This window comes from Magnolia sinica, chromosome 16, assembly GCF_029962835.1.
Source record: "Magnolia sinica isolate HGM2019 chromosome 16, MsV1, whole genome shotgun sequence".
Classification (NCBI taxonomy): Eukaryota; Viridiplantae; Streptophyta; class Magnoliopsida; order Magnoliales; family Magnoliaceae; genus Magnolia; species Magnolia sinica.
The window spans coordinates 6,633,062-6,777,240 of record NC_080588.1 but is presented as its reverse complement, the minus strand read 5'-3'; the positions used below and the strand labels follow the sequence as shown (position 1 = coordinate 6,777,240).

Below are 144,179 nucleotides of genomic sequence, written 5' to 3'. Positions count from 1 at the left end.
CCAACGCCGAGACCGAGTGGATACATGAGTGCCCGAGTGCCGAATACCGAGGAGGCCGCGTCTCCCACCGTGTCGTGGTCGGTTGGGAGGGGTGTGGCCTTACCCGCCCGAGGGTAAGGGACAATACTAGGCCGAGTTTGACCACTCGTGAATGGGTCCGCTATCGACATGCCGGATAAGTATTGGCGGACTATTAGCCAGGCGAATAGTGAAGTTTCTTACGCTCACTTGGATGCGCTCCTGAGAGCGGCGGTGCCATTTGGAGTGTACTAAACCCCGTGATGATCCCAGAGATGACCGTACCGATATGTGGATTTAGTGAGCAGGAGTTGCATACTCATTCATGCATTCATTCATTCACTATCTACTCGGGTTGGTGGTACGCAACTAGTTGTTACGTGTGCCTTCGCAATGGCCAGGATTTCGGTTGGGGCGCGCGACTAACCTGAGATCAGGAGTTTACCACATTGAGTCTGACTATCCAAATTTAGGTATGGGACTGGTTTGGATAGAAGTCCCTTGTGATGGACCCCATAGCCTGCGATACTACGTACTATCATCTCGACTTCACACTCCAGCATGGTCATTCCATTCGCACCGCATATTGCATTACATCCGCGGCATATGACATTTTGGGTTACTATATTTCTGCATTTATATGGTTTAGATATGGCTGACGTATTTGTGAACACATAAGGAATTATATACCCCATTGCATTCTCGACATTTGATATTTGGCTCTTTATGACTCCTCGTTTGCGTAGCTGTTATATGTTGCGTATTCTGATATTGATTGACTTATGGACTTGTTTGTATTTCCGCTTACTCTCTTATCGTATGATCTGTGATCTTGTGAGTATTTTTGTTTACTCTGATAATTCCTGCTCTTTTCAGTATTTTTGCTTACTCAGATAATTCATGATCTTGCTAGTATCTTTGCTTATTCCGATATTGTACGATTTATGGATTACCAGTACTTCTAGTTTGTATGATAATGGCATTGTATTGAATACTTGGCACTTACCTTGTGCACACACTTACACCACCCTCTAAGCTTTCTATAAGCTTATGCACGATAGATGCGTGCAGGTGTTATTAGGTTGCAGTAGCGTTGAGCTTGGAGCGTGCAGTTGTCTTCTGGAGCTTTGATTTTGATATATGTATTTCCCTTTCAGCATTGTACTCAAATAATTATATTAGTAGATATGTGATGATGATGTTGCCTTTGTGAATTGGGTAATCTTGTAGTTATGCTTATTATGAGTTAAATGTACAAAAAAAAAAAATCCTCCTTGTAGGATCCCAGGATCGGAATCTAGCGTATGGACGCTAGGAGCCGAGAATGGGGTAATACGGTACACTGGAAAAGAATTGGCTACTCCCCCTGACACCAGCCAGGTGGCTGGTGGTCGGTGCTATTTGGGCCCCATCATGATGTATGTATTTCATCCATTCTGTTAATCCATTTTTAAAGATCATTTTAGGTCTCTATCATAAAAATTTGAGGGATATAAATCTCAGGTGGACCACAGATATCTATCATTTAAATCCTCCTAAGGCCCATTGTACTATTTATTTTACATCCAATCTGTTGATTAGGTCACAAAGACCCAGATGAAGGGAAAAAGCAAAGATCAGCTTGATCTAATACTTTTATGGCCCTCAAAATTTTTTTAATGGTCAATGTTCATTCAACACTGTTTCCTGTAATGTGGTCCACTTGAAATTGGGATATACTTCAATTTTTTTGTCATACTATGAAATGATCTAAAATAATAGATGGAAGGCATGGATGAAACACATACATCATGGTGGGGCCCACAGAGCACTGATCACCAACCATTGGCTAGTGGCAGGGGGAGTAGCCAATCCGTTTCCTGGTACACTAGCCAAGGACTGTCAGCACTCGTCTTTGCACGACACGTACCCACACAACTCCTATCTCTCTCTCTCTCTCTCTCGCCCTTGCCCCAATCCCCTCTCTTTCTCTATCTCTCCGCCCATGATTTCCCTCTCTCTTCACCCCCCTAACCTCTCTCTCTCTCTCTCTCTGTTTGATCCAAAGAAGGGAGGGAGCCGAAATGACGCCCTCCCTACTCACGCACGCCCTCTCTCTCTCTCTCTCTCTGAATCGAGGTGTGCCCCTCTCTCTCCCTCTCTTCCTTGCTATCAATCGAGTTCCTTCGGCGGGTAGGATACCCTGCTTTTCTCCACTTCAGAGGGAGAAAAACAAAAACCATGATTCTTCCAAGAGCTTTTTCGATCCTCTTCAATGGCGATTTTCATCAACTGATGCATCATCTTAACCGAAGCTCTCCCTCTCTTCTTTGATGGAGGAAAGCCGCAAGCTCTACGCTGAGATCTTTGTCCAAGAATCCCAGCCATTGGAGGCTAGGGTTTCTCACCTAAGCCTTGACAGAGAACATGATCAGGTATCTGTTTCTCGTCTCTTAGAGGAATTTCAGTATATTGTTTAGGGATTCGGTTCTGTATTTGAGTAGAAGGAATGATTTATGCATTTTTTTTGATAGATTGAGAAATAAAAGTTCGAAAATTCGAAATGTGAATTTGTTCGATTTGGATTCCTTTCCATTTCTTTTTATTTTCTGGAATTTGATTGTCGTCTCTTCTATTCATTTGTTTGGAGATTTCTTTTTGCGATATCTAGGAGAGGCTCTTTTTGTGGTTCTTATGGAAGAAACGAATATGAATTGAATGGGTTTGCACTTTTTTTTTTTCTTTTTTGTTTTAAATGGGCTTGCATTAAAATAGATTTTGTAACTTATCTATGCATTTCCTATTGGAGTTGATTGTACTATGCTACATGGAGCTAGTTCTTTGTTATGGTTGAGACCTATAAGCCACAGATGGTAGTTGATCTAAACTGTATGAACCTTGGATCCAATAGTTTCTAGGACAGAGGTGTGTGGTTCCACATGCTTTTGCTTTGTAGAGATTAGGGTTTGGTAAGATATGTAAAAAAAAAAAAAGGTGTGTTTTTTTGCTCATGTTTATAAAAGTTCAACTATTTAAAGCTGAAATCTATGAAGAAGAAGTTATTTTCTTGTGCAAATAAGAAATTTCAACTGCTTGAAGGTCAAATCCATAAAAAATACCAATTTAGGGGTAAATCTGAGATTTCAGCTCCTTAAAGCTTCAGAATCCGTAGTGATAAGAACACAACACTGTGGATCGGCCAACTGTATGTCCATAGTAAAGCGACTACTTATTTCTATTTATTCTTGTTATTAAAGTGACTGCTTAATCCATAGTAAATCCGTATTCACTGCAACTTTGGTATATAATTGTCCCTAGCACCTTGCATCATTTTCAAAGTTCCTCATTTATTTCAAATTTTATTTTAGTCTATTCTAAATCCTGTTTCAATCACAGGTTTGTTTTTTTTAAATGTTTCTTCTAAATGTTGTTTCTGCCATGTTGTAATTCGAAATTGACTTAACTGGATTTGTTAAAATGGAAGGAGAATCAGTTTGCTATAGTAGATGCTTGCTACTCTTAGTCAGAATGTTACCATTGCACTCACTTTGAATGTTTCAAACAGGCCAATCCATGACTTAGGTGGGCCACACAACAAGCAACAGATAAGAGTGGATGCCTGCCCAGTGAAACCTTCTTGACTTAGGTGGGCCACACCACAGGCAACAGTTGTGATTTTCTGCAAACTGTACTAATACATTGTATCTTTGAACAAATGTAGGCCTTGTTTCATATATAAAACTTGTGCAAACAGCTTGATAATGACACATATATTGAGCTTTTCCTCTTTCTTTCATTTGTTAGACATTGTGAACATCTGCAATGAACTAATAACTGCCTTCATATTTGTTGGAGTTAGGCGGTAAATAAATGTATAAAGACAGTAGGAATTGGTTTTATGATGTCTCCCAAATACACCACCCATCAATGAAATTGTTGGTCTTGTGAGGAAATTGCTCAAAGTGAAGACATTCTTCAATATCTTGGGACCTATGTTGAATCCACCGCAGGTACCTTTCGCAGTTGTTGGTGTCTATGATGAGGATTTGGTAAGTTTGATATATTGGATGTCTTAACAGCATGACTCAACTATTATTGTTGTATTTAGCAAATGATCTTTTTGCTGATAAGAAAAGACTAATATTAAGCTTTGCCATGTCTCAGGGGACAAAAATTAGTCAAATAGAAGAGAAACAGGTACCATTTTTGTGAGAATATATAGAATCCTTGAGTAGTTGGATGGTGTTTGGAAAGATGTATATTGTATTATTGTAGTTGTTGTTTGCATGAAAAATACGATACATATTGTTGTTATGCAGCTTATGCTTTGTGAGAACCCCTGAATTTCTTTATCTATGACAACCCTCTAATTGAATGGTGAGGATTGTTTAATAGATGTGATTGTGGTGTGTTTCCCTTTCCCATCTTCATACCCATCAAGTGAGCTTTCTAGATTTCAGACATGTGTTCTGTTTTCCTTGGATATTAGGCATACTAGCATGAGATGCATGGTAGACATGGGTGAGAGCCTAATAGTGCATTTGGTTGAAATCACATGAGTCAGGAGGGGATCCTAGCTTTGCCCAATTATTTGATCATACGTGGGCCTGTAAATATAGAGGAATGGCCTAAAATTAAGATCTAAGCCTGGCCTTTTTTCTCTTCTGCTTGAGGAAGTTAAGACAAGGACCATGGTTTTAAGACTTGATCCAGTTGATAGCATTTGTGAAATTCTATCTCCTTTCTAATGTTTTAATCTAGAGTTTTAATCACGGGGAATTGGTGAGAATACAATGAAAGCTAACGATTTTTCTAGAGTTTTAATCTAGAAGAAAGTACAATAAAAGGTTTTAAACAATTAATAAAAATACTAAGGATACAAGAATCCTTAATTAATAGAATTTCAACTTAATTTGTCTTCTTGAGTTGATTACTTAACTAGAATCGGATTCCAATCCGTTTTAATCAAAAAATCATGCCGTAAAATCAATTAATAATCATCTAACAATATGAGAATCGAAAGAGGTTGATCTCTCGAAGATTTAGGTAATCAATTACAGGGAATGAAAAGCATTTATTGTACCCAGAGTTAATAATAGATGAATCAATTTTACATATTGATTCATTCCCCATTCTAAGAATTTAATTGAAACCAATCACAATTTAACATACGAAACCAATAACTTTCATAAAAAATGAATTAAATATCAATGATCTATCAAAAGGTTCATCCCTTGGCCTTAGCTAAGAGATTGGCCTAGCATGGCTAACATCTTAAACAAAAGAAAAATAAAAATAGGAAAATCAAACTATAACTGAAGATTGAATGGAAGAACGATGTCGAAAACGCTTCATCTTCACGATCTCTCCCTCCAAAACCCTAACTTGATTATTTTGGACATCCAAAATAGTCTAATTTATAGTTTTGGTAATCCAAGTTTTGCACCAACTTGAAAATTTTGTAACCTGACACAGTCACCACCTTCTTTGATAGGTGCTTTAATAGGATCGAAATATATTAAGTGTCCGTCAATGGCATTAAAGATCCACTTGATGGATCAAGTAGCAACTTGATTTTTTTTTAGCAACTGGTTTTCAAAATTCCAGACTACTTTAATAGGATTGAAGTTTCTTCAATAAGATCGAACAATGTGCTAAAATTGTCCAACAGGCTTTTTTGAAAAATTCAAAGTCTCTTGATTTGTGATCGATGGATTAGAGTCCTATCGCAATCCCCTCAATTAGATTGAATGACCTATCGATGGCATCGACAGACTCTGTATTTCTTCAATATAAACTCCAATTTGAATCTTTCATTTTCTTCCTTTTTCACTTTGTATCTTCGATCCTTTGGTACTTCAATTCTTCCTTCATGTCGTTGAAGTACTTTTAGTATATATATTTTCATCATTGGTTCCAAAATCACCTCGCATACATAAAACATATATTAATCTACCAACTTAGAACTTGAATGCATGGAAAACTAATATAATTGAGCGAATCAATATGTAATATTTGTTTTTCAACACACCCCCAACCGGCATTTTGCTAGTCCTCGAGCAAAACATGTGAAAGATTTTTCGAATCCAAAGTTAAAATTCTTAGAAGGAAACTATTCCTATAAATTCAAGCACTCTTAAAAAACAATCCAATTCATTCATAAAAATAAAATTATTTTTAAAAAAAATCCATGTTCACTAATATTGATCATATCATCCACCTAGATTTGGTGCTTAGTAAATATCCTAGTTAAGTTCAATTCATTAATCGTACAATTGAAAATTTTTAAACATTGAGTTCCATGAATGGACAGTGAAATACAAACTTCACAACTAAAGTTCATCTCTTTATATTCATGTTAACATTGATAATCAAGCAAAATGGTCAGATCAACCAAAGCCTAAACCAAAGCTTTGTTTACAATTCAATATTTCACTACTTCCAGCTTTTAATATTTTCACCAAAGACTTTCACATTATCTTTCATTTTTTTCTGTCTGTGTCATAACAATCTTTTCATGGATATTTTGAATAGGTAGCCCTCTTATATAACACTATTTTTTTTAGCTACGTACAAATTTTATTACTGAACATGATGGACAAACTCCGTAGACTTGGTTCCTAGCATTCTAATGATCATCAAGTCAATATTATAGTATTAAACTAAAACTTTAAAAGTATAAGCTAGATGTGAATTATGAATACATGATTCAGTCAATGTTTATAAATTTCCAATTAAAGATTAACAAAACTGAACTCAACCTTGAAATCTATTAAAGTAACTAAACTCTAAGCTTCAAAATTTCTCAAAATTAGGTACCTTACCATTCTAAGCATTAGATTATTTCTCAAATCACCTGAAATTATAGAAATTAAATTTATAAGAATCTTCAAAAGTTCTCAATTCATCTCACAAATTAAAGACTTTTCCTAGAAAAATTCCACCCCAACGTAAATTTTATATTAACATCAATGTATGAAATATACATGCAATATAAACATCATAAGAGCACAAAATAAAGAGGATTGGGTGAAAAAGTACCTGAAAGGCAACAAATACGCAAGTGCGAACTTCTTTCATAAGTACTTCATCGACTAAAAACAAAACAAAATAAAACAAAACTTCCTATCCTTTCAAAAAATAAAAATAAAAAAAAAATCCTAAGAAAGTGATGAAAAGTGTATCTCCATCATACTAGGAGATCAATCCTTGTACAATTTCTTCTTGTGAAGGAAAATATCTTAGTAAATTTCTTAAAATTTTCAACATGATTATCCAGGGGAATATTATACAATGGGCATGAGTGTCTCTACACTAGAAAAAACCATGCTAAAGAAATCGAGCATCGACTTTCATTTAGGAAAATGGACACCGCATGTATGACAAAAGGATATCGCATTGGGTCGTTATTTGTCGAAAATATACATCCTAATTGTTAAATATGGGCAAAATTTTAGCAAGAACTGGTCTTCCAAAACATGCACTTCGGTCTTCATGAACCTAAGTGATGGATAGATTCAAACAGTTGTTCTTCATCTTTCATTGATGTCAACTCTGAAAGAATTAAAATTTTCTAACGTTTTCACAATAGGTAGTGCCGACTTAGAATCAGTGGAAGGTGGCTTTTCAAGCACCGAAGTAGACTCATGCAAGGCATTCAATGTCAATAATCATACTATCATCAGAATCAACAAAGTGAGCCACGCAAACCTCCAAAGATTTAGAAAATTTAGTTGAAAGGGGCTCCTCTTCTTCCACGAGCATATCTATATCGATAAGAAACGAAATGTATTTGAATTGGGGAATTATCTTACTCAATAATAATAAAGAAAGAATAGGAGAATAATCATCACAATGTGTTTATTAATTCTGAATTCGTTTACACTCTCATCTCATCCCTTGATTCCAAAATAAAGTATACATCAATATGTAAAATTAACGAGTTCAAATCTCAATTTCGGCAGCATTTCGAGTTGCAATATGCTTGTCTCAATAAGAGAGATGTTGAGCGGATCTAGGTGTCTGTCTTCTTTTATACTTGTTTAAGGGACACCTTTTAAAGAAGTACTTGAATTTCCATAAGAGTCATAGTTCATAAAGAAATCCATAATAATTTTGGCAGCATAATTCTTCAAAGATCACTACTGCGCAACTCAACATGTAGTTGCACAGTCCTTTAAGTTGCGCGGACCCACACAACTCCCTTTTATTGCATAATCTACTTTTTTCTTTATCTTCTTCCAATACCTGTCACAGGTATCGAGGTTCTTCTTCTCTCTAGAAATTATGATTTTCTAATGTCCTCAAATGAAGGAGTAGAGGGGTATTTATAGGCCTTCACACATGTAAGCCCTTGAATCTTGTGCCATGGGACCCACTCCGCAATATTCTCAATATACTGCGCGCAACTCAATATTTCCTCATTAATGAGTTGTGCGGATCCGCGCTACTCAATCATTTACGTGCTTCTTTCTCATTTTCGACTTCTTTTCCTCATATTCTTTCCTTCTTATTTATCACTCGAACCAGATTTCATGCTCCAACAGATGCCCCCTTGATCCTTTGTTTTGTTCATTCGTCAGAGCAAAATAGAGGATCAATTCTCTCTTTCATTTTAGATCGAGTTGTGCATACCCGCGCAACTCTCAATCGGGTCCCACGCAACTATCTGTTGGGTCCATCCAACCTATGAATAACAACACTTGGAAAAAATTTCTTCATTTCAACATTTCTTCAGGCCAGATCTCTTGTCGCGAACTTGGCTCCCTGGGCAACTCATCGTTGCCCGCGCAACTCTGTTCGTGCAAATCCTTTCCATCTGCGCAACTTGGTTTGCGCAACTCCTTGCCTGCGCAACTTGTTGTTGCTCGCGCAACTCATCGCACTTAGTGCAAATTTCTTCAAGTTTTAGGACTCCACCAGATTTTTTCGAACACCATAACGGCTCGGACAAAAAGAACTTATCGCATTATAAACCCACTAACAGATCAACCTTCTCATGCTGAACTTGTGACTTATTCAACCCCTTCTCAAGTTCTTGAACCCTCTCCTTCTCCTTCTATCCAAGAAGACCATCTGAAAAAGAGAATAAAGATAACCAAGAAATGCCTGACTTACATCAAGGAGCCGGTTCTTCCTACTTTCAAGTTTTCAGACCGGATAGATGCATTGTTTTCTCCGATATGTAAGGCTATTATAGCCGGAGACAAAGAGACCTCCGAAGCAGGTTCGAGAAATCGATTGGGAAACATAGCTAAAGTCGATAGCCAGTCTTCATACTAATCACATACGCCCGCCTCCTAGAGAAGATACATCGCCTTCATCTTTTTCTAAAAAGAAACAAGCTAAGTCCAAGAATCAGGAGCTTTAGGAGAAGATCAGGGAGCATAAGAAGAAGAAACTTCAAAATTCTTGGGACAACGTAAAAGTCCAGGAGGGCATTATCAAGTTCAATAGCCCTCTCAAAGATGAGCCGATAATCATTCCACTGAATATCCGTCGTCATTTATCTATCCTTTGAAGTGAGCCCACCGACAGAATAATTCAGAATAGACTGATGTATACGTCTAATTGGTCAATGAGAGAGCCGCAAATCTTGGAAGGTATCCTAACAAAGAGAGGATTGAGATAGAAAATCGGCGATATCCATCCCATGTGATTCCTCATCCCTTGTTATGATACTCACGCATTGTATCCCACACATTTCTACGAGAAAGTACAACAATGTTTCAGGGATCAAAATTCTTTGTGGGGAAATGAGGAGTTCCACACTCGCAGCTTCTTATCTTCGCCCAATAATTATATTGACTAGGCAAAGGCAATTTTGGGCAAGCATTCTACCATACTATTAGAGATTGGTCTCTATGGAGCCATAGAAGTCACTTTCAAATATTTCTATGAAGATCCAATGGTCTTTAAGGGTTTCCTCAGCTACTGGTGTCCAACCACTAATTCTTTCCACCTACCACTAGGTGAAGTCAGCATCACTCTTTGGGGCTTATACAGGATGGCAAGACTTCCAGTAACCGACTGTTTTTACGATGAATATATCCCAACTAATGCGGAATTCTCACACTTCTTACCCTCTCAAAGGCAAGCACTGGTGTCAAATTCTCCAGTCAAATTATTCATAGAGATGTCTAAGTTTCTTGACATTTGGAAGATCCCTCATCTTCATTGGCTCGCTCATTTTTCCAGAAGATTGCGGTATAATATTCAACTTATCTGCATCATTCATGCATAAATTTCACCATTACTTACTTTATTCGTTCTTCTTTTGTTGTAGCTTTAAAAATTGCCAATATAACGATCTAGAGAAAATACGTCAGAGGATGAGAGGTTCTCATAATACAGATCCAAAGGTGAACTTGCAACCTTTCTTGCATATTGCCTCAGCTGTGTGGTGCTTCCTAGCTCGAAGTGGGTTGATGCCATTAGAACGACCGTACCGTAGGAGGATTGACAGAAGGACTGAAGTAATCTCTGGCACCCCCGTTCTTTGTTCTCTGGCAAAAGTCCATCAGTTGGGTCCAGTTTTGCCTATACATCATGGCACTACTTTTCAGGATAGCTTGGCATATATTTTCCTTGGACATACGACAATCTGGAGAAAGCTTATGTTTGTCTTCTCATCTTCCATTGTGGCACTATCAGAAGTGATCAATGACCAGAAAGACCTATGAATGGGTGGTTGATAAGATTGAATCAACGAGCATCATTGATTTCTATCAATTCTCTTTTTCTAAATATGTCGATGATCATGAAGTGGTGGGTAATGATTCCCTTCCTCCGAACGAACAAGCCTTCTTTATTTCGAACAGATCCAGTAGTCTTCCACCAAAAGAAGGTAGTCAATTCTGGAGAGAACTATATTACCCAAGTAGATTTGCCCGTCAATTTGGTTATGAACCAAATAGTGGCTGATCATTCTGAAGCAGTGACTCACATTATGAGAAGTTATGGTGTGGGTCCCTACAATTGGGCATTGGTCTGGAAGCAACTACTTGCTACGCACATCAATTCTAAATTCAACATTCCCAGCATCAGGTATGGAGGATCGATTATATCATTAGGAATTCTTATTTCCAATTTAGGAATCTAGGATTTTGATTCTCATAATATGCTAGGGTTATCAGAGATTTGGATTTCGAATTCCCAAATCAGGTAAATTGGGATTTCGAATCTGAGAATCAGATTACGGATTTCCGATTTCATATTTCAAATTGGAGATCACATATCAGGGACCCCTAAATCAATTAGGGATTTCAATCCCAAATCAGTTATTTTATGGATTCCGTTCAGATTCAAGGATTTTGTTTCCCATATTAGGAATTAGATTCCTTAATCTATCATTAGGGTTTTCAGATCGGATTACCAAGTCCATTACTAAAAGTTTTTTTCCCTACCTTTGTATTCAACGGTGACTCTGATATCTATCACCAGCGTTGTGATCCCATCAGATACATTGATTTTCCTCCACTCATGGCCACAAATCTCTCATGAACAAACATCTTCTTCATCGCTAATAGTCATATCCTCCAGCTACGGCAGCCATTGTCATAGTTGGAGGTATATGATCTTCATTTGAATGGGAGGATTACGCCACTTGCTTGGATTTGAGAAGGATGCCAGTGTCGTATTCTTCTTTTCGGCCATGATCTCCAGCGGCAGAGAATTTTCTTTCTCTTTGCCAATTTCGTTTGAGAAAGGGCCTCTTATGTTGGCGAATTTTTTAGATCCAATTATACTCATTCGGGTCTACCATCAGGATCTGCCATGTACACAGGTTTTGTAGACCCGATTAGCATAGATTTAGGCTTTAGTTGTGGGCCTTGACTTCATACCGGGCTCGCTGATCCATAGTTGTGTTACTCTATCAAATTTTAAATTATATTTTCTGGATTTGGGCCTTCCCTTTTGGGCCTATTTTGGATCCATTTATCAGACCTAAACCGTGTGTTTATATTGAAATGAGTGTATAATCTAGAACATTCACTAGATGGATGAAAATTAGAATAAGGAACCTTCATCAAGTATTGAATCTAATATGTCCATCTAATGGACACTAATTTAAGGATCTAATCATCTATTTTGAATTGTTCCATGCCATTCATCCATCGTGTGAATACTATAGATTAGACTTGTAACACTCATTATTGATGACCAGATCATAAAGAGTCTTGAGTCAGCCCGGCTATGAGCCCATTACCCATCTTTTAAGAGTTGATATAAACCTTTTGGAATGAGGAAAGATGAAACATAACTGTCTGTTACTCTTTAAGGTTCCTCACTTTTAAACAATCAACACCAACCGCCTTGTGAGCCGCATCAAACTGATTTTGATATAATCTATTGAGCTCAAGATTATAATTACAATCCTAAGTCTGTATTCATAGATTTAGATTCGGTTGTGTTAGCCATCATAGTGATCTCAATCAGTGAAAATTTTACAAGTACAGACTTGTGACATTGGGATTAAGAAGATTACATGCAGTTGTATTCACGTTTCATGCAGATAGTGATGAAAACACAAATGATCACCGTTTGGCAGGAACGTGAACGAGTGAGTAAATGGTGCTAGTAATGTAAAGTTAAAAGACTCATCCTACCCCAGGTGTTGAGTGTCTTAGATTTACATAATTAACATCGCTTAACTTCATGTTTAGGAGGGTCACTTAAATTCTATCATTACCTCCCACAGGAGGAATGACGATGATGTAACTGATTCTCGCCAGGGTTAGATGGTTGGGCCCGTTTTGCCTAATATTTGTTACTATTCATAAATTATTTTATGAAATAATGCACTAATGTGAGTATATATCTCTTTTATTTCAGTCTCTATTCCAACTTAAAAGCACTATGTTTCTGCCCTAACCGGATCTAACTATATTCATTGGAAGGAATCAATTGAAATTGTCCTGGGTTGCCTACAATTAGACATTACCTTGGTAAAACCAAAACCTCCAAGGTCATTTGATGATGCCCTTAAATCAGAGGTTGACAGTTACGAGGCTTGGTTTAGATTTAATGAAATGTGCCTCAAATTTATAAAGTATTTAGTTTTTGAGTCCATGAGAGGTGTCAGGCCCGATGTAAATAAGTCTAAAGTTTTCCTGACCGAAATGGGGAACTGATTCAAGAAATCGGATAGAGCTAAAGTGGGCTTTCTCCTAAATAAATTAACCCGCTCATCCTACGATGGAAAAGAAAATATTCATGAATAGATTATAGAGCAGATCAAATTCGTATATAAAATCTGCTCTATGGGCCTTGAAATTACAGATGACCAACTGGTTCATTTAGTCATGAACAACCTACCTCCTCAATACGGTACGTTCTTAGTAAACTATAACACTCTAAGAGACAAATGGACGTTGGACGAACTGATTTCTCAGTGTGTTCAGGGGGAGGATGGGATTAAGCAGATTGGTAAGATACAAAATATAAATATGGTGACCTCAGGATAAGGACATGGACATGAGCATAAAGGGAAAAGAAAAAGGAACCAAGGTTCTAATAATGGATCCTCGGGTCCTCTGATATGAAATTAGGAAAACTGACCTGGGAATGGATCGAGCCGCAAGCGGGCTAAAGGTAATAATTGCTTCTTTTATAAGAAGCCGGGTCATTAAAAAAAAGGCTGCATAAAGTATAAGAAATTACTTATAAAGAAGGGTAATAATTCTATTCTAATCTATTTTGAATCTAATCTAACTGATGTGTTGGTGAATTATTGGTGGATAGATTCAAGAACAACTATTCACATGTATACTTCTATGCAGGACTTACTACAGACCAGGCCACCAATTGATGCAGAGCGCTCAGTATACATTGGCAATGGTGTTAAAGTCGACGTAAAGGCAATTGGAGTCTATAGGCTTAGGTTAGAGTCTGGTTATTTATTGGATTTAGTAGATACGTTTTGTGTGCCTTCTATAAGGCGTACTCGTTTAGATAAATTGGGAAATTCATTTCAATTTGAGAATAAAGGATTCAGTATTTACTTTAATTCGATTAAAGTTGGCACCGGCTCTATGGTGAACAACCTATAACATTTAGACTTGATTACCTCACACATCCATAATATTAATGTCTTGTATGGAAATAAAACAGGATCTAAATGTAGACTAGACTATGAGAATTCCTCCATGTTGTGGCACGAATGATTGTTTCATATATCTCGTGAGAGATTGGACAGACTTGTGCGAGAAGGGATTCTTCATTCTCTAGACTTCTCCGACTATAAAGTGTGCATTGATTGCATAAAAGGAAAACAGATCAAAATCAGAAAGAAAGGTGCAACAAGGAGTGTAGGACTCTTAGAGGTGATACATACGGACATTTGTGGACCATTCCCTACAGCTTCCTAGAGTGGACACAAATATTTTATTACCTTTATTGTAACTACTCTCGTTTGGGGTACCTCTACCTTATCGATGAAAAATCAGATGCCTTGGATGCTTTCAAAATAGATAAGGCTGAAGTTGAAAATCAACTCGATAAAAGGATTAAAGTTGTTAGATTTGACCGTGGTGGCAAATATTATGGTAGATATGACGAATCAGGGTGTAATCCAGGGCCATTCGCTAGATACTTACAAGATTGTGGCATTATCGCTCAATACACTATGCCTGGTACTTTAGAGGAGAATGGTGTGGCTGAAAAGCATAATTGCACCCTTATAGATATGGTGCAAAGCATGGTTAACAATTCGACATTGCCAGAATCTGTGGAGTAATGTGATCAAAACTGCGGTTCATATCCTTAACAGGGTCCCCAGTAAAGCAGTAAGTAAAACTCCTTTTGAGTTGTGTAATGGGAGAAAACCAAGTCTCTGATATCTACATGTTTGGGAATGTCGTACTGAGGCCAAAATTTATAACTCGCATATAAAAAAGTTCAATCCTAGAACCATAAGTTGTTTCTTTATTGGATACCCAGAAAGGTCAAAAGGCTATCGATTCTATTGTCCTTCCCACTCTATCAAGATTATTGAGACTAGGAATGCCAGATTTATTAAGGACACTGAAAATAGTGAGAGCACGAACATTAAAAATTTTGTATTTGAGGAAGAAAGAAATGTGACTCCAGTCATAGTCATTCAAGATCACGTGGACATAAATGCTATAGTTGACTTTGCAATCACTGTATAACACCACGTTGAACATCATGTACAACCCACTGATGAGGATAATCAAAATCGCACCTAACAAGCTGAACTAATGAGAACATCTGAAAGAGAGAAGGCCTGTAAATCGAGACGATTACATCATATACTTACATGAGCACGAGTTTGACATGGGGATGGAAAGGGATCCTGAATCCTTTTCACATGTCAAATAAAGTGTTGACCCTTCTCGTTGGTTTGATGCTATGAAATATGAATTGAAATCCATGAAGGACAAGAAAGTATGAGATCTTATTAAGTTACCCTCTGGAATAAAGCCAATTGTTTGTAAATGGATATTTAAAATTAAACGGGACTTTAAGGGTAATGTCGAAAGATATAAAGCCAGACTTGTTACCAAGGGTTTCAACCAGCGTGAATGTATTGACTTTAAGGAGACTTTCTCACCAGTATCTAAGAAAAACTCATTCAGGATCATAATGGCTCCTGTACCTCAATTCCAGGGTGTTACAAGAAAGATAATTTCTCAATGGGGATCTGAATGCGAATGTATATATATTGCAACCCGAAGGTTTCGTAGCCCATGGCTCAGAACGTTTGGTTTGTAAACTAAAGAAATCCATCTATGGGTTGAAACAGGCATCACGATGGTGTTATCTAAAGTTTAATGAAGTAATCTCCTCATATGGATTTGTAAAAAAGCACTGCAGCATCTACATTAAAATCAATGAGAGTAAGTTTATTATGATGATTTTGTATGTCTATGACATTCTGTTAGCTAACAGTGACATCAAGATGTTAAGCGACACTAAGAAATTCTTATCTCAAATATTTGAAATGAAGGACCTTGGTGTTGTCTCTTATGTCATTGGCATTGAGATTCGTCGTGACAGATCTCATGGACTGCTCAGCTTGTCACAGAGAGCCTACATTACTAGGATATTCGAAAGGTATAACATGCAAAATTGTACTCCTAGACAGTCACCCATTGTAAAGGGTGATAAATTCAGTCAATTCCAGTGTCCCGAGAATGATTTGGAAAATAATCGAATGAAGGAACTTTCATACGCATCAGTAGTAGGGAGCATTATGTATGCTTAAGTCTGTACATGACCAAACATTGCATTTGTTGTTGGAATGTTGGGGAGATACCTGTCCAATCCAGGAATGCAACATTGGATAGCTGCAAAGAAAGTGTTGCGGTATTTACAGTGAACAAAGGACTTTAGACTCACATACAGAAGATCTGATCATATAGAGTTGATTAGTTACTCAGACACAGATTTTGCAGGCTGCGTTGACACTAAGAAGTCCACCTCAAGGTACATATTCATAATAGTTGGAGAAGCAGTGTCTTGGAAAAGTGTGAAATAATCTACCACAGCCTCATTCACCCTGAAAGCTAAATTCATTACTTGTCACAAGGCATCTAATCAGGCATTATACCGCTCTATCTCTTTCTTTCTCCCTTTTATAAAGGCTGAAGTCGGTTTGTTGTGGAGAAAGTCGGTGTGCATAGCTTTTACGTAGCTAGTTATGCAACAACGCAAAGAGAGCTGCATTTTACGACTTTTAGAGAATCCTGCAACCAATAGTAATCAGATCTACCTCCTTGGTGGTGGTCGTGGCCCCACTGGGCATCTTCTGGACGGTCTGGATCTAGCATCCGTCCATCTCCATGATCACACAGTGATGAGGGTCAAATATTGCATAATAGACCCTAGTTATTACCTGATTTTATTATCAAGATACCGTTTAACATTATAATCGTGTTTGTGATGCAAGGTGTATGTAGGAGCCTGGACTAAAAAATGGTATTAAAAGCATAGATTTAACACTCATAAATCATCAAGGCATGGGACGAACTCTAGGGGACTAAGATCGAAGAATTTACACACCTGGGATTTGAGAAATTCCAGTAGTTCACGCTAAAGAGGCCTGAAATTCATCCATAATGCAAGATCACAAGGTTCCCACCATTCGTTCGGTTCGAAACTTTATATCTGGCCTGAGGACCATAAATGAACCGTACACGTCGAATTTCAGCTCTTTGATCCTTGTGGAAGTAGTCCAACGGACAGATCAGCCCATAAACCGTCGATTTTGAGCCCACTTGATCTCTGGATATGCTTCAAACTTGGGCTCGACCCCTTAAATTAGCTGAAAAAATGGATGGATAAGATTTCTCGAAACATCACGGTGGGACCCACTTACATGAAATGAGTGTGCATAACACTAGAATTGCGCTGGACGCAAAGTCGGGTTAAACTGACTTTGACCCATAGCGAAAACGGAAACTTCGTTTCTTCTGGTGTGAAACAGGGGTTGCGGACGCATGCAGATGGCCCACCATTTTAGATCCATTGTCCAATCTGGACTGTCCATTCAAAGCTCAAGGGCTCTCTGGCCAAGGCCTAGAGGAGGAAATTTGAAGAGTGTTGCGCGAATGGTGTCCCTGTGATCGAACGCAAGAGGGACGACTTAAACAAAGATCAGGTGGGCTGCGTCAATGACATTCCGAAACCGGCCATCTCAAACTAAAATTTCATTAAAATTTTGATGAAAGGTGTGGATTTCTCAAATATCATAGAAAGTGGGCCCCACCAAGCATCAGCGTAATAGCTTTTTCGCAGCTAGCGAACGTCCGTGAAAGCCGGACATTTCAGGCCGTTTTGTGATTTCAGTCTGTGTCGGACCAATGATTCGAACCGCTCAGATGGGAGCCAAGCAACAATCGTCCGCAGGGACGTTTTCTCTTTACAAAAAAAAGAAGAAAAAACGTACCTGTGTGTGAATACTAGGCCCAACGCAAGCTGTTTTGCTACGAAGAATAGAGATCGCGCGTCCGGTTTTTACTGCACAACAGAGTCAGCTTCTGGAACTTTCCCACCGACATGCTGAACTCAATTGGTCAATGGTTCTAATATTTAGACTTCTATTTTTTATTATGCTGCATCCCAAAGGTAAGACCATACCCTAGATCCAAAGGAGAGAGAGACGAGAGAGAGAGAGAGAGAGAGAGAGAGAGAGAGAGAGAGAGAGAGATTGAGAGTTTTAGGATTTAGGGTCGGGCGGCGTTCTCACTTCTCTGTCTCAAATGGTTAGGGTAAGGATTTAGAAATATATATATATATATATATATATATATATATATATGTAATGAACTAATGTTGATTCTAGTTTGATTAATAGGAATGCTTTCAGTTTTTAATGGTTTGTTGTGACTGAAATTACAATAGATCTGCAATAGCTTTATGTATTCCGGTCCAATTATTTTGATTGTGAAGTTAGGAAGCCCTGTTGTTCACCATTGCCCTTTGGACATTGTTAAATTATGGAATCCTTCCTAACATTCATGCATCTTCTGATTGGTTGTGGATTGTTTAGTTCTGTTGTTCACTTTGTCTCATGGGCATGGCTTTGTGATGGAATAGACTCTAATTCTCATACCTTTCATCCCTTTGAAGATTAGATGAAAGGAAGTTCAGATCGAGCTTTAGTGATATATCTTCCAACTGGATGAAGATGGGACTTGAAGTCCAGTTGAGTTCATGAACCAAGCGTAGATCTCCCTGATCTCTACAAGTGGATCCTCTGAATCCCTAGTTTCCCACCTTTATATTTTACAAATTTTAGATTAATACTTTCACCATTATTCCCTCATATTCATTTAAATTAAATTTCATCTTCTCTTAGTTCTAGTTCTGCTTACTTTCAGATTACGTACAAGGTTCAGTCCCTGTGGATTCGACTCGGTCTTACTGAGATTAATACTACATCACAACCCTATACTTGGGGTGTGAACAAATTTCTGGTGCCGTTGCCAGGGATTAACGGTTATGTTTTCTGAGATTAATTAGTTTAAGAATTAGGTTAAGATTAGTTTTTTTTTCTAATTATTAGTTTAAGTTTTTATTTTATTTTTTTATTTTATTTTAATTTTTTAATTTGATTTCTAGAAACTAACCTAACTTTCCTGTTTTGTAGGACCTGGATATAAGCTTTTTAAATTGGTAATCTCTTTCTAATTTTTCTTCCTTTTTTTTCTTTAAGATTAGGTTTTGTTTGTCTAATTTTAATTCTAGGATTTCTTTTAATTTTAGAACTTAACATTACTTTCTAATTTTAGTTTAGAAACTTTCTTTTTTAGGAAGTAGTTTATTTTTAGAAACTCTATAATTTTAGGTTTTATTTTATCTTTATTTTATTTTAGAAATTTTCTAATTTTAGAACTTAACATTACTTTCTAATTTTAGTTTAGAAACTTTCTTTTTTAGGAAGTAGTTTATTTTTAGAAACTCTATAATTTTAGGTTTTATTTTATCTTTTTCCAGAAATTTTCTAATTCTAGATTCTCTTTTGTTTTTAGAAACTTTTTCTAATTTTAGGTTTTAACTCATCTTTCCTTTATTTATTATTATTTTTTTCTAATTCTAGGTTTTCTTTTAGAAACTTCCTTAATTTCTATTTTAGGGTTAGAACTTTCCTAATTTGTTTTTAGAAACTTTCTATTTTTGGTTATCTTTAAAATTCTCTCTTTTTTTTTAGAAAAATAGTTTACTTTCTATTCTTAGACTTTCTATTTTTAGAAACTAGTTTTATTTTGTTTTGCAGGATCTAACTTAGGAATTCCAATTTGGTAACCTCTTTCCAACTCTTCTCCTTCTATATCTAGCATTCTATTTCTTTTCTTTCCTTTAGGTTTACGTTTAGAATCTGAATTGAGGACTACAAGTGTTTTATGCCCAAGTGGGTTCGTGACAACACTCGACGTCTCTTGACTGAAGGAGGATTGGTTAAGGGGTTGACTATCTATCGCAGGACTAGATACCGCTTGACATCCCCAGAGTTAATTAAAGTAATGGCTGCAAACCAACCTCTTATACCTTAACCTAGGGTGGAAGACATCCAGGATGAGAATGAGGTACATCAAGCACCCCCGCCTCGTACTTTATGAGATTATTTACAACAGGTGGGGGTGAGCACGCCCTCATATATGGTTTTTTCATAAAATACGGGACACATGAATATCAAGCCAGGGGTGATCCAACTCTTTTCAAAATTTCATGGGCTTGAATCTGAAAATTCGTATCTACACTTGAAAGAGTTTGATGAGATCATAGCCACTTTATATTTTCCAAACGTATCTGAGGACACAGTCAGGCTGAAACTCTTTCCCTTTTCTTTGAAAGAGAAAGCTAATATGTAGTTACATTCACTACGTCCTAGATCTATTGGCACATAGAATGATATGCAAAGGGAGTTCATGAAGAAATTTTTTCGACATCATAAAACGAACACCCTTAGAAAATCAATCATGAACTTTGCCCAAAAGGAGGAAATCAATCATGAACTTCGCCAAAAAGGAGGATGAAATACGGTTTTGAAATGTGGCACATTACACACTTTTTCTATGATGGGTTGACATCTTCCATATGCCAATGGTTGAGATGATGTGTAATGGGGAATTTACGAATAAAAATGTCAATGATGTGTGGGATTACTTCGATAGACTTACTGAAAACGCCCAATCATGGGACACATACCCAAAATCGAGTACCACTTCTAGGCCCACTTAATCAAAGGAAAGGGGTGAAGTATACCTGCTGAAAGAGGATGATGATATCAATGTTTAAGTAACTAATCTTATAAGGAAATTCGAGGCTATGGAATCAAAGAAGGATAAGGGTAAGGAAGTTGTTTGCGGTATTTGTGGTTGTAACAGTCACACAACTAAAAATTGTTTAACTATATCTGCCTTTCAAGAGGTACTGACTGAGCAATCAAATGCCGTAAATAATTATTAAAGACCTTTCAATGGACCCACCTCTAATACGTACAATCATATTTGGAGAAATCATCCAAACTTCAGTTGGAGGAATGGACATACTGCTACCCCTCAAGGTTTCTTCAATCAAATTCCAATTCAAGGGAAACCTCAAGAGAATCTAGTTCTAAAACACATTCAAGACCAAGAACTATTCAACTAAGATATTAAATCAGCAATAGGATCACATACATCATCCATTCAAAGGATAGAGTCACACATAATGGTTGGGGGAAAGGGGATGCTTCCTACTCAACCTCTCCCCAATCCTAAACCACAATATGAGATAAGTGATCCAAGCTCTTCAGATCAGATGAAGCAGGCTAAATCTATCACCACTCTTAGGAGTGAGAAGACCATTGACGAAACTATTCCAGTTAGAGCTGAAAAGCCTAAGGACCCAGAAGAGGATAACAATGATAAGCCTAGCATTGCTCCACAAGAATTAGAACCGCAACTTCAAGACAAGTCAGTTGCTCCATTTCTCCAACGGTTGGTTGTACCAAAACCTCTCTCTAACTCTCAGGATATTCTAAAGGTGTTAAAATAAGCGAAGATCAATATTCCTCAACTTGATGTCGTAAAACAAATACCTTCATATGTCAAATTTCTGAAAGACTTATGTACGACCAAAAGACATCAAAATATTCAAAAGAAAATCTTCTTGACTTAGAAAGTGAGTGTCATCCTAAACAAGATGTGCCGCGGAAATTTAAAGATCCTGGTAGCCTAACCATATCATGTGTAATCGGGAATTATCAAATTGCGCACGCACTTCTTGACTTAGGAGCGAGCGTAAATCTGATTCTCTACTTGGTGTACAAATAGTTAGGTTTGGGTGAATTGAAACCCAGCCCAACCATATTACAACTTGTCGATCACTCAGTTCGTGTAGCGAGAGGGGTAATTAAGGATGTATTAGTCTAGGTTGACAAATTCTACTATCCAGTAGATTTTATCGTCCTAGATACAGAACTCATCAGTAATATAAGCACTCAGATTCCTGTCATTCTTGGTCGCACATTCCTTGCCACTTCAAACGCAATCATCATTTCGCTCCCGAGTTTTAAAACATCACTTATGCAACATATATAATGATGGATGTATATTGTCTGTATGAGTGCATAAGACATGGAATAGATTAAGCCAAATGGCAAACATAATCCAGGGATAAGTGAAAGATGCATGCGGAAGACTTAAAGAAACATATGTGTACATGTGCAAGTCCTGAAATACGTATACATGTCAGGTCATAATAACAAGTGTTGCTTTCAAAAATACAAGTATCAAAATGACATCATCTAGTACAATTACAATGAAAACCTAGAATCCCGCATATCAGGACATGACTCACATGAACCCGCCCGAGAACCGCATGAAAGAAAACGTGTCCTCATCATCCTCGTAATCTTGCTCTGCCTCAGGGGTCACGCCACACCTGCATCTAAGACAGTCTGGTTGGTGTTGAAACACCATCCCAGAACGTGGGAGTGAGTGACCAACTCAGTGGAACTATACAGTAAAAGTTAACATATTATCAAATCAATCAAGCAGTAATGATAAGGCAATACAATCAAACATGTCCTAATTACTCTTGTTAATGAAAGGATGCATGTAGAAATGATGCATGCTCTCGACTGCACTCCCTCAGCTTCTTCATCTTACGGTACGCATGACAACCTCCCGCAATGCTCCACGACGCCAAAGCGCATGTAATGCGGTGCATGAACATGATTACCAAGTTGTTATTAGTCCTTTTCATACAACAGGATTGGGAAGCTAAGGTACCTTCCTCATATCAATTCCCAAACGGTGATCCATTCTAGGGTCGTTAGTCCTAGACAATCTCATAGGATCATATGGTTCTAGGTCGCTACAAAGGGCTCGTCACCAATCAATGCATGCCTATCATACCTTCGTTACTACTCTAAGGCTCGTCGCCTCAATGCGGTATCTAGGTATGCTCGAGGTCACTACAAAGGGCTCGTTACCAATCAATGTAGGTCGACAGCACGAATATAGTGTCTCATACCACCATAATCGGCTCACGAGTTTGGTTGCTCACTGGTCACTACGGGGAGGCTCGTCACCCCAGCGTAAGCTGACAGCTCGACCATGGTGTCCCATACCACCATGTCCGGCTCATGGATTAAGGTACAACGGTTAACGAGATTTCATCGGTAAGTTTGGTACCCTAGATTCAAGCAATAACGTCCATACATGGTGAACATACATCAGACAATCGGGTTACTTGACGAACTTGACTAGCACGAGCGCACATTGGGTTGAACGACATAGAGTGCGCAAACATTCCGTGTGGCCAAACCACTGCCTACAACTCTAATACGACCTACGTGGTGAAAACAACTTTGGCCACGAACTCAAGGTCTGTTACCGATTCCCTGGACTATTTCATAGTCCCAAACATATTCCACTACAACAGATATTCATATCAACACTTTAGAACAGTAATGGAACAACAACCCAGATCATACAGTATGTGAGCATTTGAAGAATATCAATTTAACATGGATTTCAACATAAGTAGTGCTTGAACTTAAAGAACAAAGAATATAAATTGAATGTAAGAAATCATACACACCAATAGGAGAGTTGAGAATCTCTTCTCAACGCCAGCAAATAGGATAATGTATTACACATTAGCCCATTCAAACATTTCTACAAACACTTAGACTACATATTCCAACATATATGACATATGTTGGCGATAACACACATTTGGACAATTCCTTTTGCCAAGGAGTTGACACACATACAACTAGCACAAGTATACGACAATTAATCATGGCAACCACATGTTCATATTATATACGTATACGATACTTTCTACACACACATAGAGTACGCAAATCTCAACATAATTCATATATATCAGAACGCAATATAAACATCGCATTTGGCATGTGAAATTATACCCACAACAATAATAAATCATTATCTCGACATTGAAAGCCTTGAAAACCATAACCTATACGAATATAGTCCGCACCTTAAACCGGAAATAACGCACCGAACTGATTCAGACAATATGTCTTCGTCAACGGTGACAAGACAACCTAAGGCAAGAATAGAAATGAGCTACAACAACACATAGACTATTCTAAGCTCTAAAACAGATTAGGGTTAGATTAGCTTACCAAGGATGAACTTAGAATCGCCAGAATAACAATTCAAAAGTAATAGTTTAAGGATGCAGGGAAACAAGAAAGAATCCCAAATGATTCACCAACTTCTCTCTCACTTACTCTCTCTTTTACTCTCTCTCTCTCATAGCTAGGGTTTAGGAAATTCGTATGGCATCGAGAGTGAGGGTTTTAAGGTCTATATATAGGCCTAACATTGATGAAAATAGCCCAACTTCGTATATGACCTGAGGACCATAAATTAACCATACGCATCAAATTTCAGCTCTTGGATCACTGTGGAAGTGGCCCAACGGACAGATTAGCCCATAAACCATCGATTTTGGGCCCACTTGATCTCTGGATATGCTTCAAACTTGGGCTCGACCTCTTATATTAGCTGGAAGAATGGATGGATGGATTAGATTTCTAGAAACATCACAGTGGGACCCACTTACATGGAATGAGTGTACATTGCACATGTGCACTAGAAGTGCGCTAGACGCAAAGTCGGGTTAAACTGACTTTGACCCATAGCGAAAATGGAAACTTCGTTTCTTCTGGTGTGAAACAGGGGTTGCGGACGCATGCAGATGGCCCACCATTTTAGATCCATTGTCCAATCTGGACTGTCCATTCAAAGCTCAAGGGCTCTCTGGCCAAGGCCTAGAGGAGGAAATTTGAAGAGTGTTGCGCGAACGGTGTCCCTGTGATCGAACGCAAGATGGACGACTTAAACAAAGATCAGGTGGGCCGCGTCAATAACATTCCGAAACCGGCCATCTCAAACTAAAATTTCATTAAAAGTTTGATGAAAGGTGTGGATTTCTCAAATATCATAGAAAGTGGGCCCCACCAAGCATCAGCGTAATAGCTTTTTCGCAGCTAGCGAACGTCCGTGAAAGCAGAACGTTTCAGGCCGTTTTGTGATTTCAGTCTGCGTCGGACCAATGATTCGAACCGCTCAGATGGGAGCCAAGCAAAAATCGTCCGCAGGGACGTTTTCTCTTTACAAAAAAAAGAAGAAAAAACGTACCTGTGTGTGAATACTAGGCCCAACGCAAGCTATTTTGCTACGAAGAACAGAGATTGCGCGTCCGGTTTTTACTGCACAATAGAGTCAGCTTCTGAAACTTTCCCACCGACATGCTGAACTGCCTCTTGTGCAAAAGCTCCACCGACCTCCCTACCTATAAAAGAAAGAGAAGAGAGAGAGAGTGAGGATTCAAGCCTAGACGACTGGAAGGAGAGAGAGAGAGAGAGAGAGAGAGAGAGAGAGAGAGAGAGTTGTTTTACTGTTTGTTTTATGAATGGTTGGAGATTTTAGCAAGATCATGTCTGGCTTCACCTCTTAGATAGGGCTAAGAGGTGAAGCCTATAGTGTGATGGGCTGACTTCTATGGCTTTGATTCATGTTTAGACTGCACTAATGTTGATCCTAGTTTGATTAATAGGAATGCTTTCAGTTTTTAACGATTTGTTGTAGCTTACATTACAATAGATTTGTGATGGCTTTGAGTATTTCCTTTCCCTTATTTTGATTGTGAAGATAGGAAGCCCCGTTGTTCACCATTGCCCCTTGGACATGGTTGGATGATGGAATCCTTCCTAACATTCATACTTCCTTCTGATTCGTTGTGGATTGGTTTAATTCTGTTGTTTACTTTGTCTCATGGGCATGGTTTTGTGATGGAATCAATTCTAATTCTCGTACCTCTCATCTCTTGAAAACTAGATCAAAAGAAGTTCAAGTATGGTTTTTAATGGTATATCTTCCAACTAGATGCAGATGGGACTCTAAACCCACTTGAGTTCATGAATCAAGCATAGATCTCCCTGATCGCTACAAGTGGATCTTCTGAATCCCTAGTTTCCTACCTTTATATTTTACAAATTTTAGATTAATACTTTCACCATTATTCTCTCATATTCATTTAAATTAAATTTCATCTTCTCTTAGTTCTAGTTCTGCTTACTTTCAGATTACGTACAAGGTTCAGTCCCTGTGGATTCGACTCGGTCTTACTGAGATTAATACTACATCACAACCCTATACTTGGGGTGTGAACAAATTTTTGGCGCCGTTGCCAGGGATTGACGGTTATGTTTTCTGAGATTAATTAGTTTAAGAATTAGGTTAAGATTAGTTTTTTTTTCTAATTATTAGTTTAGGTTTTTATTTTATTTTTTTATTTTATTTTAATTTTTTAATTTGATTTCTAGAAACTAACCTAACTTTCCTGTTTTGTAGGACCTGGATATAAGCTTTTTAAATTGGTAATCTCTTTCTAATTTTTTCTTCCTTTTTTTCTTTAAGATTAGGTTTTGTTTTTCTAATTTTAATTCTAGGATTTCTTTTAATTTTAGAACTTAACATTACTTTCTAATTTTAGTTTAGAAACTTTCTTTTTTAGGAAGTAGTTTATTTTTAGAAACTCTATAATTTTAGGTTTTATTTTATCTTTTTCCAGAAATTTTCTAATTCTAGGTTCTCTTTTGTTTTTAGAAACTTTTTCTAATTTTAGGTTTTAACTCATCTTTCCTTTATTTATTATTATTTTTTTCTAATTCTAGGTTTTCTTTTAGAAACTTCCTTAATTTCTATTTTAGGGTTAGAACTTTCCTAATTTGTTTTTAGAAACTTTCTATTTTTGGTTATCTTTAGAATTCTCTCTTTTTTTAAAAAAAAAAATAGTTTACTTTCTATTCTTAGACTTTCTATTTTTAGAAACTAGTTTTATTTTGTTTTGCAGGATCTAACTTAGAAATTCCAATTTGGTAACCTCTTTCCAACTCTTCTCCTTCTATGTCTAGCATTCTATTTCTTTTCTTTCCTTTAGGTTTACGTTTAGAATCTGAATTGAGGTCTACAAGTGTTTTATGCCCAGGTAGGTTCGTGACAACACTCGACGTCTCTTGACTGAAGGAGGATTGGTTAAGGGGTTGACTATCTATCGCAGGACTAGATACCGCTTGACATCCCCAGAGTTAATTAAAGTAATGGCTGCAAACCAACCTCTTATACCTTAACCTAGGGTGGAAGACATCCAGGATGAGAATAAGGTGCATCAAGCACCCCCGCCTCGTACTTTACGAGATTATTTATAACAGGTGGGGGTGAGCATGCCCTCATGCATGGTTTTTTCAGAAAATACGGGACACATGAATATTAAGTCAGGGGTGATCCAACTCCTTCCAAAATTTCATGGGCTTGAATCTGAAAATCCGTATCTACACTTGAAAGATTTTGATGAGATCATAGCCACTTTATATTTTCCAAACGTATCTGAGGACACAGTCAGGCTGAAACTCTTTCCCTTTTCTTTGAAAGAGAAAGCTAATATGTAGTTACATTCACTACGTCCTAGATCTATTGGCACATAGAATGATATGCAAAGGAGTTCATAAAAAAAAAAAATCATATCACAAAACGAACACCCTTAGAAAGCCAATCATGAACTTTGCCCAAAAGGAAGATGAAACATTCTTCCAATGTTGGGAGTAGTTCAAGGATCTTGTCAGCTCATGCCCACAACACGAATTTGAAATGTAGCACATTACACACTTTTTCTATGATGGGCTGACATCTTCCATGCGCCAATTGGTCGGGACAATATGCAATGGGATATTTATGAATAAAAATGTCAATGATGTGTGGGATTACTTGGATAGACTTGTTGAAAACACACAATCATGAGACACATACCTAAAATTGAGTACCACTTCTAGGCCCACTCAATCAAAGGAAAGGGGCGGAGTATACCTTCTGAAAGAGAATGATGATATTAATGTTAAAGTGGCTAATCTCATAAGGAAATTTGAGGCCATGGAATCAAAGAAGGATAAGGGTAAGGAAGTTGTTTGCAGTATTTGTGATTATAACAGTCACACAACTGAAAATTGTCCAACTATATCTGCCTTTCAAGAGGTACTAACTGAGCAATCCAATGCTGTAAATAATTACCATAGACCTTTCAATGGACCCACCTCTAATACGTACAATCCTAGTTGGAGAAATCATCCAAACTTCAGTTGGAGGAATGGACAAACTGCTACCCCTCAAGGTTTCTTCAATCAAATTTCAAATCAAGGGAAATCTCAAGAGGATCCAGTTCTAAAACACATTTAAGACCAAGAGTTATTCAACCAAGATATCAAATCAGCAATAGGATCACTTACATCATCCATTCAAAGGATAGAGTCACACGTAATGATTGGGGGAAAGAGGATGTTTCCTGCTCAACCTCTCCCCAATCCCAAACCGCAATATGAGATAAGTGATCCAAGCTCTTCAAATCAGATGGAGCAAGCTAAATCTATCACCACTCTTAGGAGTAGGAAGACCACTGACAAAACTATTCCGGTTAGGGCTGAAAAGCCTAAGGACCTAGAAGAGGATAACAATGATAGACCTAGCATTGCTCCACAAGAATTAGAACAGGAACTTTAAGACAAACTAGTTGCTCCATTTCTCCAACGGTTGGTTGCACCAAAACCTCTCTCTAACTCTTAGGATATTTTAGAGGTGTTGAAACAAGTGAAGGTCAATATTCCTCTACTTGATGCCGTAAAACAAATACCTTAATATTCCAAATTTCTGAAAGACTTATGTACGACCAAAAGACGACAAAATATTTAAAAGAAAATCTTCTTGACTGAGAAAATGAGTGTCATCCTAAAACAAGATGTGCCGCAGAAATTCAAAGATGCCGGTAGCCTAACCATATCATGTGTAATCGGAAACTATCAAATTGCGCATGTACTTCTTGACTTAGGAGCGAGCGTAAATCTGATTCCCTATTCGGTGTACAAACAGTTAGGTTTGGGTGAATTAAAACCCACCCCAACCATATTACAACTTGACGACCACTCAGTTCGTGTACCGAGAGAGGTAATAGAGGACGTATTGGACCAGGTTGACAGATTCTACTATCCAGTAGATTTTATCATCCTAGATACATAACCCATCAATAACATGAACACTCAGATTCCCGTCATTCTTGGTCGCCCATTCCTTGCCACTTCAAACGCCATCATCAATTAAAGGAATGGAGTCATGAGTATGTCTTTCGGGAATATGACATTGGAGTTAAATATTTTTTTCAATACTGTCATACGATTGGAGGATGATGAAGATTTTCACGACATTAACATGATTGACTCTTTCGTAGAAGATAGAACACCTCTGATCCTCTAGAGATGTACCTCGCCCACTCCCATGATTTTAATGATGATATGATTGGGGAGATGGGTGCCGTGCTTAATACTGCACCAGTACTTGAAGTTAACTGGTGAAGACCACAATTTGAAGAGTTGCCCCAAACCGATGCAGTGCCTCTACCATCTAACCTCAAAGCACTGAAACTTGACCTAAAACCTTTGCCCTCTGATTTGAAATATGACTATTTATGTCAAGATGCGACATACCAGGTGGTAATTTCTTCCCACCTTGAACAGCAACAAGAGAGTATGCTCATTTCTACTCTCGGGAAAGATAAAGGAGTTATTTGGCATATCATCACAGATCTCGATGGAATGAATGAACTCCTTTCAATTGAATGTTTCGACTCTTTGGATGATTGTTTGGCACACTTTGTAGATTCAAACAATCCCATGATATAAGAAATAGTGGATGCCTCGTAAGACAATACCTCGTTAGTTGTCACGGACAAAGAGAACCCTTATTCTGAAGTACCTCCTCCCCCAGATCCTTAATGTTTACCATTAAAGGAGGAGGAGCTGAAAAATGAACTAAAGAGTAAAACTTCGGCGTGTGTCGAGATTACACCACCTACTACAAATTTTTCTGAATTTCATCTACTTATAATCTCTGATTCATCATGGTGTACTAACTTCAAAATTTTTTCTACCACAGGTAAATTGTATATACTTTGGACACTTCAAAAGATTAAAAGAAAACTTTATACTGAGTTCCATCCATTTCTCTGGACATTCATGCTCCAGGACATCCAAGCCTACTGTAAAAAGGGCTTTTGGATGATCTTGTTGAGAAACCTTCTGAGAAATTTACCAAGATACTGGCCGAAGGAAAAACCTGGATGCATGACTGAGTAGATTTCTCGTGCTTTCACAGTTGAGGATTAGAATTTGCTGCTTTCATAGGACTATGGTAGTTTACTTTATGCCGTTCTAGGATAGTTAGCTTTATACCATTAGGTTAGTTTGATTTCTAAGTTGTTTTAAGATAGGTTGCTTTCGTTGGTTTTCCTTATGTGTTGAACCGCTCTCACGCTGATATCTTTGGAAAGCCTCTTGATTCTTTCGTCCAGGTACTATCTTTCCATCACTCTTTTACTTTTGTTGTCCCATATGCACTACATGCTTATTTCTTTTACATTGAGGACAATGTAGATTTTAGGTTGGGAGTGGGCGATTAGGTCACCTAATCCGTGTTTTCTCGGTCTTGAGCAAAACTTGTAAAAAATTTAAATTTTTTTTTGAAAATTCTTGTGAATTTAAAGGGATTTTGACGGCCATCATTGATTTAAAATTATAAGATACGGAGTGTTGGGGATTTATGTCTCTTAGATTTAGCTATTTGATAGATTCCACACTTGAGTTTGAATTATCAATTTATGATTAATAGTTTTAAACGTTGATTGAATCATGATTTCACATGTCACATCTCGCTTACACATCGAGGTTTCAGTTCAATATTGAAGGATTAACTTGATAATCACTAAGCATGAAAGGAATCAGCCTGAGAAATTTTACCATCATACTCATAAAGAACAATTGAGAGGGTTGTGCGAATGGTCTTCACCATAGGTTTGCTCCCTATAGGTGAAGGTTCAATTCCCCAAGGTTGACATTCGGAAAGGGTTGGGCGAATGGTCTTCACCATAGGTTTGCTCCCTATAGGTGAGGCTTTGATTCCCCTCGACATTATTTTTAATGGAAAAATCAAAGGTTGGTAGAATGAAAGGATGATCTGTGAGGCAAGTTTTGGTTTTGGTTTTCATGAATTCTCTTGTTGGTTACCAATGATATCATGAAATAGAGACGATTAAATCTCTTAATGATGATAAGCCGAGATTATACTCTGCACTCATGGAACTTAATGGTTATTTTTTTTTTTAATTAATGGATTAATACTTTGAACTTGATTATGAAGTTTTACCGTGCGCTTGAGTCTAAGAGAAAGTAATGCCCAACATTCATGAATCTTAGAATTCTAGTATCTGGATTGTTTTTCAAAAATCACTCGAGTTTATGGAAATTGTCCTGTAATTCCCAACTTATTTTTCGCATACTTTGCTTGGGACGAGCAAAGTGCAGGTTGGGAGTTGTGTTGAGGGTCAAATATTGCATATTAGACCCCAGTTATTACCTGATTTTATGAGCATGATACCGTTTAACGCCCTGCTTTAATCATATTTGTGATGCAAGGTATATTTAGGAGCCTGGATTGGAAAAAGGTACTAAAAGTATAGATTTAATGCTCATAAATTACCAAGACATGGGATGGACTCCAGGGGACCAAGATCGAAGAATTCACACACCCAAGATTCGAGAAAATCCAGTAGTTCAAGCTAAAGATGCCTAAAATTCGTCCAGAATGCAAGATCAAAGGGTTCCCACCATCCGTTTGGCTTGAAACTTTATATATGGATTGAGGACCATAAATTAACCGTACACATCGAATTTCAGCTCTTGGATCGCTGTGAAAGTGGCCCAACGGACATATCAGCCCATAAACCATTGATTTTGGGCCCACTTGATCTCCGGATATGCTTCAAACTTGGGCTGACCTCTTAAATTAGCTGGAAGAATGGATGGATGGATTAGATTTCTAGAAACATCATGGTGGGACCCACTTACATGGAATGAGTGTACATTGCACACGTGCATTGGAAGTGCGCTGGACGCAAAGTCGGGTCAAACCGACTTTGACCCGTAGCAAAAACGGAAACTCTGTTTCTTCTGGTGCGAAATAGGGGTTGCGGACGAATGCAGATGGCCCACCATTTTAGATCCATTGTCCAATCTAGACTGTCAATTCGAATATCAAGGACCCTCTGACCAAGGCCTAGAGGAGGAAATTTGAAGATTGTCACGCGAACGGTGTCCCTTTGATCGAACACAAGACGGACGACTTAATCAAAGATCAGGTGGGTCGCGTCAATGACATTCCAAAACCGGCCATCTCAAACTGAAATTTCATTACAAGTTTGATGGAAGGTGTGGATTTCTCAAATATTATAGAAAGTGGGCCCCACCAAGATTCAGCGCAATAGCTTTTTCGCAGCAAGCGAACGTCCGTGAAAGCCGAATGTTTTGGCTCGTTGTGTGATTTCGGTCTGCATCGAACCAATGATCCGAACCGTTCAGATGGGATCCAGGCAAAAATCATTCGTAGGGACGTTTTCTCTTTACAAAAAGAACGCACCTATGTGCAAATGCTAGGCCCAACGCAAGCTGTTTTGCTGCGAAGAACAGAGATCACGTGTCCAGTTTTTACTGCGCAACAGAGTCGGCGTCTGGAACTTTCACACCGACTTGCTGAACTGCCTCTTGTGCGAAAGCTCCACCGACCTCCCTGCTTATAAAAGAAAGAGAAGAGAGAGAGAGAGAGAGAGAGAGAGAGAGAGAGAGTCGTGTTCAGTTTTTACTGCGCAACAGAGTCGGCGTCTGGAACTTTCCCACCGACTTGCTGAACTGCCTCTTGTGCGAAAGCTCCACCGACCTCCCTGCCTATAAAAGAAAGAGAAGAGAGAGAGAGAGTGAGGATTCGAGCCTGGACGTCTGGAAGGAAAGAGAGAGAGAGAGAGAGAGAGAGAGAGAGAGAGAGAGATTGAGAGATTGAGAGTTGTTTATTATTTGTTTTATGAATTGTTAGAGATTTTAGCAAGATTATGTCTGGCTAAACCTCTTAGCCCTAGCCTGTAGTGTGATGGGCGGACTTTTATGGCTTTAATTCATATTTATACTGCACTGATGTTGATTCTAGTTTGATTAATAGGAATACTTTCAGTTTTTAATGATTTGTTGTGACTTACATAACAATAAATCTGCGATGGCTTTGAGTATTTCCTTTCCCTTATTTTGATTGTGAAGATAGGAAGCCCTGTTGTTCACCATTGCCCCTTGGACATGGTTGGATGATGGAATCCTTCCTAACATTCATACATCTTTTTGATTGGTTATGGATTGGTTTAATTCTATTGTTTACTTTGTCTCGTGGGCATGATTTTGTGATTGAATCAACTCTAATTCTTATACCTCTCATCTCTTGAAAACTAGATCAAATGAAGTTCAGGTATGATTTTTAATGGTATATCTTCCAACTGGATGCAGATAGGACTCTAAACCCAGTTGAGTTTATGAATCAAGTATAGATTTCCTTGATCGCTACAAGTGGATCCTCTAAATCCTTAGTTTTCTACCTTTAAATTTTACAAGTTTTAGATTATTACTTTCACCATTATTCCCTCATATTCATTTGAATTAGATTTCATCTTCTCTTAGTTCTAGTTCTGCTTACTTTCAGATTACGTACAAGGTTTAGTCCCTGTGGATTCGACCTCGGTCTTATCGAGATTATTACTACATTACAACCCTATACTTGAGGTGTAAACAAGGAGCATGTGACATCCATAGGAGTCATTAATCTCACAGATATTTTCAATTAGTGGGAGTTTAAGCGTGTTTTATCCTTCAGACATTAATAGAGATCTCATTTAATAAAGTTGTTTGATGAATCTGATATAAAGTCAATTTCTACTTCTCTCTAAGTATGCACATTCTATTTTGAGCAAGTAGAACTACAATCATGTCTCATTGGAGACATTTTGAAAGCTTCAGGACCTCTTAAGGATAGGCACACATCGTCACACTATGTGTGTAATCCTTATACCACACTTCATAGTTCTTAATCTATGTCATTAAGATCGATAGTATCAGTGACCACGCTTAGCCTCACTTCACTTAGATTAAATGTTGTGATGACTACCGTGATCCAATACTAGCAATCTTGATGGACCATATTATAATAGTATTACCCGTATTATCCAACAATTGCATTAGTTAACCATTTTGGATATTTTCTCAAAAATTAAAACAAAATTTCAAAAGTGTTTTTAAAAGATTAATCATTGACATTGATCAATGTGGCCCAAGTTGGAGAACGTAAGATCTCTATAAGGTGAGCCTTGTTGATCAACGATCTGGATTGTCCTAAAGGTTAGATAATGTGATCGGGTAAACTAGTGGGACCCACTTCATTGTGATTCTTCCAAATATCTACGTAAGGGGTGGAATGCTATAGTTGTGATATGCACACAACTATTTCAGTGCAACCAGGATTATGAAACGTGTGGAGCCTCAGGGAAAAGAGTTTTAATGGGCTGCAAACTCTTCACCCCTCTAACCTATATATAACAAGGCTGGTCCCCAATACTAGACCACGTCAGGAAGATAATCCCATTATATCTTCTCTAAGCACTACAAGAAAACCTACTTTTGCCGACAAAAATTCTCGTCGCTAAAAGCTATTTTTTCGTAGGTAAAACTCCGAGGGTAAAGGTTTTTACCGACAAAAAAAATTTTCGTCGACAAAGGTAAGACATTTACCGACAAATTTTTTCTTCGGTAAAAAATAATTTAAAATTTTTTACCGACGATTTGTTTCATAGCTAAAAATAATTACGAAACTTTTACCGACGACAATTTTCGTCGGAAAAAAATTAGCAAAAAACTTTTACCGACAAAAACTTTCGTAGTTACAAATAATTACAAACCTTTTACTGACGAAATATTCCTCGGTAAAAAATAAGCAAAAAACTTTTGCCGACGAAAGTTTTCGTAGGTAAAAAATTTTCAAAACTTGTATTGACGAAAGTTTTCATTGGTAAAAAATAATCGAAAAACTTTTACAGATGAAAAGTTTCGTTGGTAAAAATAATTACAAAACTTTTACCGACGAAAAGTTTCGTAAGTAAACAATAAGTCAAAAACTTTTACCTACGAAAATTTTATTTCATCATACTTTTACCTACAAAAAGTTTCGTAGGTAAAACTATTTATAAAACTTTCACCTTCGAATATATTCGTAGGTAAAAGTCCCTTTTTTTTTCCAATATCCAACATAAAATTCTTGTTATACTCCTGTTATAATAATTTCATCATATTCTTCTTGATATACACTTGTTAATATATTTCTACATTCACATTCATCTAAACCCAAACTAGTAAATCCATCCAAACATAAATTACATTCATCCAAACAAAAACAATCTTATCCACATCACTTTCATTCACACATAAATACATATAAGTTTAACATCATAAATAAAAATATAAAAAATCACAAAGATGAAGGCGGAGGTGGTGGGGCATCGGTGGGTAAGCATGCAACGAGAGCTTGAAACATCTCCGTCATCCGTCACTCATGCTCCACCCACATCTCCTCCATCTTGCTCTCCTGCTCTTCCCTCTGCCTCACCTACTCCTCCATCCTCCTCTCCTACTCCTCCCTCTGCCTCTCCAGCTCCTTCATCCTCCTCTCCTGCTCCTCCCTCTGCCTCACCAGCTCCTCCTCCATCCTCCTCTCCTGCTCCTCCATCTGCCTCGCCTGCTCCTCCCTCTGTCTCTCCAGCTGCTCGCTCTGCCTCTCCAGCTGCTCTTTGATGTCATGGACAACGACCTATAGCTGCTCAACCTCTCTCTCTGCGACATCAGCTTGGCGTACGACACCGTCGCCAATGACGATGGATCGGCTGGAGGCAGCTCTCGCAGGTGCCATGAGCTTGGCACCAGGGCGGGAATTTGCAACTGATATTCTATCGCAAAATTAAAATTTACAATGGATTTACTCCGTCGCCATTTTACGACGGACCACAATCCGTTGTAAATCAGATTTTAGCAATGGATTTTGGTCTGTTGCGAAATTCCGCAACTTATGGATTTTCGAGGAAGACGGGATTAGCGACGGACCTTTCCGTTAGCGACGGATTAAATCCGTCGTTAAACCAAGCAATTTTTGCGACAAATTTGCGATTTTGGCGTAATGTCTTTTGCAACCCTCTAGCTAGGCAAAACATGATCCTATCATGGATCACATGCAGTTCAGAAAGATTATTTGAGCCCACCCCATAGCCTGTGGAGAAGGCAAAAATGAGATTTCTTTTGTCCTCCCTGCAAACACCACCTCCCCTTGATAAACCCGGGTTGTCTCTTGCCGACTCATCCATATTCAGCTTGACCCACCCAGCTGCCAGCTTTATCCATTTGATGATTTGGGGGCAAAACTGACGTTGTCGAGGGGGTGGGATCCCCATCTCATTCCTGAACCGAACTCTAAGAGGGCTGTCTAGGGAGACGTCTTGAAGAATGAATTTTGCCCATCATTTGATATGGGCAAAGGAGGACGCAACCTTCATCCTTTTACCATCGAACTTAGCTTCAATCCTAGCACGCCAAACTTCCCAGAAGATGGGAATTATCATTGAGCTGGCCACTCATGCTTTAAATATATAACCGTAAAAATGGTATAGGTGAATCACTACAAAAAATCCTACTTTTAGTGACGAAAATTTTCGTCGCTAAAAGTCAACTTTTTGTAGCTAAAAACTTTTTGCGACGAAAATTTTCGTCGCTAAAAGTCCGAGGTAGAAGGGTTTTATCGACGAAAAGTTTGAATCGTCGCTAAATGGAAGCTTTTTAGCGACGAAAATTTTCGTTGCTAAAAAAACTGCACAAGACTTTTAGCAGCGAAAATTTTCGCTGCTAAAAAATCGTTCTACTTTTAGCGATGAAAATTTTCGTTTCTAAAAAACTGTACAAGCCTTTTAGCAGCGAAAATTTTCGCTGCTAAAAAAAATCGTTCCACTTTTAGCGACGGCTAGATTTTTTTTAGCGGCGAAAATAAAAAACTATACAAGACTTTTAGCAGCGAAAATTTTCGCTGCTAAAAAAAATCGTTCCACTTTTAGTGACGAAAATTTTCGTCGCTAAAAAACTGTATTCGCTGGTGAAAAAAATCGTTCCACTTTTAGCGACGAAAATTTTCGTCGCTAAAAAACTGTATTTGCTGCTAAAAAAATCGTTCCACTTTTAGTGACGAAAAGTTTCGTCGCTAAAAAACTGTACAAGAATTTTAGCGGCGAAAATTTTCACTGCTAAAAATAAATTACATACCTTTTAGCGATGAAAATTATCGTCGCTAAAAAAACATTTACAAAACTTTTAGCTACGAAAATATTCGTCGCTAAAAGTCTCTTTTTTTTATAAATATTCCAGCTTAAAATTCCACACAAAATTCCTGATATACACTTGTTAACAATATATTTCATCATATTCATCCTGATATACACCTGTTATATATATTTCATCATATTCACACTGAAATCATTGTTATCTCAATAGCTTTGTTTATATCTTTCAAATCTAAGCTTTAGTACCAATTATCATTAGTCATTCTAGTCATCTGAATATAGCCAACTAATTTGAGGCACCAAAGCCATAAAATTTCGATAGATTAGGAAGACAAGCATGAGCATAGGATTGTCACACAAAAACATGAAATGATATGATATGGGGGACGCACAGTTTTACATCATTTCTCACCTTCCAACACCTCTCTTGGCAGACCCCATGGTTCTTCCCCCATCCCGAGAACAACTTCCCTCTGGGAATATATGAACCCACCCGCCCTGGTTCAATTTTGAAAGAGCCATGTCCATTCCCTGCAAAAGGTTAAAGATGTAACATGAATCTTTAAAAGCATTAAAGATGTAACATGAACTATAAAAATGCACATAGATGAGATGGATGAATGCCAAATATATACTACATGTGTTGAAAACTTTAAAACTACAATTGAATGGCCCATCTGCTTTGTCTTTATTTTCTTTATTCTTCCTCCTTTCTTTTAGGGTTCTATTTTAGGGAAAGGAGCCATTGACGACAGGGCCTTCAGAATGATTAGCAAAACATGATGAAAAGCCAACCCAAAAATAGCAACAACAGCAGTGACAACAACAATATAAGGTTGTCTCACATGCAACTAGTTAGATGCTAACTTACGGTGCAACCAGCATATAACTGCAAATATATCATGTTGTATATGACATCCAACAAGTTGGCTCTGCCATGAAGAAGATCAACTAGCACAAAAATCAGGCCGATCCACTCAACAGGACGGCCATGCATGTACTCTGGATTAGATTGGTGGTCATCCACTGTGTTCTATACTTCTATGGTGTGGCGGACTGCCCACATGATGAGTGGATCAGCCTAATTTCTGCATCAGGTGTGCTTCATGGTGGGCCAATATTTTGGATAGGTTGGATATTGTACATGCCTTGCCCATTGCATGCCCTAGTTGGACTGTAACTAATCGTCCAAACTAGTTGCATGTGAGGCTTCCTCTAAATAACAACCACAAAAACAAAAATAGAAATGGCAATTTCTTTGCTGCTAATAGAAAACAACAATATTGCTTTTAGTCTCATTCCCTCACAAGTATTGCAAGTTCCAAATAAAACTGCACGCTTGTTACTAAATAAAATTTCATCACTGATTTCACATTTGATATGATCCCGAACTGATTGGAGTATGCAAATAACTGACGGGCTTCCAATCCCTGCTTCTAGTAAGGTTGGCTACTTGAATCAAATCAAATTGTGGAGTCATACAAAGGATGAATCAAGTTGTACATTGAACTTGACAAACATGTCAAAGGAAGAAGACCAGCAAGTGGATGTACTCATTGACAATGGATTAGCAAGAATCGGAACTGGTAAGAGGGCGCGCCCGATTTTTGCAGAACCATGGATCCCACTTGCAAAAATCCAAATCCAACAATCAGATAAGTCCTCCTTTCTAGTTTGATGATGCATACAAAAGGAAATGGATGTGTATAGAACATGTTTCAAAATATTCAAATATTACACTGCTAATAGAGGAAAATGCCTTCTTTACCAAAACAAAGTAGAACAATCAACCACCAAAATGCCTGTCACAGAAACTAGAGAACCAGGTCCTCTGAAAAAACCAAAAAACCCGAGCGGGCTGGACAGCAATCGATTTGGCTCAGAACCCATTTCCATTTTTTCGTCACATCCGAAACATGCAATTACCTGAAATGCAGAAAACACAGGACATGAGATTGGGCTTCAGTTTAAGTATCCAAAATGGGGCGATGAAAGAGCTCAAATGATGCTGTTTTAGTCAACTAAACATGATTTAAATCATTTTAGGAGCGTTTGGGTGTCGCCACTTCACAATGCAGATGGGATGCTTGAATGTTTAAGTCACAGCTGAGATTAATTGGCACCTTCACATTGTCATCTCACCTGTGATTGGAGCTAGAAAAATCAAGAAAATGCAATCTCACATAATGCAGGTTCCGTTTTCCATGCCACCCAAACACCTTGCCAAACCAATCATAGTTCAAGGGTACATACAAATGATCTCTAAGAATGAGAAGAACAATGCTCATGTAAGAAGCTGATCCAAGACTACAGGTCAAAAACCTGAGAAATACAGTAAAAAAGAGCCAAGTTTAGCATGTTTGGTAAAGCTACAAAAGAACAGGAAGGAGTACCATCGATCTGTCCATGGCTCTTGTACTTCATTTTTGTGCCTCTCTAGTCTTGTAGAGGTTAGTTTCTCTTCTACTTCTGACTAGTTTACCTCTCCCGAGTTGTCTTGTCTTCATTGCAATTTATCTCCATTTATGCTGACAAAATGAAGAAAGAAAAGCTAAACCAACATCACAACCCCCTCAACCCCAAGCCATTATAGGTTTGAATTGTTGTAGCCACCCAATTAATCCATAAAAGAAGTACATTGAAAGAAGATTGTAAACATCGCCAACAAATTCAAGCTTCCTTACATCCAAGTCAAACCCACTTCAAATTTGAATCCACGACCCATCAACATGAAATGCCACAAACAGAGGTTACTGAATTGAGATAGATAAAAACAGCCGAACTCCCATCCCCTTTTCATAGATCCTCCTGTAAAAAGAGGTATTTTACAATGCTCGGGTTGAAAGTTTGCCCATTAAGCGCAGGTTTTCAGCAATCCAAACAGTTGTTATGAATGTGACCCACCATGTATAGTGTATGTACCAACATACCCCAGATTCAAAAATCCCGAATTTAATTGGTGTCAAGCAAACAGACATTAAGAAAGAAAATACAGAAACAGTCTAGATTCAATGAAAAGAGGCCAAAAAATCAATGCTATGGATCTTCCAAGCTGGGTTTTTTTTTGGTGAGTGGGTGATCAACAATGGGTCCCATCATATCAAAGAAGGATTGCTGAATCATGCACCCCCAAGTACAAACTGAAAACCCCAAGCATGGTGTGTAAGTTTAAGCCCGACTACTATATAATACGTTACGAGCAAAGACAACTTATTGCAACCATTTTGACTTCACAAAATCATGCACAATCTAATTGAACCTCTTTGATAGAGCAAAACACATCAAGGAATCAGTCGAATTTCAATTTAAAATGATAATAGATTTCAGGCAAGATTATAGAAGTCAAATTCTGACCTTGTTCTCAAATTGTTGAAGAGAAGCTCGTGAAGGCAATTGAAGCCCTTTGGGGGCATTTGGATTGTAAGTTACTTTTCATAAGCTACTTATGCCTCAAGCAGTCTATCTTGGTTTCTACTTATTTAGCAGATAAGTATGCTTGGTAAACAACATACTTACCATTTACTAATATTGCCATTTTTCTATTTTTCAAAAGAATGAGTTCGGACTCCGAAAGCGTCGGCTCCAGCACTCGTACTTTCAGCCCAAACCCTAACCAAGGACTCCAAAATTACCAAGTACTCATAAACATTCATTGCAAGCATTTTCTGTCTATGTGCATGACGACCATACTGTTAAAATCAATCCACTTATTTTCATTTACAGAAACTAGTGGATGACAAATTATGTGTAACATACAGAGATGGTTCAGCCACTTGTGCAATTAGGGAAGGTTCAAACGGACATACGTATTTGAAAGTTAGTCAAATCATAAATAGACGTATTATGGACGGAGACATTGTTTTCATTAATAGGCTACCTAGTACTCATAAAAATTCATTGCAAGCATTTTCTGTCTATGTGCATGACGACCATACTGTTAAGATCAATCCTCTTATCTTCATTTACAGAAACTAGTGGATGACAAATTATGTGTAACATACAGAGCCCTTAGTGATTAGTTTTCCGACTTCAAATTCAGATTTAAGATTTAGACTTCAGATTCAGACTTCGGATTTCAGATTTAACAAACAGGCCCTTAGTCTTCCATCCTTCTAGAAATATGTAAATCCAATTCATGGAACAAGAGTACTCAAGGGATGACAATTTTACCTTGTTAATTTGGTATCTTTGAAGATGGAGCGTCGTACAGGAATATTTGGCAAAACTGGATTTTTGAACCAAATCTAGCATCTCTTAAGTACCTTTCCAGCAGATGAAAATCTGCACTCTACATACACAGATGCCAAAATAACTATAGCTAACCTCAGACCATAAAATGTCAACAAGCTCATGTATCTTCCTTTGTAGTTCTGATAGTAATAACATATCTCAACAATTGAAAAGCAAAAGAGCACTTCCTAAGGATCTTTTGAGAATTCCAGAGAACTTCCCAAGGATCTTTTGAGAATAAATGCCGCTATGAAACTAATAGCCTCAACAAGGAATTATTATCTCTACTTGTTAGTAAACCATAAAAGGGAATTTCGTTAGTAAACCAACATGGGCAAATTATATAAGAATTGCTGGCAAAGGAAAGATTTGAAAGAGAAAGAATGGTGTTAACTCACTATTTGAATTACATGTGTATTATTAGTAATTACCTGTGCACATACAAATTACTTATGCAAACATTTAACAGACAGTCTTTTTCCGTATGGCATTTTGCCAACACTGCAGTGAACTGCTACATTAACGAAATACTTTGAGACAGTATATTTGTTTCTTTTGCATTTCTTGACAGTAATTTGAAGACACATGATGTGAAACAATGTCACATCTAACAAACATTTCTTCGACAAGCTGAAATTAAACTTTGATCACCCTACGTACAATCCCGGACCATGACAAAAACACAGAGCCTACTGGTGAGAGTAGGATCGAAAATCCAACTCTCCCAGTCCTCGGACATGCCAATTTGGCAAGTATATGTAAGTTCCAAGCCAGTCATCAGGTAGGCCTCACCATTATGTGCCTAGCCAAATCAATCCAATCTGGTAAGCAGGTTAAAGGACTGAAGAGACTTTTGCATCCAGACTCGTGATGGGATCTGAGTGTTAAGTCATTCAATATTGGATAGGTGATTGGCTCTTTTGGAATCAAAGTGGGGGGTGGGGGGAACGAAGAATTTGTTCATTTCTCTTCGGTAACCCCCACCAAGAATGGTTTAGGGTGTTCCTGATTGTTTCACAGAAACACGTTTATGAAAAAAATATTGGCATTGCATGAAGCGTAAAGCAAAGTGGCAACTTATTTGGGCAAAGGAGCAGGGAAGCATCTGTTTTAAAATGATAGCAGGTATAAACAAATTGGAAGTGGAGGGGCATGAGTCCAAGGTGCAATTTGAAGTGGCAGTGGCACTTAATTAGAAGGATCGTGCAACTATGTAGGGAGACTTTCAAAATCCTACTCTTGAGAGGAGCAATAGCAAAAACATACCACCCATACACTAAAAAACATAGCGAACATACCATATGGGAAAATAGCAGCTGCACCACCCTCATAAAACCAATCAAGTTCCTTCTTCCGTAACAGAAAAATGCCTCTAAGAACCATGCCAGTAACCTTGAAAAATCATTCAAGGAAAGAGTGTTAATGATTCATTGTAAGCGCCAAGCACACTCAACACCCTTGCTCTAATAGACAAACAAAATAACTCTATTCTACATGTCACATATGTAATTACCTATTTGTGTTTGTGTGTGTGTGTGTGTGGTTCATTACAAAGATACAAATCTAAACCATTGATGACCCAAACAAATCTGCACCATTAAGCGCCACGAACACGGGCTGTTCGGTGATCAAGGGTGCAAGAAATTTTTACTCTGATGCGGTCTACATTGACAAAAATGATAACATTTTTTTATCAGAATTGTCCAATCACAAAAATTAGTGGCCCCGCCACATCCATGGTCTCGATCCCCATAAACATCCACCGCCAACATGACATGGATGGACCTCATACAACTTCTACAAATGGCAAACCATACACAAAAATTCCAAAATGGAATGCCGAGACGCATCAGAAGAAAAATACCTAGAGACAGAGAGAGTACCTGAAAAGGAGAGAGATGGCATGTGCCAAAAATTGCTTGCTTCTTCAATTTGCCCATGCAGAAATTGCATTAGCGCCTCTTACTTGCTCACACACACACACACACACACACACACACACACACACACAAACAGGAAAAACAAATACTGTATCTTTCTATTTGATCAGTGACAACCAAAAAAAAAAAAAGAAGAGGAATTTGTTGTAAATTAAACATCCCAAAAATTACAATTCACTTGATTCCTCTAATTTGAACTATGTGTGTGTGTGTGTGATAAAATGCCAGTAAAAAAATTTAAAAATTAAATTAAAAAATAAAAAATAAAAAATCTTCCAACGTTGTCTTTCGCCAACCACTTTAAAAAAAGGGTTACAGTTTCAAGCATCGAAATCCACTGAAATCCCATAGATTTACAGTTCCAAGCATCGAAACCCACTGAAATTCACTAATATCCTCCAGTTTTTTAAAATTACCTTCACAAAGCCTCTTTTTCAAAAAAAAGAAAGAAAGAAAGAAAGAAAGAAAGATGGATTATTCAAGGATTTACAATTTCGAACGTTGAAAATTTCACTAATATGCCAAAAAATATCCTCAATTTCTTTAAAATTAAAAAATAAAAAACAAAAACAAAAACATTTTCGTTTTCTCTTAATAAAACCAAAACGCAAGAGATCGAATCAAAGATTTACAGTCTCCAATACAAACAAGCAATCAATCTCACTACAAAACAAAACCCTAACATCAACCTCTCAATCTGAAATCAACTCAGTCAAAGAAAGAACATGGATTAACGTGATTTTCAACGGATTTGTGTGAAAATACCGCAAAATGATTCGATCTCGAAGCTCTTTTGCGTCGAGAAATTGAAAGGAGGAAGAATTTCTTACGGTTTTTCGGATCTGAGCTTCTCTCTTGAAAGCCCCGCGAGAGAGAGGGTAAAAATACTTCTTCGCTTTCAGCTTTCTTCACAGCTGCTGAGAGGAGGAGAAGACAGACCAGATCTAGGTTAGCGAACGGAGAGAGAGAGCGAGAGAGAGAGAGAGAGAGAGAGAGAGAGATATTTGAGATTGGGGTTTTTTTGGGCGCGGCTCTGTTTTTGAGCGCGCGCCTAAATTTAGGCCGGGGTCTGGTATGGCTCTGTGGGCCCCACCATGATGCGTGTCAAACATCTACCCCATCAGTTAGATACACCATCTCATGGTGAGCCCAGGGATTAAAAATCAAATCAATCTATCACTTGTATGGGCCACACCACATGCAAAAGTTGAGAGGGGTTACTCTCCATTAAAACATTTATAATTATTTGTGGGCCCACCATGATGTATATGACATATCCGTGTCATCCATCTACTTTACCATGGCATTTTGAGGCATGAACCAAAAAATGAGGCAGATCCAACGTTGAAGTGGCCCACACCAAACTAAACAGTGTCCCAAGAAAGTTCTTACAGTGGGTGTTCGATTCCCTTTTTCCCGTCGTGTGGTCCACTTAAACTTTAAATCTGACTCATTTTTTGGCTCATGACTTAAATTTTGGCCGGGGGTCTGGTATGGCTCTGCGGGCCCCACCATGATGCGTATAAAACATCTATCCCATCAGTCGAATGCACCATCCCATGGCGGGCCACACCACATACAAAAGTTGAGAGGGGTTACCCTCCATTAAAACATTCATAATTATTTTTTGGACTCACATTGGTTTAGGTTTACAAATCCAGCGCATCCATTATGTGTGTGCCCCTTGGATGAGGGGTCATACCAAGTTTCAGACGCATCCAAATTTCAGTTGAGTTCCTTATACGGTTGATTTTTGGGATATCCCATAATTTAAAGGGGACCCATCAAATGCACGGTGTTGATGTTTGACACACATCATGGTGGGGCCAACACAGCTTGACCTCATGGGAAGTTCTTATGAGCTCCTCAAACAGGGTTGAACCAGACCTACTGATCATTCCACGAGCATACTCGTCAACGTTTGCAGCTAGTTCATACATCGTCTTGCCAATCTATTTTGTAACTCTTGATAGAAGTTCCAATTTTACAAAATCCCTTTTTTTTTTTTAATTTACAAAATCCCTTTTTTTGTTAAATCATCCACTTCTAATCAATTCTTGAGGTGAATATGACCAACTCTCTTCGAATTTGGAAAAAAAACTGTTTTTTCCCTCCTTTCTTTTTTCTTTTCTTTCTTCTTTTTTTTTTTTTTGGCTGAATTCAAGATTAGATAGTGGGTGGGCCAATTTTCAAGCAGTGAGTTTTATTTATTTGTTTTTTTATTTTTAAAATTGTGTGTAAATCACTTGGAATCAATAGAATTAAGATGGAATAGATTTCTCATATTTTGCATGCTTAATCATGGACTGCCAACCTCCATTTCAAGGATTTGGGGAAAATTGAGGAAATGTGAAATTTTCCCCCTTTTAGTCATTTAAATTGCAATTAGACCATAGAAAAATTATATTGGAAATACTAGAGGTTGATATTAGATTGACAAAAGTATGTGGATTTTTGTTTTATATATATATATATATATATATATATATATATATATATATATATATATCCAGTTTGATTAGTAGTTATTTAGCCTTCATTTGCAGGCGTTTATGAGTGTTTGCTGATATTAATATCAATTACACTCTAAGATACGAATTTGGAAAAATTGGGGGAAATTGGGAATAATCCAAAATTTCCTCAATTTCACCCATTTAAATTGCAATTAGAGTATGGGAAAACCACATTAGACATGTTATAGGCTGATTTACAAATTGACGAAGGTTTTTAATTTTTTTTTAAAATAAACACTTTTAATTAAAAATAAATAAATTTCATATTGATCAACAGTTATTGAGGTTTAATATTTATGTATTCATGACATTGAATCTACTGTCACCCTATCTGCTTAATGTCTTCCTCCGGATCTAGTGCACGTGCTAATGGAAGGAAATTATAACTATTAGTTATAATTAAGAGTTGGTGCAATATATGCACAATGACAAACTAAAACTAAATCTATTTTAAGGGTTCACAGTTGTTGAGCAGTGAAGAACCAAACCTATATATATATATATATATATATATATAGATATATATATATATATATATATATATAGCATTGTGCTGGATTTGTAGTTTGAATTTTTGAATTTGGAGAGGAGTCTTTTAGTCTTTTGCTATTTATAACTTTCCAACAAATATGAGAGAACAACCGTCCATCCATGTAGCTCTTTCACGTGTAACTAGCAGGGAAAGAATAGTTACATTCATTGAAGATCATCTTATCTTCATTGGACTCTTAGAATATGTTTGGATGGATGTAGTTTATGTTTGGATGAATGTAGTTTATGTCTGGATGAATTTACATAGTTTGGGTTTAGATGGATGTGAAAGTGAATATGATGAAATATATTATATAACAGGTGTATATTAGGAAGAATATGATGAATTATATTCTAACAGGCGTATATAAGGAAATTGGAGATGGAATATTTTTAAAAAAAGATACCTTTACCTACGAAATATTTCGTAGGTAAAAGTCTCATTAACGTTTTTTAGTGACGAATATTTTCGTCGCTAAAAGTCCTATCCACGTTTTTTTAGCTACGGTAATTTTCATAGCTAAAAGTAACCCAAAATTGTAAGCCACCTTTAGCGACGGAAAGTTTCGTCGCTAAAAGTCACATCCAGGTTTTTTTAGCTACAAAAAGTTTCGTAGCTAAAAGTAATCTAAACTGTTTAAAGCCTTTAGCGACGAAACTTTTCGTCACTAAAAGTCTCATCATGTTATAACTTACTTGCTTTTAGCGACGAACGGTTTCGTCGCTAGAAGTCTAATCCATGCGAATGTTATAAAAAATTGTTTGTAGCTTTTGGCGACGAAACGTTTCGTCGGGAAAAGTCTGTTCCATGATGTTTAGCTACGAAAATGTTCGTAGCTAAAAGTAATCGCAGCCCTTGGCAACGAAGATTTTCTTCGCTAAAAATCTCTAAAAATCTCATCCACGATTTTTAGCTACGAACATTTTCGTAGCTAAAAGTATTCCATTCGATTTTTAAAAAAATTTGTTTGCAGCACTTTTCGTCGCTAAAAGTCTCAGGCGACGAAAATTTATTTCGTCGCTAAAAGTGACTTTTAGCAACGAAAATGTGTTTCGTCGCTAAAAACCTTCTTTCTTGTAGTGAATTAAAAGATACTTATGTTCAAGCTGATGAGGAGTATGATGCAGATATTAGAGATATATGGCCGTATTTGTTCCAAGAGAAGTTGTGCGATCTTGTAGCTCAAGTCTAATTTCATTTTATTCTTTTTCATGTATTAAATTGTTTCCTTCCTATATTTGTTAATATTGAGGCATTGGTTTGTATAAGCCATATGGGCATTTGCTCATATATCTTGAATGTGTATACAAAATTTTCATTATGCTTGATTTGTTTCTTCCGCTGAAATTCTCACTTTTGAAAAAGATAAGAAAAAAAAAAACTATATGTGAAATTTGGACCATCTTTAAAGTTTAACACGAGTTTTTGAAAAACGAGTACTAAATTTGGATTATGAAAACCAGGGCATTAGAAATTCCCTTCATCTATGCTTAAGTTATTAGACTAAGGAATACTATTTTCTTTTCTTTCAATGGTATAATTCATTTTATTTATACCCAAGTTGTTGGACCAAAGAAAACTTAGCTCTAAGATCTTGTCATCTACACCACATATGCTGAATCGTTGAGGATTATCTTTATAGCTTTTTATTTTTGTTTCAGTAGAATAATTTAGTTGTTTCTAGTTTTACATTATGTGAATTGATTTATCTCTACTATGATTTTGAGAAAAAGTTCTTTCGCAAATCATCTTTTTTTTTTTTTTAATTAATAGGTGGTTGAATAAAGAGCTATACTGCTTGGTTCTTGGTTATAGATGACCACTCATCGTCTCTCGATCTATCTCTTTGGGATTATAGGAGTTTGGTTCTGATTAAGCTGTATTAGGCTTCGATAGGCCTAAAACTATACACATACACATACAATGACCAAATTTCAAGCCAAAATGGAACATGGATCCTGACCAAGCACGTAGTGTTACTCACCAGATATATTTTATACCTTGAGAAAGCTAAGCAAGGAACGCGTGTGCTTGATCCAGTCCATCAATTGCCCCGCCTCATTGTGCAAGAATTCAGATTGGTCCATTCATCATGCCTCCCACAATTTAATGGGAATGATTGATAGAAAGAATATGACACGCTACATGTACAATGACTTGTGGCCCACCTAATGAGGTGACCAGCTGATTTGTGGTCCAGGAAAATGTTTACAAGTTACTTTATTTATTTATTTATTATTATTTTTTTTCAATCTTGTTAGTACACCCACTGTCAGTTCACACTCTACTGTTAGCCATCCCTTAGGGAATCGATACCAAGACTTAAGTGTTCAAACGAGGTATCTTTCTCCCACTTGAGCTCTGGATCAGGGTGTTGCTCACAAGTCACCTCACGTGATGAGGGGTTAGTGCAAGTGATTGAGGCAAAAGCCACGTTGACCGCAAGGAAATCCATGACCAAGTGGAGTGGCAAACGTACCAACATGACGTATATACATGACCCAAACCACTCATAAAAAGGGACCACGGTAAACATCCACTGGCCCAATAGAATAGATGAGAAAAAAAAAAAGAAAAAAGCGGGCCGGCTGATCAGGTTCGGTACACTAAACATCTGTCAATTTTTAGGCGTCCATTTCTCTCGTACACATGTGGCCCTCTTAATGAAGGGACTCTGTGATACACCACACACCTGTGCCATGTTAGTACTTGTCACGTCTTCATGCTTTCTCTTGAAGCGTGTAATACCAACCCAGGTGCCGCGATGCATCTATTTTCTACCGTACACGCTCACAATTTTGAACCGTCCAATTTGTACGCCTATTTCTGGTGGATAATTGCTTAAAAATCCTATTTAACGTACAATCATCAGTTAAATTTATGGCGTCCCAACTTGTTTCAGCCCCACCGTGATGTTTAGGTGCAATCCAATCCGTCCATCAGAGGCACCTGATTTCCTAGACTAGGGGTGCAAAAATCAGGTGGCTACATCATTCACGTGGACCACAACATAGGAAAACAGTTTCCAAGGAACACCAACCTTTGATTACACTGGAACCCTCCAAATAGTAAAATGGCCTCCGTTTTGGCACGACCCTTCATCCAGGCAAGAGGAGTCAGATGAATGGATCAGATTCCATATACAAACCGTACGTAGTATATATGGAGGAAAGAACAGGGCTAGAACCATCTTTGGAGGAAAGCCATGCGGGGAAGAAATTCCTTCCAAGTGTTATAAGTGTGCACATGGAACCATTAAAACCAGTGGGCCAGTAGAACCGGAAAACCGGACCAGAACGGACCGAACTGCACAGTTTGGTTTGGTTTTAAAGTGCATCGGGTCCGGTTCCAGTTTCGAAAATCAAAGAATTGATTAGTTTGGTTCGGTTCTCGGTTCGGAGTTATGTAGAATCGAACCGAACCGTAGATTTGAACCGTGGAACCGATCTTGGAACCGGACCATAAAAAATAAAAAAAAACAAAAAAAAAAACTTAACTCTTCATTCTCTTCACTCCACCCATGCTGTTGTGTTGCCCCCATTCCATTCTTCTTCTTCTTCTTTTTCTTCTTCTTCTTCTTCTCTCTCTCCCTCTCACACACACACACACTACAACCACCTTCCGTCCGCCACCCGACGCTCCGCTATCTCCTTCGCTGGTTCTCTCTCTCTCTCTCTCTCTCCGTGATTCTCTCTCTCTCTCACCCTTTGATTGTTTTCGTAAATGTATTTTTGCACACCTTGCACAATATCTAGAGCATTCATCAAATGGATCACAACATGAATGGACATGGGCTAGATTATTAAAAAAAATATATATGCAATTGGACTAGATTATAAAAAGCCCAGAATCGTAGAACCAATCCGGTTTTTATGGTCCGGTTTTGATTCGGTTATAGGGTACAAACGGTCCAGATCCAATTCCGATTTTCTTGGAACCGTTAGGAACGGTTCGGTTCTGGTTTCACCCCATAACTGGACTGAACCGACCCGTGTGCACCCCTAGAGAGAGAGAGAGAGAGAGAGAGAGAGAGAGAGAGAAGAATGGAATGGAGGCAGCACAACAGCAGGGGTTGAGTGAAGAGAATGAAGAGTAATTTTTATTTTTTTTATATTTATTTTTTTAATATATATGGTCCGGTTCCAGGTTCAGTTCCAAGATCGGTTCCACGGTTCAGTTTTATGGTTCGGTTCGGTTCTACATAAGCCCAAATTGAGAACTGGACTGAATTAATCGGTTCTTTGATTTTCGGAACCGAAACTAGTGCACTTTAGAATCGAACCAAACCGTATAGTTTGGTCGGATCTAGTCCAGTTTACCAGTTCTACCAGTTCGATCAATGTGCAGCCCTAGTTATAACCATGCATCCAAACCATTTACATGAAAATAACATTTCTTCAATTGAAATCTTTACTAAATGACTGCCTTTTAATACAAATCCAATTTCCAAATATTAAAATCCACTCCTATTGCATTTTACGCTAGTACAGAATATTTGATACTAAATACCTCCCATGAAAAAGATAATACTAATTGCTGTTAGGACGTGGCAAGATTTGATTGGCTTGTGAGAGATGACCATGCAAAGCACGTATTCGACTAGTCTCATTTATTATAGTAGCACGTAGCCACACATCAAAATCCTACCACGTCCAAACACCATCGCTATGCAATCTACATCATATAGGTACTTTAAGAAAAAGATTAAAAAAAGGGCCCACCTTTTCTACATCGTCTTACAAACTTTGTCGTGGTCACTGAAGAAATGATGGCCATCCTCGCAACGGCCCCCACATTGGCCCCCACATTAGCAATGACCACGGGATCCACATGGCCTGGAATGACAAGTTGGGCTACAGTAGCACACCGGTCCAATCGGCCCAATCCATATATTCACCAGTGGCTTGGGTTCGGGAGGTGGAGGTGGAGGTGGAGGTGGCACGACCTCGTAGCAAATGATGATTTTGCATCCGACCTTGCAATAGAGCTTCTTGATGAGCTTCTCCGGATCGAACGGACCAGATATGGTCACCTTCTTTTGCTTCTCGTCAAAACTCTGGCTCTGGATTTCTTGAATTCTCGAAACGGGAAACACGCATCAGTAACTAACTCTACTTCACATTTCTTTGAGTGGCACACGTGTGAAGGACCGGGGCCACTCATTAGATGGATGGCACAGTTAGGATGGCCTGGCCTAAAGATTAAGTAAGGTCCATTCATCAAGTGGGCCACCTGTGCACTTTACAGACAATCGTTAAGATTTCGAGCTGAGCGGCAAGAAGTGGGGTTTGAACCAAAGACTTCACAAGATAAAATCCGTCAACTGTATTTTTCAACCCTTTGATAATTTGTTTTTTTTTTATTTGAACATGAAGGGTGTGATCATAACCTTTGTATCATCGCAACCTCTGTAAAATCTATTCTGAGATCTCTTTTGGGAATCCTCCAGCCAATGGGAGCTCTGTCTAATAAGCGGTTAGTATATCTGGAAAAATGCCCGAATTCGACGGTTATAATTCCGATTTGTAGGGGGCATCATGCCAGTTGCCTCGGAAATGAGAAATGCGTGTAGGAGGCATCATGCCAGTTGCCTCGCACGTAGGAGATACAAGCCATTTATATTGGGGATGGCCGACTTTCTCATTCCCGTACTATATAATCAGCATGCACGCACAAGATCCGAGCTGTTCATATTGGGGATGGCCTACTTGCTAATTCCCGTACTAAAAAATCAGGCCACACATACTCTTATTGGCGAGTGAAACAGGACCGTCTGTTATTTTTCACTGTTTAAGTGTGGATCAGCCTGTCTGAGATACATCCGCAGCGGGCGTTACTTGATCAATGGTTCCGATTTCGCACTGAGATGCGAGATTGAATGGCCACTCTGGTGAGTAGATAACGCGTGTGCATGTATATCGATGTTAGAGAGAGAGAGAGAGAGATACTCACCACAGAATTTGCTGAGAGCTGTTTTGATCTTCTTGAAGCAGGGATCGCGGTCAAGATCAATCTTCAACACCATCGTTGCTACCTTCTATGTAGACATTAGAAAAGCAAAATCCAAGTGAGAAGGGGTTGGGAATTTGTAGTTTTATGAGACAAACACAAGGAAAATCATTGATAATCAAGTTAGAGAAAGAGGGAGATAGGTAAAAGGGAAACCCGAGCTGTAAAACGGATATAATTGTAGTTTTAAATCGAAAGCAAGGAAAAATAATCAAAACCCAAATTAGATAAGGAGACAGAGTGGATACCCTGATCCATAGCTCAAGTGGTAGACTGAGTGAAGATAAGAAAAAACCAAAAAAGATAAGGAGATAGGTGGTCCTTTGAGATAGAGAGAGAGAGAGGAAAATTGTAAACCCAAGCTGTAAAATGCCAGATAATTGTAGTTTTATATCAAACACAAGGAAAAATAATCAAAAACCTAAAGTCACATAAAGAAGGGAATTTTACAAATACTACTTAATTAATATAGAATTCTCATTTGATTACTTTCTTAGAAAGCTAACTCATTAATCCATATAATTATCATTCCACCGCCGGTTCTCCATTACATTTTTTAATGGTTCATTGAGTGGGCGTGCCAGGAAATAGGTCCACTGCTTGGGTGGACCCATTGTGATGTATATATAAAATCCACTCCATTTACTAGATGCCTCACCTCATATTAGGCGAAGGACCCAAAAATCACCCGCTACATGATTAAGGCAGACCATACAATTGAAAACAGTGTATGGGGGGCAACATTCACCCTTCAAACTGTTTATCTTGGTATAAACCACCTGAACTATGGATGGGTGTGAATTTTAGGCCCCGGGCCTAAAGTTTTGTGTGGCATCTAATGGCATGGAGTGGATTTCGTATGGTCATCATAGTGGCCTTGTAAAGATCATGAGTGGAAGTCTCTCCCAACTTATCTTTTGTGGCCCCACCTAATCCCAAGTCGGCTTGGATTTATTTTTTTGGGCCTAATATGGCACTACGTACATATAATGGTAAGAGTAAATTTCGTATACACATCATAGTAAAGTGCTGGAATGAAAGTTTCATATTAATTAGGTAGTTTTTCGTCTAATTATCCAAAATGAATGTATTGCAGTTCTATAACAAGAAAACACCCAATTCCCAAAGATAATCAAAATAATTCGAATAAATCATCATCCTACACTGTTAACTGCGAATAGATCCAAGGTAAAAAAGGCAAAAAAAATAAAATAAAATAAAAATAAAAATGAAGAGGTCCTACACTGTTAACTGCGAATAGATCCAAGGTAAAAAAGGCAAAAAAAAAAATAATAATAAATAATAAAAATGAAGAGGAGGAAGAAGAAGAAAACAGTTACAGAGAAACAAATTAAAGAAAAAAAATAAAAATAAAGGACAAGAAACAAATAGTAATACGCATGTATGAAGAAATAAAACACATACTTAGAAAAGAAATAGAAAAAGTGATTCATCTTATACATGTATGCATGTGTAATGAAATAAGAAAGAAAATGGGGGAGGGATTCTACTGACTTTATCTGCCATTTTTCTATAATCAGGAATGGATGAGGATTTGATTTGAAGTTTCCACGGAAAGATGGAGAGCAATGGAGAGAGGAGAGTGGTGATTAACACGCCCACCGCTGTCATTAAATAGGGCATTGATGTACCTCGGCCCTCCAACACGTGGCCCAATCACAAATGGAATGTGACGTCGGCAGCCCTAGGTAGCAACCGACGTCACACCGCTGGTGTGGTCCAACCACGTTGCACGGAGATGTTATGGTAGATACTGGAGAACGGAAATGTGGTAATCCATATCTTCATTGCCCGGGTTGAAAGTCGATTGATCAGTAGGGACCGTGCATCTAGTTTACATACTGTGAATGAAATAGTTCTACGTTTACATCAATAATACGTACCACAAGATGAATGGCTTTGATTGATACATCATATTGCCACGTGTACGTTGGAGACAACGTACCAGGTCGTCTCCCCACACGCTGCGCCCCACTTGGAATGACTTGGAAAAACGTTGCATCTACTGATTGGTTGACACAGATTGGATGGACGCAATGGAAAGTAATCAACGTTATGCTGAACAAGCAGGGCTGTTAATGGGCCGGGTGGTGCCGGCTGGCCTTCGGGCTTGGCTCGTATTGGGCTGAGTTTGGGGTGGTGTATCAGGCCTGGTGGTCAGGTTCGGGCTTAAATCAGGAGCCCAATTGTAAACGGTGGGACTCAGGCTTATCACCTTAAAAGCCAATTAACCCAGCCAGGTCGACAAGTCTTTTTTAAACCCCCTTTCGTTTTTTTTTTTTCCTCTCCCTTACACATGAGGCACACCAAAATACCATTTATCCACCTGGATATTCAGGGCTTGGGCTCAGGTGGACTGGGTCTGGCTTTATGAAAATGTTTTCGGTTAGACTCGGGATGGACTATTTCAGCCCATCTCGGGCACTGGCTGAAATTACAGGCTGAGTTTGGATAGAGCTTTGGGTGGCCCTAACTTGGCCCATTAAGAGCCCTATAAATAAGCTAATATAAATCAATTAGAATTGAGAAGGTTTTTTTTTTTTGTTTGGTGCACTCATGTTGGGGGACCGCAGAAGCACAAAGAAATGAATCTAGGATAGTAATCTAATAGCACCAAGCAAACACAGAGAATACAACGATTTAACGCGTAAAAACTTTTTCAAGAAAAAAGCATGGCACGAAGCGATAGATATCACTATGAAAGCATAAATTATAAAGAGAAAAAGCTTTATCGAGTTGAACAACCTTGAATCTTACCCTTGCTACACCCATTGAAACCCTAGAACAATTTAGAAACCCCTGGAATACCTCTCAATCCCGTTTACACACACACACACACACACACACACACACACACACACAAAAAGAATCATAAACGAAATCAGAAACAAATCCTGCAAATTCGTATCTTTGCGAAAAATTTGTGCAAAATCAGTCGCTGCCATCGAAACTAATCCATTGATGGTATCGAACTAACACCTCAATTGTCCATAAACAAAACATGATTTTTCAGAAACTCTCAATGGCATCAAACACTCATCGATGGCATCGAACTAATCATGCTGATAACATCAAAAAAGTGCCAAGTTTGTCCAGTAACTAACTGAAGAAAATCCATAAAATATCGATGAGATCAAGAACTATTCGATGCCATTGAAGGTGACATCGAACAGATTGTCGATGGCATCGACATACCCAGTAATAGACTCGATTGAAGACATCTATTACAACAATTTCCACCATCTCTTTAATCATTAAACGTGCAGCTTATTTTCCTCTTCTCTATCTCTGTTTTGCATCATAACTCTATCAATGCTTCTTATGTACACTCCATCCTCCTTTTACACCATCACCAATCCCAGAGAAATTGCACAGAACTTGAACTTCTCAGCAGGAACCACCTTGGTGAGCATGTCCGCTGGATTCACGCTGGTGTGAATCTTTTTCAGAATCACGCCTCCTTCGTCATGCACTGTTGGATAAAATGGTGACGAATATCAATGTGTTTATTATATGAGTGATAAACAAAATTTTTAGCTAAATTGATAACGCTCTCACTATCATAATTAACTGGCACGGCCTCTTACTGAAGCCCCAACTGATTTATCATGCCTCTCAACCAAACACCTTCCTTAAACGCTTCTGTCATTGGTATGTACTTTGCTTCGGCCATGAAAAAACCACCATATATTGAAGCTTCGACATCCAACTAATTACAATACCCACTAGTACAAACTAGTAACTTGAAGTTAATTTTTTGTAATCCACACTACCTGCGCAGTCTAAATCCACATACTCAACAACTTTGCTTATGTCTTCTCAAAAGTTAAGACGTAATCTTTTGTACCTCGAATGTATCAAAGTAGTCATTTCACTGCTTCCTAATGTTACTTGTCAGGGTTTGACATATACCTGCTTATAATACTGATTGCCTGTGAAATATCCGGTCTTGTACAGACCATGACATACATTAAACTGCCAACCGCATTCGAATAAGGCATATGAGACATATCCTGCTTTTCCTCATCTATTTTGAGATATTGTTCTTAGGAAAGCTGGAAGTGATCCGCATGGGGAACGCTCACCGACTTTGCCTAGTCCATCTTATACTTAATCAACACCTTTTCAAGGTATTTTACCTGTGATAACCAATGCCTGCTCCTCTTCCTGCCTTTATAAATATCTATGTCGAGAACCCACTTTGCAGCCCTCAGATCTTTCATCTCGAATGTCCTTGATAATTGAGTCTTCAGTACGTTGATTTCAAACATATCATGATTGGCGATCAACATATCATCAACATACAATACTAAGATGATGAATTTGCCATCACTTAACGTCTTGTAATAGATTCAGTGATCGTATTCACTCATAGTAAATATCTGACTCAATATGAAAGAATCAAATTTTTTATACCACTACCAGGGCGATTGTTTCAAGCCGTACAATGACCTCATTAACCTACAAAATTTGTTCTCTGCCCCTTGAACTTCGTATCCTTTTGGTTGCTTTATGTAAATTTGCTCTTCCAATTCTCCGTGTAGGAATGCAATCTTCACGTCCATTTATTTTAGCTTGAGATCGTATGGGGCAACCAACGCCAACATGAATCTGATAGACACCTGCTTAACCACCAATATAAATATCCGGGTTTGAGGCGTGACATTAAGCATAATTCTTTGTCAATAGTCTCGCTTTATATCTATCATGTTTCCTTTTGAATAATCACTTGCAATCGATCGCTTTTCGGCTCATTCGAAGCTTCGCTAGTTCCCATGTGTGGTTCTTGTACAAAGAATACATGTCATCGTCCATAGTCACCTTCCACTTTTCTACATCAGGCTCATTAAGAATTTCCTGAATAGTAGACGTGTCCCCTTCATCTGTAATAAAGGCATATGCGATATTAGAATCATCCTTATATCTTGCCGGTAACTTACGATCATGCGGTGGGTTTCTTCTCATAGGTGGCTACTCCACCTACTCCTGTACCTCTATCTATGCATCTATCTCTGCCTAAGTATCATCTATGTTAATCTGGACGTTTACGTTCAATATTTATAGTTCCTCTTACTCCTCTTGATTATTCTTATAGAATAGGGAGTTTTAATCGAATCTGACGTCACGGTTAGTGATGACCTTATGTGTGACCTCGTTAAATAACCTGTAACCTTTCACACCAACACCATAATGAACAAAGATGTACTGTTTGGATTTATGGTCTAGCTTATCTCTTTCAATTGACGGTACATGAGAGTAAGTCTCACAACCAAATATGTACAAATATGAGTAGTCCATCTTATGGAAACTCCATAATTCCTCTAGGATCTTGCAATCAATTATCGTAAAAGGAGATCGGTTCATTAAATAGCAAGCCGTGTTAACGGCCTCAGTCCATAGGTCCTTGCCCAACCCAGTATTACTTAACATGCATCGGGTCATCTCTAAGAGAGTCTGATTCATTTGTTCAGCCACACCATTTTGTTTGGGCGTGTGGTGCATTACGTTATGCCTCATGATCCCTTCATCTTTACAATATTCATCGAATTTAGTGGAAGTAAACTCACCTTTATTGTCAGTCCTTAAAACCTTTATTTTTCGCCCTAACTGTTTTTCTACCATTGCCTTTCATTGTTTGAATGTGGTAAAAACTTTGGATTTACATTTTATGAAGTAAACTCAAACTTTCTGGGAGTAGTCGTCAATGAATGAGATAAACCATGACGACCCTCTAACAGAAACCTCTGGCAATGACTCTCATATGTCAAAGTGCATGTAATCAAGCACTCCCTTATATACATATTTTTCAGATTTAAAAGATAATCTAGATTGCTTACCATATATACAATGCTTTCATATATCTAAATCAGAATTCTTAAAAACTGGAATCAAACATCGATCAGAAAGAACCTTCATGCATCGCTCACTCATGTGGCCCAGATGAGCATGCCACATACGTGCGGACACGGAATCCGCAATGGTCTCTGCTGCTCCACCTATTGAAGTACTTCCAATCAACCTGTAAAGGTTTACATGCCTTTGTGCTCTCATAACCATGAGTGCCCCTTTTAAAACTTTAAGGACACCTTAAGATCGGTGAACTTGTACCCTATAACCTCAAGTGTACCGAGAGAAATCAAACTCTTCTTCACATCAGGAACGTGCCTGACATTGGTCAAGGTACGCTCCATCCCATCAGACATCTTGATGCGCATCGTACCAACAACCACAACATTACAGGCATTGTCATTGCCCATAATGTAACATCTAGAATTTTTATGTCTCGAATGCCTACTTGTGCCCAAGAATTTTGGGTGTTAATAATGTATAAATTGGATGCTTTAAAAATTGCAATATATATATATATATTCATTTAGATCACATCTAGTTATATTCATAAAGGTAACCATTCATAAGAATAAAATCGTCTGTATTTATTGTTTCATATGAGTAAAAGGATATAACAAATTATCAAATTCCCTCTCAATGGGAGCTTGTTACATTATCGAGTTTATAGCGAAAATATAAAACTACCTTCTTATTCATTCAGTATAATCTTCCATAGGGAGATGGTCCTCTAGGTCTTCAATCTATACATTATTTGCATCATCTGTATGTTTAGAGAGGGTCAATGCTCTACTCATAGTGATGGTTATCCTTTAAGATTAACAATAATTCAAGAGATTTATAAAAGTAATGTAAGAGTTCCGATACGTCTTGTACTCTACTATTACGAGAGGTATCAATATGCGCAAGCAACTTACATGAGATGCATGCCTAATAATGTATGTGCGGTTCATCACACTTAGCGATCACCATAATGTGAAAAGTAATTCAGAGTTATTTGACTCGCCTCACATCCCATACTACGGAGATTCGTCGGCGTGTCTAAAGTTAACGTGGATTTACGCGAAACTCTCACGGTGACATAACACATGGATTGGATGAATTACATGACATGATTTGTTCATGGAGCAATTATTTGCGACATCCAATCCCGGAAGTGATGTAACATGCATTGTGAATTACTTACATCGATTTGTGCATCACTACCCAAAATCTATGGAATTACATGTCGACGAAGGGGGCCACTATCCAAACTGCATTACGTCCACGATAAATATTTGAATTACTAGTTGTGATCCTTTAACACGTCACTTGCACCAAAGAGGAAATAAATTGAATTATGTGAGTTTTGGAATTCCAAGACATATGTCTAAGTCATAAAGGTAGCACAAGGCTAACATAATAAATGAGGAGAGTAGCTAGGGCTAACTCAATAAAAGAGGAGAGTAGCAAGAGCTAACTCAACAAAATTAGTAAAGACAAGGGCAAAGCTTGTATCCATCGCCCCACATAAATTAATAAGGATCACGCATAATTAAAATTATACCTTAACCATAATTCTTAAAGGATAAATAATTGTTGGTGGTAAATTAAACAATTGTAGGGAAAGAATCATATTAATATGGAAGTAAAGTATGTAAAAGACAAGATAAATCATATAAATTTAAATCAAGGTACGCTTAAAGGAATCCCTCACCTTAGCCTTAAATCTAAACCCTGGGTAGATATCAATGTAGGAAAACTTATACATAAAAAGCTTCCACATGAATCACGACATCGTTTGAGCAAAAGGGAGATACCATGCATATGGAGAAGGAAGAGGACGTCTAGGCTTCTCTCTCTCTCTCTCTCTCTCTCTCTCTCTCTCTCCTTGGGTGTTGGGAGATTGGGCGTGTGAGTGGAGAGGGGAATGCACACACCTTTTTAAGAGGAGTGAGTGTGTGTGAGGAGTGTGTTTTACATCCTACTTAGATTGGGTTTCTCCAATTTTTCCTTTTTTGACAATCTTTCTTAAAATCTAATTTGTCCATTATTTCAAGGTCGTTGAATAGAGTTGACATATATAATTTTCTTAATGATCCCGGCATGTCTTGAAAATTTTTATAATGGGTGCTAAAACGAACTTGATCTCAATTAACGGTCCACACTTAATGATCAGGGCCAAATTTTAGGGCAAATATGTAGTTAAGATATATAAACGATTAGAAAAAATTTGGTGGTTGATTGGTAGTGGAAAAAACCTAAATTTAAAATTTCACCTTTTATAACAAAAGGAAGGAACTGGCTTCAACCTTCAACGGTGTAGGATCATATATCGAACCTAAATTTTGTATAATTTTGTAGTCATATGAGACCAAAGTGTGGTCCAAATTTGAATTTTGATGGACAAAAGAAAGTGTTAAATCGGAAGATTCATATTTATATAGAGTTGGTAAGCCTTATAGTATAACTTGGCGCCTAAGAAAAATCCTACCAAAGTGGGGTCTTAATATTTCTCACTTAGTTCATATTATGGGCAATTTAAGTCATTCATATGAAGAAAAATATCCTACTATGACTACTCACGAGGTTTCTTCATTCGATGGACACCAAAATCAATGGTTACAGGGCTGATTTGTCAATTGCGCCACTTTCGCAATGATCTAAGGGCTAAAATTTGACATGTATAGTTAATTTATAATACATATGCATGGTATAAAATTTTGCATCAAACGGATTGTGGGAACCATGTGATCTAGAATTCAGGGTTTAGATTAATGGTATTTTCGTAATTATTGTTGATATGAGAGTTTTGGGAAATCTAATGGTTCTACATGGTTATAGGAACGTTTCTAAGTAATTCTTATAAAAGAACTTATATTTAAATCATTATGAATAAGGAATTATTCACCAAACTTATTAAGGGAATGTACATATATTAATCAACATAATGGATAGTCAAATGACATGTTAAAAATAGAAAATTTTGATGGTTAGTACTTTGATCATGTATGTAAGTTGGTGTACATGGTCATTTTTATAAACAGATGATCACAAGTGAGTTTTTGGAGTGATCAAGTGGTAGAACATGTATACCGTTAGATTAAAGTGGCTTGTTCACATGTGTAAGCTTATCAGATTGTAGTTTTGATTGTGGGTTAAGCATATTCAAAGGTGGTGAACAAGATGAATGGATTAGAATCTCAATTTGATATGTATGAGTGGATGCTGAGATCAAGTAGCTAGTTTAGTATGATTAGGTGGTCCAAACTCAGAGTGGACGGTCAGATATCTTTACTTAGCAGTGAATAGTTAACTGAACGATTTGTTATGATGGACAAGTGAGAATGCTTGGGTAGATGATGATCCTATTCAAAATCAACGGTTACATAGTTTGATCTATGGATGGAGATTATTCTCAACGGTCAGATTCGTGTTGGAGAATGGATGTAAGGTTTGGATAGCTAGATTGGTATCGTACACATGTACATAATAAGTTAAATTTCATGGTAACACTCAAGAACTTTCAATACTCGGGTATTAAAAAGCTCGGGGTGTTATAATCTAACCTCCTTTAAAAAAAATTTCATCCCCGAAATTTAATTTCTTATATCATTTTAATTAATTCATTATGCTTAAGTTTTCAGTATATTCTTCGCAAGGTAGATATATGTCTAGGTAAGCATATAATTGGCTACATGAAATCGGGACGGTACAATCTACCCCCTTAAATAAAAATCTCGACCCTGAGATTTATGTTTACATTTGTTTTATCTATTTAAGTATTAAATTTTATAACAATTTATCTATTATTTTCCCTCACATCTAGAGTAATTTTTTTCTCAGTGTTTCGGAGCAACATAGTAAAACGGTTATAGTATGACTAATTCTAATATATTGAACTCTTGCCTGGCCAAGGTAGTGAGTTCTTTGGTATCATACATTCCGGATGAGTCTCAAACTTCTGCTTGATCAGGGCATTGAGTTCATTAGTAAACGTCCGGGATTTGGTATTCAGATCAAACCACTTATAACTTGCTTGAATATGATTTCATAAGTCCGCCGTCCTGATCGTTCTAGATTCTTAAGAAATATCATGTAATTTTTTTTATTTGACCATAAAAGTACACTAGGTTTCATAAATGGTAAGCCAAATGGTATTTTCCTTGTTGAACCTAAGCCTTAGTGTCATCATTTATATAAAAGTTTGTAAATTCCCAAAATTGTTTTATATTGACAACTTGTCACTCCCAGAATTTTAATTTCTGATCCATTCATCCAATTTATTTAAAATTTGAAAATTATGTCCTTGACTTATTACTAAGTTACAAAAAATTTTCTGAGGTGATATTCCATGATTTGGGGGTTGTTTCACCCTTGTGAGTTGTATGAAAGTTTGTTGTCCAGCAGTAATTCTTACCAATTTTTGTTAATGTTGGATTTTTATAAAAATTTGTACAAATCCAATTGGGTTGAAATTTTAGGGATGGATTTCTGGGACCCAAGTGAGCTACTAGAAAATTTTCAAAATTTTCTGATACATCCACTTACTATAACTAGTAAAGATTTCGTAACATGTTAGAATTTCATTGAAATAGCTAGAAATTTTAGAAAAAATAGGAAATCAATATTTCCATATGAGAGACTTGTTCTTCTTGATTGTGACCCTATTTAAGGATGACTCTTAGTTCAAGATTTTGGAGATTTGTTTCGAGGGTACTTAAACTCGTAGTTTCTAAATTCTATGTCTCACAAATTTAACAGGAAACCTAAGTATGGGTATTTAATTCCTTAATTTCTTAACTACTTTGGGATATATAATTTTAAGTATAAGTATTGAATTTATGATTCTATTTTAGTCACGTAAAGCTTATGATGGTCTATGCCCTCAGGCCTAGTTAATCTCATTCTCATGCTTTGATACCAATTATAACATCCCGAATTTTCACGGCCCAAGTACATACTTGAGCCCGAGAATTTCGAGTGTTAATAATGTATAAGTTGGATATTTTAAAAATCACACTATATTTTTTTCATTTAGATCACATCCAATTACATTCATGAAGGTAACCATTCACCAGAATAAAATCGTCTGTATTTATTGTTTCATTTGAGTAAAAGAATATAACAAATTATCAAATGACCTCTCAATGGGAGCTTGTTACATTATTGAGTTTGTAGCGAAAATATAAAACTAAATCATAAAACTATCTTCTTATTCATTCAGTATAATCTTCCATAGGGAGATGGTTCTCTAAATTTTTAATCTGTACATTTCCTACATCATCTTTACAGTTGGAGATAGTCAATGCCCTACTCATAGTGATGGTTATCTTTTAAGATTAACAATAATTCAAGAGATTCATAAAAATAATGTAAGGGTTACGATATGTCCTGTACTCCATTACTACGAGAGGTATCAATATGAGCAATCAACCTACATGAGATGTATGCCTAGTAAAGTATGTGTGGTTCATCATACTTAGCGATCGTCATAATGTGAAAAATAATTTAGAGTTATCCGACTCGCCCCAAATTCCATACTATGAAGATTCATCAGCATGTTCGAAGTTAACGTGAATTTACGCAAACCTCCCAAGGCAGCACAACACATGAATCAGATGAATTACGGATGAATTACATGACATGATTTGTTCATAAAGCAACTATTTGCGACATTCAATCTCGGAAGTAATGTAATATGTATTGCAAATTACTTACATCGATTTATGCACCACTACCCAAAATTCATGAAATTATGTGTCGACGAAGGGGGCCACTACTGTAAGACTCGTATCCTAGCCCGTACCATTCCGTATGACTCTGCCGTCCTCCTGGTCAAATTTCGGTGACCCGTGATCTGTTATCAGTATTTGCCCGCAATCCTGAGTTGTGTCCCGTATATCAGAGTCGGCTCAACTCGAAACTTGTACCCTAGTGACTGCGCCGTCGCTATGGTTCCAATGCCGTGACTCGCGCAACGAACTGATACTCGGGCAGGAGATGTAGGCCCACGTTCAGTTGGAGGAAAAACACCGTGCGTTGCAAGTACCGAGGGAATCTCTACAACACGTCATATCAAATGTCAAGTACAACCATTCCATCCCCAAGTATAACAGCCCTTAAAGTCAACTCTCTCTCCCTTACATAAGTACATCCACTCATCACCTTTCACCCATCCCTCACCCATCACTCACCCATCACTCACCCTTCACTCACCCATCTCTCTCTCTCTTATACCTCTCTCTCTCTCATCTCTCTCTCTCTCTCTCATTTTCCTCCCAAGCAACCCACGTCTAATACTCCATGAGAGAGCTAGGTGTGGCCCACCTTCCTATCTCCCATCCCCACCCTTCAAAATCGATCTAGACCATTGAATCATGTCTCATTGGAGTATTGATGAGGAGGAGCCCAAGAAGAAGCAAAGGGTGGGTGATCTTTATTTTATTTTTTTGTGATTTAAGTGCCCACATTTGGTGGGAACCATCTTGATATATGCAATGTATAGGGAGGGCCCATAGTGGCGAGGTCCCCCCCCCCGCTTCACGTTTCTATCTTCCTCTCTCTCTCTCTCTCTCTTCTTTTTCATTTTGTGGCCCACCTTGATGTTGATCCAAACTGTCCACCTGTGTGGACCGCTGTGATGTATATGTTATTCCAAACCGTCCAGATGCCCTGGGACGGTGGTACCCACCTGAGATAGGTTTTGTCCAACTGTGGGCCACCTTGATTTATGTATTATATCCCAGCTGTCCATCTGGACAATGGGCCAACAAGCCACACCATGCAGCAGTAGCTGCTGTGATAACAATCAGCAAGTTCTGGGCATCCCACGGCTACACAGCAGCATATAGATGTTGTGGTATTGACGTCAGCAAGTTCTATGTACCACCATGATGAATCTGTTCCATCTAGCCATTCATCTGGACGTTTTGCTAGATGGGGCCCTCCTTTGATGTATGTGTTGTACGTACATGCTGTCCAGCATGTGGAGCCCACGTGGTATATGTTATCTCCACACCGTTCATCCATTCAGCACGTGGGGTCCACCTGCAGCAGTGGGGACCACCACGTTGTACGTGTACCATGTCCAGGCTGTCCGTCCAAGGCCTGGACGTTGGCAGATTTTTTTTTTAAAAAAATAAAAGAATATGATAATATAATATATATATATAATATGTATTTATTACATATAATGATATGGTGGGCCCCATGTGGGAACTCACCTAATTGGAGGGGATTGGCTGGTGTCAGCACACCGTCCATATGAAATTATGGACCCAACAAATTGGATGTAAAATAAATAGTATAGTGGGCCTTAGGAGGATTTAAACGATGGATATCTAATCACTATTGTTTTCCTGTTGTGTGGTCCACCTGAGATTTATATCCCTCAAACTTTTAGGATAAAGACCTAAAATGATCTTTAAAAATGGATTAACCGAATGGATGAAATACATACATCATGATGGGGCCCAAAGAGCACCGACCACCAGCCATGGGGCTGGTGTCAGGGGGAGTAGTCAATCCGTTTCCAGTGTACCACACACCACTGACACACCACCGACATTGCTGGTGTTTTCTTTGGGTCCCATATGAGGTATATGTTATATCCAAACCGTTTGTCCATTTGGAGAGCTTGTCATAAGTCCTGGGTCGAAAAATAAGACAGATCTAAAGATCAAGTGGACCACACTACAAAAGGTTGTGGGAGAATGAATGTCTACCATTGAAACCCTTTTGAGGGTCACAGAAATTTTGGATCAATATAATTTTTGTTTTCCCTCTTCATCCAGGTATGTGTGATATTATTAACGGATTGGATGGAAAGTAAACATTATGTTGGCCCTACGAATGTTTTAATGGTGAGAATCATTGTCCCACTGCTATTGTTTGTGTGGTCCAATTGAGCTTAGGATATGAATCACTTTTGGGCTCATATTATAAAATGATCTCTAAAATCATTTTCAATTATTCCATGTTTGTATTAACTTATAACAAGTTGGATCTCAAATAAACATCTGGTGGGCCCTAAGAAGGTTTCATCGGTTGGTGTCACTATCCCACTCTTTTACATGGTGGGGTCCACTTGAAATTTAGATCTGCCCCATCAATCAGATGCAACATTCCATGGTGGGCCACATGATTAAAATATAAAGTCAATCCATGACTTGGGTGGGCTACACCACATACTATAGTTGAGAGGGATTACTCTCCCATTAAAACATTCATAATCATATATTGGGCCCACCTAGATGTCATTAACATATCCAGCCCATTCATTATGTGTGTCCCACTTAGATGAGGGCTCAGACCAAGTTTCAGCCGCATCCAAAATTCATGTGGGCCCCGCCAAGTGCTTTTATATTTTTTAAGGATGTCTTCACATAGTTTTAGATGGTATGGCCCACCTGAGTTTCGTATACGGATGATTTTTAAGATATCTTATAAACTACAGGGGACACATCAAATGCACAGTGTTGATGTTCGACACACATCATGATGGGACCCACAAAACTTACATCAATTCTTAGGTTCTCACAAGGTCAATAAGTTGGGTCACAATTTTGACCAAAATATTTGGTCCATTTTACATGTCTGGTCTATTCACTCTATTTTACTGATCAATACCCTCAATTTGACTAGTTACTCACCCCGATCAGGCTACATATGAGAAAGATATTGGGCATACAAGATTGATCAACAATTTGAGTGAAATTTGATTTAAACATTTGAAGTTATTTACTCTTCAATCTGGACTAATTAGATTGTCCAAAAATGCTTAAAGATTCAATTAGTGGATGTGCCTAATAATTTACTAAAAAATATTTTTTTTTTTCACAGATAAATTTCAATTTCCATTTAAAAATCATTTTTTTTTCAAAATGTATATTTTTTTACTCTTAATTTTTCTTTGAAAACTTTTAACAAAATATCATTTTTATTATAAAATATTTCAAAAAAAAATTAAAATACAAATTCTGAATTTTTATTTTCAAAATCTCAAAAAATTTCTCAAATTTTAATTTTTTTCTCAAAAATTTCAAAATGCCGATTTTTTTTCTTCAAAAGCATCATTTTGTTTTCAACTTTTCAATTTTCTTTTTTAAAATGATATATATTTTTTTTCAAAATCTCAGTGTTTTTATAAATAACTTTTTCTTTTAATTTCAATTTTGAACATTTTCAATTATTTTTCAATATCACAAATTTTTTCAACTTCTCTATTTTTCATAACAAAATGTCTATTTTTTGTTGAAGTATCAATTTTTTAATATCGTTTTATTTTAAAAATTTCAATTCTTTCGAACTTCTCCATTTTTTAAAGCATTTTTTTTCAAACTTGTCAATTTTATTTTATTTTTCAAAATACAAACTCTCATTTTCTTTTTCAAAATATTTTCATTTTTCAACATTGTCAAAATTTTCACATTTAAAAAAAAATCTTTTTAATTTTATTTTTCAGGATGTTTTTTTTTTTTCTCAGAATCAAATTCTTTTTTTTTTTTCAAAATTAACTTTATTCAAAAAAAATTTCCCATAAAATCGATTTTTATTAAATCACGATTTTTTTTTTTTTCAAAATCTCAATTTTTCTCAAACATTGTTAAAAATTTTAAACTTCTCAATATTCTTTTTGATGTGATATTACAAATCATTTAAATATTAGTTTTAATTTTTTTTTTTAAAAGTAATAATTTCCACTCATTTGATATAAAAACAAAATAATTTCTTTTTTTTTTTTGCATTAAATTGTTAAAAAATAATCTTACATACAAATATGTACAATTAAACCACTGAAATTCTATTAAAAGATAATTCTTAGACTACAAAAAAACATAATTTTCCACCATATTCTAAAAAAATGAAAAAAAATAAATGTTTTAGGCAAAAGTACTTTTACGACGGACCATGATCCTTCGCAAAAGCAACTAAAAACCGTCGCAAATCGCTATTTTGGGCGGGAATTTGCAACTGATATTCCGTCGCAAAATTAAAATTTGCGATGGATTTACTCCGTCGCCATTTTACGACAAACCACAATCCATCGTAAATCAGATTTTAGCAATGGATTTTGATCTGTCACGAAATTCCGTGACTTATGGATTTTCAAGGAAGATAGGACTGGCGACGGACCTTTTCCGTTAGCGGCAGATTAAATCCGTTGTTAGACCAAGCGATTTTTGCGACAAATTCGCAATTTTGGCATAGTGTCTTCTGCAACCCTCCAGCAAGGCAAAACATGATCCCATCATGGATCACATGTAGTTTAGCAAGATTATTTGAGCCCACCCCATAGCCTGTGGAGATGGCGAAAATGAGATTTCTTTTATCCTCCCTGCAAACACCTCCTCCCCCTGATAAACCCAGGTTGCCTCTTGCCGACCCATCCACATTCAACTTGACCCACCCAGTTGTCGGCTTTTTCCATTTGATGATTTGGGGGCAAAATTGGCGTTGTCGAGGGGGCGGGATCCCCATCTCATTCCTGAACCGAACTCTAAGAGGGCTGTCTAGGGAGACGTCTTGAAGAATGGATTTTGCCCACCATTTGATGCGGGCAATGGAGGACATAACCTTCTTCCTTTTACCATCGAACTTAGCTTCATTCCTAGCATGCCAAACTTCCCAGAAGATGGGAATTCTCATTGAGCTAGCCACTCATTCTTTAAATATATAACCGTACAAATGGTTTAGGTGAATTGAAAGATACTTATGTTCAAGCAGATGAGGAGTATGATACAGATATTAGAGATATATGGCCATATTTGTTCCAAGAGAAGCTGCACGATCTTACAGCTCAAGTCTAGTTTCATTTTATTCTTTTTCATGTATTAAATTGTTTCCTTCCTATATTTGTTAACATTTAGACATTTGTTTGTATAAGCCATATGGGCATTTGCTCATATATCTTGAATGTGTATACAAAATTTTCATTATGCTTGATTTGTTTCTTCCGTTGAAATTCTCACTTTTGAAAAAGTAAAAAAAAAAACTATATGTAAAATTTGGGCTATCTTTAAAGTTTAACACGGGTTTTCGAAAAACGAGTACTAAATTCATATTATGAAAACGAGGGCATTACAAATTCCCTTCATCTATGCTTAAGTTGTTAGACTAAGGAAGACCATTTTCTTTTCTTTCAGTGGTATAATTCATTTTATTCATACCTAAGTTGTTGGACCAAGGAAAACTTAGCTCTAGGATCTTGTCATCTACACCACATATGCTGAATCATTAAGGATTATCTTTATAACTTTTTATTTTTGTTCCGGTAGAATAATTTAGTTGTTTCAAGTTTTACATTATGTGGATCGATTTATCTCTACTACCATTGTGAGAAAAAGTTCTTTCGCAAATCATCTTCTTTTTTTTATAATAGGTGGTTGAATAATGAGCTATACTACTTAGTTCTTGGTTATAGATGACGACTCACGATCTCTCGATCTCTCTCTCTTTGGGATTCTAGGAGTTTGGTTCTAATTAAGCCATATTAGGCTTTGATAGGCCCAAAATTATACACATACACATACAATGACCAAATTTCGAGCCAAAACAGAAAATGGATCCTGACCAAGCATGTAGTGTTACTCATCAGATATATTTTATACATTGAGAAAAGCTAAGCATGGAACACGTGTGCTTGATCCAGTCCATCAATCGCCCCGCCTCATTGTGTGAGAATTCAGATTGGTCCATTCATTATGGCTTCCACAATTTAATGGGAATAATTGATAGAAAGAATATGACAAGCTACATGTACAATGACTTGTGGCCCACCTGATGAGATAACCAGCTGGTTTGTGGTCCATAAGAACGCTTACAAGATATATATATATATTTTTTAAAGCTTGTTAGTACACACACTGTCATTTCACACTCTACTGTTAGCCATCCCCACTAGGGAATCGATACCAAGACCCAAGTGTTGAAACGAGGTATATTTCACTCAGTCTACCACTTGAGCTATGGATCAAGGTGTTCCTCACAAGTCACCTCATGTGATGTGGGGTTAGTACAAGTGATTGAGGCAAAAGCCACATTGACTGCAAGGAAATCCACGACCAAGTGGAGTGGCAAACGTAGAGAAAGTTACGACTGTGGACCCACCTTTTATCCATTGGATATTCTTAAAACAATACAAACTTAACTACGCACTTAGACCTCCTTGCACAGACGACAAATTCCAGGATGAAAATACCCCTCCTTTTCAAAGAAACGGATTGGCTACTCCGCCTATCACCCGTCAATGGCAGATCGTCAGTGGTCTGTGGACCCCACCATGATGTATGCTTTTCATCCATGCCGTCCATATATTTTTCTGGATCATTTTATGGTATGAGACAAAAAATGAGGTAAATCCAAATCTTAAGTGTACCACATTACAGGAAACAGTGTTGAATGAGTGTCAACCATTAGAAATCCTCCCCTGTCTAAGTTGGGGCCCACTGTGATGTTTGTGAGAAATCCTCCCCATCTAAGTTCATTCATAGGGTCACAAAGACCTGGATGAAGAGGAAAAACAAATTTCATAATGATCCAAAACTTATGTAACCCCCAAAAGAGTTTCAATGGTAGACGTTCAATTCCCCACGGCCTTTTACAGTGTGGTCCACTTAATAGCTAGATTTGTCTTATTTTTCACCTCAAGCCTTAATTCGAGTTCGCCAAATAGATGGACGGTTTGGATATAACACATACCTCATAATGGGACCCATAAAAATCGGTGGGGATTACAACAGGGATAAAAAAGAAAAAAAGAAAAAAAAAATGAAGAGAGAAAAAAAAGGAAGCCAGCCTAACCCGGTCGACCGGGTCAGAGCTTGGCCTATCGCTACGGATTATAACCGCAGCCGTAACTGTAGTGCTATGCACTTTTTTCTCTTTTATTTTTTTAATTTTTTAATTTTATTTTTTACGTGGAGAACATTTCCCCCCTTACATTTTTCTATACATAATTATGTAAATATGTATATATAAGTATATAAAAATATTTTTCTATCTTTTAATTCATTTCTTTGTCTATTTATTTAACAAGCATATTTCCTAAACTAGAATGATTTACTTAACTTACCACATATGATTTTGGGGTAGGAGAAGCTAATTTAGCCAACCAACCTAGTTATTTTCCAAGATTTTATCGGGTCCATGGTCGAAAATCCATTTTATTCAGTTCGTGGTCATTTTCAATCACTTCATGATCAAATTGGAAATTGAGCGGGGCAAACATGAAATTGAGCGAGGCAAACATGAAATTGAGCAGGAAAAACTAGAAATTCAACGGGGAAAACATGAAATTGAGCAGGGTAAACATGAAATTAGGGCTAAAAGTCGGGCGGGTTGGTTCGGGTTGGTGCTCAACCCTAACCCAACCCAAGGTTCCTATACTTAAACCTTGACCCAACCTAACCCAATCTTGGGTTGGGAATTCTCAACCCAAGCCCAACCTAAGAGGGCTCGACAGGTTGATTGGGTTGGTCGGGTGTACGTGCTAATATTTTCATTATTACATTAGTTTATTATATTTCAATATAGGACTTATTTTTTGAATCTATGATTTTATTAATTATATACGTGATTATTCATCATAAAGAACTTCATTTTTTTCTTTAAAAAACCAAGCTAAAATATAGGACTACTCCTTTAAAAAGTCATGTAGCATAGCACGCAATCTATTTGGGAGAGAGAAATCTGGCATATCTTGTTAGCTTGAGTCCTTGGAAATGACGTGGACAAATGAGACCCGACATCACTAGTGTACCTTCTACACAAACAATCCACACTCAATTATAATTTATAAGTAATTAATATATTGATTGGGTTCAGGTTGGGTCGGGCAACAAGAGACCTCAACCCAAGCCCAACCTAAGTTTTATTGGGTTAGTGTTTGTATAGCCTAAGCTTAAGATCAGACCCTATATATCCTGCCCGAGCCCTACCCAATGTCGGGTCGGTCACAGGTCGGTCGGGTTGAACCCGCCCAATTTTCAGCCGTACATGAAATTGAGCGAGGCAAACATGAAAATCAGTGGGACAAACATGAAATTGAGTGGGGGAAACTAGAAAATCAGCGGGGCAAACTAGGAAATCAGCGGGGAAAACTAGAAAATCACTTGGGTAAACATGAAATTAAGCAGGTGAAACAAAAAAATCAGCATGGCAAATTAGGAAATCAGCGGGGCAAACTAGAAAATCAGCGAGGCAAACTAGGAAATCAATGGAGGAAATATGAAAATCAGCAGGGCAAACATGAAATTGAGTGGGGGAAACTAGAAAATCAGTGGGGCAAACTAGGAAATCAGCAAGGCAAACTAGGAATTAGCAGGGAAAACTAGAAAATCAGTGGGGCAAACATGAAATTGAGCAGGAGAAACTAGAAAATCAGCGGGGCAAACTAGAAAATCAGCGGAGAAAACTAGGAAATCAGTGGGGTAAACTAGAAAATCAACGGGGCAAACTAGGAAATTAGCAGGAGAAACATGAAAATCAGCGGGGCAAACTAGGAAATCAGCAGGGCAAACATGAAATTGAGCGGGGCAAACATGAAATTCAGCGAGGGAAACTAGACAAGCAACGGGGAAAACTTAACAGATAATTTCATGGCTTGAGCCGATAAATCTAAACGTATCCAATGTTCAAATGGACCACACTAAATGAAAATTTGAATTGAACTTCTAATGTTGATCATTTCTTAGAGGCTACAGAAGTTTTGGATTAAGCTTATAATTATTTTTTCTATTAATCCATGTCTGTATAATCTTATGAATAGGTTTGATAACAAACAAACATCACTGTTGGGCCCACTATGGTTTCAATGGTGAAAATCATTATGCCCACTAAATCCCATGCTATGATCCACTTGATCTTTTGATACGCTTCAATTTGGGGCTAAACCGCTAAAATTAGATGGAAAAACGGATGGACGGCGTGGATATACTACATACATTCAATGTGGGCCTAACTGAGTTTACTTAATATAATGGGAGCGTACTGACTAACTCAGTACGCAATCCGATTACACTTGCTACGCTCCACAATGATGTTTTATTTGTAATACATCATGTTCAATACTCCTCCATTTTCATCGGAATATGTATACACCAAAACCCCATATGTGGGAGGGAACTTAGACATTGAGTGGTACAAAGATGAAATTGAGCGGGGCAAACATGAAATTGAGTGTGGTAAACATGAAAATTAGTGGGGCAAACATGAAATTGAGTGGGGGAAACTAGAAAATCAAGTTTCCTAGTTTGCCCCACATTTTCTAAGAAATCATCGGCGCAAACTAGGAAATCAGCGGGGCAAACTAGGAAACTTGATTTTCTTATTTTTCCCGCTGAATTTCATGTTTTCCCCCTGAATTTAATGTTTCCCCCATTGAATTTCATGTTTAGCTTGCTCAATTTCATCTTTGTCCCGCTCAATGTCTAGGTTCCCTCCTTCAATGTCTAGGTTCCCTCCCACATATGAGGTTTTAGTATATACATATTCCGATGAAAACGGAGGGATATTGAACATGATGTATTACAAATAAAACATCATTGTGGAGCGTATCAAGCGTAATCGGATTGCATACTGAGTTAGTCAGTACGCTCTTATTGTACTAAGTAAACTCAGTTGGGCCCACATCAAATGTATGTAGTATATCCACGTTGTCCATCCATTTTTCCATCTAATTTTAGCAGTTTAGCCCCAAATTGAAGCGTATCAAAAGATCAAGTGGATCATACTATGGGATTTAGTGGGCATAATAATTTTCACCGTTGAAACCATAGTGGGCCCAATAGTGATGTTTGTTTGTTATCAAACCTATTCATAAGATTATACAAACATGGATTAATCGAAAAAATAATTATAAGCTTGATCTAAAACTTCTGTAACCCTTAAAAAATGATCAACATTAGAAGTTAAATTCAAAATTTCATTTAGTGTGGTCCATTTGAACATTGGATACGTTTAGATTTATCGACTCAAGCCATGAAATTATCTGTTAAGTTTGCCCCGCTGATTGTCTAGTTTGTCACGCTGAATTTCATGTTTGCCCCGCTCAATTTCATATTTGCAACATTGATTTTCTAGTTTGCCTCGCTGATTTTCTAGTTTGCCCCGCTGATTTTGTAAGTTCCCTTGCTCAATTTCATATTTGCCCTACTGATTTTCATATTTTCCCCGCTGATTTCCTAGTTTGCCCCGCTGATTTTCTAGTTTCCCCCGCTCAATTTCATGTTTTGCCCCGCTGATTTTCATGTTTCCCTCGTTGATTTCCTAGTTTGCCCCGCTGATTTTCTAGTTTGCTCCGTTGATTTCCTAGTTTGCCCCCACTGATTTTCTAGTTTCACCCGCTGATTTTCTAGTTTCCCCCGCTGATTTCGTAGTTTGCCTCGCTGATTTTCTAGTTTCCCCCGCTTAATTTCTAGTTTGCCCCGCTCTATTTCATATACGGCTGAAAGTTGGGTAGGTTTAACGCGACCGACCCGTGACCGACCTGACATTAGGTTGGGCTCGGGCAGGATATATCGGGTCCGATCTCAAGCTTAGGCTATATAAACACCAACCCGATAAAATTTAGGTTGGGCTTGGGTTGAGGTCTCAGGTTGTCCGACCCAACCTGAACCGGATCAATATATTAATTACTTATAAATTATAATTGAGTGTGGATCGTTTCTATAGAAGGTACACTAGTGATGTCGGGTCTTATTTGTCCACGTCATTTCCAAGGACTCAAGCTAACAAGATATGCCGGATTTCTCTCTCCCAAATAGATTGCATGCTATTCTACATGACTTTTTAAAGGAGTAGTCCTATATTTTAGTTTGGTTTTTTAAAGAAAAAATTGAAGTCTTTTATGATGAATAATCACGTGTATAATTAATAAAATCATAGATATAAAAAATAAGTCCTATATTGAAATATAATAAACTAATGTAATAACGAAAATATTAGCACGTATACACTCGACCAACCCAATCAACCCGTCGAGCCCTCTTGGGTTGGGCTTGGGTTGAGAATTCCCAACCCAAGATTGGGTTAGGTTGGGTCAAGGTTTAGGTATAGGAACCTTGGGTTGGGTTAGGGTTGAGCACCAACCCGAACCAACCCGCCCGACTTTCAGCCCTAATTTCATGTTTGCCCTGCTCAATTTCATGTTTTCCCCACTAAATTTCTAGTTTTCCTCGCTCAATTTCATGTTTGCCCCATCAATTTCCAGTTTGACCGCAAAGTGATTGAAATTGACCACGAACTGAATGAAATGGATTTTCGACCATCGATCCGATGGAATCTTGCAAAATAACTAGGTTGGTTGGCTAAATTAGCTTCTCCTATCCCAAAATCATATGTGGTAAGTTAAGTAAATCATTCTAGTTTAGGAAATATGCTTGTTAAATAAATAGACAAAGAAATGAATTAAAAGATAGAAAAATATTTTTATATACTTATATATACATATTTACATAATTATGTATTAGGGAAAAATGTAGGAGAGAAAAGGTTCTCTCTGTTAATAATAATAATAATAATAATAATACTAGACAGCTGTGGCACTACCATTACAATTATGGCTACGGTTATAATCCGTAGCCATAGGCCTTCCTTTTTTTTCCTTTCTTCCTTGTTTTAATCCCCACCGATCTTTGTGGGTCCCATTATGAGGTATGTGTTATATCCAAACCGTCCATCTATTTGGCGAACTCATATTAAGGCTTAAGATGAAAAATAAGACAGATCTAGCTATCAAGTAGACCACACTGTAAATGGCCGTGGGTAATTGAACGTCTACCATTGAAACCCTTTTAAGGGTTACAGAAGTTTTGGATCATTATGAAATTTGTTTTTCCTCTTCATCCACCTCTTTGTGACCCTATCAGTGAACTTAGACGGGTAGGATTTCTCACAAACATCACAGTGGGCCCCACCTGAGTTCCCATCGCCGGACCGTCCGTCAGCGCTCGTCTCTGCACGCCAGCCAGAGGAAGGCAGGGGTATTTTCGTCCTCAAATTCGGTGACCGTACGAGGTCTAAGTGCGTACGTTAAGTTTGCATTGCTTCGTAAAAACTAAAAACCACTGGATAAAAGGTGGGGTCCACAGTCGTAAATTTCTGGGCAAACGTACCAACATGACGTACATATGCATGATCCAAACCACTCATCAAGAGGGACCACGGTAAACATCCACTGGCCCAATAGAATAGATAAGGAAAAAAAAAAAAAAAAGAGGGCCGGCTGATCAGGTTCGGTACATTAAACATCTGTCAATTTTTAGGCGTCCATTTCTCTCGTACACATGTGGCCCTCTTGATGAATGGACTCTCTGATACACCACACACCTGTGCCATGTTAGTACTTGTCACGTCTTCATGCTTTCTCTTGAAGCGTGTAATACAAACCCAGGTGCCGCGATGCATCTATTTTCTACCGTACAGGCTCACAATTTTGAACCGTCCAATTTGTACGCCTATTTCCGGTGGATAATTGCTTAAAAATCCTATTTAACGTACAATCATCAGTTAAATTTACGGCGTCCACTGTTACTTTAAAGAAAGTGCCCAACTTGTTTCAGCCCCACCATGATGTTTACGTGCAATCCAATCCGTCCATCAGAGGCACCTGATTTCCTAGACTAGGGGTGCAAAAATCAGGTGGCTACATCATTCACGTGGACCACAACATAGGAAAACAGTTTCCAAGGAACACCAACCTTTGATTACACTGGAACCCTCCAAATAGTAAAATGGCCTCGGTTTGGCACGATCCTTCATCCAGGCAAGAGGAGTCAGATGAATGGATCAGACTCCATATACAAACCGTACGTAGTATATATGGAGGAAAGAACGGCTAGAACCATCTTTGGAGGAAAGCCATGCGGGGAAGAAATTCCTTCCAAGTGTTATAAGTGTGCACATGGAACCATCAGAACCAGTGCACCGGTAGAACCGAAAACCGGACCAGAACGGACCGAACTGCACAGTTTGGTTTGGTTTTAAAGTGCATCGGTTCCAGTTCTGATTTCGAAAATCAAAGGATTGATTAGTTTGGTTCGGTTCTTGGTTCGGAGTCATGTAGAATTGAACCGAACCGTAGAATTGAACCGTGGAACCGATCTTGGAACCGAACCATAAAAAATAATATTAAAAAAAAAAAAAAAAACTTAACTCTTCATTCTCTTCACTCCACCCATGTTGTTGTGTTGCCCCCATTCCATTCTTCTTCTTCATTTTAATACATTATTATCGAGTTTATATTTTGCAACATACTGTTAGACTGCTACTCTACTACGAGGTATATCATCATGCTTAATTGGACTTGTCTTAAAGCTATTTTATGAGTTTACAATATATTTTAGTTGTCTATTTGACTCATGATTTATGGTTTACAGTGAGCCCTTTGATTGTTTTCGTAAATATATTTTTACATAGCTTACACAATATCTAGACCATTTATCAAATGGATCACAACACGAATGGACATGGGCTAGATTATTAAAAAAAAAAAAAACATGCAATTGGATTGGATTATAAAAAGCCCAGAATCATAGAACCGATCCGGTTTTTATGGTCCGGTTTTGATTCGGTTATAGGGTACAAACGGTCCAGATCCAATTCCGATTTTCTTGGAACCGTTAGGAACGGTTCGGTCCTTGTTTCACCCCATAACTGGACTGAACCGACCCGTGTGCACCCTTAGAGAGAGAGAGAGAGAGAGAGAAGAATGGAATGGAGGTAGCACAACAACAGGGGTGGAGTGAAGAGAATGAAGAGTAATTTTTATTTTTTTTATATTTATTTTTTTAATATATATGGCCCGGTTCCAGGTTCAGTTCTAAGATCGGTTCCACAGTTCAGTTTTATGGTTCGGTTCGGTTCTACATAAGTCCAAACTGAGAACTGGACTGAATTAATCGGTTCTTTGATTTTCGGAACCGGAACTAGTGCATTTTAGAATCGAACCAAACCGTATAGTTTGGTCGGTTCTAGTCTAGTTTACCAGTTCTACCAGTTCAATGTGCACCCCTAGTTATAACCATGCATCCAAACCATTTACATGAAAATAACATTTCTTCAATTGAAATCTTTACTAAATGTCTGTCTTTTAATACAAATCCAATTTCCAAATATTAAAATCCACTCCAATTGCATTTTACGCTAGTACAGAATATTTGATACTAAATACATCCCAGGAAAAAGATAATACTAATTGGTGTTAGAACGTGGCAAGATTTGATTGGTTTGTGAGAGATGACCATGCAAAGCACATATTCGACTAGTCTCATTTATTATAGTAGCACGTAGCCACATCAAAATCCTACCACGTCCAAACACCATCGCTATGCAATCTACATCACATAGATACTTTAAGAAAAAGATTAAAAAAAGGGCCCACCTTTTCTACATCGTCTTACAAACTTTGTCGTGGTCACTGAAGAAATGATGGTCATCCTCGCAACGGCCCCCACATTGGCCCCCACAACGGCCCCTACATTGGCCCCCACATTGGCCCCCACAACGGCCCCCACATTGGCCCCCACATTGGCAATGACCACGGGATCCACATGGCCTCGTATGACAAGTTGGGTTTGGTGGTCTGCAAGTGCAATCCACCGGATCCGGGCAATCCGGTAATCGAAACGGCATACAGTAGCACACCGGTCCAATCGGCCCAATCAATATATTCACCGGTCCAGGTTCAGCTGTCTTGCCTTTGTCTGGAGTTTTAGAAGGTTTGCCATCCGGTTTTGATGGTTTGCTTTTGATGGTTCCTGTTTTTCTGGGGGCGGTTTTGGGATCTCGTAGTCAATAATGATTTTGCATCCGACCTTGCAATAGAGCTTCTTGATGAGCTTCTCCGGTTCGAACGGACCGGATATTGTCACCTTCTTTTGCTTCTCGTCAAAACTCTGGCTCTGGATTTCTTGAATTCTCGAAACGGGAAACACGCATCAGTAACTCACTCTACTTCTCATTTCTTGAGTGGCACACGTGTGAAGGACCGGGGCCACTCATTAGATGGATGGCACAGTTAGGATGGCCTGGCCTAAAGATTAAGTAAGGTCCATTCATCATGTGGGCCACCTGTGCACTTTACAGACAATCGTTAACATTTCGAGCAGAGCGGCAAGAAGTGGGTTTGAACCAAAAGATTTCACATGATAAAATCCGTCAACTGTATTTTTCAACCCTGTGATAATTTGTTTTTTTTTTTTATTTGAACATGAAGGGTGATCATAACCTTTGTATCATCGCAACCTCTGTAAAATCTATTCTAAGATCTCTTTTGGGAATCCTCCAGCCAATGGGAGCTCTGTCTAATAAGCGGTTAGTATATCTGGAAAAAGGCCCGAATTCGACGGTCGTAATCCCGACTTGTAGGAGGCATCATGCCAGTTGCATCGGAAATGAGAAATGCGAGGTTAGTAACACGTGTAGGAGGCATCATGCCAGTTGCCTCGCACGTAGGAGATACGAGCCATTTATATTGGGGATGGCCGACTTTCTCATTCCCGTACTATATAATCAGCATGCACGCACAAGATCCGAGCTGTTCATATTGGGGATGGCCCACTTGATAATTCCCGTACTAAAAAATCAGGCCACACATGCTCTTATTGGCGAGTGAAACAGGACCGTCTGTTATTTTTCACTGTTTAAGTGTGGATCAGCCTGTCTGAGATACATCCGCAGCGGGCGTTACTTGATCAATGGTTCCGATTTCGCACTGAGATGCGAGATTGAATGGCCACTCTGGTGAGTAGATAACGCGTGTGCATGTATATCGATGTTAGAGAGAGAGAGAGATACTCACCACAGAATTTGCTGAGAGCTTTTTTGATCTTCTTGAAGCAGGGATCGCGGTCAAGATCAACCGTCAACACCAACGTTGCTACCTTCTATGTAGACATTAGAAAAGCAAAATCCAAGTGAGAAGGGGTTGGGAATTTGTAGTTTTATGAGACAGACACAAGGAAAATTATTGATAATCAAGTTAGAGAAAGAGGGAGATAGGTAAAAGGGCAACCCGAGCTGTAAAACAGATATAATTGTAGTTTTAAATCGAAAACATGGAAAAATAATCAAAACCCAAATTAGATAAGGAGACAAGAGTGGATACCCTGATCCATAGCTCAAGTGGTAGACTGAGTGAAGATAAGAAAAAACAAAAAAGATAAGGAGATAGGTGGTCCTTTGAGAGAGAGAGAGAGACAACAAAATTGTAAACCCAAGCGGTAAAATGCCAGGTAATTGTAGTTTTATATCAAACACAAGGAAAAATAATCAAAAACCTAAAGTCACATAAAGAAGGGAATTTTACAAATACTACTTAATTAATATAGAATTCTCATTCGATTACTTTCTTAGAAAGCTAACTCATTAATCCATATAATTCTCATTCCACCGCCTGTTCTCCGTTACAATTTTTAATGGTTCATTGAGTGGGCGTGTCAGGAAATAGGTCCACTGCTTGGGTGGACCCATTGTGATGTATATATAAAATCCACTCCATTTACTAGATGCCTCACCTCATATTAGGCGAAGGACCCAAAAATCACCCGCTACATGATTAAGGTAGACCATACAATTGAAAACAGTGTATGGGGGGCAACATTCACCCTTCAAACTGTTTATCTTGGTATAAACCACCTGAACTATGGATGGGTGTGAATTTTAGGCCCCGGGCCTAAAGTTTTGTGTGGCATCTAATGGCATGGAGTGGATTTCGTATGATCATCATAGTGGCCTTGTAAAGATCATGGGTGGAAGTCTCTCCCAACTTATCTTTTGTGGCCACACCTGATCCCAAGTCGGCTTGGATTTATTTTTTTGAGCCTAATATGGCACTACGTACATATAATGGTAAGAGTAAATTTCGTATGCACTTCATAGTAAAGTGCTGGAATGAAAGTTTCATATTAATTAGGTAGTTTTTCGTCAAATTATCCAAAATGAATGTATTGCAGTTCTATAACAAGAAAACACCAATTCCCAAAGATAATCAAAATAATTCGAATAAATCATCATCCTACACTGTTAACTGCCAATAGATCCAAGGTAAAAAAGGCAAAAAAAAAAAAAAAATGAAGAGGAAGAAGAAGAAGAAAACAGTTACAGAGAAACAAATTAAAGAAAAAAAAAATTAAAGGACAAGAAACAAATAGTAATACGCATGTATGGAGATATAAAACACATACTTAGAAAAGAAAAAGAAAAAGCGATTCATCTTATATACGCATGCATGTGTAATGAAAAAAGAAAGAAAATGGGAGAGGGATTTTACAGACTTTATCTGCCATTTTTCTACAATCAGGAATGGATGAAGATTTGATTTGAAGTCTCCACGGAAAGATGGAGAGAAATGGAGAGAGGAGAGTGGTGATTAACACGTCCACCGCTTTCATTAAATAGGGCATTGATGTACCTCGGCCCACCAACACGTGGCCCAATCACAAATGGAATGTGACGTCGGCAGCCATAGGTAGCGACCGACGTCACACCGCTGGGGTGGTCCAACCACGTTGCACGGAGATGTTATGGTAGATGCTGGAGAACGGAAATGTGGTAATCCATATCTTCATTGCCCGGGTTGAAAGTCGATTGATCAGTAGGGACCGTGCATCTAGTTTACATACTGTGAATGAAATAGTTCTACGTTTACATCAATAATACGTACCACAAGATGAATGGCTTTGATTGATACATCATATTGCCACGTGTACGTTGGAGACAACGTACCAGGTCGTCTCCCCACACGCTGTGCCCCACTTGGAATGACTTGGAAAAACGTTGCATCTACTGATTGGTTGACACAGATTGGATGGACGCAATGGGAAGTAATCAACGTCATGCTGAACAAGCAGGGCTGTTAATGGGCCGGGTGGTGCCGACTGGCCTTCGTGCTTGGCTCGTATTGGGCCGAGTTTGGGGTGGTGTATCAAGCTCGATGGTCAGGTTCGGGCTTAAATCAGGAGCCCAATTGTAAACGGTGGGACTCGGGCTTATCACCTTAAAAGCCAATAAACCCAGCTAGGACGATAAGTCTTTTTTAAACCCCCTTTTGTTTTTTTTTCCTCTCCCTTACACATGAAGCACACCAAAATACCATTTATCCACCTGGATATTCAGGGCTTGGGCTCAGGTGGACTGGGTCTGGCTTTATGAAAATGTTTTCGGTTAGACTCAGGATGGACTATTTCAGCCCATCTCGGGCATTGGCTGAAATTACAGGCTGAGTTTGGATAGAGCTTTGGGTGGCCCTAACTTGGCCCATTAAGAGCCCTATAAATAAGCTAATATAAATCAATTAGAATTGAGATTTCTTTTTTTTTTAGTGCACTCATGTTGGGGGACCGCAGAAGCACACAGAAATGAATCTAGGATAGTAATCTAATAGCATCAAGCAAACACAAAGAGAATACAACGATTTAACGCGTAAAAACTTTTTCAAGAAAAAAGCACGGCACAAAGCGATAGATATCACTATGAAAGCATAAATTATAAAGAGAAAGAGCTTACTCGAGTTGAACAATCTCGAATCTCACCCTTGCTACACCCATTGAAACCCTAGAACAATTTAGAAACCCCTAAAATACCTCTCAATCCCGTTCACACACACACAAAGAATCCTAAACGAAATCAGAAACAAATCCCGCAAATTCGTATCTTTGCAAAAAATTTGCGCAAAATCTGTCGCTGCCATCGAAACTAATCTATTGATGGCATCGAACTAACACCTCAATTGTCCATAAACAAAACATGATTTTTCAGAAATTCTCGATGGCATCGAACACTCATCGATGGCATCGAACTAATCCTGTCGATAACATCGAAAAAGTGCCTAGTTAGTCCAGTAACTAACTGAAGAAAATCCATAAAATATCAATGAGATCAAGAACTATTCGATGCCATTGAAGGTGACATCGAACAGATTGTTGATGGCACCGACATACCCAGTAATAGACTCGATTTAAGACATCTATTACAACAATTTCCACCATCTCTTTAATCATTAAACGTGCAGCTTATTTTCCTATTCTCTATCTCTGTTTTGCATCATAACTCTATCAATGCTTCTTGTGCACACTCCATCCTCCTTTTACACCATCACCAATTCCAGAGAAATTACACAGAACTTGAACTTCTCAGTAGGAACCACCTTGGTGAGCATGTCCGCTAGATTCACGCTGGTGTGAATCTTTTCCAGAATCACGCCTCCTTCGTCATGCACCTGTTGGATAAAATGGTGACGAATATCAATGTGTTTATTATATGAGTGATAAACAGAATTTTTAGCTAAATTGATAACACTCTCACTATCATAATTAACTGGCACGGCCTCCTACTGAAGCCCCAACTAATTTATCATGTCTCTCAACCAAACACCTTCCTTAAACGCTTCTGTCATTGCTATGTACTTTGCTTCAGCCATGGAAAGAACCACCATAGATTAAAGCTTCGACATCCAACTAATTGCAATACCCACTAGTACAAACTAGTAACCTGAAGTTAATTTTCTGTAATCCACACTGCCTGCGCAGTCTAAATCCATATACTCAACAACTTTGCTTATGTCTTCTCAAAAGTTAAGACGTAGTCTTTTGTACCTCGAATGTATCAAAGTAATCATTTCACTGCTTCCCAATGTTACTTGTCAGGGTTTGACATATACTTGCTTATAATACCGATTGCCTGTGAAATATTTGGTCTTGTACAGACCATGACATACATTAAACTGCCAACCGCATTCGAATAAGGCATATGAGACATATCCTGCTTTTCCTCATCTATTTTGGGACATTGTTCTCAGGAAAGCTTGAAGTGATCCGCATGGGGAATGCTCACCGACTTTGCCTGGTCCATCTTATACTTGATCAACACCTTTTCAAGGTATTTTACCTGTGATAACTAAAGCCTGCTCCTCTTCCTGCCTCTATAAATATCTATGTCGAGAACCCTCTTTGCAGCCTTCAGATCTTTCATCTTGAATGTCCCTGATAACCGAGTCTTTAGTACGTTGATTTCAAACATATCATGATTGGCGATCAACATATCATCAATATACAATACTAGGATGATGAATTTTTCATCACTCAATGTCTTGTAATAGATACAGTGATCATATTCACTCATAGTAAATTTCTGACTCAATATGAAAGAATCCAATTTTTTATACCACTACCTAGGCGACTGTTTCAAGCCGTACAACGACCTCATTAACCTACAAAATTTGTTCTGTGCCCCTTGAACTTGTATTCTTTTGGTTGCTTTATATAAATTTGATCTTCCAATTTCCCGTGTAGGAATGCAGTCTTCACATCCATTTATTTTAGCTTGAGATCGTATTGGGCAACCAACGCCAACATGAATCTGATAGACACCTGCTTAACCACTGATACAAATATCTATGTGAAGTCGATTCCTTCTCTTTAAGCATAACCTTCGTCACTAGTCTCGTTTTATATCTATCATGTTTCCTTTTGAATAATTACTTGCATTCGATCGCTTTTCGGCTCATTCGAAGCTTCGCTAGCTCTCATGTGTAGTTCTTGTATAAAGAATACATCTCATTGTCCATAATCACCTTCCACTTTTCTACACCAGGCTCATTAAGAATTTTCTGAATAATAGACGTGTCCCCTTCATCTGTAATGAAGGCATATGCGATATTAGAATCATCCTTATATCTTGCCGGTAACTTACGATCATGTGGTGGGTTTCTTCTCATAGGTGACTACTCCACCTACTCTATACCTCTATCTACTCATCTGTCTCTGCCTGAGTATCATCATGTGTGGTTCTTGTACAAAGAATACATCTCATCATCCATAGTCACCTTCCACTTTTCTACACCAGGCTCATTAAGAATTTCCTGAATAGTAGACGTGTCCCCTTCATCTGTAATGAAGGCATATGCGATATTAGAATCATCCTTGTATCTTACCGGTAACTTACGATCATGCGGTGGGTTTTTTCTCATAGGTGACTACTCCACTTACTCTGTACATCTATCTGCTCATCTGTCTCTGCCTGAGTATCATCTGTGTCAATCTGGACATTTACGATCAACATTTATAGTTCCTCTTGCTCCTCTTGATTATTCTTACAGAATAGGGAGTTTTAATCGAATTTGACGTCACGGTTAGTGATGACTTTACGTGTGACCTCGTCAAATAACCTATAACCTTTCACACCAACACCATAATGAACAAAGATGTACTTTTTGAATTTATGGTCTAGCTTATCTCTTTCAATTGACGGTACATGAGAGTAAGTCTCACAACCAAATATGCGCAAATATGAGTAGTCCATCTTATGGAAGCTCCATAATTCCTCTGAAATCTTGCAATCAATTATCGTAGAAGGAGATCGGTTCATTAAATATCAAGTCGTGTTAACGGCCTCAATCCATAGGTCCTTGCCCAACCAGTATTACTTAACATGCATCGGGCCATCTCCAAGAGACTCTGATTCATCGGTTCAGCCACGCCATTTTGTTTGGGCATGTGGTGTTATGCTTAATGATCCCTTCATCTTTACAATATTCATCGAATTCAGTGGAAGTAAACTCACCTCTATTGTCAGTCCTTAAAACCTTTATTTTTCACCCTAATTGTTTTTCTACCATTGCCTTTTATTGTTTGAATATGGTAAAACTTTGGATTTACATTTTATGAAGTAAACTCAAACTTTCTGGGAGTAGTCGTCAATGAATGAGATAAACCATGACGACCCTCTAACGGAAACCTCTGGCGATGACTCTCATATGTCAAAGTGCACATAATCAAGCACTCCCTTACATATATATTTTTCAAATTTAAAAGATAATCTAGATTGTTTACCATATATACAATGATTTCATATATCTAAATCAAAATTCTTAAAAACTGGAATCAAACATCAATCAGAAAGTACCTTCATGCACCGCTCACTCATGTGGCCCAGACGAGCATGCCACATACGTGCGGACGCGGAATCCGCAATGATCTCTGCTACTCCACCTACTGAAGTACTTCCAATCAACCTGTAAAGGTTTATATGCCTTTGTGCTCTCATAACCACGAGTGCCCCTTTTGAAACTTTAAGGACACCGCTAAGACCGGTGAACTTGCACCCTATAACCTCGAGTGTACCGAGAGAAATCAAACTCTTCTTCACATCAGGAACGTGCCTGACATTAGTCAAGGTACGCTCCATCCCATCAAACATCTTAATGCGCATCGTACCAACAACTACAACATTACAGGCATTGTCATTGCCCATAATGTAACATCCAGAATTTTCATGTCTCGAATACGTACTCGTGTCCAAGAATTTCGGGTGTTAATAATATATAAATTGGATGCTTTAAAAATCGTAATATATATATATATATATATTCATTTAGATCACATCTAGTTACATTCATGAAGGTAACCATTCATAGGAATAAAATCATCTGTATATATTGTTTCATATGAGTAAAAGGATATAACAAATTATCAAATGCCCTCTCAATGGGAGCTTATTACATTATCAAGTTTATAGCGAAAATATAAAACTAAATCATAAAACTACCTTCTTATTCATTCAGTATAATCTTCTATAAGGAGATGGTCCTCTAGGTCTTCAATCTGTACATTACTTGCATCATCTGTACGTTTAGAGAGGGTCAATGCCCTACTCATAGTGATGGTTATCCTTTAAGATTAACAATAATTTAAGAGATTCATAAAAGTAATGTAAGAGTTCGATATGTCTTGTACTCTACTACTACGAGAGGTATCAATATGCGTAAGCAACCTACATGAGATGCATGCCTAATAAAGTATGTGTGGTTCATCACACTTAGCGATCACCATAATGTGGAAAGTAATTCAGAGTTATTTGACTTGCCTTGCATCCCATACTACGGAGATTCGTCGGCATGTCCAAAGTTAACGTGGATTTACGCGAACCTCCCACGGTGACACAACATATGGATTGGATGAATTACGTGACATGATCTGTTCATGGAGCAATTATTTGCGACATCCAATCCTGGAAGTGATGTAACATGCATTGTGAATTACTCACATCGATTTGTGCACCACTATCCAAAATCTATGGAATTACATGTCGACAAAGGGGGCCACTATCCGAACCGCATTACGTCCACGATAAATATTTGAATTACTGGTTGTGATCCTTTAACACATCACTTGCCCCAAAGAGGAAATAAATTGAATTATGTGAGTTTTGGAATTCTAAGACATATGTCCAAGTCATAAAGGTAGCACAAGGCTAACATAATAAATGAGGAGAGTAGCTAGGGCTAACTCAATAAAAGAGGAGAGTAGCAAGAGCTAACTCAACAAAATTAGTAAAGGCAAGGGCAAGGCTTGTATCCATCGCCCCAAATAAATTAATAAGGATCACGCATAATTAAAATCATACCTTAACCATAATTCTTAAAGGATAAATAATTATTGGTGGTAAATTAAACAATTGTAGGGAAAGAATCATATTAATATGGAAGTAAAGTATGTAAAAGACAAGATAAATCATATAAACTTAAATCAAGGTACGCTTAAAGGAATCCCTCACCTTAGCCTTAAATCTAAACCCTGGGTAGATATCAATGTAGGAAAGCTTATACATAAAAAGCTTCCACATGAATCACGACATCGCTTGAGCAAGAGGGAGATACCATGCATATGGAAAAGGAAGAGGATGTCTAGGCTTCTCTCTCTCTCCTTGGGTGTTGGGAGATTGGGCGTGTGAGTCGAGAGGGGAACGCACACACCTTTTTAAAAGGAGTGAGTGTGTGTGAGGAGTGTGTTTTACATCCCACTTAGATTGGGTTTCTCCAATTTTTTCTTTTTTAACAATCTTTCTTAAAATCTAATTCGTCCATTATTTCAGGGTCGTTGAATAGAGCTGACATATATAATTTTCTTAATGATCCCGGCATGTCTTGAAAATTTTCCTAATGGGTGCCAAAACGAACTTGATCTCAATTAACGGTCCACACTTAATGATCAGGGCTAAATTTTAGGACAAATATGTAGTTAAGATATATAAACGATTGGAAAAAATTTGGTGGTTGATCGGTAGTGGGAAAAGCCTAAATTTAAAATTTCACCTTTTGTAACAAAAGGAAGGAACTGGCTTCAACCTTCAATGGTGTAGGATCATAAATTGGACCTAAATTTTGTATAATTTTGTAGTCATATGAGACCAAAGTGTGGTCCAAATTTGAATTTTGATGGACAGAAGGAAGTGGTTAAATCGGAAGATTCATATTTATATAGAGTTGGTAAGCCTTATAGGATAACTTGACGCCTAAGAAAAATTCTACCAAAGTGGGGTCTTAATATTTCACACTTAGTTCATATTATGGGCAATTTAAGTCGTTCATATGAAGAAAAATATCCCACTACGACTACCCACGAGGTTTCTTCACTCGATGGACACCAAAATCAATGGTTACAGGGCTGATTTGTCAATTACGCCACTTTCGCAATGATCTAAGGGCTAAAATTTGACATGTATGGTTAATTTATGATACATATGCATGGTATAAAATTTTGCATCAAACGGATTGTGGGAACCATGTGATCTAGAATTCAGGGTTTAGATTAATGGTATTTTCGTAATTATTGTTGATATGAGAGTTTTGGGAAATCTAATGGTTCTACGTGGTTATAGGAATGTTTCTAAGTAATTCTTATAAAAGAACTTATATTTAAATCATTATGAATAAGGAATTATTCACCAAACTTATTAAGGGAATGTACATATATCAATCAACATAATGGATGGTCAAATGACATGTGAAAAATAGAAAAATTTGATGGTTAGTACTTTGATCATGCATGTAAGTGGGTGTACATGGTCATTTTTATAAACAGAGATCACAAGTGAGTTTTTGGAGTGATCAAGAGGTAGAACATGTATACCGTTAGATTCAAGTGACTTGTTCACATGTGTAAGCTTATCAGATTGTAGTTTTGATGGTGGGTTAAGCATATTCAAAGGTGGTGAACAAGATGAATAGATTTGAATCTCAATTTGATATGTACGAGTGGATGCTGAGATCAAGTAGCTATTTTAGTATGATCAGGTGGTCCAAACTCAGAGTGGACAGTCAGATATCTTTACCTAGCAGTGAATAGTTAACTGAATGATTTGTTATGATGGACAAGTGAAAATACTTGGGTAGATGATGATCCTATTCAAAATCAACGGTTACATAGTTTGATCTATGGATGGAGATTATTCTCAACGGTCAGATTCGTGTTGGAGAATGGATGTAAGGTTTGGATAGCTAGATTGGTATCGTACACATGTACATAATAAGTTAAATTTCATGGTAACACTCAAGAACTTTCAATACTCGGGTATTAAAAAGCTCGGGTTGTTACAATCTAACCTCCCTTAAACAAAATTTCATCCCCGAAATTTAATTTCTTATATCATTTTAATTGATTCATTATGCTTAAGTTTTTAGTGTATTCTTCGCAAGGTAGATATATGTCTAGGTGAGCGTATAATTGACTACATGAAATCGGGACGGTGCAATCTACCCCCTTAAATAAAAATCTCGACCCCGAGATTTATGTGTACATTTGTTTTATCTATTTAAGTATTAAATTTTATAACAATTTACCTATTTTTTTCCCTCACATCTAGAGTAATTTTTTTTCTCAGTGTTTCGGAGCAACATAGTAAAACGGTTATAGTATGACTAATTCTGATATATTGAACTCTTGCCTGGCCAAGGCGGTGAGTTCTTTGGTATGATACATTCCGGATGAGTCTCAAACTTCTGCTTGATCAGGGCATTGAGTTCATTAGTAAACGTCTGGGATTTGGTATTCAGATTAAACCACTTATAACTTGCTTGAATATGATTTCATAAGTCCGTCATCCTGATCGTTCTAGATTCTTAAGAAATATCATGTACTTTTTTTTATTTGACCATAAAAGTACACTAGGTTTCATAAATGGTAAGCCAAATGGTATTTTCCTTGTTGAACCTAAGCTTTAGTGTCATCATTTATATAAAAGTTTGTAAATTTCCAAAATTGTTTTATATTGACAACTTGTCACTCTCAGAATTTTAATTTCTGATCCATTCATCCAATTTATTCAAAATTTGGAAATTATGTCCTTGACTTATTACTAAGTTACAAAAAATTTTCTGAGGTGATATTCCACGATTTGGGGGTTGTTTCACTCTTGTGAGTTGTATAAAAGTTTGTTGTCTAACAGCAATTCTTACCAATTTTTGTTATTGTTGGATTTTTATAAAAATTTGTATAAATCCAATTGGGTTGAAATTTTAGGGATGGATTTCTGGGACTTAAGTGAGCTACCAGAAAATTTTCAAAATTTTCTAATACATCCACTTACTATAACTAGTAAAGATTTCGTAACATGTTAGAATTTCATTGAAATAGCCAGAAATTCTAGAAAAAATAGGAAATCAATATTTCCATATGAGAGACTTGTTCTTCTTGATTATGACCCTATTTAAGGATGACTCTTAGTTCAAGATTTTGGAGATTTGTTTCGAGGGTACTTAAACTCGTAGTTTTTAAATTCTATGTCTAACAAGTTTAACGGGAAACCTAAGTATGGGTATTTAATTCCTTGATTTCTTAACTACTTTGGGGTATATAATTTTAAGTATAAGTATTGAATTTATGATTCTATTCTAGTCACGTAAAGCTTATGATGGTCTATGCCCTCAGGCCTAGTTAATCTCATTCTCATGCTTTGATACCAATTGTAACATCCCGAATTTTCACGGCCCAAGTACATACTCGAGCTCGAGAATTTCGGGTGTTAATAATGTATAAATTGAATATTTTAAAAATTGCACTATATTTTTTTCATTTAGATCACATCCAATTACATTCATGAAGGTAACCATTCATGAGAATAAAATCGTCTGTATTTATTATTTCATTTGAGTAAAAGAATTTAACAAATTATCAAATGACCTCTCAATGGCAGCTTGTTACATTATTGAGTTTGTAGCGGAAATATAAAACTAAATCATAAAACTATCTTCTTATTCATTCAGTATAATCTTCCATAGGGAAATGGTACTCTACATCTACAATCTGTACATTACCTACATCAACTTTACAGTTGGAGATGGTCAATGCCCTATTCATAGTGATGGTTATCTTTTAAGATTAACAATAATTCAAGAGATTCACAAAATTCATTCAGTATAATCTTCCATAGGGAGATGGTTCTCTAGATCTTCAATCTGTACATTACCTGCATCATCTTTACAGTTGGAGATGGTCAATGCCCTACTCATAGTGATGGTTCTCTTTTAAGATTAACAATAATTCAAGAGATTCATAAAAATAATGTAAGGGTTATGATACGTCCTGTACTCCATTACTACGAGAGGTATCAATATGAGCAATCAACCTACATGAGATGTATGCCTAGTAAAGTATGTGCAGTTCATCATACTTAGCGATCGCCACAATGTGAAAAATAATTTAGAGTTATCCGACTCGCCCCAAATTCCATACTATGAAGATTCATCGGCCTGTTCGAAGTTAACGTGAATTTACGCAAACCTCCCAAGGCGGCATAACACATGAATCAGATGAATTACGGATGAATTACGTGACATGATTTGTTCATGAAACAACTATTTGCGACATCCAATCCCGGAAGTGATGTAATATGCATTGCGAATTACTTACATCGATTTATGCACCACTACCCAAAATTTATGAAATTACGTGTCGACGAAGGACGCCACTATTGTAAGACCTGTATCCTAGCCCGTACCATTCTGTATGCCTTCGCGGTCCTCCCGATCAAATTCCGGCGACCCGTGATCTGTTGTCAGTGTTTGCGTGCAATCTTGAGTCGTGTCCCGTATATCAGAGTTGGCTTGACTCGAAACTTGTACCCTAGTGACTGCGCCGTCGCTGTGGTTCCAACGCCGTGACTCGCTCAAAGAACCGATACCCGGGCCAGGAGATGTAGGCCCACGTTCAGTCTGAGGAAAAACACCGCGCGTTGCAAATACCGAGAGAATCTCTACAACACGTCATATCAAATGTCAAGTACCACCATTCCATCCCCAAGTACAATAACACCCAAAGTCAACTCTCTCTCCCTTACACAAGTACATCCACCCATCACCTTTCACCCATCCCTCACCCATCTCTCTCTCTCTCTCTTATACCTCTCTCTCTCTCTCATCTCCCTCTCTCTCATTTTCCTGCCAAGCAACCCACGTCCAATGCTCCATGAGAGAGCTAGGTGTGGCCCACCTTCTTATCTCCCATCCCCACCCTTCAAAATCGATCTTGACCGTTGAATCATGTCCCATTGGAGCTATGATGAGGAGGAGCCCAAGAAGAAGCAAAAGGTGGGTGATCTTTATTTTAATTTTTTGTGATTTAAGGGCCCACATTTGGTGGGAACCATCTTGATGTATGCAATATATAGGGAGGGCCCATAGTGGCGAGGTCCCTCCCCCCTTCACATTTCTATCTCCCTCTCTCTCTTCTTTTTCATTTTGTGGCCCACCTTGATGTTGATCCACACTGTCCACCTGTGTGGACCGCCGTGATGTATATGTTATTCCACACCGTCCAGATGCCCCGGGACGGTGGTACCCACCTGAGATAGGTGTTGTCCAACCGTGGGCCACCTTGATTTATGTATTATATCCCAGCTGTCCATCTGGATAGTGGGCCAGCAAGCGACACCATGTAGCAGTAGCTGCTGTGCTGACAATCAGCAAGTTCTGGGGGTCCCATGGCTACACAGTAATATATAGATGTTGTGGTATTGACGTCAGCAAGTTCTGTGGACCACCATGATGTATCTGTTCCATCCAGCCGTTCATCTGGATGTTTTGCTGGATGGGGCCCTCCTTTGATGTATGTGTTGTACGTACATGTTGTCTAGCATGTGGAGCCCACGTGGTATATGTTATCTCCACACCGTTCATCCATTCAGCACGTGGGGTCCACCTGCAGCAGTGGGGACCACCACGTTGTACGTGTACCACGTCCAGGCCGTCCGTCCAAGGCCTGAACGTTGGCAGATTTTTTTTTAAAAATAAAAGAATATAATATATATATATATATATATATATATATATATAATATGTATATATTACATATAATGATATGGTGGGCCCCACGTGGGAACCCACCTAATTGGAGGGGACTGGCTGGTGTCAGCACACCGTCCATATGAAATTATGGACCCAACAGATTGGATGTAAAATAAATAGTACAGTGGGCCTTAGGAGGATTTAAATGATGGATATCTAATCACTATTGTTTTCCTATTGTGTGGTCCACCTGAGATTTATATCCCTCAAACTTTTAGGATAGAGACCTAAAATGATCTTTAAAAATGGATTAACCGAATGGATGAAATACATACATCATGATGGGGCCCAAAGAGCACCGACCACCAGCCACGGGGCTGGTGTCAGGGGGAGTAGTCAATTCGTTTCCAGTGTACCACACACCATTGACACACCGCCGACACTGCTGGTGTTTTCTTTGGGTCCCATATGAGGTATATGTTATATCCAAACCGTTTGTCCATTTGGAGAGCTTGTCATAAGTCCTGGGCCGAAAATTAAGATAAATCCAAAGATCAAGTGGACCACACTACAAAAGGCTGTGGGAGAATGAATGTCTACCATTGAAACCCTTTTGAGGCTCACAGAAGTTTTGGATCAATATAATTTTTGTTTTCCCTCTTCATCCAGGTATGTGTGATATTATTAATGGATTGGATGGAAAGTAAACATTATGTGGGCCCTACGAATGTTTTAATGGTGAGAATCATTGTCCCACTGCTATTGTTTGTGTGGTCCAGTTGAGCTTAGGATATGAATCACTTTTGGGCTCATATTATAAAATGATCTCTAAAATCATTTTCAGTTATTCCATGTTTGTATTAACTTATAACAAGTTGGATCTCAAATAAACATCTGGTGGGCCCTAAGAAGGTTTCATCGGTTGGTGTCACTATCCCACTCTTTTACATGGTGGGGTTCACTTGAAATTTAGATCTGCCCCATCAATTAGATGCAACATTCCATGGTGGGCCACAGGATTAAAATATAAAGTCAATCCATGACTTGGGTGGGCTACACCACATACTATAGTTGAGAGGGATTACCCTCCCATTAAAACATTCATAATCATATATTGGGCCCACCTAGATGTCATTAACATATCCAGCCCATTCATTATGTGTGTCCCACTTAGATGAGGGGTCAGACCAAGTTTCAGCTGCATCCAAAATTCATGTGGGCCCCACCAAGTGCTTTTATATTTTTTAAGGATGTCTTCACATAGTTTTAGATGGTATGGCCCACCCGAGTTTCGTATACGGATGATTTTTAAGATATCTTATAAACTACAGGGGAGCACAGTGTTGATGTTCGACACACATCATGATGGGACCCACAAAACTTACATCAATTCTTAGGTTCTCACAAGGTCAATAAGTTGGGTCACAATTTTGACCAAAATATTTCGTCCATTTTACATGTCTGGTCTATTCACTCTATTTTACTGATCAATACCCTCAATTTGACTAGTTACTCACCCCGATCAGGCTACATATGAGAAAGATATTGGGCATACAAGATTGATCAACAATTTCAGTGAAATTTGATTTAAACATCTGAAGTTATTTACTCTTCAATCTGGATTAATTAGATTGTCCAAAAATGCTTAAAGATTCAATTAGTGGATGTGCCAAATAATTTACTAAAAAATATTTTTTTTTTCACAGATAAATTTCAATTTCCATTTAAAAATCACCTTCTTTTTTTTCAAAATGTATATTTTTTTACTCTTAATTTTTCTTTGAAAACTTTTAACAAAATATCATTTTTATTATAAAATATTTCAAAAAAAAATTAAAATACAAATTCTGAATTTTTATTTTCAAAATCTCAAAAATTTTCTCAAATTTTAATTTTTTTTTCCTCAAAAATTTCAAAATGCCGATTTTTTTTTCTTCAAAAGCATCATTTTGTTTTCAACTTTTCAATTTTATTTTTTAAAATGATATTTTTTTAATCAAAATCTCAGTGTTTTTTTAAATAACTTTTTCTTTTAATTTCAAATTTTGAACATTTTCAATTATTTTTCAATATCACAAATTTTTTCAACTTCTCTATTTTTCGTAACAAAATATCTATTTTTTTTTTAAGTATCGATTTTTTAATATCGTTTTATTTTAAAATTTTCAATTCTTTCGAACTTCTCCATTTTTTTAAAGCATTTTTTTCGAACTTGTCAATTTTTTTTGAACTTGTCAATTTTATTTTATTTTTCAAAATACAAACTCTCATTTTCTTTTTCAAAATATTTTCATTTTTCAACATTGTCAAAATTTTCACATTTAAAAAAAAATCTTTTTAATTTTATTTTTCAGGATGTTTTTTTTTTCCTCAGAATCAAATTCTTTTTTTTTTCAAAATTAACTTTATTCAAAATTTTTTTCCCATAAAATAGATTTTTATTAAATCACGATTTTTTTTTCAAAATCTCAATTTTTCTCAAACATTGTTAAAAATTTTAAACTTCTCAATATTCTTTTTGATGTGATATTACAAATCATTTAAATATTAGTTTTAAATTTTTTTAAAAAAAGTAATAATTTCCACTCATTTGATATAAAAACAAAATAATTTCTGTTTTTTTTTTTTGCATTAAATTGTTAAAAAATAATCTTACATACAAATATGTACAATTAAACCACTGAAATTCTATTAAAAGATAATTCTTAGACTACAAAAAAACATAATTTTCCACCATATTCTAAAAAACTGAAAAAAATAAATGTTTAAGGCATAAGTCCTTTTACGACGGACCATGATCCATCGCAAAAGCAACTAAAAACCGTCTCAAATCGCTATTTTGGGCGGGAATTTGCAACTGATATTCTGTCGCAAAATTAAAATTTGCGATGGATTTACTCCGTCGCCATTTTACGACAAACCACAATCCATCGTAAATCAGATTTTAGCAATGGATTTTGGTCTGTCACGAAATTCCGCGACTTATGGATTTTCAAGGAAGACAGGATTGGCGACGGACTTTTTCCGTTAGCGGCGGATTAAATCCATCGTTAAACCAAGCGATTTTTGCGACAAATTCGCGATTTTGGCTTAGTGTCTTCTGCAACCCTCTAGCCAGGCAAAACATGATCCCATCATGGATCACATGCAGTTCAGTAAAATTATTTGAGCCCACCCCATAGCTTGTGGATATGGCGAAAATGAGATTTCTTTTGTCCTCCCTGCAAACACCTCCTCCCCCTGATAAACTCGAGTTGCCTCTTGCCGACCCATCCACATTCAGCTTGACCCACCCAATTGTCGGCTTTTTCCATTTGATGATTTGGGGGCAAAATTGGCGTTGTCGAGGGGGCGGGATCCCCATCTCATTCCTGAACCAAACTCTAAGAGGGCTGTCTAGGGAGACGTCTTGAAGAATGGATTTTGCCCACCATTTAATATGGGCAATGGAGGATGCAACCTTCATCCTTTTACCATCGAACTTAGCTTCATTCCTAGCATGCCAAACTTCCCAGAAGATGGGAATTCTCATTGAGCTGGCCACTCATGCTTTAAATATATAACCGTACAAATGGTGTAGGTGAATTGCAAGATACTTATGTTCAAGCAGATGAGGAATATGATACAGATATTAGAGATATATGGCCGTATTTGTTCCAAGAGAAGCTGCACGATCTTACAGCTCAAGTCTAGTTTCATTTTATTCTTTTTCATGTATTAAATTGTTTCCTTCCTATATTTGTTAACATTGAGACATTGGTTTGTATAAGCCATATGGGCATTTGCTCATATATCTTGAATGTGTATACAAAATTTTCATTATGCTTGATTTGTTTCTTCCGTTGAAATTCTCACTTTTGAAAAAGTAAAAAGAAAAAAAAACTATATGTGAAATTTGGGCTATCTTTAAAGTTTAACACGGGTTTTCAAAAAACGAGTACTAAATTCGGGTTATGAGAACCAGGGCATTACAAATTCCCTTCATCTATGCTTAAGTTGTTAGACTAAGGAAGACCATTTTCTTTTCTTTTAGTGGTATAATTCATTTTATTTATACCCAAGTTGTTGGACCAAGGAAAACTTAGCTCTAGGATCTTGTCATCTGCACCACATATGCTGAATCGTTGAGGATTATCTTTATAACTTTTTATTTTCGTTCTGGTAGAATAATTTAGTTGTTTCTAGTTTTACATTATGTGAATCGAATTATCTCTACTATCATTGTGAGAAAAAGTTCTTTTGCAAATCATTTTTTTTAATAGGTGGTTGAATAAAGAGCTATACTACTTAGTTCTTGGTTATAGATGACCACTCACGATCTCTCGATCTATCCCTCTTTGGGATTATAGGAGTTTGGTTCTGATTAAGCCATATTAGGCTTTGATAGGCCCAAAATTATACACATACATGTACAATGACCAAATTTCGAGCCAAAATGGAAAACGGATCCTAACCAAGCATGTAGTGTTACTCATTAGATATATTTTTTACCTTGAGAAAAGCTAAGCATGGAACATGTGTGCTTGATCCAGTCCATCAATCGCCCCGCCTCATTGTGCAAGAATTCAGATTGGTCCATTCATTATGCCTTCGACAATTTAATGGGAATAATTGATAGAAAGAATATGACAAGCTACATGTACAATGACTTGTGGCCCACCTGATGAGATAACCAGCTGGTTTGTGGTCCAGGAGAATGCTCACAAGATACTTTTTTTTAAAAGCTTGTTAGTACACCCACTGTCAGTTCACACTCTACTATTAGCCATCCCCACTAGGGAATCGATACCAAGACCCAAGTGTTGAAATGAGGTATATTTCACTCAGTCTACCACTTGAGCTAAGGATCAAGGTGTTGCTCACAAGTCACCTCACGTGATGTGGTATTCGATACGACCATCCACGATGTGCTTGTGGAGGCCACGACCCTGATGTCGCTAGGGCGTGCAGTGAATCACGACACACAATGCGAAATGCGTGAGTCACACCGTCGGTCATGCAACAATCTCGCGCGTATCATGCGCTCATGTGGGGCACTCCATCTCATAAGGAGTCCCGTAAATGTCTCAGCCCAATGGCTTATGCAATGATCAAACATTCCTCATATCAAGCATACATATGATGCGTATGGGCATGAATCATGGATATATACTAAGCATGTTACAAAGTGATGAACCATCAACAAGTATGGGCCTACTAATGGGCCCTAGGGAGAGTTATAATGCAGACATTTAACCAATATTATTCTTACAACGTTGACGTCAAACCAACATTGCTCCCAAGGCATGGCCCGCCATAAAATATCATTACCCAAACCATAGGGAATCACACATTGCAATGGACCTATATACATCTTACTGGGCCTTAACCCATAGGCCTTAGATACATCAAATGGGCCGCCTCATATGGGCCTTATATAAATCAAGTGGGCTGCATCAATGGGCCTTGTGCACATTGCAATGGGCCATAACCCATGGGCCTTGAATACAGCACAATGGGCCTTATAACATGGACCTTATATTCATATCAAGGTGGGCCTCAACAACGGCCACAAATACATCAAATGGGCCTAATCACATGGGCCTTATGTACATCAGATGGGCCACACCAATTGGGCCCCATGTCTATACTCAAGTGGGCCCCAACAACGGGCCATAGTACATCAAGATGGGCCTAATCCTATGGCCTTATATTTATACCAAGGTGGGGTCCACTTGGATTATAGATCTGTCTTATTTTTAGTCTCAACTGTGAGACGAGTCGCTACTCGTATTCTCTCCATTTCCTCTCTTCTTCTCTTCTCTCTCTTACTCTTCTCTCTCTTGTTCGATCTCTCATTATGATTCACTTAAAAATATCAATTCACTGCAACTGACATCGCTTCTAGCCATGTCATCTACTATATTCTACTTATTATTCTGTTAAGATTTAACCGACAATCAAATCCGTATGTTGCTGACAGTTCAGTACTTCATTCCATTATGTCACATTACTGTGTAATCCTTATCTTGAATTTTCCCTATATTTATGTCTCAGAATCGTCAGCCGATCTAGCTAGGTCAGATACTCACTAAGATGCTGACTACACAGTTGTTATTCTATACATAGTCATGTATCGTTGACATTCATATGATTCAAGGACTCGATGAGATGTAGAAACGTAGAGTTATAGATAATTGAATCGGTTTTGTAGATTACTAAGATGATAATCGGATAATAGTTATTTACGTGTAGTCCGGTTATAAAGATCCGATTTATGGTTAATGAATGGATTACGAGTTAGCTCAGGTGGTATAGTTAGTAGTTAGTTAATTTTTTAATCATAGGACTTTTAGACATTGTCACGTAGTTTCCAGTTATCATAACCAAGTCATGTCGTATTAGTCAAATACGATATTACATTATACTTATACTGAACATTTATAAATTCATTGCCTTAATAACCATCATTTCAAACTCAAATACATTCTTCTTATCAAATTGCCTTATAAATTCATGTCCAAAGCCTATTAAAAACCAAATTTCTAGCTTAATTATACCAAGGTGGGGTCCACTTGGATTATAGATCTGTCTTATTTTTAGTCTCAAGCCAGTAAAAATAGCTTTCAAAATGGTTGGACAGTTGTATGCAACACAAGCATCATGGTGGGGGGTCCACATGAAGGTCCACCATCCTGTATACTATATATAATATAATATATAATTTATATAATGTATATATATATACAATACTGTATATAATATTATATATATATACACACACGCGCGCACATGCACACACACGCATGTGCACACACACACCGTCCCCTGGACAGACGGTGTGAATGAAACCCATACATCACTGTGGGTCCCACGTGGGGCCCACCATTATGTTTACTAGCCATCCAATCCGTTGAGAAGGTCATACGGACCTGGAATGAAGAGGAAAACAAATTTCATCTTAATCCAACACTTCTGTGGCCCAGAAAAGGAGTTTCAAGGGCAGACGTTCAATACCATTATTTCCCGTGATGTGGGCCACCTGAGTTTCAAATCAGGCCGATTTTTAAAGGGGGCCCACTTCAAGCAGGGGCCCCACCATGGTGTACATTTGTCATCCAATCCGGTCCCACGTGGGGCCCACCATTATGTTTACTAGCCATCCAATCCGTTGAGAAGGTCATACGGACCTGGAATGAAGAGGAAAACAAATTTCATCTTAATCCAACACTTCTGTGGCCCAGAAAAGGAGTTTCAAGGGCAGACGTTCAATACCATTATTTCCCGTGATGTGGGCCACCTGAGTTTCAGATCGGGCCGATTTTTGAAGGGGGCCCACTTCAAGCAGGGGCCCACCTAATGATTGGATTGGATGACAAATGTACACCATGGTGGGGCCCACGGCTGGGACCGTGGGTCCCTGCCTAACCGTCCACCCGCCAGCAGCAGCAGGCGCTACCTGCGTCTCTGACAGCAGCAGCGTCTGCTGCATGTATTTATTTATTTATTTTTGAAATCACGAAATATCATGGTTTTTCATGTATGGGGCTTGCATCAGTGGAATCTAACCCTGCTATTGGGTCCCATGGCTTAATACAAGGAAAACAAGCCCAATATTGAATATATTTTGATGGATAAAAATTGTAGTTGGTTTTTCAACGGTAACCATCACAGTTTCTCATGCTATGTCCCACCAGATACTCGGATCAGCTTCGTTTTTTAGCTCAACGCCTAAAATGAACTCGAGAATGGAATGGACGGCGTGGATTGAATACTTACATTAAGGTGGGCCTACATAAATGGCCCACCCAATAAGCTTTGGAAAAGCTAATATTTGTGTTTTCCCAGTTCACGTCCAGCGTCCCAGTGATGCTGGACGGTTGAGCATAGCACATGCACAAGGTGGGCCTCGCTCCAGTGGGCCACCAAATGGATGAATGGTATGGATAAAACATACATTAAGGTGGAATCCATCCAGGTGGGCCACACCACTATATCATCATAAATCAAGAATAAAAGAAAGAGAGGGAAAGAGAGAGAGAGAGAGAAAGAGAGTGGGACACGTGTGATGGAGGGCTCCGCCACTATGAGCCCTCCCTTACATTCAATCATACATCAAGTGGGTCCCAATACATGTGGGCCCACTAAAACAAAAATCAATGGTGGAGATCCTTTCTCCACCAAATGTAAGGTCTAGATGACCTCTTTTCATGTAAGGAAAATAAACATCATGATGGGGTCCATGAAGAATCGCCCCATCATAGAATGATCATGAGCATCAAAGTGGTCCATCGGCCACATCAAGGGTCCAAAGTGAGATCCACACCATCAATCGGAAGGGCTCACTTGGCCCATTATGAAAACATGAAAAATCTATCATAATAAGCACCCACTGTCGATCTCCTTGATCCGTTGGAAAGCCGATCTCCTTGTGATTTACTTTGAGGGAGGGAGATGAGGTTTGAATGGCTAAGATGAAGGTTAAAGGGATGAAAAAGTAGGCCATACAAATCACATTTTTCTCTCCATGGGAAGGCTTGGACGTGGGATTTTCCTTGCTTAGGAATGTGGGTTTGAAAAATGAGAGAGAGAGAGAGAGAGTTGTAAGGAGAGAGGGAGCAGCTTAGGTAGGCCATGATTACTTATAAGGGAGGGTGGCTAGCAATAAATGTTTGTAAGAAGGCTAGGGGGTAGGGTGGCTATAGCTAGGGTAGGATGGTTATAGCTAGGGTAGGGTGGCTATAGCTAAGGTAGTGTGGCTATAGCTAGGGTGATGTCATCCATCACCCTCATGATTACCTAGAGATTGGTGTCACATGGGATGGGTGGGTCTCGCAATATGCGGTCCACGGCCATTATAATGCACGGTCCACATCTTATGATCTAAGTGTCGAGTTGGCGCACGAGACACGGCGTTAGAACCGCGGCGACGGTGCGGTCGCAATGGTACATGGCTCGGATTAAGCTGACTCAAATCTATAGGATATGGCTTAGGATCACGTGCAAACGTCGATTATAGGTCACAGGTTATCAAAATTCGACGGAAGGATCGCGGTAGTCGACGAAACAGTACGGACTAGGATACGGGTCTTACAGCTCTCCCCTCCTAATAAAAATTTTGTGCTCGAAATTTGCACTACCATCGCAGCTAACCATAACTCATATGGAAATAGAAAACATAACATCATATATAATCAAAAAACAGTACAACATACAATCAAACATCGAAAAGATGGGGATAACGCTCGTGAATCTCCACCTCGCGCTTCCAAGACACCTCATCCACACTATGATGGCCCCACTACACCTTCACCAAGGAAATGACCTGCTCCTTTCGATCGAGGATACGAACTGGCTGCTCAACATAAGAAGCATCTTCACGAACCTCCAATGGCTGCCAATCAATAACAGGCACGATGTCTGACCCACACTTCCTCTACATAGTGACGTGAAAAACGTTGTGGACGCCAGACAACTCAGATGGCAAGGCAAGTCGATATGCCACGGCGCCAACGCACTTGGTGATCTTGAAAAGTCCTATAAATCTCGAGGCAAGCTTGCCCTTTGCTCCAAAACGAACCACACCCTTCATGGGTGAGACCTTGAGATACACATGGTCCCTAACGGCAAACTCCAAGGGACAACGCCGACGGTCAGCAAAACTCTTCTGCCGGCTCTGAGCTATGCGCATCCTCTGCCTGATGATGTCGATAGTCTCTGACGTCTGCAGCACAAGTTCGGGACCTAGGAGACGCCGCTCTTCAACTTCGGTCCAACAACTTGGAGATCTACACGGTCTGCCGTATAATGCCTCAAAAGGAGCCATGCCAATGGTCGCCTGATAGCTGTTGTTGTACATGAACTCAGCCAATCGCAGGTGCTCGTCCCAACTACCTGAGAAATCAATCGTGCAGGCCCGAAGCATATCCTCAAAGATATGGTTGACCCTCTCGTTCTGGCCATTGGTTTGCGGATGATACGCTGTGCTGAGCTACAAATCAGTGCCCATCGATCTCTGGAAGCTCCTCCAAAATTGAGATGTGAACCTCGGGTCTCGGTCTGAAATGATCGAGACAGGAACACCGTATAGTCTCACGATCTCATCAACAAACATCTTGACGAGCCGGTCCATATGCCAAGTCTCACGAATCACAAGAAAATGTGCCGACTTCGTCAGACGGTCCACAACAACCTAGATGGCGTCATGACCGCACTGTGTCCTCGACAAACCCATGACAAAATCGGTAGATATGTGCTCCCACTTCCACATTGGGATGCTCAATGGCTGTAATAGACCAGAGGGTCTCTGATGATTGGCCTTGACAAGCTAGCATGTGTCACACTTAGCCACAAAACTGGCTATCTAATGCTTCATCCCCGACCAAAAACATTGACTCCTCATATTGCGATACATCTTCGTCGAGCCAGGGTAGATAGAAAATCGCGATCGATGTGCCTCAGTCATAAGATCTCGGCGTAACTCAGGAATATCCAGAACACATAATCGGCCTCTGAAGCGAAGTCCACCATTAGACCCAATCTGCCAATCTGTCTGACTCTCAGATGCTACCTCTGCTCGGTAATCCTGTAATGACTCGTCTGTCTGCTGAGCCTCGATCACCCTTGCGACAAGAGAGGGTTGAATCGACAGGCTCGATAGCTGAACGATAGAAGACTGCAGACCAAACTCGAAGTCGTACTCTGCTATATCCTCGAGCATCCTCCACTCCTGAATCATCATGTGCGCCACCAGGCCTCTTGGCTGACGGTTGAGGGCGTCCGCCACCACGTTCTCCTTTCCCGGTTGGTACTGGAGATCAAAATCATAATCTTTCAGGAACTCCATCCAACGCCTCTGCCTCATGTTCAGCTCGGACTGAGAGAACAGATACTTCAAGCTCTTGTGGTCGGAGAAGAGCTCGAACCTCACCCCATAAAGATAGTGCCTCCACACCTTCAAGGCGAAGACAACTGCTGCTAGCTCCAAATCATGCGTGGGATAGTTCAGCTCATGGACCTTGAGCTGGCGAGATGCATAAGCCACCGGCTTCCCATGCTACATTAGGACAGCACCCAAGCCGACTCGCGAGGCATCGGTAAATACAATAAATCCATCACTCCTAAAAGGAAGAGTGAGGACAAGAGTGAACGTGAGACGGTCCTTCAGCTCCATAAATGCTTGCTCACAAGCGTCACTTCAAACGAACTCGGCACTCTTCCGGGTCAACCTGGTCAACGAGGCTGCAATGCGAGAGAATCCCTCAATAAAACGTCGGTAGTAGCCCGCCAAACTAAGAAAACTGCGGATCTTAAACGCGTTCGTGGGCTGACCCCACTGACGCACAACATCAATCTTCTCGGGGTCCACGGCGACACCCTGCCTCGTCACCACATGACCGAGGAACTTCACCTCCTCCTGCCAGAACTCGCACTTCTCCAGCTTCGCGTATAGCTGGTGTGCACGGAAGGTCTGCAATGTAATCTCTAGATGCCGCTCATGCTCCTCACGAGTCCTCGAGTAGATCAGAATGTCGTCGATGAACACCACAACAAACTGGTCGAGATACAGACGGAAGACCTCGTTCATCAACTGCATGAACACTACGGGCGCATTGGTCAGCTCGAAGGACATGACCTAGAACTCAAAATAACTATAGCGAGTGCTGAAAGCTATCTTCAAGATATCCTCATCTCGAACCCGAACCTGATGATAACCGGATCGCAAGTCTATCTTCGAAAAGAACTGCGCTTCCTGCGGCTGATCAAACAAATCATCGATCCTCGGAAGCGGGTACTTGTTCTTGATTGTGACCTTGTTGAGCTCACGGTAATCTATGTAAAGCCTCAACGAGCCATCCTTCTTCTTTACGAAGAGTACCGGCGCTCTCCACGGAGAACTGCTCAGACGGATAAATCCTAACTCACGTAACTCATCCAGTTGCTTCTGTAGTTCCCATAACTCCAACGGTGCCATACGATACGAGACCTTTGAAATAGGTGTGGTACCAGGCACGAGATCAATCTGGAACTCAATGTGCCGACAAGGTGGTAACCTCGGAATCTCCTGGAACACATCGGGAGAACTACAAACGACCAGCAGTTGGTCGATACACAAAGCGACAGACTCCTCAACGACGCATGATAACAGGAAAGAAAGCTGCTCTCCTTTGGGCTTGGCAACAAACTGGAACTCTAGCACACTGGGTATACAAAACGTGACTGTCCTCGCGGAGCAGTCTAATATGGAGTGGTACTCGGTGAGCCAATCCATGCCGAGGATAACATCAAACTCGGACATCGACAATACGAATAGGTCGGCAGACATGAAGATATCCCTAATCAGAATGGGGTAAGATACGCAAAATTGGTCTAATACTGCAGTCTTCCCTAAGGGCGTCGATACTGACAAATCCTCACGGGCAGACTCCATCGGCAAACCGGTCGATCGACAGAAATCAGCAGCCACAAAGGAATGTGATGCACCAGAGTCAAACAATACACGTGCAATGCATGCAGAAACAGGGAGAGCACCCTCGACGACCCCTCCTGATGACTGAGGCTCCTACTGGGCAGCATAAAATCTGCCTTGGGCCTGTTGGGGAGGTACAGGTCCCCTTTGAGGTCTCTGCTGATGTTGTTGCTGCTATGGCGGCCTGATCTGCTGCCTCTGCTACTGTGAGGGAGGCCCTGGAGGCTGGTGCTATGATCGTTGTTGCTGCTATGGTGGCTGTCGTGGGGGCTGATGCGGTGTCCTCGGCTGCTGCCGCTGTGGATGGGGACACTCATGAATGCGATGTCCTGTCCTACCGCACCCAAAGCAAGTACCTGCGAACGGTCCCGGAGGTGATACTGGGGGTACTGCTAGTGCTCGAAATGCTAGGCGGGTCGTACGTCACTGCTGTGAACGATGCTGTTGCTGGGAACTACCAGAGGGTGCCTTTCTTTTCTGATCTCCTCTCTAGTCATGGGCTCTCTGCAAACTGGCCCAATCTGACTCATAAATCTGTGCCCTCTCCACGATCTGCTCAAATGTCAAAAGCAAGTCTCCGATCACACGACTCCTGAGGGCAGGATGCAAACCGTTCTCAAAACGGTGGGCCTTTCGTCCCTCATCATCAACAAGATACGTCACGAATCTCGATAGTGCGACGAAACGTGCCTCATACTGGGACACAGTCATGTCTCCCTGGACCAGTGTCTCAAACTCTAATGTGCGCTGCTGTCGCATATGCTCGGGAAAGAACTTTCGGTCAAACAGGTCCACAAAATCCTCCCAGGTCCACTCAAAACTGGCCGCTACCGATCGGGCTACAGATGCCCACCAATGTTGAGCCTCACCCTGGAGAAGGAATACAGCTAATGAGACTCGCTGTTAGGTCGTACATTTCATGGTGTCGAATATCTTCTCCACCTCGGAGCACCATATCTCTGCTGCAGTGGGGTCTGGCTCACCCCGGAAATGCGGAGGATCATGCTGTCAGAAGTCCTTGAGAAGGGCGGTCGCACACTCCTGCTCAGCCTCGGCTGGTGTCACAGTGGGAACTCTGCCCCTGAAGAATAGCGGTCATCGCCTGAAGCATCTGCTGCACCTGGGTGGCACTCACGAGTACGGTCGGATCCGCACCGGTCTCAGGTAAGGGAGTGGCATCCTCGGGCTGAAAAGCAGGGATATCTAGTGGTGGAGCGGGAGTCGCAGGTGGTAGAGCGGGAGTAGCAGGTGGTGGAGCGGGAGTCGCAGGTGGTGGCGCGGGAGTCGCACGTGGTGGAGCGGGATTCGTTCGGGTCGATCTTCTAGCCATTACGTCCTACAGGAAGGAACAAGGGCCTATCAGCCTTGAGAATTCTCGAAGGTATAAACGTTAAGAGTCTAAATCACTAAGTTATTCAGGCTCAGAACCTATTCATTCTAAGTTCATAGAAGATATGTGATGTGATCCTTAGGTATTCCCAAGTTACGCTCTGATACCAACTTCTGTCATGCCCCAAACTCAGAAAACGGGGTCATAAAATTTTTGATTGTCGAATCCGGCGCTGACAGCCTTTGTAGTGTCCCATTCTCGGATCCCGGTACTTGCATACCAGATTTCGATCCTGGGATCCTACAAGGAGGATTTTCAGTATATATATATTTTTTGTAATAGAGCATAACCATAAGTATAACCAAGTCACAAAACAACATAACTATATATCCACTATATCAAAAACTTTTAAGTACAATACAGAAAAAGGAAATACAAGGTGATCAAAAAGCTTCAAAATGATCAGATGCGTGCTCCTGCCTCAACGTTGCTGTTGTCCAACGACACCTGCATGCAATGGTCGTGCATAAGTTTACAAAAGCTTAGAGGGTAATGTAAATGTGTGCGTAAGGCAAGCGCCAAGTGTGCAATATCAGAGTAATGGAAAAATATGCGATAAGTCCATGAATGCTATTAGCTGTACTAAAGCTATGTAATGTAAGGCATGAATGCTATCGACCATACTAAGGCCATGCGATGCGAGGCCTATGTAGCCAAATGTCATATGCGAGATGCAAAGCAAGCGTGCCAATACTCATCAAGTACACATATCAGTACAGTTCCTCTCTGTATATCACCGGGGTCTAATACACCTCACACTGACTACCTCCTTCCTAGCTGCATAGTCAAGCAAGTGGAAGAGACCACACTATTCGCCTGACCAGTAGTCTGCCAATACTACCCGGCTCGTCGATAGCGGACTCATTTGCGAGCTGGTCAAACTCAGCCTAGCTTATAGCCTCCTCACTCAGGCGGATAAGGCCACACCCCCTTCCAACCAACAACAACACAGTGGGAGATGCGGCCTATTGGTATTCGGCACTGGGCGCTCGTGTATCCACTCGGTCTAGACATTGGAGAATCTCCTAGTACCAAAAAGGTTCTGAGATTTTCACCCAAGGACATCCTAAGTGCCCATAATCATAGAACCAATATTTTCGGTATCCGATATGACCATCCATGATGCGCCTGTGGAGGCCACGGCCCTGATGTCGCTAGGGCGTGCAGTGAATCACGACACACAATGCGACATGCGTGAGTCACACCGTCAGTCATGCAACAATCTCGCGCGTACCACCCGCTCATGCAGGGCACTCCATCTCATAAGGAGTCCCGTAAATGTCTCAGCCCAACGGCTTATGCAATGATCAAACATTCTTCATATCAAGCATACATATGATGCGTATGGGCATGAATCATGGATATATACTAAGCATGTTACAAAGTGATGAACCATCAACAAGTACAGGCGTACTAATGGGCCCTAGGGAGAGTTATAATGCGGACATTTAACCAATATTATTCTTACAACGTGGACGTCAAACCAACATTGCTCCTAAGGCATGGCCCGCCATAAAATATCATTACCCAAACCATAGGCAATCACACATTGCAGTAGACCTATATACATCTTATTGGGCCTAAACCCATAGGCCTTAGATACATCAATGGGCCATCTCATATGGGCCTTATATAATTCAAGTGGGCCGCATCAATGGGCCTTATGTACATTGCAATGGGCCATAACCCATGGGCCTTGAATATAGCACAATGGGCCTTATAACATGGACCTTATATTCATATCAAGGTGGGCCTCAACGGCCATAAATACATTGAATGGGCCTAATCACATGGGGTTTATGTACATCAGATGGGCCACACCAATTGGGCCCCATGTCTATTCTCAAGTGGGCCCCAATAACGGGCCATAATACATCAAGATGGGCCTAATCCTATGGCCTTATATTTATACCAAAGTGGGGTCCACTTGGACTATAGATCTGTCTTATTTTTAGTCTCAAGCCTGTAAAAATAGCTTTCAAAATGGTTGGACAGTTGTATGCAACACAAGCATCATGGTGGGGGGTCCACATGAAGGCCCACCATCCTGTATACTATATATAATATAATATATAATTTATATATATAATATATATATATACAATATTGTATATAATATTATATATATACACACACATGCACACACACGCGCACACGCACACACATGCACGCGCACACACACACCGTCCCCTGGACGGACGGTGTGAATGAAACCCATACATCACTGTGGGTCCCACGTGGGGCCCACCATTATGTTTACTAGCCATCCAATCCGTTGAGAAGGTCATACGGACCTGGAATGAAGAGGAAAACAAATTTCATCTTGATCCAACACTTCTATGGCCCAGAAAAGGAGTTTCAAGGGCAGACGTTCAATCCCACTGTTTCCCGTGATGTGGGCCACCTGAGTTTCAGATCGGGCCGAATTTTGGAGGGGGCCCACTTCAAGCAGGGGCCCACCTAATGAACGGATTGGACGACAAATATACACCATGGTGGGGCCCACGGCTCGGACCGTGGGTCCCTGCCTAACTGTCCGCCCGCTAGCAGCAGCAGGCGCTGCCTGCGTCTCTGACAGCAGCAGCGTCTGCTGCATGTATTATTATTATTTTTTTGAAATCACAAAATATCGTGGTTTTTCATGTATGGGGCCTGAATCAGTGGAATCTGACCCTGCCATTGGGTCCCATGGCTTAATATAAGGCAAACAAGCCCAATATTGAATATATTTTGATGGATAAAAATAGTAGTTGGTTTTTCAACGGTAACCATCACAGTTTCTCATGCTATGGCCAACTAGATACTCGAATCAGCTTTATTTTTCGGCTCAACGCCTAAAATGAACCCGAGAATGGAATGGACGGCGTAGATTAAATACTTACATCAAGGTGGGGCCTACATAAATGGCCCACCCAATAAGCTTCGGAAAAGCTAATATTTGTGTTTTCCCAGTTCACATCCAGCATCCCAGTGACGCTGGACGGTTGAGCATAGCACATGCACAAGGTGGGCCTCGCTCTGGTGGGCCACCAAATGGATGAATGGTATGGATAAAACATACATTAAGGTGGAATCCATCTAGGTGGGCCACACCACTATATCATCATAAATCAAGAATAAAAGAAAGAGAGGGAAAGAGAGAGAGAGAGAGAGAGAGAAAGAGAGTGGGACACGTGTGATGGAGGGCTCCGCCACTATGAGCCCTCCCTTGCATTCAATCATACATCAAGTGGGTCCCAATAGATGTGGGCCCACTAAAACAAAGATCAATGGTGGAGATCCTTTCTCCACCAAATGTAAGGTCTAGATGACCTCTTTTCATGTAAGGAAAATAAACATCATGATGGGGTCCATGGAGAATGGCCCCATCATGGAATGATCATGAGCATCAAAGTGGTCCATCGGCCACATCAAGGGTCCAAAGTGAGATCCACACCATCAATCGGTAGGGCTCACTTGGCCCATCATGAAAACATGAAAATCTATCCTAATAAGCACCCACCGTCGATCTCCTTAGTCCGTTGGAAAGCCGATCTCCTTGTGCTTCACTTTGATGGAGGGAGATGAGGTTTGAATGGCTAAGATGAAGGTTAAAGGGATGGAAAAGTGGGCCACACAAATCACTTTTTTCTCTCCATGGGAAGGCTTGGACGTGGGATTTTCCTTGCTTGGGAATGTGGGTTTGAAAAATGAGAGAGAGAGAGAGAGTTGTAAGGAGAGAGGGAGTAGCTTAGGTAGGCCATGATTACTTGTAAGGGAGGGTGGCTAGCAATAAATGTTTGTAAGAAGGCTAGGGGGTAGGGTGGCTATAGCTAGGGTAGGGTGGCTATAGCTAAGGTAGGGTGGCTATAGCTAGGGTGATGTCATCCATCACCCTCATAATTACCTAGAGATTGGTGCTACATGGGATGGGTGGGTCCCGCAATATGTGGTCCATGACCATTATAATGCACGGTCCACATCTTATGATCTAAGCGTTGGGTTAGTGCACGAGACGCGGTGTTGGAACCACGGCGATGGTGTGGTCGCAATGGTACTTGGCTCGGATTAAGCTGACTCAAATCTACAGGATATGGCTTAGGATCGCGTGCAAACGTCGATTATAGGTCGCAGGTTATCGAAATTTGACGGAAGGATCGCGGCAGTCGATGGAACAGTACGGACTAAGATACGGGTCTTACATACATTCAATGTGGGCCTAACTGAGTTTACTTAGTACAATGGGAGCGTACTGACTAACTCGATACGCAATCCGATTACGCTTGCTACGCTCCACAATGATGTTTTATTTGTCATACATCATGTTCAATACCCTCCGTCTTCATCGGAATATGTATACACCAAAACCCCATATGTGGGAGGGAACGTAGACATTGAAGGAGGGAACCTACACATTGAGTGGGACAAAGATGAAATTGAGCGGGGCAAATATGAAATTGAGCGGGGTAAACATGAAAATTAGTGGGGCAAACATGAAATTGAGTGGGGGAAACTAGAAAATCAAGTTTTCTAGTTTGCCCCACTGATTTTCTAGGAAATCAGTGGGGCAAACTAGGAAACTTGATTGTCTTGTTTTTTCCGCTGAATTTCATGTTTTCCCCCTGAATTTAATGTTTCCCCCATTGAATTTCATGTTTAGCCCACTCAATTTCATCTTTGTCCCACTCAATGTCTAGGTTCCCTCCCACATATGGGGTTTTGGTGTATACATATTCCGATGAAAACGGAGGGGTATTGAACATGATGTATTTCAAATAAAACATTATTGTGGAGTGTATCAAGTGTAATCGGATTGCGTACTGAGTTAGTCAGTACGCTCCCATTGTACTAAGTAAACTTAGTTGGGCCCACATTGAATGTATGTAGTATATCCACACCGTCCATCCATTTTTCCATCTAATTTTAGTAGTTTAGCCCCAAATTGAAGCGTATCAAAAGATCAAGTGGATCATACTATGGGATTTAGTGGGCATAATGATTTCCACCGTTGAAACCATAGTGGGCCCAACAGTGATGTTTGTTTGTTATTAAACTTATTCATAAGATTATACAAACATGGATTAATAGAAAAAATAATTATAAGCTTGATCCAAAACTTCTGTAACCCTTAAGAAATGATCAACATTAGAAGTTCAATTCAAAATTTCATTTGGTGTGGTCCATTTGAACATTGGATACGTTTAGATTTATCGGCTCAAGCCATGAAATTATCTGTTAAGTTTGCCCCGCTGATTGTCTAGTTTGCCACGCTGAATTTCATGTTTGCCCCGCTCAATTTCATATTTGCAACGCTGATTTTCTAGTTTGCCCCACTGATTTTCTAATTTACCCCGCTGATTTCCTAGTTTGCCCCGCTGATTTTCTAGTTTGCACCGTTGATTTTCTAGGTTTCCTTGCTCAATTTCATGTTTGCCCAGCTGATTTTCATATTTTCCCCGCTGATTTCCTAGTTTGCCTCATTGATTTTCTAGTTTGCCCCGTTGATTTCCTAGTTTGCCCCGCTGATTTTCTAGTTTGCCCCACTAATTTTCTAGTTTCCCCCGCTCAATTTCATGTTTGCCCCACTGATTTTTATGTTTTCCCCATTGATTTCCTAGTTTGCCCCACTGATTTTCTAGTTTCACCCGCTTAATTTCATATTTGCCCCACTGATTTTCTAGTTTCCCCCGCTGATTTCCTAGTTTCCCCCGCTCAATTTCTAGTTTGCCCCGCTCAATTTCATGTACGGCTGAAAGTTGGGCGGGTTCAACCCGACCGACCCGTGACTGACCTGACATTAGGTTGGGCTCGGGCAGGATATATCGGGTCCGATCTCAAGCTTAGGCTATACAAACACTAACCCGATAAAACTTAGGTTGGGCTTGGGTTGAGGTCTCAGGTTGTCCGACCCAACCCGAACCCAATCAATATATTACTTACTTATAAATTTAATTAAGTGTGGATTGTTTGTGTAGAAGGTACACTAGTGATGTCGGGTCTCATTTGTCCACGTCATTTCCAAGGACTCAAGCTAACAAGATATGCCAGATTTCTCTCTCCCAAATAGATTGCGTGCTATGCTACATGACTTTTTAAAGGAGTAGTCCTATATTTTAGCTTGGTATTTTAAAGAAAAAAATGAAGTCCTTTATGATGAATAATCACGTATATAATTAATAAAATCATACATACAAAAAATAAGTCTTATATTAAAATATAATAAACTAATGTAATAACAAAAATATTAGCACGTATACACTCGACCAACCCAATCAACCCGTCGAGCCTTCTTTGGTTGGGCTTGGGTTGAGAATTCCCAAGAAAAGTTTGGGTTAGGTTGGGTCAAGGTTTAGGTATAGGAACCTTGGGTTGGGTTAGGGTTGAGCACCAACCCGAACCAACCCGCACGACTTTCAGCCCTAATTTCATGTTTGCCCTGCTCAATTTCATGTTTTCCCCGCTGAATTTCTAGTTTTCCTCACTCAATTTCATGTTTGCCTCGCTCAATTTCATGTTTGCCCCGCTGAATTTCCAGTTTGACCGCGAAGTGATTGAAATTGACCACGAACTGAATGAAATGGATTTTCGACCATCGATCCGATGGAATCTTGGAAAATAACTAGGTTGGTTGGCTAAATTAGCTTCTCCTATCCCAAAATCATATGTGGTAAGTTAAGTAAATCATTCTAATTCAGGAAATATGCTTGTTAAATAAATAGACAAAGAAATGAATTAAAAGATAGAAAATTATTTTTATATACTTATATATACAGATTTACATAATTATGTATTAAAGAAAAATGAATGGGAGAAAAAGTTCTCCATGTAAAAAATAAAAATAAAAAGTGAAAAAAGTGCATAACATTTCAATTATAGCTACAGTTATAATCCGTAGCCATAGGCCCAGCTCAGCCCCACTTCACTAGTTCCTTTTTTTTTTCCTTTCTTCCCTGTTTTAATCCCCATCGATTTTTGTGGATCCCATTATGAGGTATGTGTTATATTCAAACCGTCCATCTATTTGGCGAACTCGTATTAAGGCTTGAGATGAAAAATAAGCCAGATCTAGCTATCAAGTGGACCACACTATAAATGGCAGTGGGTAATTAAACGTCTACCATTGAAACCCTTTTAAGGGTTACAGAAGTTTTGTATCATTATGAAATTTGTTTTTCCTCTTCATCCACGTCTTTGTGACCCTATGAATGTACTTAGACAGGGAGGATTTTTCACAAACATCACAGTAGGCCCCACCTGAGTTCCCATCGCCGGACCGTCCGTATCTGCACGCCAGCCAGAAGAAGGCAGGGGTATTTTCGTCCTCAAATTCGGTGGCCGTACGAGGAGGTCTAAGTGCGTACGTTAAGTTTGCATTGCTTCGTAAAAACTAAAAACCACTGGATAAAAGGTGGGGTCCACAGTCGTAAATTTCTGGGCAAACGTACCAACATGACGTACATATGCATGATCTAAACCACTCATCAAGAGGGACCACAGTAAACATCCACTGGCCCAATAGAATAGATAAGAAAAAAAAAAAGAAAAAAAAGAGGGCCGGCTGATCAGGTTTGGTACATTAAACATCTGTCAATTTTTAGGCGTCCATTTCTCTCGTACACATGTGGCCCTCTTGATGAATGGACTCCGTGATACCCCACACACCTGTGCCATGTTAGTACTTGTCGCGTCTTCATGCTTTCTCTTGAAGCGTGTAATACCAACCCAGGTGCTGCGATGCATCTATTTTCTACCGTACACGCTCACAATTTTGAACCGTCCAATTTGTACGCCTATTTCTGGTGGATAATTGCTTAAAAATCCTATTTAACGTACAATCATCAGTTAAATTTACGGCGTCCACTGTTACTTTAAAGAAAGTGCCCAACTTGTTTCAGCCCCACCATGATGTTTACGTGCAATCCAATCCGTCCATCAGAGGCACCTGATTTCCTAGACTAGGGGTGCAAAAATCAGGTTGCTACATCATTCACATGGGCCACAACATAGGAAAACAGTTTCCAAGGAACACCAACCTTTGATTACACTGGAACCCTCCAAATAGTAAAATGGCCTCGGTTTTGGCACGATCCTTCATCCAGGCAAGAGGAGTCAGATGAATGGATCAGATTCCATATACAAACCGTACGTAGTATATATGGAGGAAAGAACAGGGCTAGAACCATCTTTGGAGGAAAGCCATGCGGGGAAGAAATTCCTTCCAAGTGTTATAAGTGTGCACATGGAACCATTAGAACCAGTGGACCAGTGGAACCGGAAAACCGGACCAGAACGGACCGAACTGCACAGTTTGGTTTGGTTTTAAAGTGAATCGGTTTCGGTTCCAATTTTGAAAATCAAAGAATTGATTAGTTTGGATCGGTTCTCGGTTCGAAGTTATGTAGAATTGAACTGAACCGTAGAATTGAACCGTGAAACCGATCTTTGAATCGGACCATAAAAAATAAAAAAATACAAAAAAAAACTTAACTCTTCATTCTCTTCACTCCACCCATGCTGTTGTGTTGCCCCCATTCCCTTCTTCTTCTTCTTCTTCTTCTTCTTCTTCTCTCTCTCTCTCTCTCTCTCTCTCTCTCTCTCTCACACACACACACACACACACACACACACACACTACAACCACCTTCCGTCCGCCACCCAACGCTCCGCTATCTCCCTCGATGGTTCTCTCTCTCTCTCTCTCTCTCTCTCTCTCTCTCTCTCTCCGTGATTCTCTCTCTCTCTCACCCTTTGATTATTTTCATAAATGTATTTTTGCACACCTTACACAATATCTAGACCATTCATCAAATGGATCACAACATGAATGGACATGGGCTAGATTATTAAAAAAAAACATGCAATTGGACTGGATTATAAAAAGCCCAGAATCGTAGAACCGATCCGGTTTTTATGGTCTAGTTTTGATTTGGTTATAGGGTACAAACGGTCCAGATCTAATTCCGATTTTCTTGGAACCGTTAGGAACGGTTCGGTTTTGGTTTCACCCCATAACTGGACTGAACCGACCCGTGTGCACCCCTAGAGAGAGAGAGAGAGAGAGAGAGAAGAATGGAATGGAGGCAGCACAACAGCAAGGGTGGAGTGAAGAGAATGAAGAGTATTTTTTTTATTTTTTTTTATTTTTTAATATATATGGTCCGGTTCGAGGTTCGGTTCCAAGATCGGTTCCACGGTTTAGTTTTATGGTTCGGTTCGGTTCTACATAAGCCCAAACTGAGAACCAGACTAAATTAATCGGTTCTTTGATTTTCAAAACCAGAACCAGTGCACTTTAGAATCGAACCAAACCGTATAGTTTGGTCGGTTCTAGTCTAGTTTACCAGTTCTACCAGTTCAATGTGCACCCCTAGTTATAACCATGCATCCAAACCATTTACATGAAAATAACATTTCTTCAATTGAAATCTTTACTAAATGTCTGTCTTTTAATACAAATCCAATTTCCAAATATTAAAATCCACTCCAATTGCATTTTACGCTAGTACAGAATATTTGATACTAAATACCTCCCATGAAAAAGATAATACTAATTGGTGTTAGAACGTGGCAAGATTTGATTGGTTTGTGAGAGATGACCATGCAAAGCACATATTCGACTAGTCTCATTTATTATAGTAGCACGTAGCCACATCAAAATCCTACCACGTCCAAACACCATCGCTATGCAATCTACATCACATAGATACTTTAAGAAAAAGATTAAAAAAAGGGCCCACCTTTTCTACATCGTCTTACAAACTTTGTCGTGGTCACTGAAGAAATGATGGCCATCCTCGCAACGGCCCCCACATTGGCCCCCACATTGGCAATGACCACGGGATCCACATGGCCTGGAATGATAAGTTGGGTTTGGTAGTCTGCAAGTGCAATCCACCGGATCCGGGCAATCCGGTAATCGAAACGGCCTACAGTAGCACACCGGTCCAATCGGCCCAATCAATATATTCACCGGTCCAGGTTCAGCTGTGGGAGTTGGAGTTGAAGAAGGTTTGCCATCCGGTTTTGGTGGGTTGTCAGTAGTTGTAGGTTTGCCATCCGGTTTTGGTGGGTTGTCAGTAGTTGTAGGTTTGCCGGATGGGGGCGGTTTTGGGATCTCGTAGTCAATAATGATTTTGCATCCGACCTTGCAATAGAGCTTCTTGATGAGCTTCTCCGGTTCGAACGGACCGGATATTGTCACCTTCTTTTGCTTCTCGTCAAAACTCTGGCTCTGGATTTCTTGAATTCTCGAAACGGGAAACACGCATCAGTAACTCACTCTACTTCTCATTTCTTGAGTGGCACACGTGTGAAGGACCGGGGCCACTCATTAGATGGATGGCACAGTTAGGATGGCCTGGCCTAAAGATTAAGTAAGGTCCATTCATCAGGTGGGCCACCTGTGCACTTTACAGACAATCGTTAAGATTTCGAGCAGAGCGGCAAGAAGTGGGGTTTGAACCAAAAGATTTCACGTGATAAAATCCGTCAACTGTATTTTTCAACCCTGTGATAATTTATTTATTTTTATTTGAACATGAAGGGTGATCATAACCTTTGTATCATCGCAACCTCTGTAAAATCTATTCTGAGATCTCTTTTGGGAATCCTCCAGCCAATGGGAGCTCTGTCTAATAAGCGGTTAGTATATCTGGAAAAAGGCCCGAATTCAACGGTTGTAATCCCGACTTGTAGGGGGCATCATGCCAATTGCCTCGGAAATGAGAAATGCGAGGTTAGTAACACGTGTAGGAGGCATCATGCCAGTTGCCTCGCACGCAGGAGATACGTGCCATTTATACTGGGGATGGCCGACTTTCTCATTCCCGCACTATATAATCAGCATGCACGCACAAGATCCGAGCTGTTCATATTGGGGATGGCCCACTTGCTTATTCCCGTACTAAAAAATCAGGCCACACATACTCTTATTGGCGAGTGAAACAGGACCGTCTGTTATTTTTCACTGTTTAAGTGTGGATCAGCCTGTCTGAGATACATCCGCAGCGGGCGTTACTTGATCAATGGTCCCGATTTAGCACCGAGATGCGAGATTGAATGGCCACTCTGGCGAGTAGATAACGCGTGTGCATGTATATCGATGTGAGAGAGAGAGACAGAGAGAGAGAAAGAGACAGAGAGAGATACCACGGAATTGGCAGAGAGCTTTTCTGATCTTCTTGTAGCAGGGATCGCAGTCAAGATCAACCTTCAACACCAACGTTGATACCTTCCATGTAGACATTAGAAAAGCAAAATCCAAGTGAGAAGGGGTTGGGAATTTGTAGTTTTATGAGACAAACACAAGGAAAATCATTGATAATCAAGTTACAGAAGGAGGGAGATGGGTAAAAGGGAAACCCGAGCTGTAAAACGGATATAATTGTAGTTTTAAATCGAACACAAGGAAAAATAATCAAAACCCAAATTAGATAAGGAGACAGTGGATACCCTGATCCATAGCTCAAGTGGTAGACTGAGTGAAGATAAGGAAAAAATAAAAAAAATAAGGAGATAGGTGGTCCTTTGAGAGAGAGAGAGAGAGAGGAAAATTGTAAACCCAAGCTGTAAAATGCCAGATAATTGTAGTTTTATATCAAACACAAGGAAAAATAATCAAAAACCTAAAGTCACATAAAGAAGGGAATTTTACAAATACTACTTAATTAATATAGAATTCTCATTCGATTACTTTCTTAGAAAGCTAACTCATTAATCCATATAATTATCATTCCACCGCCTTTTCTCCATTACATTTTTTAATGGTTCATTGAGTGGGCGTGCCAGGAAATAGGTCCACTGCTTGGGTGGATCCATTGTGATGTATATATAAAATCCACTCCAGTTACTAGATGCTCACCTCATATTAGGTGAAGGACCCAAAAATCACCCACTACATGATTAAGGCAGACCATACAATTGAAAACAGTGTACGGGGGGCAACATTCACCCTTCAAACTTAAACCATCTGAACTATGGATGGGTGTGAATTTTAGGCCCCGGGCCTAAAGTTTTGTGTGGCATCTAATGGTTAGAGTGGATTTCGTATGATCATCGTAGTGGCCTTGTAAAGATCATGGGTGGAGGTCTCTCCCAACTTATCTTTTGTGGCCCCACCTAATCCCAAGTCGGCTTGGATTTATCTTTTTGGGCCTAATATGGTACTACGTACATAAAATGGTCAGAGTAAATTTTGGTACACTCATCACAGTGAGTGTCACTAAAAATCAAATCCTTTCCCACAAACATCAGAGTGAATCCCACTAAAAATAAGTCCTTGTCCTCCTCTCCTGCTGCAAAGAGAGGCTATTTATATATAAAAAAAAAGAATTGCCTGGAGGCCACACTTGGTTTTGACAGGTATATCATAATATTTATGTAAGATTCACTCTAACCATTAGATATTTAATCCCATACTATGCTTAGAGACAAAAATTCAAGCTGCCGGTGATTTTAGTGGGCCACACCAAAGGAAACAATTGTAAAAAAGATGTCCACCCTTAATATTTATAGAGTCCATTGTGATAATTATACTAAATCCACTCTAACCATTAGATTTCATGCAAACATTTAGGCTTATGACCTAAAAATTATACCCAACTATGATTCATATGTGGGCCGAAATAATAGAAACAATTTGGAAGACAAGTGTTGGCTTATACAGTATTTCAAATCATGTGGTCCGCCTTAATAGTAGATGGAGCTGCTTTTTGGGTCCTTTGCCTAATATAGGTTAACACACCCAAATGGTTAGTGTGGATTTTACATCAATATCACTATGGGGTTCATCTAAGTCACTGACTCATTTGATGGTGCCGGACTAAGTGGAATGATAATTATATTAATTAATGAGGAAGCTCGTAACTAAGGTTGTGGAATGATAATTATATTGATTAATTTTGATTATTGAGGAATCTTTTATAAAGCCTTTTTGAAAAAAGTGCTGAAATGAAAGTGTCATATTAATTACTTAGTTTTTTGTAAAATTATCCAAAATGAATGTATTGCAGTTCTATAACAAGAAAACACCCAATTCCCAAAGATAATCAAAATAATTCGAATAACTCATCATCCTACACTGTTAACTGCAAATAGATCCAAGGTTAAAAAGGCCAAAAAAAAAAAAAAAAGAAGAAAAGAAAGGAAAAGAAGAAGAAGAAAACAGTTACAGAGAAACAAATTAAAGACAAAAAAATAAAGGACAAGAAACAAATAGTAATACGCACGTATGAAGAAATAAAACACATACTTAGAAAAGAAAAGGAAAAAGTGGTTCATCTTATACATCTTATATATGTATGCATGTGTAATGAAATAAGAAAGACAATGGGGAGGGATTTTACTGACTTTATCTGCCATTTTTCTTTGATTAGGAATGGATGAAGATTTGATTTGAAGTTTCTACAGAAAGATGGAGAGATGGAGATAGGAGAGTGGTGATTAACACGTCCCTCGCTTTCATTAAATAGGACATTGATGTACCTTGGCCCACCAATATACTTTGCGTGGCCATCTCGGGCAGCAACACGTGGCTCAACCACAAATGGAATGTGACGTCGGCAGCCCTAGGTACTCGACCGACGTCACACCGCTGGGCTGGTCCAACCACGTTGCACAGAGATGTTACGGTAGTTACGGGAGAACGGAAATGTGGTAATCCATATCTTGATTGCCCTGGTTGAAAGGCGATATCAGTAGGGACCGTTCATTTCCTGGGTTGAAAGGCGATTGATCAGTAGGGACCGTGCATCTAGTTTACATACTGTGAATGAAATAGTTCTACGTTTACATCAATAATACGTACCACAAGATGAATGGCTTTCATTGATACATCATACTGCCACGTGTACGTTGGAGACAACGTACCAGGTCGTCTCCCCACACGCGGACACCTAAAAGTCCGCGTGGCAGCTGTGCCCCACTTGGAATGACTTGGAAAAACGTTACATCTACTGATTGGTTGACACAGATTGGATCGACGCAATGGAAAGTAATCAACGTCATGCTGAACAAGCAGGGCTGTTAATGGGCCGGGTGGTGCCGACTGGCCTTCGGGCTTGGCTCGTATTGGGCCGAGTTTGGGGTGGTGCATCAGGCATGATTGTCGGGCTCGGGCCTAAATCAGGAGCCCAATTGTAAACGGTGGGACTCGGGCTTATCACCTTAAAAGCCAATAAACCCAGCCAGGTCGATAAGTCTTTTTTAAACCCCTTTTGTTTTGTTTTGTTTTGTTTTGTTTTTTTTTTTTTTAAACTCTCTCTTACACATGAGGCACACCAAAATACCATTTATCCACCTGGATATTCAGGGCTTGGGCTCAGGTGGACTGGGTCGGGCTTTATGAAAATGTTTTCGGTTAGACTCGGAATGGACTTTCAGGCCATCTCGGGCACTGGCTGAAATTACAGGCTGGGTTTGGATAGAGCTCTAGGTGGCCCTAACTTGGCCCATTAAGAGCCTATAAATAAGCTAATATAAATCAATTAGAGTTGAGAGGTTATTATTATTATTATCTTTTTGGTGCACTCATGTTGAGGGACCGCAGAAGCACATAGAAATGAATCTAGGATAGTAATCTAATAGCACCAAGCAAACAAAAAGAGAATATAACGATTAAACGCGTAAAAACTTTTTCAAGAAAAAAGTACGGCACAAAGCGATAGATATCACTATGAAAGCATAAATTATAAAGAAAAAAAGCTTACTTGAGTTGAACAACCTCGAATCTCACCCTTGCTACACCCATTGAAACCCTACGATAATTTAGAAAACCCTAGAATACCTCTTAATCCCATTTACACACACACACACACACACACACACACACACACACACACATATATATATAAGATCCCAAACGAAATCAGAAACAAATCCCGTAAATTCGTATCTTTGCGAAAAATTTGCGCAAAATCTGTCGCTGCCATCGAAACTAATCCATCGATGGCATCGAACTAACACCTCAATTGTCCAGAAACAAAACATAATTTTTAAGAAATTCTCGATGGCATCGAACACTCATCGATGGCATCGAACTAATTCTATCGTTAACATTGAAAAAGTACCTAGTTAGTCCAGTAACCAACTGAAGAAAATCAAGAAAATATCGATGAGATCAAGAATTATTCGATGCCATTGAAGGTGATATCGAACAGACTGTCGATGGCATCGACATACCCAGTAATAGACTCGATTTAAGACATCTATTACAACAATTTCCACCATATCTTTAATCATCAAACATGTAGCTTAATGTCCTCTTCTCTATCTCTGTTTTGCATCATAACTCCATCAATGCTTTTAGTGCACACTCCATCCTCCTTTTACACCATTACCAAGTCTAGAGAAATTGCACAGAACTTGAACTTCTCAACAGAAACCACCTTGGTGAGCATGTTCGCTGGATTCACGCTAGTGTGAATCTTTTCCAGAATTACGCCTCCTTCGACAAACACCTGTTGGATAAAATGGTGATGAACATCAACGTGTTTAATATATGAGTGATAAACAGAATTTTTAGCTAAATTGATAACGCTCTCACTATCACAATTAACTGACACGGCCTTCTACTGAAGCCCCAATTGATTTGTCATGCCTCTCAACCAAACACCTTCCTTAAACGCTTCTATCACTGCCATGTACTTTGCTTCGGTCATGGAAAGAACCACCACAAATTGAAGCTTCAACATCCAACTAATTGCAACACCCACTAGTACAAACTAGTAACCTGAAGTTAATTTTCTGTAATCCACACTACCTGTGCAGTCTAAATCCACATACTCAACAACTTTGCTCTTGTCTTCTCAAAATTTAAGATGTAGTCTTTTGTACCTCGAATGTATCAAAGTAGCCATTTCACTGCTTTCCAATGTTGCTTGTCAGAGTTTGACATATACTTGCTTATAATACCGATTGCCTCTAAAATATTCGGTCTTGTATAGATCATGACATATATTAAACTGCCAACCGCATTCGAATAAGGCACATGAGACATATCCTGCTTTTCCTCATCCATTTTGGGACATTGTTCTGAGGAAAGCTTAAGTGGTTCGCATGAGGAACACTCATCGACTTTCCCTGGTCCATCTTATACTTGATCAACACCTCTTCAAGGTATTTTTCATATGATAACCAAAGCCTGCTCTTCTTCCTGTCTCTATAAATATCTATATTGAGAACCCTCTTTGCAGCCCTCAGATCTATCATCTCGAATGTCCCTGATAACCGAGTTTTCGGTACGTCAATTTCAAACATATCATGATTGACGATCAACATATTATCAACATACAATACTAGGATAATGAATTTTTCATCACTTAATGTCGTAATAGACACAGTGATCGTATTCACTCATAGTAAATTTTTGACTCAACATGAAAGAATGTAATTTTTTATACTATTGCCTGGGCGACTGTTTCAAGCCGTACAACGACCTCATTAACCTGCAAAATTTGTTCTTTGCCCCTTTAACTTCGTATCCTTTTGGTTGCTTTGTGTAAATCTGCTCTTCCAATTCCCCGTGTATAAATGCAGTCTTCACATCCATCTATTCTAGCTTGAGATCGTATTGGGCAACCAACGCCAACATGAATCTGATAGACACCTGCTAAACCACCAATACAAATATCTATGTGAAGTTAATTCCTTCTCTTTAAGTATAACCCTTTGTCACTAGTCTCGCTTTATATCTATCATATTTCCTTTTGAATAACCACTTGCATCCGATCGCTTTTCGACTCATTGGAAGCTCCGCTAGCTCCCATGTGTGGTTCTTGTACAACGAATACATATCATTGTCCATAGTCACCTTCCACTTTTCTACATCAGGCTTATTAAGAATTTTCGTAATAGTAGACGTGTCCCCTTCATCTGTAATGAGGGCATATGCGATATTAGAATCATCCTTGTATCTTGCCGGTAACTTATGATCATGTGATGAGTTTCTTCTCATAGGTGGCTACTCCACCTACTCCTGTACCTCTGTCTGCGCATCTGTCTCTACCTGAGTATCATTTGTGTCAATCTGGACGTATATGGTCAACATTTCTAGTTCCTCTTGCTCCTCTCGATCATTCTTACAGAATAAAGAGCTTTAATCGAATCTGACGTCACGGTTAGTGTGACCTTACGTGTGACCTCGTCAAATAACCTGTAACCTTTCACACCAACACCATAACGAATAAAGATGATCCCTTTATCTTTACAATATTCATCGAATTCAGTAGAAGTAAACTCACATCTATTGTCAGTCCTTAAAACCTTTATTTTTCGCCTTAACTGCTTTTCCACCATTGCCTTTCATTGTTTGAATGTGGTAAAAACTTCGGATTTACATTTTATGAAGTAAACTTAAACTTTCTGGGAGTAGTCATCAATGAATGAGATAAACCATGACGACCCTCTAACGGAAACCTCTGGCGATGACCCTCATATGTCAAAGTGCACATAATCAAGCACTCCCTTACATACATATTTTCCAGATTTAAAAGATAATCTAGATTACTTACCATATATACAATTTTTTCATATATTTAAATTAAAATTATTAAAAGCTGGAATTAAACATCAATCAGAAAATACCTTCATGTATCGCTCGCTCATGTGGCCCAGACGAGCTTGCCACATACATGCAGATGCGGAATCTGCAATGGTCTCTGCTGCTCCATTTACTGAAGTACTTCCAATCAACCTATAAAGGTTTTCATGCCTCTATGCTCTCATAACCACGAGTGCCCCTTTTAAAACATTAAAGACACCATTAAGACCGATGAACTTGCACCCTATAACTTCGAGTGCACCAAGAGAAATCAAACTCTTCTTCACATCAGGAACGTACCTGACATCATTCAAGGTACGCTTTATCCCATCAAACATCTTGATGCGCATCGTACCAACAACCACAACATTATAGGCATTGTCATTGCCCATAATGTAACATCCAGAATTTTCATGTCCCGAATACGTATTCGTGCATGAGAATTTTGGGTGTTAATAATGTATAAATTGGATGCTTTAAAAATCGCACTATATATATATATTCATTTAAATCACATTTAGTTACATTCATGAAAGTAATCATTCATAAGAATAAAATTGTCTGTATTTATTGTTTCATATGAGTAAAAGGATATAACAAATTATCAAATGCCCTCTCAATGGGAGCTTGTTACATTATCGAGTTTATAGCGAAAATATAAAACTAAATCATAAAACTATTTTCTTATTCATTCAGTATAATCTTTCATAGGGAGATGGTCCTCTAGGTCTTCAATCTGTACATTACTTGCATCATCTGTATGTTTAGAGAGGGTCAATGCCCTACTCATAGTGATGGTTATCCTTTAAGATTAACAATAATTCAAGAGATTTATAAAAGTAATGTAAGAGTTCTGATACGTCATGTACTCTACTACTAGGAGAGGTATTAATATGCGCAAGCAACCTACATGAGATGCATGCCTAATAAAGTATGTGCGGTTCATCACACTTAGCGATCACCATAATGTGAAAAGTAATTCAGAGTTATCTGACTCGCCCCGCATCCCATACTACAGAGATTCATCGGCATGTCCAAAGTTAACGTGGATTTACGTGAACCTCCCAAGGCGGCACAACACATGGATTAGATGAATTACGTGACATGATTTATTCATGGAGTAACTATTTGCGACATCCAATCCCAGAAGTGATGTAACACGCATTGTGAATTACTCATATCGATTTGTGCACCATTACCCAAAATTTATGGAATTACATGTCGATGAAGGGGGCCACTACCCGAACCACATTACGTTCACAATAAATATTTAAATTACTAGTTGTGATCCTTTAACATATCACTTGCACTAAAGAGGAAATAAATTGAATTATGTGAGTTTTGAAATTCCAAGACACATGTCCAAGTCATAAAGGTAGCACAAGGTTAACATAATAAATAAGGAGAGTAGCAAGGGATAACTCAATAAAAGAAGAGAGTAGCTAGAGTTAACTCAACAAAATTAGAAAAGGTAAGGGCAAGACTTGTATCCATCTCCCCACATAAATTAATAAGGATCACGCATAATTAAAATCATACCTTAATCATAATTCGTAAAGGATAAATAATTGTTGCTAGTAAATTAAACAATTGTAGGGAAAGAATCATATTAATATGGAAGTAAAGTATCTAAAAGCTAAGATAAATCATATAAACTTAAATCAAGGTCAGCTTAAAGGAATCCCTCACCTTGGCCTTAAATCTAAACCCTGGGTAGATATCAATGTAGGAAAGCTTATACATAAAAAGCTTCTACATGAATCACGACTTCGCTTGAGTAAAAGGGAGATACCATGTATATAAAGAAGGAAGAGGACGTCTAGGCCTCTCTCTCTCTCTCTCTCCCCTTGGGTGTTGGGAGATTACGCGTGTGAGTGGAGAGGGGAACACACACACCTTTTTAAAAAGAGTGAATGAGTGTGAGGAGTGTGTTTTACATCCCACTTGGATTAGGTTTCCCTAATTTTTCCTTTTTTGACAATCTTTCTTAAAATCTAACTTGTCCATTGTTTCAGGGTCGTTGAATAGAGCTGGCGTATATAATTTTCTTGATGATCCTGGCATGTCTTGAAAATTCTCATATTGGGTGCTAAAACAAACTTGATCTTGATTAACATCCACACTTAATGATCAGGGCCAAATTTTAGAAAAAATAGGTAGTTAAGATATGTAAACGATTGGAAAAATTTTGGGAGTTGATTGGTAGTGAAAAAAGCCTAACTTTAAAATTTCACCTTTTGTAACAAAAGGAAGGAACTGGCTTCAACCTTCAACGGTGTAGGATCATAGATCGGGGCCTAAATTTTGTATAATTTCATAGTCATATGAGGCCAAAGTGTGGTCCAAATTTTAATTGCGATGGACAAAAGGAAGTAGTTAAATCAGAAGATTCATACTTATATGGAGTTGGTAGGCCTTATAGGATAACTTGGCGCCTAAGAAAAATTCTACCAAAGTGGGGTTTTCATATTTCACACTTGGTTCATATTATGGGCAATATAAGTCATTCATATGAAGAAAAATATCCTACTACGACTACTCACAAGATTTCTTCACTCGATGGACACCAAAATCAACGGTTACGGGGTTGATTTGTCAATTACGCCACTTTCGCAATGATTTAAGGGCTAAATTTTGACATGTATAGTTAATTTATGATACATATACATGGTATAAAATTTCGTATCAAACGGATTGTGGGAACCATGTGATCTAGAATTCAAAGTTTAGATTAATGACATTTTCGTAATTATGGTTATAGGAACGTTTCTAAGTAATTATTATAAAAGAACTTATATCTAAATCATTATGAATAAGGAATTATTCACCAAACTTATTAAAGGAATGTACATAGATCAATCAATATAATGGATAGTCAAATGACATGTTAAAAATAGAAAAACTTGATGGTTAGTACTCTGATCATATATGTAAGTGGGTGTACACGGTCATTTTTGTAAACGGATGATCACAAGTGAGTTTTTGGAGTAATCAAGAGGTAGAACATGTATACCGTTAGATTCAAGTAGCTTGTTCACATATGTAAGTTTATCAGATTGTAGTTTTGATGGTAGGTTAAGCATATTCAAAGGTGGTGAACAAGATGAATGGATTTGAATCTTAATTTGATATGTACGAGTGGATGCTGAGATCAAGTAGCTAGTTTAGTATGATCAGGTGGTCCAAACTCAGAGTGGATGGTCAGATATCTTTACCTAGCAGTGAATAGTTAACTGAACAGTTTGTTATAATTGACAAGTGAGAATACCTGGGTAAATGATGATCCTATTCAAAATCAATGGTTAGATAGTTTGATCTATTGATAGAGATTATTCCCAACGGTCATATTCGTGTTGGAGAATGAATGTAAGGTTTGGATAGGTAGATTGGTATCGTACACATGTACATTGTAAATTAAATTTCATGGTAACACTCGAGAACTTTTAATACACGGGTATTCAAAAGCTCAGGGTGTTACAATCTACCCCCCTTAAACAAAATTTCGTCTCCAAAATTTAAGTTCTTATATCATTTTAATTGATTCATTATACTTAAGTTTTCAGTGTATTCTTCGCAAGATAGATATATATGTCTAGGTGAACGTATAGTTGACTACATGAAATCGAGATGGTACAATCTACCCCCTTAAATAAAAATCCCGAGCCTGAGATTTATGTGTATATTTGTTTTATCTATTTAAGTATTAAATTGTATAGCAATTTACCTATTATTTTCACTCACATCTAGAGTAATTTTTTTTCTCAGTGTTTAAGAGCAAAATAGTAAAACGGTTATAGTATGACTAATTCTGATATATTGGACTCTTGCCTGGCCAAGGTGTTGAGTTCTTTGGTATCATACATTCCAGATGAGTCTCAAACTTCTGCTTGATCAGGGCATTGAGTTCATTGGTAAACGTTCGGGATTTGGTATTTAGATTAAACCACTTATAACTTGCTTGAATATGATTTCGTAAGTCCGTCGTCCTGATCGTTCTAGATTCTTAAGAAATATCATGTACTTTTTTTTCTAATTTGACCATAAAAGTACACTAGGTTTCATAAATGGTAAGCCAAATGGTATTTTCCTTGTTGAACCTAAGCCTTAGTGTCATCATTTATATAAAATTTTGTAAATTCCCAAAATCATTTTACATTGACAGCTTGTCACTCCTAGAATTTTAATTTATGATCCATACATCCAATTTATTTAAAATTTGGCAATTATGTCCTTGACTTATTACTAAGTTACAAAAAATTTTCTGAGGTGATATTCCACGGTTTGGGGGTTGTTTCACCCTTGTGAGTTGTATAGAAGTTTGTTGTCCAGCAGCAATTCCTACCAATTTTTGTTATTGTTGGATTTTTATAAAAATTTGTACAAATCCAATTAGGTTGAAATTTTAGGGATAGATTTCTAGGACTTAAGTGAGGTACCAGAAAATTTTCAAAATTTTCTGATACGTCCATTTATTAAAACTAGTAAAGATTTCGTAACATGTTAGAATTTCATTGAAATAGCCAGAAATTCTGGAAAAAAAAATGGAAATCAATATTTCCATATGAGAGACTTGTTCTTCTTGATTGTGACCCTATTTAAGGATGAATCTTAGTTCAGGATTTTGGGGATTTGTTTTAAGGGTACTTAGACTCATAGTTTCTAAATTCTATGTCTAATAAGTTTAATGGGAAACCTAAGTATGGGTATTTAATTCCTTGATTTCTTAACTACTTTGGGGAATATAATTTTAAGTATCAAATTTATGATTCTATTATAGTCGCATAAAGCTTATGATGGTCTATGCCCTCAGGCCCAGTTAATCTCATTCTCATGCTTTAATATCAATTGTAACATCCCAAATTTTCACAGTCCGAGTACATACTCGTGCCTGAGAATTTCAAGTGTTAATAATGTATAAATTGGATGTTTTAAAAATCACACTATATTTTTTTCATTTAGATCACATCCAATTACATTTATGAAGGTAACCATTCATGAGAATAAAATCATTTGTATTTATTGTTTCATTTGAGTAAAAGAATTTAACTAATTATCAAATGACCTCTCAATGGGAGCTTGTTACATTATTGAGTTTGCAGCAGAAATATAAAACTAAATTATAAAACTATCTTCTTATTCATTCAGTATAATCTTCTATAGGGAGACGGTCCTCTAAGAATTCAATCTATACATTACCTGCATCATCTGTACAGTTGGAAATAGTTAATGCCCAACTCATAGTGATGGTTATCTTTTAAGATTAACAATAATTCAAGAGATTCATAAAAGTAATGTAAGGGTTCTGATACATGTTGTACTCCACTACTGCGAGAGGTATCAATATGAGCAATCAACCTACATGAGATGTATGCCTAGCAAAGTATGTGTGGTTCATCATACTTAGCGATCGCCACAATGTGAAAAATAATTTAGAGTTATCCGACTCGCCCCAAATTTCATACTATAAAGATTCGTCCGCATGTCCGAAGTTAATGTGGATTTACGCAAACCTCCTAAGGCGGCACAACACATGAATCAGATGAATTATGTGACACAATTTGTTCATGGAGCAACTATTTGAGACATCCAATCCCGGAAGTAATGTAATATGCATTGCGAATTACTTACATCGTTTTATGCACCACCACCCAAAATTCATGAAATTACATGTCGAATAAGGGGGCCACTATTGTAAGACCCGTATTCTAGCCCGTACCGTTTTGTATGCCTCCGTGGTCCTTCTAGTCAAATTCTGACAACCCATGATCTATTATTGGTGTTTGCACGTGATCCTGAGTTGTGTCCCATATATTAGAGTTAGCTCGACTCGAAACTTGTACCTTAATGACCGCGCCGTCGCCGCGGTTTTAACGCCGCAACTCGCGCACCAAACCGATACTCGGGCCAAGAGATGTGGGCCCACGTTCAGTCCGAGGAAAAATTTCACGCGTTGTAAATACTGAGGGAATCTCTACAACACATCATATCAAATATCAAGTACAACCATTCCATCCCCAAGTATAACAGCCCCCCAAAGTCAACTCTCTCTCCCTTACACAAGTACATCCACCCATCACCTTTCACCCATCCCTCACCCATCACTCACCCATCTCTTTCTCTCTTATACCTCTCTCTCTCTCTCATTTTTCTCCTAAGCAACCCACGTCCAATGCTTCATGAGAGAGCTAGGTGTGGCCCACCTTCCTATCTCCCATCCCCACCCTTCAAAACCGATCTTGACCTTTGAATCATGTCCCATTGGAGCTATGATGAGGAGGAGCCCAAGAAGAAGCTAAAGGTGGGTGATCTTTATTTTATTTTTTATGATTTAAGGGCCCACATTTGGTGGCAACCATCTTGATGTATGCAATGTATAGGGAGGGCCCATAGTGGCGAGGTCCCTCCCCCCTTCACATTTCTATCTCTCTCTCTCTCTCTCTCTCTCTCTCTTCTTTTTCATTTCATGGCCCACCTTGATGTTGATCCACACCGTCCGCCTGTGTGGACCGCTGTGATGTATATGTTATTCCACATCGTACAGATGCCCCGGGACGGTGGTACCCACCTGAGATAGTTGCTGTCCAACTGTGGGCCACCTTAATTTATATATTATATCCCAGCCGTCCATCTGGACAGTGGGCTAGCAAGCCACACCATGCAACAGTAGCAGCTGTGCTGACGATCAGCAAGTTCTGTGGGTCCCACGGCTACACAGCAGCATATAGATGCTGTGGTATTGACGTCAACAAGTTCTGTGTACCACCATGATGTATCTGTTCCATCCAGCCGTCCATCTGGACGTTTTGCTGGATGGGGCCCTCCTTTGATGTATGTGTTTACATACATGCTGTCCAGCATGTGGAGCCCACATGGTATATGTTATCTCAACACCGTTCATCCATTCAGCACGTGGGGTCCACTTGCAGCAGTGGGGACCACCACGTTGTACATGTACCACGTCTAAGCCATCCGTCCAGGGCCTGGACGTTGGCAGATTTTTTTTTAAGAAATAAAAGAATATAATAATAATATAATATATAATACATATATCTATATATTACATATAAGGATATGGTGGGCCCCACGTGGGAACCCACCTAATTGGAGGGGATTGGCTGGTGTCAGCACACCATCCATATGGTTGGACGGTGGGACCCAGCTGATGTATGGATTTCATCCATATGGTTGGACGGTGGGACCCAGCTGATGTATGGATTTCATCTATAGCTAGTGTGAATGACGTCATTAAGTTCTGTGGGACCCACCTGATGTATGGGATCCACCTTGACGTACGTGTTGCATCTCCACCGTCCAGTTGGGATGGTGGGATGCACTTGATGCATGTATTCTGTCCACCGTCCAACTGTGGACGGTGGGACCCACCAGAGGTACATGTTATATCCCTACCGTCCACCTGTTTGGACTTCAGCAGCTACGGATCCTACCATGAGATATGTGTTCTATCTAAGTCGGCCACCTGCTGGACGAGCAGCATAGCTGCTGTACTGATGTCAGTAGTTGGGTGGGCCCTGATCATGAGGGATGTGTTATATCCCAACCATTCATCTGGGACCCGCACACGCAACTGCTGTCTTCACATCATCAAGTTCTGTGGGTCCCATATCGGCATATATGTGATCCAAGTAGGACGGTGGGATCCACCGTCATGTATGTATTTTGCCTGCACCTGGGACTGTGCTGACCCAACCATGATGCATGTGTTGCATCCAAACCGTCCAACCTTTTGGCAAGCTCATTTTAAGGCTTGAAGTAAAAATAAGACAGAACTATTTATCAAGTGGACCACACTGCATAGTGAGGATTGAGCATCTGCCATTGAAATCCTTTAGGAGTGCAGAAATTTTGGATCAGTGGGGAATTTGTTTTTTTCCTCTTAATTCAGGTTTATGTAACCTTATGATCAGATTGGATGGGAAATAAATGTTATGGTGGGCCTTGAAGATTTTAATGGTGGAAATCATTATTACCACTTATATTTGGGTGTGGCCCATTTGATCTACATGGGGCCAATTGACATGGCCTATTTGATATACATATAGCCCATGTGATGTGGCTCACTTGCCATATGAGGGCCCATTGTAATGTATTCAAGACCCATGGGTTATGGCCCATTGCAATGTACATGAGGCCCCTTGGTGCAGCCCGTGGATGCGGCCCACTTAATGTATTTGAGGCCCATGTGTGAGGCTCACCGTTATGTATATTAGGCCCATTGAGCAACCCATTGTGATGTATTCGAGGCACATGGGCAAGGCCGAATGTGATGTATTCGAGGCCCGTGGGCGAGGCCCAATGTGATGTATTCAAGGCCTATGCGATGCAGCCCACTTGATGTGTATATGGCCCTTATGTGAGGCCACAAGCTCATTATATATTTGGCTCTATGTGGACCATTCCTTGGGAGCAATGTTGGTTAAATGGCCACATCGATGGGTAATGATGGTTTAATGTCCATGTTGTGACCTTCCCTTACGCCTCGTTTAGTCCATTCTCATTGAGGCCGATTATCGATCAATTCTGATTGTTGTAGGTGATTGCTGATTCTAATTATCGTGGCTAATTGACCGATTAGCGATCGAGGCCGATTATCATGACCGATTATCGAGGCGGATTATCGATCGATTCTGATTGTCGTGGCCAATTGCTAATTTTGATTGTCGTGGCCAATTGACCGATTAGTGATTGAGGCCGATTATCATGACCGATTACCGATTTCAATTATCGATCGATTTCGATTGTCGTGGCCGATTGCCGATTCTGATTGTTGTGGCCAATTGACCGATTAGCGATCGAGACCAATTATCGTGACCGATTGTCGATTCCGATTATTGAGGCTGATTATCAACCGATTTTAATTATAGAGACCGATTATTGATCAATTCTGATTGTTGTGGCCAATTGACCGATTAGCGATTGAGGTCAATTATCGTGACTGATTGTCGATTCTGATTATCAACGCCGGTTATTAATCAATTCTGATTGTTGAGGCTGATTGTCGAGGCCAGATATCAAGGTCGATTGTCGAGGCCCAATGTGATGAATGTGCGACCCATATTTGAGGCCCATTGCGAGCACATTTAGCCTGTGTTTGAGGCCCAATGTGATGTATATGTGGCTCATATTTGAGGCCCATTGTGATGTGTATTTAGCCCGTGTTTAAGGCCTAATATGATGTATATGAGGCCTATGGGATGAGGCCCATTGTGATGCATTTGAGGGCCAGGCGATGGAGCCCATTGTGATGTATGTTAGGCCCATGTGAAAGGCCCATCGTGATGTGTATTATGCTCTCGAGTGAGGCCCATGGTGTTGTATATTAGGCCTTTGTGTTAGGCCATGAGCCCATTATATGTTTAGCTCTATGTGGGCCATTCCTTGGGGATAATGTTGGTTAAATGTCCACATTGTCGAGGCCGATTATTGATGCTGGTTATTAATACCGATTATAAGTATGTGATAGCATAGCATCATGATATATGCCCATACACATCATCTGCATGTTTGTTATGAGATGTGGTTGACCATTGCATATGTCATTGGGCAGATTGTTATGAGACTCCCTGATAGGTGGAGGTTATCTCACATGAGCGCACGGTATGCGCAGGGTTGATGCATGACTAGATTATATGACTCATGCATCTTGCATTATATGTTGTGATTACTGTATGCCCTAGCGACATCGGGGTTGTGACCTCCACAAGCATGTCGTGGATAGATAGATGAGACACCGAAAATATTTGGTTCGAGCATCTGGACACTTTGGATGTCCGTGGGTGAAAGTCCCTAAACCTCCGAGGCCAGGAGACGCCCCAACGTCGAGACCGAGTGGATACATGAGCGCCCAAGTGCCGAATACTAGGAGGCTGTGTCTCCCACTGTGTCGTGGTCGGTTGGGAGGGGGTGTGGCCTTATTCGTTTGAGAATAGGGAGCATAGCTAGGATGAGTTTGACCAGCTCGTGAATGGGTTCGCTATCGACGTGCCAGGTAGATATTAGCTGACTACTGGTTAGGCGGATAGTGAGGTCTCTTCTACTTGTATGGTAGCGCGTCAGTGGGCGATGATTTACATGTAAAGTGTACTAGACCCCGGTAATGATCCCAGAGATGTAAAATACTGATTTGTGGAGCAAGCATTGCATACTCATTCATTTACTATCCACTCGGGCTGGTGGTGCGCAACTATTTGTTATATGTTCCTTCACAATGGCCAGGATTTCGGTTGGGGCACGTGACTAACCTGAGATTAGGAGTTTACCATATTGAGTCTGACTATCTGAATTAGGTATGAGATTGGTTTAGATAGAAGTCCCTTGTGGTGGATCTCGTAGCCTGCAATACTACATACTATCATCCCGACTTCACACTCCAGCATGGTCATCCCATTTGCACCGCATATTGCATTACATCCGTGGCATATGACATTTTGGGTTACTGTGTTTCTGCATTTATATTGTCTAGGTACAGCTGACAGTATTCGTGAACTCATCAGGAATTGTATATTGCTTTGCACCCTCAACATCTGATATTTGGCTCTTTATGACTCTTCATTTATATAGCTGATCTGTATTGCATACTATGAAATTGTATGACTTATGGATTTGTCAGTATTTTCGCTTATTTTGATATTGTATGATTTATGATCTTCCTAGCATTTCTGATATTGTATTGTATGATTGTGGCACTATATTGAATACTTGACACTTACCTTGTACACACACGTACACCACCCTCTAAGCTTTCTATAAGCTTATGCACGATAGATGCGTGCAGGTGATGTTAGGTTGCAGTAGCGTAGAGCTTGGAGCATGTAGCTGACTTCTAGAGCTTTGATTTTGACATATGTATTTCCCTTTTAGCATTGTAATCAAATGTTTATATTATTGGATATGTGATGATGATGTTTCTTTCGTGATTTGGGTAAACTTGTGGTTATGCTTCTTACGAGATAAATGTATGTTCAAAAATCTTGATCCTAAGATTGGAACCTGGCATATGGGCGCTGAGATCTGAGAATGGGGTACTACGGAGGCCGTCATCACCGGATTTGGTGATCGAGATTCTTGTAAAACTGATTTCTAAGTTTGAGGCGTGACAACTACCCAAACCGTATTACGTCCACGATAAATATTTAAATCACTAGTTGTGATGCCTCTAACACATCACTTGCACAAAAGAGGAAATAAATTAAATTATGTGAGTTTTGGAATTCCAAGACACATGTTCAAGCCATAAAGGTAGTATAAGGCTAACAAAATAAAGGAGGAGAGTAGCAAGGTCTAACTCAAGAAAAGAGGAGATTAGCAAGGGCTAACTCAATAAAATTGGTAACGACAAGGACAAGGCTTGTATCCATCACCCCACATAAATTAATAAGGATCACACATAATTAAAATCATACTTTAACCATAATTCTTAAAGAATAAATAATTGTAGGGAGAGAATCATAATAATATGAAAGCAAAGCATGTAAAAGACAAGATAAATCATATCAACTTAAATCAAGGTAAGCTTAAAGGAATCCCTCACCTTAGCCTTAAATCTAAACCCTAGGTAGATATTCATGTAGGAAAGCTTCTACATGAAAAGCTTCCACATGAATCACGACATCACTTAAGCAAGAGGGAGACACCATGCATATGGAGAAGGAAGAGGGCGTTTAGGCTTCTGCTTCTCTTTCTATCTCTCTCTCTCTCTCTCTCTCTCTCTCTCTCCCCTTGGGCATTGAAAGATTGAGCATGTGAGTGGAGAGGGGAATGCACACCCTTTTTAAAAAGGAGTGGGCATGTGAGAGGGATGTGTTTCACATCCCACTTGGATTAGGTTTATCTAATTTTCCCTTTTTCGATGATATTTCTTTAAATCTAATTCGTTCATTGTGTCAGGGTGGTCAAATAGAGCCGGGGCATATGATTTTCTTGGTAATTCAAAATTTAAATTGGCCTATCTTGAAAATTCTCCTAACGGGTGCCAAAATGAACTTGATTTCAATTAACGGTCCACACATAATCATTAGGGCCAAATTTTGGAAAAATGTGTAGTCAGGATAGACAAACGGTTGGATAAAATTCAGTGGTTGATCGATGGTGGAAAAAGGCTAAATCTAAAATTTCACCTTTTGTACCAAAAGGAAGGAACTGGCTTCAACCTTTAATGGTGTAGGACAATAAATTGGGACTTAAATTTTGTATAACCTCGTAGCATATGAGACCAAAGTGTGGTCCAAATTTGAGTTGCGCTGGATGGAATGAAGTGATTAAATTGGAAGATTCAAATTTATAAGGAGTTAGTAGGATTGACATGATAACTTTGCACCTAAGGAAAAGCGTACCAAAGTGGAATCTTCTTATTTCACACTTGGTCCATATTATGGACAATCCAAGTCATTTATATGAAGAAAAATATCATACTACGACTAACCACGTGGTTTCTTCACTCGATGGACACCAAAATCAACGGTTACAGGGCTGATTTATCAATTGGGCAACTTTTGTAATGATCTAAGGGTTAAAATTTGACATGTATGGTTAATTTATGATACATAGGCATGGTATAAAATTTCACATCAAACGGATTGTGAGGTCATGTGATCTAGAATTCATGGTCTAGGTTAATTGCATTTTCATAATTATTGTTGATATGAGAGTTTTAGAAAATCTAATGGTTCTACATAGTTATAGGCACGTTTCTAAATAATTCTTACAAAAAAACTTATATCTAAATAATTACAAATAAGGAATTATTCACCAAACTAATAAAGGGAACGTACATATATCAATCAACATAATGGATGGTCAAATGACATGTTAAAAATAAAAAAACTTGATGGTTAGTACCCTGTTCATGTATGTAAGTGGGTGTACATGATCATTTTTGTAAATGGATGAGCACAAGTGAGTTTTTGGAGTGATTAAGAGGTAGAACATGTATACCGTTAGATTCAAGTGACTTGTTCACACGTATAAGTTTCTCAGATTGTAGTTTCAATGGTGGGTTAAGCATATTCAAAGATAGTAAACAAGATGAATGGATCAGAATCTCAATTTGATGTGTATGAGTGGATGCTGAGATCAAGTAGCTAGTTTAGTATGATCAGGTGGTCCAAACTCAGAGTGGACGGTCAGATATCTTTACTTAGCAGTGAATAGTTGACTGAACGGTTGGTTATATTGGACAAGTGAGAAAACTTAGGTATATGATGATCCTATTCAAAATCAACAGTTAGATAGTTTGATCTATGAATGGAGATTATTTCCAATGGTCAGATTCGTATTAGAGAATGGATGTAAGGTTTGGATAGCTATATTGGTATCGTACACATGTACTTAATAAGTTAAATTTCATAGTAACACTTGAGAACTTTCAATACTTGGATATTGAAAAGTTTGGTGTGTTACACATAATGACCTGTCTGTTATCACACTCACTATAGTTGGCGAACCAAATTTGATGATGATTCATGTGATATGACGCCCCTATGTCAAGAATCCACTCGTCTTTATGATCAATGTACAAGTGTCGGATCATTGATACAGACAAAACATCACATGTGTTTCTCTTCATCAGATGTGACCATATTGGCTTCCCTTGAAGAAGCTTCTGAGTTTTCTTTCTTTGACTTAGGATTTGTACAATCCTTCTTCATGTGTCCAGTCATCCCATAGTTCCAACACTTTAATTTGCCTTTGCCCTTGCCATTGACTTTGGATCTAGACCTTGAAGATCATGTACCTCGCTTAGTATTCTTGCCTCTTGTAAGTAGTGCATCAGAAGAGGTCCCTACACTACCATTTATCTTTCTCATGGCCTTACCCTGAAGGGATGAGATAACGGTGGCCACACTCTGGGATGAGTTTGCAGTGCACAATGAATCCCTGAATGACTTATACGAAGTAGGAAGAGAGTTCAGCAAAACACATGCCCGATCTTCATCTTTGACCACTTCTTCCATATCTAGAAACTTACAAATCAACTTATTAAAATTACTGATGTGGGCTTGCACATCTCCACCCTCTATTATCTTAAAGTTGAACAACTGCAGCTTCAAGTGTAGGGGATTCTAAATGGACTTTTTAGCATAAAAGTCCTCTAACTTTGCTCACAAATTCGTTGTAGTTTTCTCCCTCAAAACATTATACACAACCTCATCTGTGAGACACAATCGGATAAAGGATAAGGCCTTCTTATAGAGTATTCTAGTTTTCGTCACTCATAGATGGTCGTTGCTCCTGAAAAGCTCCATCTTTGCCTTGCTTAGTTAATAGGCTAATCATCTTAACCTTTCATAACTCAAAATTATTTTGGCTTACGTACTTCTCAATATCATACTTAGTGTTTCCAATTAATACTAATTCTTCAGATTCAAGCTTGTGCTCTAACATTAGCTCTAATACCACTTGTTGGGGGACTGCGAAAGTACACAAAGATGAATATAGGATAGCAATCCAATAGCATCAAAAAAACACAAAGAGAACGTGACTATATAACGTGGAAAAACCCTTTCAAGAAAAAACTATAGCACAAAACGACAGATATCACTATGAAAGCAGAAATTATAAAGAGAAAGAGCTTACTCGATTCGAACAACCTTGAATCTCACCCTTGCTACACCATTTGAAACCCTAGGACAATTAAAAAAACCCTTAGAATACCTCCCAATTCTGTTTACACCCATATATATAACTTTGAAAAGAATCCGAAATGAAATCGGAAACAAATCTCATAAATTCGCAGCTTTGCGAAAAATCTGCGTAGAATCTGTCGATGCCATCTATGAGCGTGTGATGGCATCAAAACTAACCATTCGCTGGCATCGAACAGTTATCAATGGCATCGAACTAACACCTCAGCTGTCTAGAGATAAAACATGATTTTTCAGAAATTCTCGATGACATCGAACTAATCATGTCGATGACATCGAAAAAGTGCCCAATTAGTCTAGTGACCAACTAAAGAAAATCCAGAAAATATCAATGGGATCAAGAATTGTTTGATTCCATCGAAGGTGACATCAAATAGACTATCGATGACATCAACAGTTCCAATAATAGACTCGATTTAAGACATCTATTACAACAACTCACACCACAATGGGTCCTCGAACCCATGACCTGGTATTAAAACTTTTGTGAGTCTACCATTGAGCCATAGTGTAAGGCCCATATCCTAGTCCGTACTGTTCTATCGACTCCCGCAATCCTTCCCGTTGAAGTCTGGCAATCCGTGACCTATAATCAATGTTTGCGTGCGACCCTAAGTAGTATCCCGTAGATTTGAGTCGGCTTAATCCGAGACTTATACCATTGCGACCGCACCGTCGCCGCAGTTCCAACGCCGCATCTTGCATACCGATCTGATACCCAGGTCAGAAGATGTGGGCCTGCATTTATTTCGAAGAAACACCTCACGTTTGCAATCCCAAGAGAATCTCTATAACATGTCTCATCAATTAATCACTCAAATCAATCAATCAATCAATGCTTTCTTTCTCCCCAAGTCAAGCAACCACCAAGTCAACTCTTTCTCACCCTCTCTCTTACACACCCATACATGTCAAGTATACTATCACCTCACCCATCACTCACCTCACATCCATCACCCATCACTCTCTCTCCTTACAACCCTTTCTCTCTCTCTCATTTCTCAAATCTCAAGCCAAATGTGGTGGACGTCCAAGCATTTCCTAAGTGAGAGAAAAGAGTGTGTTGTGTGTGGCCCATTCCCATCCCAAGATCCACCATCCTAGTCCTTCATTTCTCATCGTCTTCCATCAAAGAGAGGCACAAGGAGCTCGACGTTCTATCAGACCAAGAAGATCGAACGGTGGGTGCTTTATAGGCTAGATTTTCATGTTTTAAGCCAAGTGAGGCTACCAATTGATGGTATGGATCTTATTTTGGACCCTAGGTGTGGCCGATGGCTCACCTTGATTTTCATGGTCATTCCATGATGGGGCCATTCTCCATGGACCCCATCATGATGTTTAGTTTCTTTGCATGGATAGAGGTCATCTAGACCATCCATTTTAATGGAGAAAGAATCTCTACCATTGAATTTTGATTTAATGGGCCCACATGTATTGGGACTCACTTGATGTATGATTGAATACAAGGGAGGGCTCATAGTGGCGGAGCCCTCCATCACACGTGTCCCCCTCTCTCTCCCTCTCTTTTTTTAATTGTTTTTCTTATGTGATGATGTGGCTGTGCGGCCCACCCAGATGTTATGTGATGATGTGGCCATGTAGCCCTCTTGGATGAATCCATCTTGATGTATGTATTACCCACGCCATCCAACCTTTTAGTGGCCCACGTCTATAGGTGGGGCCCACCTCAAATGTATGTCTTATGCCCAAATTGTCTAGCGTCCAGGGACGCTGGACGTCAACTGAGAAAACAAAAATATTAGCTTGTTTCAAAGCTTATTGGGTGAGCCACTCATGCAGGCTTAGGTTTAGGCTATAGGTATAGGTTTAGGCTATAGGTATAGGTTTAGGGATTTGAGAATTGGTTTAGGGTAAGGTTATAAGTATAGGTTATAGGTTATGGTTAAGGTCTAGGTTTAGGTTATAAGTATAAGATTTGGGATTTGAGAATAGGTTTAGGTTAAGGTTGTAGGTTTAGGTTAAGATTGTAAGTATAGGTTATAGGTTAAGGTTAAGGTTTAGGTTTTGACTATAAGTATAGGTTTTGGGATTTGAGAATAGGTTTAGGTTAAGGTTATAAGTATAGGTTATAGGTTAAGGTTTAGGTTTATGAAATCGGATTCGGGTTCGGGATCGGGTTTAGGTTATAGGTTTAGGTTTAGGTTTTAGGTGATAGGTTTAGGGATTTGAGAATAGGTTTAGGTTAAGGTTATAAGTATAGGTTAAGGTCATAGGTTATACATTATAGGTTTAAGTTAAGGTTTAGGTTTCGGCTATAGGTATAGGTTTTGAGATTAGAGAATAGGTTTAGGTTAGGGTAATAAGTATAGGTTAAGGTTATAGGTTATAGGTTATAGGTTATAACTTTAGGTAAAGGTTAGGTTATAGGTTATAGGTTTAGGTTAAGGTTTAGGTTATAGGTTATAACTATAGGTTATAATTTAGGTTAAGGTCTAAGTTTAGGGTATAGGTATAGGTTTAGGGATTTGAGAATTAGTTTAGGCTAAGGTTATAAGTATAGGTTATAGGTTAATGTTAAGGTCTAGGTTTAGGTTATAAGTATAAGATTTGGGATTTGAGAATAGGTTTAGGTTAAGGTTATAAGTATAGGTTATAGGTTAAGGTTAAGGTTTAGGTTTCGGCTATAAGTATAAGTTTTGGGATTTGATAATAGGTTTAGGTTAAGGTTATAAGTATAGGTTATAGGTTAAGGTTTAGGTTTATGAAATTGGATTCGGGTTCGAGATCGGGTTTAGGTTATAGGTTTAGGTTTAGGTTTTAGGTTATAGGTTTAGGGATTTGAGAATAAGTTTAGGTTAAGGTTATAAGTTTAGGTTAAGGTTATGGGTTATAGGGTTAGGTCATAGGTTTAGGGAAAGGTTAGGTTTAGGTTATAGGTTTTGGGATTTGAGAATAGTTTTCGGTTATAAGTATAGGTTTAGGTTATAGGTTATAGGTTTTAGGTTTAGGTAAAGGTTTATGTTTAGGTTATGGGTTTTGGGATTTGAGAATAGGTTTAGGTGATAAGTATAAGTTTAGGTTGGGTTATAGGTTAAGGTTTAGGGATTTGAGAATACATTTAGGTTTTAGGTTTAGGTTATAAGTTTTGGGATTTGAGAATAGGTTTAGGTTTAGGTTTAGGTTATAGGTTTAGGGTAAGGTCTAAGTTTAGGTTAAGGTTATAAGTATAGGTTATAGGTTAAGGTTAAGGTCCTAGGTTTAGGTTATAGGTTTCGGTTTTACGTTTAGGTAAAGGTTTAGGTTTAAGTTATGGGTTTTGGGATTTGAGAATAGGTTTAGATGATAAGTATAGGTTTAGGTTGGGTTATAGGTTAAGGTTTAGGGATTTGAGAATACATTTAGGTTTTAGGTCTAGCTTATAAGTTTTGGGATTTGAGAATAGGTTTAGGTTATAAGTTTAGGTTTAGGTTTAGGTTAAGGTTATAAGTTTACGTTATAGGTTAAGGTTTAAGTTTATGAAATCGGATTCGGGTTCGGGGTCGGGTTTAAGTTATAGGTTTAGGTTTAAGTTTTAGGTTATAGGTTTAGGTCTAGGTTTATGTTATAAGTTTAGGTTTTGGGACTTGAGAATAGATTTAGGTTAAAGTTATAAGTATAGGTTAAGGTTATAAGTATAGGTTAAAGTTATATGTTATAGGTTATAGGTTTAGGTTAAGGTTAGGTTATAGGTTACAGGTTTAGGTTAAGGTTTAGGTTATAGGTTATAAGTATAGGTTATAGTTTAGGTTAAGGTTATAAGTATAGGTTATATGTTAAGGTTATAGTTTAGGTTAAGGTTATAAGTATACATTATAGGTTAAGGTTAAGGTTTAGGTTTCGGCTATAGGTATAAGTTTTAGGATTTGAGAATAGGTTTAGGTTAAGGTTATAAGTATAGGTTATAGGTTAAGGTTAAGGTTTATGAAATCGGATTCGGGTTCGGGATCGAGTTTAAGTTATAGGTTTAGGTTTTAGGTTATAGGTTTTAGTTTAGGGTTAGGTTTAGGTTATAGGTTTTAGGTTTTGGGAATTGAGAATAGGTTATAGGTTATAGGTTTAGGGTGTGGTTTAGGTTAAGGGTGTGGTCCCTGCAAATATAGATATAAACACGGCCTGCTCCAATTGGCCAGGCCCCTCCAATGTTGTCCATAGGAAATGGACAGCTTCATCATGGTCATAACAGTGGTTCCCATCTTCTAGGGACCCCCGCTCAACATCCGGATAGCTCCGACGCACATCCGGGTCTACTCCATTAATTTCGAGTAAATACAGATATAAACACGGCCTGCTCCAATTGACCAGTCCCCTTCAATGCTGTCTATATGAAATGGACAGCTTCATCATGGTCATAACAGCAGTTCCCATCTTTCAGGGATCCTCGCTCAACATCCGGATAGGTCCGATGCACATCCGGGTCTACTCCATTAATTTTGAACAAATATAGATATAAATACGGCTTGCTCTAATTAGTCAGGGCCCTCCAATGCTGTCCATAGGAAATGAACAACTTCATCATGGTCATAACAACGGTTCCCATCTTCCAAAGACCCTCGCTCAACATCCTGATAGCTTCGAGCACATCCGAGTCTGCTCCATCAATTTCGACCAAATACATAAACACGGCCTGTTCAAATGGCCAGGCCCCTCCAATGCTGTTTATATGAAATAGACAGCTTCATCATGGTCATAATAGCGGTTCCAACCTTCCAGAGACCCCCGCTCAACATCTAGATAGCTCCGACGCACATCCGGGTCTGCTCCATC

The 144,179-nt window shown here is 38.8% G+C and overlaps 1 protein-coding gene, 2 long non-coding RNA genes and 1 other non-coding gene across 4 annotated transcripts; all 4 read right to left on the bottom strand.

Moving 5' to 3' along the window:
* Positions 1-27,530: 27,530 nt before the first annotated feature.
* LOC131230084 (small nucleolar RNA R71) lies at positions 27,531-27,637 on the bottom strand. Its single transcript, XR_009163809.1, has one exon. It is a non-coding gene; the product is annotated as a small nucleolar RNA R71 (small nucleolar RNA).
* Positions 27,638-38,912: 11,275 nt separating this feature from the next.
* LOC131229666 (uncharacterized) lies at positions 38,913-41,671 on the bottom strand. Its single transcript, XR_009163526.1, has 2 exons — positions 40,624-41,671; positions 38,913-39,195 (listed from the first exon to the last, which is right to left on the bottom strand). It is a non-coding gene; the product is annotated as an uncharacterized LOC131229666 (long non-coding RNA).
* Positions 41,672-41,919: 248 nt separating this feature from the next.
* Positions 41,920-120,680, bottom strand: LOC131229845 (protein PYRICULARIA ORYZAE RESISTANCE 21-like). Its single transcript, XM_058225889.1, has 5 exons — positions 120,564-120,680; positions 118,365-118,446; positions 51,382-51,554; positions 42,798-42,891; positions 41,920-41,930 (listed from the first exon to the last, which is right to left on the bottom strand). The coding sequence occupies exons 1-5, from the start codon at positions 120,573-120,575 to the stop codon at positions 41,920-41,922; spliced, it is 372 nt and encodes a 123-aa protein (XP_058081872.1). The 5' UTR covers positions 120,576-120,680.
* Positions 52,172-54,080, bottom strand: LOC131229433 (uncharacterized). The gene is made up of 2 exons (XR_009163322.1): positions 54,009-54,080; positions 52,172-52,521 (listed from the first exon to the last, which is right to left on the bottom strand). It is a non-coding gene; the product is annotated as an uncharacterized LOC131229433 (long non-coding RNA).
* Positions 120,681-144,179: the final 23,499 nt, after the last annotated feature.

Excerpts from the sequence above, each read along its gene's own strand:
- LOC131229845 (XM_058225889.1), bottom strand. Across the intron at positions 51,555-118,364 it reads AGCTCTCTGCCAATTCCGTG|AAATCCAGAGCCAGAGTTTT; the intron begins GTATCTCTCTCT and ends CGAGAATTCAAG. Across the intron at positions 42,892-51,381 it reads CTCCCGAACCCAAGCCACTG|GTTACTGGCATGGTTCTTAG; the intron begins GTGAATATATGG and ends TGATTTTTCAAG.